Raw genomic sequence first — 124120 nt, 5'->3', positions numbered from 1 at the left:
CTGGACATCAGGAAAAACTTTTTCACAGAAAGGGTCATTGGGCACTGGAACAGGCTGCCCAGGGAGGGGGTTGAGTCACCTTCCCTGGAGGGGTTTAAGGGACGGGTGGACGAGGTGCTGAGGGTCATGGTTTAGTGTTTGATAGGAATGGTTGGACTCGATGATCCGGTGGGTCTCTTCCAACCTGGTGATTCTATGATTCTATGATTTTTTCATGCCGTTCACTAATAATGTGTACAGGGCTCTTCCAGCCCAACAATAAAAACTCTCAGTTTGCACTGCAAAAGTATTTCAGAGAGACAGGAATCTTTCATTTAAAAAAATACCATCCCCCAAATTACAGAAAATAAATAACAAAGCCATATTCTCTGTCTTTTCTCCTACTGCTCTCCTACCTCAGGAGGAAAAGTAAGAGAAAATGCTTTCCATTTTTCAACCCTCTCTCTCTTCCTGCCCCTGTCAGAGGAAAAAGGACCAGTTTTTCAAATAATATACCTCCAAAAACTTTTTTGTTTCTACGAAACCCACGTCCCCTCAAGTAATTGAAAAATACTCCAACTCAGAGCAAATAGTATTTTCCTTCTATTTACAAAGAGGAAACATTTAGATATAATCCTAGAATACAAAAAAGCTTGTTGGTAGTTTCATCAGATTTGTTGTGTGAACTCAAGCAAATGAGTTAGCCAATCATACCTGCATTTCTTCATTTATGAGACAGGAATGATAATTACTTTTCTTGGTAAGGCAATTGGCACACCTTGTAATAGCATAGACAGAGAGGATGATTTAATTTTGTGTCAGTTCCTAGTGCTGCTTGTACAGTGTTTACTAAGAATCAGCAATGAACAAAAATCCCCTCGTCAGGAAAGGAGATGAGGTGGGTTTAAGCATTTAACAAAAGAATGATGAGAAATTGTTTTACAATCTAGATTTTGTTTTTCTCCTTGCACTAAACTTGCACAAAGCCTTGTTGAGATTAACATTTTAGATTTCTTTTAAACTTCTGCAAAACATATTTTCTTAGATTTTTCAAAGAGAAGAGGATCAGGTCCTGCCTGCAATATGAGTCCATCTCTCTCAGATGCACTTGGACAAATCTCTGTTTTCTAACTTGATCTTACACTTGAGAAGCTCAGTTCGAGCGCTGCCAAGACCTGGGGTCATAACCACCAGTACTGAAGGAATACACAGAAGTAACAGCTAAGTTACATAGCATAATTACATACATGTTCATGCCTTCTTGAAATACCAATAGAAATTAGAACCAGAAATCAAGCAACAGCAGTGTAATTACATCACCCTCTTTGCAGACAAGTGGCACCACACAGCCAGCTAAAGCAGCAAAAAGCAGCAGCACACGGGAGAGCAGAGGAACAGAGGGTATCTATCTTGGCAGCAGTGGGAGCTCAGCTGGGCCGGTTTATCTCAATGCCCTGAAAGGTCTTTAACTCCACAACAAACAACAAAACCTGATTCTTGAGAAGTCTCTTGAAAGTTTCCACAGAATCATGAACTGTCTAACCCCTGGGCACAGATCAATAAGCCTGGTGATGATTAAAATTATGTAGGGAGTAGGACCAGCAGACACTTTTGCTTTCAGTAATGAAGTTTAGATTAAGTATCTAGAGATCCCTGACCTGACTTAAAGTAGTTTCATTCATTGATGTGCGACAGCAATTTGTGAGGTATTTCAACTCAGTTTGAACCAAAATTGATTAGCGTGCTTTGAAAGAACCCATAGCACTTCAATACAATATCAAAGAAGGGAGATGCAGCAGAATCCGCATAGTAAGAACAGTAAGAAAATTGGAACAATCTTGTGTTTCAAGACACACTCAGATCTTCAAGAAATATTGTGCATCAATACACATCAAAGGATTTAAAAGGAGGTTAGAGATTTTGTTAGTCTGTTTGTGCTGGTTTTTAGTTTATAGCTGCAGAAATTCAGGGATGGCACAATAAGCTGACACTGAACAGCTGTGTCTCTGAACTATTCAGAATGGAAAGATTTTTGTTTTTTCTTTGAAGTAGATCATAGCACTTGGAGACAAATTATGTCCTTCCTCTGAGAGAACAACTAATAATCCTTAGTAGGCTTTTAGTAGATCTGGAAGACTTGGGAGTATCGAAAGATCAGAATAGCTCATGCATGGTGCCATAAATCCAGAAAAGGCTGAAAACAGAAAAATGGTATTTGGGGGAACTGGGTTTTATTTTGGAAGAGTACTCACACAGAGATCACAATAAAAGGGAACAGTTAGATATGATAAACATTCCGAGCTTTACCCAGGTTAGCTACTAACCCCTACACTGACACACATCAACTCCCACATCTTTTCTCCTATTAATCCAGGAGCCCATGGCAAACCAGCGCCAGCACCATTTTCTTTCCAAGGTGTTTTCTCCCACCTCCTCCCAGTATCTCCCTAGGGCAGAAAGCTTTTTGTAGACTGTGCCACAAACTGCAAGATCATTCAGACTAAAAGCAAGTTGTATTTTCACCTGGAACCTCAGGTGTGAGGAAGCCAGTATTCAAAGTAAGTTGTTCTTTAGAAGCGCTGGGCAGAAAAGGAAGGAGAACTTTTTTAAAGGCATCTGCTTTGCACAGATCTAACCACCACAGCAGGGAATCAACCCATTTCAGAAGGATCTAGTAAAGACATTTCTGCAGGAACAGGACAACTGATGTCACTGTTTAAAAAACAGAGCCATGTCATTTCAGTGTCACTATTTGGTTTGAGTGGGAGGAGACCTTAAAGATCAGTTTGACCAAAACATTTTAGTTCTAAGCCACTTAGACATTTGTGGACTATATTGTAGTTTCCACAAAATAACATAAGCAATTATGGGACATTTATAGAAATGTAGAAGTGAAAACAAAATGCTTTAACTCAAAAGAAAACATTAACAAAGTGCTTTGTTAATCTCAAATGCTGATTCTCATTTTGGTGTTGTGTCGCAATTTCATTTTCATTTCAAAGGAAGTGTTGACAGTTTGTTTTTATTCCTATCCAGAATGAAAATATTGCTGTTTCTTTTGAAGTACAATTAGCAATTTCTTATCTCATTCCAACAAGTTTTTCAGGAGGTTGTGGTCTGTATGGATCCCAGCGTAGATAAGACACTTGCCTCAAGAAGACAGAGGGGAAATGTTTCCAGCCTCTACACCTGCGCCCTCCCTTTTGTGGGGGGTACTTAGTGTCTATTTACTAGCATCGTATTTGACTATATCTACTGGGAAGGAGACAACATTCTCTGGAAGGCGACTCTTATAGTTACAGGTACTTGATTCTTAGGAGAGGAATCTCTTCTCGAAGCAGTGGGAAGGAAATTATTTAAAGTTAAATGATCAACAACAGTTTGTGCTGAAATTTATAAAAGTGATGAGATTTATCTTAGTATTAAAGTCTCACATTTTTTTGCATAGTTGTGCCTCAGTCCCAGATCTAAATGTCACCAAACATGCTGAGAAGTTACCTCTACTAGGATCATACTTATGAGGTTGAACATAGAATCACAGCTGAGCTTCATTTAGGCTCATGCTCTATGACAATGCAATGAGGATGCCTCCTGGACTCAGAGCCGTGATTATCGATGTGCATGCACCAATGAGGGCAGGGGAGAAAGAGCTTATTCCAGCATCCAGGTCCCTCAGCTATGGGTAACTGAGCTCCAAGGCCTTGCTTCAGTGAGCCAAGAGTTTATTTGTTCTACATAGGAAAGCTGTGGCCATTGAGGCTTGGAGTAACTTAATGAATCCTGCAGTACAGTAATGGGGACATGGGAAATTATAGTTCAGGTCCCTTCCTCTGATTTACCAGCAGCAGTTAAATGTCCATCCTGTTTGCAGTTGTGCCCATGTTACTTCTGCCTAGCATGTACCTTGGAAAAACCGCATCTTCTCCTCACAGCAATACTTACTGAAGCCAGGTTTGCATGTGATAAATCTTGAATCAGGACATCACCATCCAGTTTGGTTACGGAACATGCAACCAAACACCACACAACTACACGCTTCTCAGGCCAGAGATGAAGCAGTGCTGTACAGAGTGCTCTTGTTTACAGTTGGCCTTACCTCTTCTCATGAGTATCAATGTGAGTTTTATTCTTGACTTCAAAGAAAGTGTGACTGAGCCCAACATACCATACAGCTGAGCAAGCGAGAAAACAATTTCAACACCAGGCAGACAACTGGTTTGGTTGAACAGACAAGTCACAAATTTCTGCCCCAGAGAGATGTTGCAGCACAGCCAAGGACATTGCAGCAGTAACCATACAAGAAGGGAAAAAAAAGAAAATAATGCAAAAAGGGAATGGAAACGGTACTAAATGACCAAATACTATAAGGAGCAGAGACATCAGAGGAACAGTAAAAATTAAGAGTAAAAGGTAAAACTTCAGTTTCCTTTGAGACCAGGTACTGATTTATGGTCACCATAACACAACTGGAGCTGGAGGATGACTCACAAGCACTTTGAGGAAAGGTAAACATACCTATTTGTCTGTTTCAGTAAGGTAAGCAATCTAATACTCTCTCACTATGGGAACAGTAGAATTGTCAAAGAGGAATACTCTGAAACACCAGCTGGATGCAGACACACCCTCTACATGTACACTGTAACATCATTAATACAAAGCTCCATCCTAACCAGACCCAGTACAGAGAAAATTTTATATTTAAAAGAAAACTATCAAAATACAGAGCGTGCTTAAAATTTCATTTATTTTTACTGTAAGCCAAAGGATCTTAATCAACACAGAAATGCACTGCTAGGCCTCCTTGGGAGCTATAAAAAATTGGTGCACTTGTCAAAAATACACAAGCAATTAAATGATACAGAAAAGGTACAGAATTCTTTTCACATATGCTCTTGTTGTGAACACACAAACAAACACAGAGCAGTTTCCAGTTTTCACCTGTAAGCAAAATGATAGCAGAGCTATCTAAGGCCGCTTTGTACCATGCAGGCAAATAGCCTAGAAAAACTCTCACATTATATAAATGAATGCAAGCAAACGCCTCCCACTCCGGCAGTTCTTTGTTGTACAATGCAATGGCTTTCAGCTAAAAGGAGGTGCTCAGCAGCTCTGAACATAAAGCTCCTATTTATCTATCTTCGGCAAGTTCAAGTATAATATAGCAAATTTAAAAACCTGAATATTTGACGCTGATACAGCAAGGACTTGGTTATGTGCTTAACTTTATGCATTGCATATAAGCCTACTGACTACACAGGCAAAACTCAGAGTACCAAACACCTGCTGGTTTAGGGCTTATGTTCAGGTAACCCAGCAGAACAGTTCTCTGGGCTGTACCTCACTGTTTCTCAGCATGAAAGGTGATTCTTTTAATTTATTATCAATACATTCTGTGTGCTGGAGTTTCTATTAATTTAAAGAAAACTATTTTCATTTCCGCCCTATGTTATGATGAACTGCTCAAGGTGTTAACATTAGCAAAAGTGTTTTGGTTACATTATAACACTGGAAATAACTAAAATACATGAGAAGAAGGGGAAATGAGGATATAAAGTCTATATAAGTATTTACACATCCCATTATTAAAATAAATGAAGGCTAATTAACAAGGAATTAGCCACAGGCATGAAATACAAAATTAATAAAAACTGGTTTCTAAGTAAGATTATTATAATCAACTACTGTTAAAACAAAATATAACATGGTTTTGGAAGCTGTAATAAAATATAAATTAATAGTTCTACCAACAAAAAGATCAAAGTTACGTAATTGTTTTAAAACACTTTGGAGAGCTCAAATTATAGCTTTTTTCCTCAGAAAAAGCACAGCAGGGGGGAACCTCCCCCATGCTTCCTGCAAGTTGGTATTACATTAACAAAAGTCTTCATGTTAAAGCATATACTTCATATAGCTGTTGAGAATATAATACAGTTCTTTCTAAACATAAGGCAGCACCTCCTGTAAACATAAAAAGCACTGTTTTAATCTCTAAGCATTTCATATGCAATAATGCCTTTGTTTTGTAACGAATTCCATTCTTTCATTTTCATGTGCCCATAGTTGCAGGGTTCTGCTGAATCATAGCTTACACAATCACAGCCTCCTAAACTTCAGAGGCTTAGCACCAGAGTTGCAACTGTCTGGGAAACAAGACTTCTGCTCTGCAACTTTTTGTGGGTTGTAGATACCATAGAACTGAGGAATTCAGAGTGCCCAGGACGTGTCTCATCTATCGTCATTCAACCTACAGTCAGCTTTACCCCAATACATGAGAATAAAGATCAAAAACCAAGCCAGTATTTTTTACGAGTTCTCAGTATTGCTAGCCTAAAAGGTTTACATGTTGTATGTTAGGCTTATATTGCCTTAAATGGTTAAAAATAGCCTGCTGACTTATTCCTTTCACAGCCTTCTGGTTCTGATGTCTTTAAGATTCATTTGGGTTACATTTTCAACCTTTCCTCTATAGCTAGAAACACACTGTTCTTTTGAAGTGGCAACTAAAACTTCAAGTAAAATAGAAAAAGCTAAGGCAAGTTGTGAGGCAGTAACGCCTGTGAGGGCTAACACAGACCAGCAGGGAAACTGCCAGGACCAAGAGCGTATGCCCCCTGTCCCAAGCCTCTGTCTTAACGCCTCCTCACTCAGATGACTCTGTAGTGACAGTGTTCGACAGGCTGTCATTCACCCAGCATGCTTAATGATGTGTCACCAACATTTTCATGCTCCAGTGTTTGGAAAAGGTTTGCCAGCACTTCACCCTGCATACAGGCTGTTTATCTGGCAGCCTAAGATGTCAGCAAGGCCTGTGTTTTCCCTCCTCATGCGCTGCCACACAAGGAGAGAGGAGTGGGCAAGCTAAAAGGACTTTTTCTTGGAGACTGTTTTCTTATGCAACCGTGCATCAGCCCTGACTGGATATAGAGAAACCCCTAAAACTAAAGTTCTTCAGAAATCCTATGTTTTAACTTAGGAAACATATCCCCCCTCTACAGCCCCCAAACATTGATCTCTATTAAATGTGTGCTACATGTACAAGATAGACAATCTGTGTCAGTTTTCTTTTCATTAGAGAAACATACTTAACCCTCCTCACACCTTTCCTGCTTTGCCTAAGAGATACAGAAGTCAGCGGTTCCACCTAATGGCTCGTATTTTTCTGAACAGACTTGAAAAGTAAGAACATTTTCTCTGCTCTTTTTGTCAAGCACTGACCAACATTCCCTCCCCTCGGGGCTTATACTCAGAAAATGCCCTCTGCAAGTCTGCTCTTGTATCACTGCTCTTAAGAGCGTCCTCACTTTCAGTTCCCCTGTGACTTGTCCCAAGCACCCTTCAGCTACTCTGAGTTTTAAGAAGCTCTTGCCTGTGCATATCCTAAGATGAACATCATACTTTCAAAATCTAAACTAAAGTATTTTAAATAAAGATCAAGGCCATCTTGTGTCCTCTTTCACTTTGAGGCTATTCATAATGATCCTAGCATAAAATCTCTCTACTGCCAGGAATGAAAGTGCCAGGCACAAATACATTTCTGTGCCCCGTGTTTCTGGCAAAGCAGAAGAGGGTGGGTCAGAGGCAGCAGTCTCAGTCTCCCAGCATGGGGATAGAAGAACAGTTCTCGGTGGCAAACCACTGCTACTGTGCAGTAAACATCAACTAAAGCAGAAAAAGATCAATAATACCTCATTTTGTACTCTTCCTTCACAGTATTCACAAACTGCATCTAATGTAGTTAGTGTTGTCAAGTTAGCGAATACATTCTTAAAACTGTTAGAGACTGGAGGGGAAGACCATGAATGCACTCCATGCAAGAAAGGATTCCTTCTTCTGTTCCCCATTAGCTGTGCAGGCGACACAGCTTCCACTGCATCCCCCTCTCATTTCTTGTACACCATTTTCCTATTTATGTTGTAATTATTTTCCTTCTAATTCCTTCAGGAGAAGCCCTCACATAACTACTGAAGAGCAGAAAAGAAAAAAACCACAATCACTAGACAAATAGAGCTGTAAAGCACTACGTAAATAGGCACTTCTATTCCCATAACCTTTTTAAGTAAGGGAAATCTTAGGTCCTACACATGACGAACAGCAGGTAATATACCTTCACACAAAACTGCAACTTCAAGCAAATAATTCCCCTTTACTACAGTAAATTTTAACTCATCCTGTCACAAGAGTGATCTTTTCTGTAAGTGAGCATTCTCATTACAGTCAAGAATATTTGCCGCATCATTTCGAGAGTAATATTCCCTATATGCTACATAGCTCATCCCATAACTTCTTTGTTAAACCCAAGATCAACAAAAGCTTTTGCACAACTTCAAAAAAAAGTCACAGTGAATGCAGCTGTTCTTAAACAAATAACAAAATTAAACTCATGAAATAAAAGTGAGAATCATCAACTTTTCCTGCTGCAACCAAAAGAAATGTAGAAGAGAACAAAAGGCCTAAGTGAGGACAGTTCAGGTAGACTTCTAGGATATCTTCAGGTTTTAAAACTTCAGGAGTTATTAGGAAACTGTATAAGGAAAATATTTTAAGTCTGATTCTCAGTAAAAGAGGTAATTATCTTCATTTATGTGCTTCATTAGATGGGGGAGCAAGAATGAAAAACTGTAAAAATATAGGTACATTTAGTATCTGTGGTTGGCCCCCAAGTAGACAATGACACGATTTTCATAGACCTTCTTCATAGTTTTCTCAATTTGCTTCAAAAATACTTGTGGAATTCTCCCACATAAAGTGTGCACTGTGTCCAGAAACTTAGACTGCAGAGGGTAGTACAGAGACTGGAAGAGATTGTCTTCAAATGGAAACTAAAGAAAAGAAAAAACGAATTATTAGCTTCCACTAGTTACAAAATGGCATTTTAGAAGTTTCTGTAAGATAAAACCTTATACAGGTAGGCAATGACTTATCATCCACCCTCCCAAAGTGTCATCAAAGCTTTCAGATCAGTTCATCTGGGCATATTAGCTGAAACAGCCACCTTCCCAGAATCTGTATTTCTAGAGTTTGTATTTAAAGGGGGTTTTACTAACAGAGATACTGAAACAGAAGAGATTGCAGAAAGTGGAGTTGTACACATACCACATTCTAAGTGGGAATATGGAACTGTGTCTGTATGCAAGCTTTTGCCTTCCGTGTGCCCAAAGGCGCTAGGTGCTCAGGGAGGTGGACCTCTCATTGGGTATTTATGGACCAGTAAATATTATCAGTAAATTACACACCAGAGCCTCAGTACTGGTAGAAAGAATTCCATTCAGCCACTTTTTTCCTAGCTCCAGTATTACAGAAAAGCAATTTATAAGCCTTTTTTGCTTAAATATTTACTGTAATATGAAGGAGGATCACATAAATACATACATGCAGTAAAACAGCAGAGGCCAAAGCAGCCTTCTTATTTTGTGTCTGACAGGCATACATAAAGCACAACCATGCTCAGCCTAATATGCTGGAACAGCAATCCAAGTACAGCAGTTAAAGTCGTAATCGACATTGAAATAAAAGAACTGCCTCCATCAAGATAAATGACTTACATCACGTATCACTTCATAGAGTGCCTTGAAGGTAGGCTGTTTGTCATCATGATAGACACCTCTATTTCCGTGCAGAATAGAGACACCTTCTTCTTCTGCACCTTTACAGTTGCTTCCATACATACAGTGGTCAGGCCGGTAGTTCCACTGACACGGAAACACATAGAGACACTCTGCCAGTGTTGGTCAGGGGAGGCATGGGGCAGGGGGAGAAAAAAAGACACATAAATGAGTTCCAACAATTGATCCAGGTTTCTGTGAAAAAGCTGGGACTGATGATCAGAAAAAAATCAGTTACTTCATGTGCAAACATCCCAGAGAGCAGCTAGACATAGAGACTTCCTCAGGGGATGACTACACAGATCTCAGCACTGCTAGGCCCAAACTAACAGAAAGAGGGCAACACAAAAACTGCATGCAAACATAAACCAAGAGAGCATTTTACAAAGCTGGAAGTAACAGAATCAAACTCAGAGAGCACACACCAGGTGGCACTTTCCGAGGTCCTCTGCCCTAGCAATATGTTTCTGCAGTCACAGGAATGATTACGGAAGCACACACAGCACTGAGTGTTACGCAAAATCCTAAATCCTGCTGGAGACACCATGGGAAAACTTTCAAAGTACATCCTGTGTTTGGTGCTGAAGCTTTCACGGAGGCCATGACAATCTGTTATACTGAGATACAGCAGAGGTAGTGTATTTTATCTACAGTCCTTCTAAGAGTCATCATCCATTCACTACACAGGTCTAGGTTATTTAAAGGTGAGACTAATTTCTCAAAAGGGGTTTTAACTTCCTTTCTCCTACTGATTCTTTTTTCTTTTTTAACTTGCTCTATGCATCCACAGTATTTGCAATATGCTTATAATAAACCACACCAGTTCCTCTAAATTTTTTGCATCAGAAATAGAGTACAGTGAATGGCATGATGCCAACAGGTCATGTCAGAAGTAAGGAAGACTGAATTCTTCACTCGGCCTTTCCTAGCTTCCCAGGAAGTCTGCAGCTGGTCGTGTGTGGTGCTTGAAGTAGGAAAAAGTTTCTGAAACATCTTCCCTTAAGGCCTTTCCAGCAGGAGATGTCTCCAGGAAGGGCAGGTTGTAAGTGGTTTCCGTTCAATCGGACTTATCACATTCAGAATTGCTCCCCAGTGCGGCTGAAAGGACAGGAAGAGCAGTAGAGCCTGATCCAAACCCTGTTACAGTTAATGGGGATCCTTTTGGTAACCCTGAACAGATGTTTGCATGTACAGTTCCTCAGCAGGTCACTATGGGGAAAGGATGTCATCAGGTGCTTATTTGCTTTTGTACACATCACTTGAGTATTCCTGATCTTCTCACCATTACGCATTTGTGCATTTTTGCTGTCACTTCTGGACTCCAAACTCTAGCTGCTCTGCAAGCCCTCAGATTCATTGGTCACCAGAGCAGCCTTCAGAGATGGGAAGAAGGGTGCATCTCTTCAGGCCCCAGGTAACACAGGTCTTTGTCTTTTTAAGCCAACGCACTGCATCTATGAACAGCCTCTGCAGCAGTCTTGACAGATTCCTTCCCAGGCCAGTCTCAATGATCCAGCACTTAAAGACCGCAGGAAAGTCTGGTTTTCTGTTTTAATTGCATCCAGTTCCTTTGTTTTCTTTTCTTGTGCAGTCTGATGTTACGTAATTCATAAAAAATTATTTACCCGTTACAAGAAAAAGACAGGCTATGGTGCAGAAAAGAATCTCCACATGTGGATTTGATAGAGAACACTCTCATGACAAAATTAAACTACTTTTTGCAATCTTTGTTTCTTTTCCTCCATGCCTAAATTAGCAGCTTGAGTTTGACTTCACAACTAATCTGGCTTCATCTTTTTCTTCCTCTAGTAGATCCAATTTTCATAAGATTAATTTCTTTGGGGAAATTAATTTATGATTTAATAATGAAGATTTCTTCCACTTTTTTTCTTCCCCAGGACTGAGGGTAATATGAGGGACAGTGATATCTGACATCTGTTTGCAGTAAACAGATGTTAGCTTATTCCTTCACTTTTGCTCTCTCCTTTTATTTGCTTGGATTTGGGTACATCCAATTACCTACCCTATGACTCCTCAGAGAAAAAGAAAAGGGAACAGAATAAATAAATTCAAGCAACTTCTGTTCTTAAAATCACTTGAGGGAATACAAGGTCATACAGGAAACAAGGGAAAGCAAGTAAGAATAGATACTCAGAATATTCAGCTGCATGAAGTAAGATTCTCAACTTCTTTGGGAAGCACATACAATGCTGCAGTTCTGAAATCCTTTCATTTCTCAGATGTAACTGGTCTTGGAAGCGTCTGAAGTAATTTCTACGTGATCAGTACAAAACACTTACTGAATTTCCAGAAACTGCTTCTGCGCTTGCAGAAAAAGCAGCACCCTTTTAAAATAAAGATGCATAAACATGCCAGTTCCTTGGCAATACACACTCGGGCAAGCAAAACTCCAGTTCAAGAGGAAGCAAAGGACAAACCAAAAATGTTACAGGTTGTTTATGGAGACATTGTGCAGGAGCGACAGACAGGAATCAGATACAGCATTTTACTGGGCTGACAAGTACGTACACATTGGTTGTGCTGGTCCATGCTAGGACAGGTGGGTCTTCCCATCTGTTCTGTGAGAACAAGGTTTTGAGAAATCTGAAGTCCTCCATAGCTCTTAAGAGTCTCAGAGCAGAATACAGAAGGGCAAAAAATGCACAGATTTATGTGGTGCGGAAAATAGATGGCACCATCCTGGTGCCTGCTGAGGTGGATCATTCAGATCAGGGGCCAGAAATGCCTTTCTCAAAAAGTAACTTTTAATGAGAGAGCTAAAGCAGGGAGGGCAACAGTTTCCGAGAAGACACTTCAATGGCTGTGTCCATTTTCTGTTTATACTAGCTTTGTGAGTCATTTGCATAAATAGCAGAATTCAGCTGAATTTCAGAAAAAACAGAGCATAGCTTTGGAGAAAGTTTGGCAATTCAACGTTCAGATAAACATCTGAAACAAAACCATTTTTTCAGCTAGGCCCTGGTCAAGTGACGCTTTTAAGCACACACACAACTTGAATTTCATTCCTGCATTTGACCCTTAGCAATACACTTCTTTATTTTCTCAGAGTCTCCAGAAAGCAGATTTACATATTCCACGGAACCCAGTCTGAACCCCTCTACTTTCAGAACTATTTTCATAGGCTGTAAATCCTAGGCACACTTACTCATTAAGTTCACACCAGAATATATTATGCATATAATAAATAACAAATAGTACTTTAAAATAAATGGTCAAGTTCCAGAAACTTTCTTAACAGAGATAATCATGACTCCAAGATTTATTGCTTACCTGGGTTAAAGTAAAAAATTATATTTAGCAAATCCTGGTCTCCCCATGTAATGTAATTTTTGTACTTTTGGTATAACGGATATAACATTTCCTCCCAAGTCAAACCACTCGGTATCATGCTGTTCTGCAGGGCAGAAAAATAGAAGCAATGGGTTAATACCATGAACAGTGATATGTGAACAGATATGTGACTCTGTGGCACCCACATATTTGTAAGTTTACTGAGCCATGTCAGATACCCAGAAAACTGCAGAACTGCCAGGAAATTCTAGACCTGGACAGGGCTGGAACAGCAGAGCTGACTGTGCTCTTGTTCAACTAAACACAGGAAAGCAAGGTCTCCTGGGTCTAGGTCTGATGTTAGCTCCTGCTATTAACAATCTTCCTATTCTGAGCAACAGGAGGGAGAAAAAGTGGAAAAATGCAGGGACAAGATGAAAATTGAGGTATATAAATGAGGAAAAATGTAGACTAAAAATAACTTTCCCTGGGAGTTATGATATTAAGAGCAAGGACTTTTTTTTTTTTTTTTAACAGTTGTTCCTATAATGGTATAGGAAACCCCTGGCCTTGACTGAGGAGCAATACTATTTCGGATAACTAACATTTTTCAAGAGATTAGAGAATACATGCTCAACAAAACAAACAGATTCTGCAAGTCAGGCCTTTCACAAAAGGAGAAAGGCCAGACCAAGTGTTCCCTTCTCATTTATATCAATTCATGGAGTCACTTCGTCTGCAGCAAGATACAAAATTCTATTTACAGCAGATGTAAAATATCATCAGTTTCTCTAGATATTTCCATCAAGATTCCCAACTTTAAAAACAATACAGTGACTGCTCTGAAGTTCCTTGAGTTTATTCAAGTACCTGATCAGGGTGTACAAGAAAGCTGGGCACAGACTGACAGGACAAGGGGGAATGGCTTTAAGTTGGAAGGGGGAAGATTTAGATTAGACAGGGGGAAGAAGCACTGGCAAAAGTTGCCCAGGGAAGTTGTGGCTGCCCAGCCCTGGAAGTGTTCAAGATCAGGTTGGATGGGGCCTTGATCAGCCTCGTCTAGAAGGAAGTGTCCCTGCCCACGGCAGAGGGGTTGGAACTGGATGATCTTTAAGGTCCCTTCCAACCCAAACCATTCTATAATTCTGTTATTTCATGTGTCTTTCAAGGGAAAATGAAATGTTGAAGAAGCCATTTTTACTACTGCTAACAGGCCGCATCATCAGCAAGTTCTCTGTGCTCCAGCCTCTTGAGGAAGTTTCACTTGTTCTAACATTCATTTTCACTACAATTGCCTTTAGTATTCGAATATATATTCTATAGTTTCTTTATATTACAAATGTTATATAATCCTATACTAAGTTTTACAAGATGGGAAAAATATATAAATCACTGGTTTCTGCTGTATTTCACCTTGAACTGAGTGTTGCGTATCCGTGTTAAATTCATTAGCATCACTCCAGAATTTACTCCAGTTGCCCCATAATAAGGATGACGTGCAAATCGGCTATACCAGCCAATCTTTGGTATCTCGTGTTCTGGGGCCATAGCAGCTAGCTGTGTAGAGTTGAACTCTTTCAAGATGTGCCAGATGTCATCGATGGGTCTCAGGAAGAGAACATCAGTATCCACATAAAGGAGAGAATCCACATCCTTTAAAATGACCTTTTAGGTTTGCATAGTGAGGAGAGGGAGAGACAAAAAGGAAAGCAAAGAGAGAACAACAAAGATGATCACTGGCAAAAAATACTTTTAGTTTAACCATTTGAAAGAGGTTATTGATTTATCAGCTAAATTTAGTTGCACACAGGAACAACAGTTATCATTATCAAGTTATTGGCTTGCTGTTTATGCTTGTTTGTTTTGGTTTTTTTTAAGCTGCACATCCTCCTAAAGTAAAAAAACTCCTTTGGTAAATGGAAATGTCATATTAAAACTTATCAGGTCAGATTCTGATCTGTATTACCATACTTTGTACCAGGGATAAACACAGCAAAGTTAATCAAGTCAGAAGGGTGTAAACTGCAAACTAGATCCAGGATATTCAATTTTTGCTCGTTGACAATGTTCCCCCTTGTGGCTATCCAAATCCTTACATGCTCATTCATTAATTTTAGTGGGGCAAATTATATAGTGCTTCAGCAGTCCAAGATAACTCCCTTAATATTTCCACCAGCTATTTGTAAGATCGTTTGTTAAGTAATAAATATCACAAGCTAAAGTTGACCATCAGTTCCAACCGCATTTTTGTTGCTTTCTCCATTATTTCCAAAACTGTCCAAAAATTCCTGAAGCACTGAAATTTTCTTACTTTGGTCTCAGCCAAAAGCCCTGTTTCTCTCTCTCACTTTCTTTGAAAAGCAAACCCAAAAGGCTATCGATTTTCACCACAATGTGAAACAGAACAATCACTCATCCAATTGCAGTGATACTAGCGACAAACTCCCCTATCTGTACAAGCAACAAATTCTACTTGAAGAAATTTAATTTCACATCAATTGAGATGTATTGCGACTGAAGATTACTTATGAAATAGTGTGAACAACATTAGGATTTTGAACAAGTCGGGATGGGGGTGCAGAGGGAGTTACTTTTAAGCATGCTCAACAGGCATCCACTAGGATGCCAAATCCCCAAGTATGGACTTAAAGAGATTTTTTACCTGACTGAACACTCTAGAATTCAGGCTGACATTTAGGTAAGTTTAACAAATCCCTGAGCTGTATTTCTGACGCGATAACTACACATTCTTCCCACACAGCAGCACAACCAGGACCAGGCAAGTATCTCAACATTTTAAACAAAAGTTATGCTCAGAAGTAAATATTTGCAAATGTTAAGTATCCTGGAGTCCAATACTGAAAAATAACCCCCACAAAGTAAAAAGACAGTTACTTTAGGAGTAAATCAATAGAAGACAGACAGTTGAAAAGAAGAAAAGGTTTTTTAGCTTAAGGATATGCTGGATATTGTATATTATTCAGAAGCACTTAGAAGCCCTAATTCACAGGGACCTACTATATGAAGTCATATAAAATAAAAAAAATATATATATAAATAAAAAATCCCCCCAAAATTTAGTGCGAGACAGGAGATAACACATGAATACAAATAGCACAGAAGCTATAAGACTTTGCCTGAGGTATCCACAGCCCAGTTTATGCCATGTAAGGTATTTTATAAGGGCTCAGGCATCTTCCAGCAGATGGTTGAGGGGGAAGTTTAACAGGTGCTTATAGATGCTCCTCTTAGGCATAAGCGACAGCCTGGGCACTGCTTGCTCCAGAAGAAAACTGTTCTTTCCGCAGCCTGAAACAAGACACATAAATTTAAGCCTGTGGACTGTAATAATTTTCCTGCACATAAATGGATTCAAGCAGGTATTTCAGCTCTTTGTGAAGTGGGTGCCTACCAGCATTTGGCTCCACACTTCCCACCTTGTATTCCCCCACTCAGGATTCACTTGCTGTCCTTTCTGGTTTGTCAAAAGACTCCTTCCTCTCCTGTGTCCAAGGTGTTGCCCTGCAGTGACAGCAAACAGACTAAAAGGAAAGCTCTGATACTTCCTTTAAGCCCTTCACACTTTTCTCTTTCACATCTGAAGCGTTAAGACTTATTTAAAACCCACACAAGTCAGTTTGAATTGATCACATCCCCTTCTGGCTGTGCATTTAACTTTGCCTTGGGCAGGGGAATTTAATTTCAGAAACAGTGGCTGCAAAAGCTTCTTGCATAGTTCCCAGGATTTCAGTGGAATTACACTGGGGATGAAACTAATTTAAATAACTTCAGCATTCCCAATGTCCTATAGTCTTCAGGTAGCTCTGTTTCCAAACTAAATAGTGCTTTCAAAAAAAGAGGCTTTACACAGCCCTTAGAACAATATTTAGCTTCTACTTACTCAAAAGCATACAAGAGGAGACAATACATTTTGCGTGTGCTGATGTTCAATGTATAAAGTGTTCGAGGACCACACGGCAAGCCTGTGGCACAGAACACCTCGCTCCAGCTTGCTCTGCCTGAGCCAGACACAGCACACAGAGCCTGCCAGGAGGCCTAACCAGAGGGCTGTGACAGCAGGTTAAAAATGACATGCATAAGCAGCGCAAAATTGTGTCTGCTAGTCTGAGTTCAAGTGTGATTTATTTTTTTTTGCAGATCTATAGAGTATCCTTAGTAGATCTGTCAAAAAGTTCTGCACAGAACTGGCTATATTTAGCCTGACACTTCACTTAAATACTCAATTATCTGTAATTTGATTTCACAACTTCTGTCTCCATAGATTCCCCCTGTGTTAGCAAGGCTGGCGAGTAATAACACACTACTGTGTAAACACATACTGGTGCACTGTAAAGCTGTGCTACCTAACGGTTTGCAATGGCTAGCATGGCAGTTAGCACAGCTTTATCCAAACTTAGGTACAAATCACAAACTTTGATGCTAATGTAGCAGTACCAGGAAGCCAAGTTACTAAACTGAATTGTAGTAACCAATTAACTCAAGTTACAACAGAGATGAAGACTTACGTCTAGATAAAGTGCTGCAGCTGAACCAGTAGGTTGGATACTTCAGTGTACTGAAAAGAATCATCAAATCATAGAATCATAGAATAGTCAGGCCTGGAAGGGACCTTAAAGATCATCCAGTTCCAACCCCCCTGCCATGGGCAGGGACATCCCTCTAGACCAGGCTGCCCAAGGCCCCATCCAACCTGGCCTTGAACACCTCCAGGGATGGGGCAGCCACAAATTCCCTGGGCAACCTGTGCCAGTGTCTCACCACTCTCATGGTGAAGAAATTTCAGGGTTCTAAATGTTTCTAACTATTAGAACTAAAATGATCCAAAAATCCCTTAAGCATTTCATGATACTTCAGCTGGTTGTTTTGGTAGCCCAAAACAGCAATTCAGAAACAGCTGCAAGCCAGCTCTGCGGCATGCAATGTTCTTGAGACCAGAAAACAGTTTTTCACCTGGTATCTTAACACCCATGTTAGTGTCACAAAACAGTGTCAAGTGACTGCTGAGAGCATTACTCTCCTAGTTTATTTTTAAAGTTTCATTTTGTGCTCATATTAAGATCCACATCTGCCTTATTCTTCCTTCACAAATCCCATTGATGGTTTTATTGTAGTAGACTGCAGCAGGAGATTTAGACTCGTGAGATTACATGGCTAAATCTACTTCCCCTGCGCATACGTACATAGCAAACATCATCAGACATCACAAAATGCCTCTGTGAAGAAGCCATATGATCTTCCTTAATATGTTAGTAACCAAGACTCAACGCGTTTGTCAGCCTGTTACCCAAGACAAAACAGTTAATCACTATAAGCTGCATGATCACACTCCAGAGCTCTAGTTTTATCAGTTTTAACCCTTGAAAGATTCTTACACAGTTTTCCCCTAACACATTCCTCATAGCCTCCTGTCCACTTACACATGCCTGCTGGTGCTGCAGAAGAGAGATTTCTTTGGTAGGAGAGGCACTTGTGAGTCAAAGACTCACATTCCACTCAGGCTTAGCATTATCAGGAGCAAGGCAATTTGCACAACTGAGGGCTAAACAGCTGATAAACTCTACTGCTGCTTTTCTGGGGTCCCCCCTAAACCCAGTCACATTTTATGCCGCTGCAGGAGAAAATGGACAGGGAAGGACAAGAAAAAAAGGATACTGATATCCCGCTGGTGTTTATTGAAAATACAAGTCAAAATAGTTCTCTAAACAATAACAGTGGAAACCCTCTGCTCCACTGTGTGCAGACTTGTCTTGTTCAAATGGGACATCAGAACCTGGTTATCAACTACCAAAAAAAAATAACAGTGGCTGAAATTACTCAGAAACAGCCAAGGCTCTGTCAGCCTGCAAATCCAAGTACCAAAAGTCCAGCTGGACATTTGCCACCTCAGCTATTACTACAACTCATTTTCTTTACTATATCCACATCAACTTAGTACCAGCTGCAACTGCTCTTGGACAACCTCTCCTATTCAAAGCCATAAACTTCAACCAGACCACACACAACATCCTGCACCTGCCCCAAGAGAAGCAAACATTTACAGCTCAGGCTGCCTCCTTCCTTTTGTAAGGCAACACACAACAGTCTAATATTCCTTACATGAAGGTGCTCAAGTCCGGAGTTCTCCTGTAACATATCAGTGACAAAGAAGGAACTAAGAAAAGCACTGTCCAGCCTAAAGGAATCGGCATGAATACAATCCCCTTTCAGTAATCAGAAAAGTGAAGACAAATAGCAGTGAAACTGTTCTTGTGATAAGAGGCTACCAAAATAACAAAAAAACTCACAGAAATGGGAAGAACAGGGAACTGTGTTTACTCAGTGGAAACAATCCCATTTGAGTACATCCTTACAAACAATCTGTATTGAACAAGCTAATGCTTAGGGATTATTTTCCAGGTGACATAAATATTTACTCGGGGAAGAGAGAATCCCTGCTGAAGTTGGACTTACTTTCTGCCCATCTGGCCTTCGTGCATTTGACCGTTTACCTCTAAACAGCAGATAAATAGAACTGCTGACAGCAAATATTTTCTCACATATGTATTCATAGACTATGTATCTGGTTGTGCAGCTGTCTCCTGATTGTTTCCAGCTGAGAAAGTAAAAATTTTTTGTGTCCCTCCCATTTCTCTTAAGACAGCAATGAAGAAATCTGGATCATGTGAATAGCACTTTACTTTATTGGAGTTACCCCATCATCAGCAATGCACAAGATATTATGTTCTCAATTCCACAGAAATCACTTCATGCAAAAGTTCTTTCAGTTTCTGATATCCCTGCATTTGCAGAATTGTTATGAACACCTTCTTTGTCTCCAGCAACCTCTGATATTTTCCAAATTTACGACACTAAGTATTACACAGTAAAGAATAAAATTTTTCAGTGAACCTGAAGATCCTAGGGTACATGGGTCTCTTGCGTGAAACTTGACTTTGAGCACACTGGAATTATTACCTTAAGGGCAAATCTGACAATCTTGGAAAAAGAAATAAAACTCAAGGAAAAGGGATTGGTGAAAGCATCAGTATAAGGGCTAATATATGGAAAGGGGGATAGTTGGTAAAGATGATATGACTGCACACTGAAAAGAATGTTATTTATGGAAGGCATGCAGCATCTACCCTGAAAGCATCTGCCCTGAAAGAGATCTCACACTGAGTCTTAAGAGTCCAAGAGGCTAATGAAACCACAAACAAATAAGAAACACACATCCTTTGTTAGCAGGAGAAAAAGTGAGGCTGGATTTCTGTTTTGTTTTGTTTTTTGGTTTGTTTTTTTTAAGTGGCTAAAGCACAGATCAAAATATCTTTAAGCAGATGTTGCAGCCGGAAAACGGTTTTAATATTAGAATCAGCAAAGCTTCCTTTCAGTGGAATTAACATTCCCTGAAGCGACCTACTCAGAAATCCAGGTGCCTTACCGGAAGAAAAAGGCGCTGGGCAGCACATGGTTTGAATAACTTTTTCCATTCCTGAGCATTTCCTACTGAGAAGGTTATTGGGTAAATGCTGTATTCAAACTTCTTTGTGTATGAGGAAGGCCATTCCTTTAACTGAAAGACATGGAGGAGAAGGAGACAGACACTACATGTTATATAGCTTTAAAAAAACCCAAACCAACAAAATGTATGCATAAGGAATTTATAAACTGTGTATAGTAAAAAAGTGCTTAGTTGCTACTTGTTGATTTCAATGTAACTTAGTTACAAGCTGCAAATCTCTGAGCGAACTCATGTATTTATCTATTAAAGGACAAAGCAACTCACCTTCTTCTCAAATTCAGGCTTAAGAGAATCCTCAGCAAAAATGTGAAAACAGAGCCTCCTGTTGCTAAAGAGAATTGCTGATTTCAGCATGATCAGTGTCTCTTCAAGCCGGTCCCCACATGCCACTACTGCCAGATGCATGCATTGCGAAGATGAAGGCTCTTTTGAACGTTTCTGTTCTCCAGGTTTCCTGAAAAATCATAAAAAGGCATATAAAAAAAAAACTGAAGTAAACATGAAGAGAATTCTCCATTAACAGATATCAGGGCTTTTTTTTTACTTCCCCTTCATTATGCAGGGGATCAGGACGGGTTGTTTTTCAGTTTAGGTATCCACAAAACATGCAAGTAGCATGCCAATTTTGTCAGAAGTGCAAATGAAGACCGTTAAAACTACAACAAAAAGAAATATGCTCTTTTCAGAAACGTTCTGGTTATTCCTACATTTCTGGACTCGCATAAATCACTGTACTATGCACACATATGAAACTAATTCAACAGCACATCAAACCAGACAACTTGCTCTGTGCAAATGATAGCTCTTTTTCCATCTTGGAGGTTATGAAGCCAGAAAGGACTTATTAGTACCCAGCCAACTTCCAAACACCATGTAGATTACAGAACTAGATCCAGTAATTTCATTACTAGGCCCATAACTTTTGGCTAGACTGGAAGAAGATATCCAGTCCCTACCTTAAAAAAAAGTCCACTGCATACATATGTAAATTATTCTAACACTTAGTTAATTTTGCTGTTAAAAATGCATGCCTTAATCCTGGCCTGAAGGTACTGGCGTAGTTTCAAAGGACAGCACTCCATCTCACCCCATGGACTGCCTAAGATTCCGCTAAAACAGAGATTTTTAAAAACAAACAGATTCACATGTCCGAGATTAATCAGACCATATTCCACAAGCAATCAAGGGCCAAACTACGTTTTTTTCACTTAGCATCCATCTGTGCAGGCTTTAAATACATTTCAGCCAGACCAGAGGGGAATCTGCATTAAAAGGCACAGTGAAGCTTCTTGCTAGCCAGAAAAATAAGGGTTCTTATGGGGAGTGATTGAAAACATTCTGAAAATACAGTCTTCTGGTTTTGTGTGTTCCCCCACCACCAGTGTGGGGGTAAAATCACATCCTCTAGGAATGCTTCTACTATACTGTATTCACATTCCAACAGGGATCGCATTTATACTCCACTAGATGGATGTGTGCTGACAAAGCAACTAAATCACAAGCATCGTAACCATTATAGGCAAGTTCAAAAGGCTAATCATAGATCACAACCAGCTCTTGACACAGCACAGAACAGAGGACATCAATCCCTGCCTCTTCTCAGCACACACTATTACATACATACAATTAATCAGTAAAGCTGATACTAGAAATAAAAGTTCTAAATAAAGAGAAAAAATGACAATTAATAAAGCTGTCATTATCTTTTTCCAGACATTAGAATGCTGCTCTAAGAGCAGCATTCTACAGTACAGAGTAATCCACTTCTCCGTTAAGGAATAGCAGCCAACGGTACTTTACTGACTAACAAAGCAACATGTTTCATTAAGGGTTTAAAGTCTCAGGCTTTAGTTTTAATTAAACGCCAATTTCATCAGTGTATAAATAATGGAATACTACATCTATGTGAAGTGGTATTTACTTTCCAACCTATTAGTGTAAAAACAACTGAATTATTGAAGTGAATAATTAGCTGCTCACACAGATCCCCTTTTCCCCCCTTCTCCCTATCTCTTTAATGTTTCCTCTTAATTGAGTCTCTAAATCAAGCCATATGCAGGATGAGAACTGCTTTGATATAGCTTGTGGCAATGGAATTCACTGGGAGAGGGTCTAAGCTCTAAGCTTTTATTGCAACATTTCAAAACCCAACAGCAAAGCACTAAGCTTTTCTTTGCAAACTTTAGCCCCAGCGAACTCTCCACTATGCAGCTATTTTGAAATGAAAAATCCAGCATATGTAGACAAGCACTTCCAACAAACAGACTCGGCAGAAGCAACCCTCAAAGCAAGCAGAACACCCCATAAGGCCAGGGGAGCTATGGACGAACAAGAGACACAACCCTCCCAGCCTCAGAGAGAGTAGGGGAGAAAGCTGAGCCTTGGAGATGAGTAATTATGAGTTGCAAAGGCCTCGGCTGGAGGGGTTCAGGAGGCATAAGCAAGAATAAAAATCCCCAAGAAAAGGAGCATGAGGCAGTATTTGAACTACCTCAGTAGTATTCCAGGACACAAGGGCTACAGTTAGAGGAAAGTTGCAATGAGGTACAAAAGAACTCAGGGACATAACATTTTGCATCTTTTTTTGTAAGTACACAAAGATGAGCTGAAAAGGGAGATACGGCAGTGCCACAGCGTGATGCATTTAACAGCAATTTTAGCTCACCCTTTTGAAAATTATTATTCAAAAGTCTGAAAATAGGCAGGTGTAAAGGCAAAGTCAAAGGCACATGAGCAGACTACAGCAAGAACATCACAACTCCTCTTCCCTCCTCTGCTTACACATGCAGGGAGGAAAGGGAGGGACAGGGAGAAATTACATCTGGTTGAAAGGATACTCGTTAAAGATCTGCAGGATGCAGCCAATGCCTTCAAACCAAAACTGTTCCAGTTTAACCAACAGCACCTAGGATACTTCTGCTTTACACAGAATAAATGGCTGTGCTGGCTTACCTGGATCCCCTCTTGGTGATAAGAGGGTCTCCAGAATGCATTGTCAAGAAAGAAACCAGAGGGAACTTACAACAGTGGAGCAGGGGTAGGTCAGGCTGGGCACCAGGAGCTTTCTTATTCAGTTACTGCTTAATGAAAGACCTTCTTTGAGCTGAGGTTTCATAGAGGGTACACACTGAATCCTCATTCAATACAGTATATCTCCTCTGATTGCAAACATTTCTTTATTGTGTAATTAGCAGTGGTTGATACAAACATACTGGGAAGCTAAGAGCTTTTTGAAACATTTCCTGCTCAGATGTTCCTAGACAATACAACAAAAGGAATAGACAGAAGATGCACACTTTGTTTGAAAGGATGGAGTACCTTAATATCGCAGTAAATTGTACAAAGCATAAAATTTGCTACGTAGAATACAAAACAGCTGACAAGCAAGAGAAACTATATTGCTGGGTTATCAACCTAAGACATCCATAGGCTTCTGACATAAAGAAGTACTCAGGTAGTGGTTGAAGGGTACGTTAACATCATTTTTTGGCTCTATTTCAGTAAGTCAGCCCCTGCAAAGCTTTGGTCGAGTCATTAATTCTTTGTGCTTTAGTTGCCCTACCTGTAAAATGGGAACAGCTGTTACAGTACTAATAGTTACCTACCTCAAGAGACTTCCAAGCCCATTAAAAGCACACAGATCCAGAGTCCTACAATTATTATTATTATCCAGTTCTTCCTAACATTTATACACACATTCATTCTTTTATAGCTCAAATTACTGGCTATGGATAGAGTCTATAAGTGGATTTTATGACATAAATTAAATGTTTAAATGCATCTAAAACAAAACAGTGACCTGGGCCTTTAAATTTAATGTTTGACAAGAACAAATACAGAAATTATACACACGAGGTCTTTGTTGCCTTGAAATCCTTCTTCTAATTTCAGTACATAAATGTAGCTTGTCAACATATTATAAATATACAGCATTATGTCAAGTTTTTTGCTCTCTTCATCTGTTCAGAGAAAATTGCTTCCTGCTCTCCCTTTCCTCCAGTACTTCTATTATATGGCTTTAAAATTAAGCACTTTTGCCTAGGATTAAGCACTACAGAAAGTACCACAAAATACTCGCAGAATACATGCTTTTGAAACAGCTGAAGACAGACTTGATACGCTATAGCATGATAAAATGTTTAAAACAGAGGCTTTCCAACAATACAGACCAACTCCTATTCAGTTGTCCAAGGGTATTTTATTTACCACATACATGTCTTTCTGACAGGCAAGGATACTGACACAGCAGAAGAAGCCTGAGTGTTTAAGCACAACAGTGCACATCTCTAGGTCTTAAAGTTTATACTACATTCAATTTTCTTATTAGTCACAGCCAAAGTGTCTCAAACATAATTAACCCAAAACCTGTCTAAATCAATCCACATCTATTCAAAATAATGCATTCCCATCTCATTATAGAGCTTGCTAATCTATTCAAGCCTTCAAATATATTCCAAAGAGGAAGATAATACATGCAGATTCTTCGAAAATGCAATATAGTAGTCATTTTTTGAAACCTGCTTCGTATTATTATCTCATTTACTCTTGCAGCATAAACCTGGTTAAACTTAGACATTGTATCTGTCCTGGTTTTGGCTGGGACAGAGTTAATTTTCTTCGCAGTAGCTGGTACAGTGCTGTGTTTTGGATTTAGAATCACAGAATGTCAGGTTGGAAGGGACCTCAAGGATGATCTGGTCCAACCTTTTTAGGTGATATATAGTTTAAACGAGATGGCCCAGAACCCTGTCAAGCTGAGCCTTAAAAGCGTCCAGTGTAGAAGAACCTACCCTTTTCCTGGGGAGATTATTCTAATGTTTAACTATTCTCAAGGTGAAAAATTTTCTTCTGGAATCCAATCAGAATCTCCCCAGGAACGACTTATACCCATTACCCCTTGTCATTTCCACATGACTCCTTGTAAAAAGGGAGTCTCCATCCTCTTAGAACGACACTTTTTATTAAGGTCGCCCCTAAGCCTTCTCCTCTCAAAGCTGAACAAACCCAGCTCTCAGCCTTACTTCATTTGGTAGGTTTCCTAGCCCTCTGATCATCTTTGTGGCCCTTGTCTGGACCCTCTCCAGCCTGTACTCATCTTTTTCTGTGTAGTGGGGACCAAAACTGAACATAGTACTCCAGATGCGGCCTGACAAATAGTATGACAACGCTGTTGATAACACAGTGCTGGTTTAGTTGTTGCTAAGTGATGCTGACATCAGCTCCAGGACTTTTCATCCTCTCACACTTCACCAGTGAGGAGGCTGGGGGTGCACAAGAAACTGGAAAGGGACACAGCAGGGACAGCCGACCTCGGCTAACCAAAGGGATATTCCACACCACACGATGTCCTGCTGAATATAAAGTTGGGAAGAGCTGGCCGAGGGCCAGCGATTGCTGCTCAGGAATTGGCTGGGCATCAGTCAGTAGGTGATGAGCAATTGCATTGTGCATTGCTTATTTTGTATATTCATTATTATTATTATCGTTACTACTATTATTGTCCCTTTCTGTCCTAGTAAACTGTCTTTACCTCAATCCACAAATTTTACTGTCCCCCCCCCACCTTAATCCCACGCGAATGGCTCTGCGGCATTTAGCTGCACGCTGGGTTAAACCACAACTGTATCAAAACCAGTGATTCACTAAATAGGCTCCTTTCCTGACAGTCTACACTGTGTCACTGTCCCAACAGTGGCTCCATTATATGAAACACATTCTCTCACATGCTTCACAATATGAATTAGAAAGGCTCTGGAAGTTTTAAATGAAGGGTTTTTTTCACTTTAATGCAGTTGCACAAAACCAACTGTAGCCGCTGACAATCAAATAAACATTGAAGTTTTAACCTCCTCCTACCACTAAGAGAAAGGGGAGAAAAGCACTCAAAACCAGAGTGGATGTTTATATCTCCCTCTTATCAAGTGGGTTCTTTGTTAGACAAGTATGAGGTATTTGGGGCTTGGGCATGTTATTGTAAGCTACCAAACTCAAGCCAAACTTGCATGTGCGTGCACACAGCCTGCAAAGAAAGAGAAAGTATCTTGATGGGTTGCCATTTAAAAGACGTTTTGCTTTGGAAAAGTTACTTCCAAGGAACTAAATGTGCTGGCAAAGTTTCACTTCCCGAACCTCGCTATGCTGGTTTAATAGAATGTGTGGTCACATCTGCCCTCCAAATGTAAAATAACCCTTTTGCTTTTTGATACTTCACACAGATTGTTTTGGCACATACTTAGAACTCTTCATATGATAAAAATTTTACTGAAGGTATAGAACTTGCTACTTCCAAGAGGAAGGATCAGTAAAGCCACCATCAAAAACCAGTTCTCAAAGCTAACCAGAAACTTAAATGAAACGCTCATCTAGATTTGCAAAATTACCCAATGACCCAGGAAGGATACAAGAACATATTTACTAACATTTGCCAGGTACCAGGCAGCTAGTGGTTCATGACTAAGCGAAGCTTTTATCATGTATCACTGCTTACATCAGAAGAAACCTGCACTACTTAAAACCTAAAAAACCATGTCTTCTATGATTATGATGTGACTATCCAAAGCAGTTCTATAAAAGCTCAGTTAAACTACAATTCACCTTGCCTGCAGCAGGACTGACTCCTACAAAGTGAACACACATCCTAGATAACACCTTTGATTATTTCTGAGTTCAGACGAAAACCTGCACCCTTCTGACAAAGCTACACAAATCAACTTGGAAAAACACATTCAAACAGCTTTTTACATTCACATAGACAAAGCTTTGCTATGGTTATTTAATCAATAATGCAGTCTACATCTAAACACATACACCATGATCAGATCACAAGATCTTACATAGCCATAATCAGATTTTTTATTATCTGGAAGGAATCCATTAGATTATACATGATCTCTCCCATCAATTAAAAAACTATCTCCCTTTGCTCATAAGGACTAACTAAAATAACAGCACAGCAGTAACAAGCCTGATTCCACATGTTACATTGGATGTGCTTTACCGTAAGCACATGCGTAAGCAAAGCCTATCAAACCAATGGAAATCCTCACTCCTGGATTTAATAACTAGCTAAATCCTCATCTGTTTCTTCCAATCCAAATTCAAGCCACCACCATCACCCTGAAAACAGCCTTACACTGCATTCAGTGCATCTTGGATTGGGCTTTTTAAGGCAAGTAGATCCCACCACCTGATGTCTTCACTGTGCAGATGTGGATGTGATCTGCTCCAGAATGGCACCCACTGGCAGGTATTTCTGCCTTTCCAAGAATACAAGCATCTCCTCAACTTGGACCATGTTATGTCACACACACACAAAGTTCCCCTTACTTAATTAGATTTTACTAACTAACGCAACACAGAATCTTTCAGCAAGGGGCAGAACTGGACCCACAGTCCTCAGTTCTACAAACTCCTGCTGATGCCAATCGTCCAGGATCATGTCCTGCCAGCAGATGTGAGGGGAAACAAACAGCCACCAAACCCCACAAGAAAAAAAAAAAAAAACAGCTCAAATTTGAAGAACAGGCATGGTTTAAATACAGCATTCTCCTCTTTCTTTTGTTGTGTTGCAGACCTCGTAACAAGTACTTGCAAAGTCAGTAAATAATAGAAAAGTTAGATTATGTCAAATTTTGGAACATGAAGATGCTCATTGAAATGGAACAGTTGTCTACACTCTCTAGCGGTTTCATACTTCCTGGGTTCCTTCCTTCAGTGTTCTTGATTTCTATGATAATCGAAGAGATATGCTATAAAGAAAAATGACTTTGGGAGGTACAGTTGCCAGCGGAAATAATCCTGCGTTAATACTTGCATTTGAATTCTGTCCATGACCCATTCTCCGCCACAGTAAACATCTCACGCATTCAGCAGGGTAACAATGCTTGTAAGAAACCAACTGCTTTAATAAGTTAAGGAATAAGAGCTCAAAAAACAGGAATAGTCTTTCATTCGAAACATCTCTGTGAAATCGTGAATCAAAGACACAAAGGCATACCAAGTTAATTAGATCTATGAGGTCACGCTGACCATAATATAGTTGGAATGCGGAGGGGAACAGAGTCCTCCACCCACTGAAAGCGCTGCCTGGATCTTTTTCTGAAGTAATTACAGTTTTTTGCAAAATACTCTGCCTGTAACGTGATTTCAAACTCTTTTTTTTTAAAAAAAAGTATTTACATATTAAAAGCATTAAAAGAAAAGCTCAGCGGCTGAGAAATGAGTTCGGTACCCACGGACAAAGCCGCCCCTTCCCTTTCCCTGCAGCTCCCGTGGAAAACCCGCAGCTCCCGAGGCTGACAGCAGCTCCGCGGCCAGCGAGGACCGCATTCCTTCCCCACGTCAGCCTTCAAAACAAGGCCAAAACTAATGGAAAAGCAGCTGTTTTGGAGGCCGCCCCGGCGCAGGGAGGCTCCGGCTCCCCAAGCCACAGCGGCTCGCCTGGGGCGTTCTGCCCGCGGGGGCGGGGGACAGAGACCGGGGACGGGGCAGCAGAGCCACCAGCGGGGCCCCACGAGGGGTCAGAGCCACGAGAACAAGGCCCCACAGGGCTGCAGAGCCACCACTGGGGACCCACGGGGCGGCTGAACCATCAATGGGGACCCACAGGGACCCCCGGGGCTGCAGAGCCACTAGCGGGGACCCACGGGGGGCGGGGGCAGAGCCACCAGCGGGGACCCACGGGGATTCACGGGGCTGCAGAGCCACCAGCGGGGACCTACGGAGCGGCTGAACCACCAGTGGGCACCCACGGGGACCCATCAGGCCCCTGGGGGCGACAGAGCCACGAGCACGGACCCCCGGGGCTGCAGAGCTACTATCGGGGACCAACGGGGACCCCCGGGGCTGCAGAGCCGCCAGCAGGGACCCACGGGGCGAGAGAGAGGCACGAGCAACGACCCACGGGGGCGGACAGAGCCACCAGCGGGGACCCCCCGAGCGACAGAGCCAGGAGCGGGCCCCCTCCGCGTCCGCAGCGCCCCGTTACCTGGCGCGGGCGAGCGCGCTCCCGCGCGGGGGGCTGCGGCCGAGGCGCGGCGGCGGCGGCGGCGGCGGCGGGCGGGCGGGCGCGGAGGGCGGCGGCGGGCGGGCGGGCGCGGAGGGCGGCGGTCGCGGCGGCGCGGCGGCGCTGCCCGCCAGCAGGTAGAGCAGCAGGAGGCTGCCCAGGCAGAGCAGCGCCGCCGCCACCTTGCAGGAGAGCCGCATGGCGCGCAGCTCGGGGCGCGGGGCGCGCCCCCCGCATCGCCCGCCCGGCCCCGCGCCGGGACGTGGCCCGAGCCCCGCGCGGCTCCCGCGGGGAGGGCGGGGCGCGCCCTACCGTAATCTCTGGAGTAGCCGCGCGCCGAGGGGCGGGGCCGCGGGCGGAGGGAGCGGGATCGTCCCGTTATGTGATCGAGGAGTCACTAGGTTGGAAAAGAGCTTTGAGAATATCGAGCCCGGCCGTACCTGTGCGCTACTAAACCAGATCCCTGAGAGCTTCATCGCCCGGCTTTTAAACCCCTGCAGGGATGGAGGCTCCACCACCTCCCAGGGCAGCCTCTGCCAGGGCCTGATAACCCTTTTGGTACAGAAATTCTTCCTAATATCCTGCCTGGCACAGCTTGAGGCCGTTCCCTCTCCTCCTATCGCCCGTCACTTGGGAGAAGAGACTGCCACCTGCCTCTCTACAACCTCCTTTCAGGGAGCTCTAGACACTGATAAGGTCTCCCACTCAGCCTCCACTTCTCCAGGCTAAACAACTCCAGTTCCCTCAGCCATCTCTGAAAAGATTTGTTGTCCGGCCCCTTCACCAGCTTCATTGCTCTTCTCTGGACCTCAATGTTTTGCTCGTAATGAGGGGCCCAAAACTGAACACAGTATTCGAGGTGTGAGCTCTGAGCACAGGGACAGAATCGCTTCTCCACTTCTGCCAGATGCGCTGTTTCTGATAGAGGCCAAGACGCTGTTGGCCTTGATAACTCAGCATTTCTGTGTTGGAGGGAGAAAGGCGAGGTAGGACTCTGGATCCTGGATCCTGGCAGACCGCATCACTCCAAGGTAGCTTTTATTCCCCTGCTGAGCAAAGATCTCTGCTCTGCAGGTGTGGAGCGCTAGGAGAGCACTCAGAAGGATGAGCAGGACAACTGGGTGGGAGAAGAATTGGTCTCTGAAGCACATTTCGTGTTTGCAGTAATGGGCAAATGGCTGCCCAGGTTCTCTCGGCCTTGTGACTCCAGTTTATCCCCTGCCTACACATCATTCTCATCCTACCTGTGCTGGAGGCAGGTTGTATAGGGATAAACTGCAGTATTTGTAGAACACTGAAGGAATATAAGCACTGGCACAGGTTGCCCAAGGAAGCTGTGGGTGTCTTATCCCTGGAGGTGATCAAGGCCAGGCTAGATGGGGCTTTGGGCAGCCTGATCTGGTGGGATGTCCCTGCCCATGACAGGGGGGTTGGAATTATGTGATCTTTAAGGTCCCTTCCAACCCTAACTATACCATGATGCCATGATTCTATGATTTCAATTATGCTGGGTCCAGACATTCCATCCCAGTTCACCCAGTCCTTCATTCTCTCCTCTCTGGGGGCACTTTTTCTTACTGCACGCTTTGCTTCTACACACAAGCTTTTTTCACGTGATGAGCTGCGAGGCACACGGCTGCTTTCGTCAGCCCGTTCTGTGCAAGCAGCAGTATCTGACCCCTGCCAGACTCCTACAGCTTGAGGCATGGCTGTAGCTGCCCCAGGTAGCTACACCAGGCCCTCCTTAGCATTGCTTTTGGTATTTTTTTTCTGAAAACATAAGAAAAACACAATGTTGTCGAGTATGACTATGTTAAGATGTAAATATTAAATAGTATAACGTACAGATAGGTATCTGTAACTTCCCTGCCTTTTTTCATTTGGTTTGCTTGATATTAGTGCAGGTTTTTCCAGTTGTTCACAATATTGAGATACTACTTTTCAACTGTTTATTCCTACTAATCTATGCTGTGTCTCCAAAGTTGTCTCCAGATTAAAAGCTCACTGTGGAAGTGTCTTACAGTGCTATGGCAAGTTGCATTCTGTTTACAACTGTGATAGATAATAACTATTGTGGACACTTAAACCACGAAGTCAGAACTTTCCCTTATGAGCTTACTCATTCAGACCTTATTTCAGTTAGGGAAGTGGGTTTATACTTTGCTGCATAGCCTTAATGAACACTTCTACCTAATTCTTCTGGCTATTCTGGTCTGGTAGTGAGGCAGGTTGCCCAGGGAAGTTGTAGAAGCCCCATCCCTGGAGGTGTTCAAGGCCAGGTTGGGTGGGGCCTTGAGCAACCTGATCTAGTGGGAGGTGTCCCTGCTCTTGGCAGGGGGGTCGGAACTAGATGATCTTTAAGGTCCCTTCCAACCCAAACCGTTCTATGATTCTACGATTCTATGAACATAAGGGTAGTGGGGTGGGGTGGGAGGGAGAAATGAAGGACCTGAGGGAGGAGGCGGAGCTGGGGTGGGTGTGGTTCTGAGGGAGGGGGCGGGGCCCGAGGTGGGGGCGGAGCCTAAGGGGTAGGGAGGAGCTTGAGGGGGCGGAGCCTGAGAGAGGCGTGAGGGGCGGGCCCCGCGCTCTCCCGCCCCGCCCCGCCGGCTCTTCCTGCGCAGGCGCAGTCCCGCGCGCGGCGAGCGGAGCGGAGGGGCGGTGAGTGCGGAGCGGGGCCGGGGCCGGGGCCGCGGCGCGCACAGGCCCGCTCGCTGCTCTTCCCGGGGTTCGCGGCCCCAGGGGCGGAGCCGCCTGGGACCGGTTTGACTGTGGGGCCGGGGAGGGTGGGTTGAGGTGAGCGCAGCGCGGGTCCCTCGCCGCCGCAGAGCTGCGGTTCGTGGAGTCGCAGGACGGTTTAAGTTGGAAGGGACCCATCCAGTCCCACCCCGTGCCCAAAGGCAGGGACTCCTCCCCCCGGACCAGGCTGCTCCAAGCCCCATCCAGCCTTGCCTGGAACACCGGGTTCAAGGAGCTATTCCCCACCCTCGCCTAGTCCCGCAGGGTGGTTTTGCTCTAGCGCGCAGCGGTCTTACTCCAGGAAAAAGCTGGGAAGGTTGATTGTTTGGGATACCTGAATCTAGATGGGAACAAGGTGCTGGGGAGGGAAAGCTGGGTGGCTGCGGGGCGGCTGCCGGTGGGTTCCGGGCTCTGGGCTGTGAGGGAGCCCCCGCAGCGGTTTGGGGTCTCACTCCTGCCAGGGATGCTGAACATACAGGCTTATCAGCCTTGAGCGGCCTAAATGAGCTCGCGAGGTTCTGTTACCTCTTATCCCGTGTTGTTAGGCAGCATGTGGTGTTCAAATAGTTAAGCAGAGGGTCCAGAGAAACGCACGTTGGTGTTTTTGGAGCCAGATGTTTTCTATCTAGTTACAAGCCAATAAGCACACGGCAGCTTTTCAGCCTGGCAAGGGAGGGAGTGTTCCTTGGGAATCTAGCAATAGAATCAGAATAGTTTGGGTTGGAAGGGACCTTAAAGATCATCGAGTTCCAAGCCCCCTGTCATGGGCAGGGACACCTCCCACAGACCAGGCTGCCCCAAGGCCCCATGCAACCTGGCCTTGAACACCTCCAGGGATGGGGCAGCCACAGCTTCCCTGGGCAACCTGGGCCAGTGTCTCACCACTCATAATGAAGAAATTCTTCCTTACATCAAGTCTAAATCTGCCTCTCTCCAGTTTATACCCTTTGCCCCTCGTCCTATCACTACAATACAGTGGAGCGAGGCATTTCAAATCAGGTAGATTAGCCATATGGGAGAAATGCGTAGTGTGTTAATTTAGCCCCATTAATGGCTAGTGCTCCATGTTTGCTCATCAAGTTGTAAGAATGGGAATATGATTAATCAAGATGACTGTGACAGTCAGTGAAAAGTAGCCCCTTAACAAATAATAGTTCCATATGAACATACAGACCTGTGATTCTGATGGATGTTCATCTAAACTGCTTTTAAAAGGACTTGGCAAAGTACGTTTCAGATGTCGTCTAGGTAGCTTAGTTCGGTTATAACTACTGTGTTATTTGTGTCTTCTTTGACTCAGTCTTTGGAAGGAACACAAGGTTTTTAGGATGGTTCTTCAAGATTTGTGAAAACCCTGCAAACTGATTGAAATAACAAGCATGTTTGCATTGGACAACGGCTCATGCCTAAACTATTCAGACAGCCTTTGTGTTACGAGCCCATTGCAGAGGAGCATCTTTGGCTGTGAGTGTACTATTCCAGTGGCTTATACATTAAATTTGACATGAAGAGCAGTACACCTAGTGCATGTGCTCAGATACTCTGTTTGAGTTGTACTGAATTGTGTGTATTCTGGTTAATATTATGTGTATGAATTATAAAATACAGCTTGGATTTTTGGAAGTATTAATGTTTTTCAATATTTTCTAATAGTGGTTTGTGATCAGCTCACTAATGAACTGTGGAGATTTAACATCTGCTGTGTGTGAAATTATAAGCAGCAATTAGAAAAAGCTGCCAAGTTCTAGAACTGGATTTAGTGGATTTTTTAATGCAGAATGTAGTAGGTGCTTTCCTATGCTCCAGATGTTTGCGTTTGTTTACGTTCAGTTCTTTTGTTGAGGTGCAGGTATGTAGTATCTTCAAATTCTTGATTTTGTGAGAACCTGAAATGTTCTTACAGGATTTTGAAGGGACACTGTTTGCTCTCATGATTCAGAAGCTACAATAATCTTTTCTTGTTTTCTTGTCTTGACAGGGCCACACAGCCAGTGCTTTTTCTGCTGGATTCATCATGATAACTCCAGCTTTTGAACTGACCCAGGATCCAGATTTTCTTACAGTAATAATCAGAGTACCTTATGCAAGAGCTTCAGAGTTTGACGTGTATTTTGAAGGGGAAGATTTTAAATTTTATGCTAAGCCGTACTTTCTCAGGCAAGTAGCAGAAGGATTTAAAAAACAATTAATTTTCTACTGATTTTATGAAGTTTTAAGTTAAATTTCAATTCCTTTCAGAACATTCATCATGTGCAGCTCTTACGTTGTAGACCACGGAGTTTTATGGATCTGGCCTCCTTGTTTCTAGGCATTGCATCAAATTAAGAAGAGTTAAAAGAAATCCTTTCTTAAATTTACTTTAGAATAGATTTTTAATAGTAAAATGGCAAGACAGTTCTCTGGATGTAAGTAAGCTATGTGGAGTAAGGTGTCTTTTCCCTGTTGAGAGCCAGATACACTAGATTTGGTGAAAAATGCATTTTGATCCACTTGTAATAACATTGGAGAAGTCACGTGAGGGCAGGCAGTAGGAAGTGAGGTTCCAGACTGTACCTTTTCTTTAGACAGCAAGTTCCCCACTATGTTATAGAAAAGGAACAAGGGGTAATCCCAGTATGAAAGAGTTGAGAGAACCTTTGGCATGTAAGAGCTACAAGCTGTTAATCTTTCTTACTTTGTTTCATGTGTTCTTGGAAATTCTTCTGCTGTGTGTGCAGTAGTAGACCATGAGGGATTTTAGTGGATTGATAGAATGCAGTGAATTAGTTATTCTGAGTAAGTAGTACAGGAACTTCAGGTGAATTATTATATCCTGTCACTATGAGTTAGCTTAGAATTTTTAAACTGCAAAATCTCCCAAGTGTTGCACGTAGTGCCCAAGGACATCGTCTCTGTGGTGGCTGTGACTGCACCCCAGCTGGGAAACAAGAAGTCACAAATTCTCTTTATCTCAGATACTGATCTCTTGTGTCAATAGTTAGGGGAAAAGATTTTGAAGTACATGAGGATTTAACTGCGTGACTTCCATTAGTGTTAACGAGAGTCAAGTAGTGAAGTCCTTTGTGCTGCTTTTGGAACATACCGTACACTTTTAAAGGCTGAGATGTTAAGTTGGAGAATTAGTCACTCAATGAAGCATCTCAATTTTTACTCCCAGATTGACACTTCCTGGAAGAATTGTTGAAGATGGCAGAGAAAAGGCATCTTATGATGCAGACAAAGGTATTAATTAATGTAATTGGTATTCATATAATTAAAAATGCTAGTAACTCTAATAATTTATACTGTACTGCACTGGAATTGTGTGGAACTTCAGTGAAGTATACAATACTGTAAATAAATGTGAAGTTTCTCCAATGTTATGTGGCATAAAAGAAAAATCTTATTCAGGATTTATTGTATGTATTTAGGCCATTCTTAGGCACAAAGGATGTGTTCAGAACTGTCCTAATAATGAAAAAATTACGTACATCACCATTTAACTCCCTGTGGGGCTAGACATGTTGCTGTACCATGATCATTAGTCTAGTAAATCTGCAAAGAAGTTGGATAGTGCTGAGTAGAAATGAGATAATCCTGAGACAGTCTTTTGGTATTCTCTTCTCTCTGAAGACTTCAGCCTTTCTCCACACCTTAAGGTAGAAGGTATTTCTAGGATAAAATATGTACCTTCTGGAATTAATGTATTTCTTAAAAAAACAACAACTCAGCAATAAAACCTATAGTTTGCTGCTTGCAGAGTCTTTATTGTGTGCTTGACTTGCAACAATAATCATGTTGCTGAATGTAGCTTCCTGTGGTTTGTCGATTGCTTGATTGGTGGGAGGATTCAAAATAAAAGGAAGCTTGTCTTCTGTTGGTTTGTGCTTATACAATGTGAGTGAAGAGACCACAACTGGTTAAATGTTCACTTTCATGCTTTATCATTAGACTCTTTGGGTTTTGTTGAAATTGTAGAGTAAGGTTAAAAACATGCACAGACTGATGCGTAATAAAATGTGAACTTGCATGTGTCCCAGATTCTGTGAGCTTTTTTCATTAGAGAAAAAATGTGCGGGTTTTTGTCTTTGATATTTTAATGCAGTAACTATATTCTCGCTTTCTTTAAGGAACTTTTACAATTCGGTTACCTAAGGAGACTCCTGGCCAGTATTTTGAGGGACTGGACATGCTGACATCTCTTTTAGCACCAAAAAAATCAAGATCAGCAAAACCTTTGGTAGAAGAGATAGGTATGACAGGAAAATCCTGCTTATACTAGTAATTTGTATACATAATTAAATAATTAATGATCTGTGTAGTAATATATGGAGAAAAATAGAGTATTTCTACTTTCCAAAGTATGAGATGGATGTGAATGAATCTGAAAGTCTAAGTATAAATCTAAATGTGTTGTAAGTGATACATGTGTCATCTCTATAGGCTTAGTTATGTTTACATTTTTTAAAAATGTGCTTAATGGAATCGTACAATGGTTTGGGTTGGAAGGGACCTTTAAAGGTCATCTAGTCTAACTGCCTTGCAATAAGCAGGGATGTCTTCAATTGAATTGCATGCTAATCCTCTGTAGATCTTTGAACCCCTCTAGTGGCTGTGTAGTACAGACATTTGAGTCTTCCGCTCTCTACGAGGTAGCGTGACTGGACTTCTAGCTCAAGTGGTAGAAGCTGATTTCAAACCACAGGTTCTAGTGGATGGTTTGCTTAACATTACTATTTAATGGACAAGAAGGTTTGACTATCTGTGTTTAATATTTTAATACCTATCTTAAATTATTGATAACATCACTTTGCCTCTGTCAGGGTTCTCTTAGCATCAAATTGTGATCTTGCTGAAAATCAGTGGAACAATTAATTTAGTCTTTGAGTGCACGTACTTCAGAATTTTAGTGTTCCTGGTTTTCATTTTTGAAGGCTGCAGGATTTGGGTGGGCCTGTGGATCACTGATGTAAGCATCTGCTTCCATTGCTCAGTGTCATATAAAATTTCTCAAAAGATGTAGAAAAATGTGAAAGGTTTATTGTGTTAGTGTTGGCTTTTCTTGTTAAGTTGTACTTATTTTCTATGTAATAATTTTCTTTCTCTGACCGTGCAATAATACAGCTGCCTCTGCTGAGTTGTCTGAGGAGGAGGAAGAAGAATTTGACTGGGAAGTAGAGCAGACCCTTTATGAAAAAAATGCAGAAAGCACTCTACCACTACAGTACCGTTACGGATTTGGGAATTTGCGGTCTGGGGTGTTCCAGCGCTTGCAGGTAGATGCATTTTTGTCTTTTCTTGTCATATATGTTCTGGGTAACTTTCTTGTTGGCTAGTCTTCCTGGTTCATTCCATAGTCAGGAGGGGATCACTAGGTAACTGTTCTTCTCCATTATCCCATTCTGTAACTGAGAATATTCTGCTTTTTGTGTGTAGTAGTACAGACAAATCCTTGTTCCTGGAGAAGTAGGGGGTGGTCGAGACTTCAGTTAATGGTACAGCAAACAACAGGCCAGCCTGTTTCTGCAGTAATTGCAGTGTTAGGGGAATGGGCTGAATGAGGCCTTTGGTAAAACTGGCCTCTGGAAGTGGGGTGCTGTCACCAGCACAGTTCAGCTCGCCTGTGAACGCACGGAGGAGGCTGCGTGCCAGCTGAGTAATTTGGCAAGCTGCAAACAGTACAGGCTGTTCACTGTCTGCTGTTAACACTTTTGCTTTGTATTTGGTATTGTCTTCTACTCTGACTTCAAACATGCTTAACATCAATGTACAGTATATTTCAGATGCTATAATTTTTTTTTAATTAGAAAGAAGTTAGTTGGCTAAAAAAACCCTCAAATTCAAAATAAAGCTGGCTAATTGATAGGTCCTGTTGCATTACATTTGTTTTCATTGTGAAATTCATGGTAATTTTCTCTTTGTAAATTGAATTTTAGACTTGATTTTCTCCCAAGATAAACTTCTGAAGTAAGCAGTCTTAAAGGTGTCTGCCCACCTGATATCTGTGGGATTTGCTAGGCTTGTGCTGATGCACTAAAATTTACTTCTGTGGATTAATTGGTGGCACAGGAGCTTTAAAATGCAAGTTCTTTGCTGATGTGCGTTCTGCAGTGTCTTTAATTCACAGATAGATTGAAGCTAATCTACAACCTGTAGCACGCTAGGTAGTGTAATTAGTATACGCAGCTTTGTTAAAATAGTAAATAGCTGTTCTTTTGTAGTGTTCTTACTTTATGCAGTTAAAGTTGTAGCTGTTTAAAGCAGCTTATTCATAACTCTTTAATGCGTGAATTGTGTTTTCAGGGTTTGGAGCAGAAGGATTGCTGCATATGGAGAAAGTATTTACATTCTGTTAGGATATATACCCTAGTTTATTACCATGAAATTAATGAAGAAATACATTTCCCAACAGCATTAGTGTACCACTATTTAATAATGCTTTAAAAGGCAGTGGAATTGCCCATTAATTAATGTATGGCCACTTCAGAGTGTGAGAGCAATCTCAAAAGTCTAAAGAACAGTATCTCTGATTTTTATCTTCTCTATGTTGTGGTTGCGTGCTTTTGTTTAAATGTTGTAAATGTTATTGTAATGCAAAATAACCTGCCTGCCTTAGGATAAAACACTCTGAATGGGCTTCATAATGTTGTGAACTCTATGGAGTTTTGAGTAGTTGAATTTCCTTGGTATTTTGATGTTTTATTTGCACAATGGAGCCTGCATTTGGAAGATTTGAAAGGGATGTTGAAGTGCATCTAGGGATTTCAGTGCAATGTTGATAAGCATCTTCCCTAAACTCTTACTAAATAAATCTTGCCTATCATGCCTGTGGCTTGGTCCTATAATTTTTGTCCTATTTGCAGGATGAACTCAGTGATGTTATTGATGTTAAGGACCCAGACCAGACTCCTGCAGATGAACGTACAAGGAAACGCCTGGCAGCTGAAGCTGCCAAGTTTGATCCTGATCATTACCTGTGAGTAATTTACTTCACCCGGTCAGGTAAAAGTACCTCAGTTGAAATATATTCACTCTGTCTTTTCATAAATGATTAGTTTTAAGAGCACTTTTGGAAAGAATGGCTTTACTTTGCCTGTTTTATTGTCTCTTCACAGCAGGCCTTAGAGGGTGTTCGTAAGTGTGACACTGACACAAGACATTGCTCATCTGTTTTGGGGTTACTCTGTTACTTAATTACTGTTTAAGACTGTATTCAAGCAGGAGCTGCTGTGAACTCTTGCTGAACATTGTTTCATAGTTCACCTCTTCAGCAGCTGAGTAGCAAATCCCTGCTGGCATTTTGGGTTGTAGATGTCATACCTTTGTTTTCCTCCTGTGAAATAAGGATTACTGAACCATCCTGGTCTTTTGAAAAGTAGATTTCAATTATGAAGTTATGAAATTTTAGTATAGGCCACTTTGTTTATTGCCTTCATCACATGAAACCAGTTTTGCAGCAGAATGAGGAATACTTCTGAACAAAGACTTCATGTTTCTTTGTGCTTCATCCCATGTGTTGAAGGTGCAAGTGATTATTTGTGTCTTTCAAGCTGGAGTATTTCAGGTCAAGTTTGATTCAGAAACTTCCAGATAAAGAAGCTAAATTGAAGCCATGAGATGTGTTAATATGCAGTAACTCCTGCAAGATTGTTTTGGTGGGGGGAAGAGTGTAGTCTGCCACAGGGAGAGTTAATACCTGTGGTGTGGGTTTTTTGGGGAGAGTTTTGAGTTGTTTCAGAAGGTATCTTTGTGAAGTTGGCATTTTCCCTCACTCCAGCGTTCTGGAGGCAGCTGCGTGTCTTTCTGTAACACATGGAAATTAGAAAAGTTTTCTTGAAACGTCACTTGAAAGTACATTTTACGAGAACTGAAGTAGTTCCTAACCTATAATGTGATGCAAATTACAGTAATTAAGTTTTCATCTTAGGCCCTGTGTTCTAGCCTGGTAGATGAGCAACAACCATTTAGTTTAATGGCTGCATTACAGTGCTCCAGAACAGAGAACACCAACCTTTCTTCAACAGAAATTGTTTTCTGTTGTCACCTGATGAGGATATCCGTACTGTGGTGAACGTAAGGGTTCTGTTGCATTTGGGGAAAATGTACACTGGCTGATATCTTTGTTATTTTATAAAAAGACACTGAAGGAAAGCATCAAAAAATCTGTCAGTGTGAGAGTAAAGCAAACTACATTCTGTGTTCAGTAGACTGGGCAGGTTTTGTGTGATTAAGAAAGCATTAAGAAATTGCCTGCGGTTTTTTTTTCAGTTCTCAATATTTTTGCTATTGTTTGGCTTGAAGAAAAACCGAAAATGATAAAAGGAGGCTTAGACCTTGAATCCTTTAGTAAAAATCCTCCCAGAATTACTATATTGAGTTTTTTACCACAGTGGCTTTGTGCCGAGATGGAGGTAATCTCTTTTTCCAGAGTTCATGTACAACTCTTCATTTGCTACCTTGCTACTTACAACAAGCCCTTGTTTACCTAAAAGCTGGTCCCTGTCCCTGCTTTATCTTTGTCCTTCGTCTGCATGCACTTCCTCCCCAAAGTATACACGATTTTAAAGTGGGAGAGCTTCCCAGTGAAATAGTTTGCTGCCACTGACATTCTCTGAAAAGGTGTTGTGTTTTGGAATATTTTCCTTTAGGTACATCCAGGATGAATCAGGTTTGTTCACCTTTGTGTCATGCTGCAAGTTCATCAATTTCCTAGGCTTCTGAGTGGCTCGGGAAAGGTGGAGGAAGTAAGGAAAGGGGTACTGTAAGATAAGAGAATATTGCTGATGCTTTTAATGGTGATGATTTTCTGGTTTTAAGTCAAAGAACAGGTACTGATCAGGTCTTTTGTATTTGTAATGTATGGAAAATAGTCTGGAGCAGAGTCAGGTGTGTTCTATTTATGCATTAAAGTATACCTATGTGCACTTTAAACTGAAATAAATTGCATATGACTTTTTTTTTCTAGAGCTGATTTTTTTGAAGATGAGACTATTCAGCATGTCTTAAAGTACAAACCGTGGTGGGTTGATGCTCACAAAAAAATGGTGGCCTTGCAGGGAGAAAGTCATCAGGAACATGACACTCGTACATTTGGTGAGAACATGTATAAACATACCTGTTGCTTCAATGATAATTGCTGTGATGCTATGTTATGTTCCAGGTTATTGTTCTTAAAAGAAGAAGTATTACTTTACCATGCGGTTTTCAGTCTTAACTGTTCTTCGTAGAGTAGTATTCAATTACTTCTGTCCTCACAAATTTTTTTTTTTTTTCTGATGGACAGCATGTTTGATACAGTTGTGTGTGGAGCAGTTGTTGACAGTATATTATGAAATGGTTATTTAATCTTAAGCATCCATATATTTGTTATATAGTGTGATCTGGTTTTAGTCCCCAACAAGCTTTGGAGATAACTGTTCATGAAGGCCATTCTAGAGTTTCAGGTATCGTATGAAAAATGTTCCATTTTCAGGGTATGCTGTAATATTGAAGATTTCAAAGGAGCTGCCAGTGTCACTCCAAATACACTGCAGACAACTTCACAGCAAGTTTTCAAAAAATCATTTGTGAAAGATTGTACCAATGCCAGCTCTTATCTCTGTTTGATGAACATGGCTTATGTGGGATGTTTTATTTTGTTTACACAGGACAACAGAAGTTCATGACATTCTTTATTCTACTGCTATTTCTATGGGGTTCAGACTTTTTTTCAAAAGAAAATCTATGTCCTTTTAAAACTAAAAGGCATGAATTCAGGCTTAGTAGATGACCTTATAACATTACTGTTAACAGATAACTGAGGTTATCTTTCTGTATACAGTGACTGCAGAGAGCATTATGAGTTACTATTATGCACATTCTTATCCTTTGTTCATTTCCTATGTAGAATGAAAATACAATATCACTAAAGTAGATAACAATAATCCCTTCGCCAGAGGTTCTTAGCAAATATTAGTGCACTAATAATACCTGCACTGTCGTATTTTGTATATAAGTACAAGGAATTTGGGTAAATGTTGTGTGTTTTACTGTGAATGTAATCTGATCTTCATTACTTGCCTCCTTTCAGCCTCTGAAGCCAGAATTAGTTAATTATATCTATTATAAGCATTTGATTTAAAAAACATTGGACAAAGGTACAAGAAGCTTGAAAACAGAATAATGAGTGGTTCTTTTGTTTTTTTTTATCTATTCACTCCTTAGTAAATGAAACACTGCTAATGTTTGCCTGTGTTAAGGAATATAATGAAAATGAAGAGCTGCTGGATGATTTTATTGATAAAGAATGTTTTTACTCAAAGTTGAGATTCTGAAGAATACCACATACGTATGTTGTTGTGCTTTAGGAGCAACAGCAGCACATAAACTATTCAAAAACCTGGCAGGACTGCTAATGATACGTATTTTATAAGGATGATAAAATTAGGCTGACCTTTGTATGGATGAGTGAAGAGGCTTATGTAGTTTTGTGGATCTTGAGGATATTAAGGTAACTGAAGAGGCTACTGGGTGTTTGGGTTATGTTAGTAACAACAACCCAACCTTTCTCTCAGAAAGACCTCGGATTTGATAACGGTTTTACTGCTGTTTGAATGGCAACATCGCTGGCGGGGGGGGCCAAGCAACTGAATGAGGATCCTAAACTGGAGTCAGTTGTGGTGTAAGAAACCACCATGAGAGGGAGTACAGGTTCCACTTGAAGGTCTCTTACAATGCAAGGAGGTGGGTCCAGTCTGTGGACCTGGAATCTGCTCATCAGTAGAATGAGTTCCCTGTGGGTTTAGATTCCTTTTATGCTGTATCCAATCAAAGGAATGGTCTGGCTAATCTGAGTCACAGATTCAAAAATACTTAACAAGCTGAATGTGATTTGACCGCATATCTGTGTTAATACGTATTCCAGTATCCTCGCTTAGTAAGTGGAAATCACATAGAAGAGGAACATAAAAGAAATAAGGACTGTGCTAACTGAACTTTTTTTAATATTAGTCAGATACAAGTGTCCACTATTTACTTTTGATCCTGTTTAAGGACATAAAGGGGGACAAATTGAAACCTTCATGCAGTTTTTTTAGTGGTTATGGAAATGGAGAATACCTAGATTTCTTACTCTTCCCGAGTTCCAAACTGATGCCTTGTGTTAAGGAAAGCCTCTAAAATAAAGTAATTTCAGTTTTCTTCCATGATGAGGTGAGGTACTTTCAAGCATATAACGCTTAAAGAGGCTTAAAATATTGGGGAGTTTAAAATGTGTACAACTTATGCTATGTGTACTGCCATGGTCAGTTTGCAGAAACGTCGGTGTGTCCTTTGTGAAGGAAGGTCAGGTTCTTGATTAATGGGTTGTCTGAAGCACTTAAATGTGAAAACTCAGAGATATGGAAATCAGACGTGCAACATCACATACTGGGAAAGTCTCCTACCTTCACACATGAAATGGTGAATATTTTTAGGACTGCTAATGTTTAAAATCGGCAGGAGATTGCAGTACAGGCTTCTGCAGTGCTGGGGTACTGGCACTAGTATTTGACGCCTGGTACTTTTAGAGGTTCCCAGTATTTTGTGATCTGTTACTGCTGCTGTTAGGACAGTTTCCCATATACACAGAGTCTTTGGAATCAGGAATGCCATTGGGAACTGACTGCTCAACTAAGTACGTGGAAAAGTGAGATTAGTGTGGGAAGGTGACATAAAAATTAGCAGTTTCATTAAAAGTATTTTCTTATTAAAAAAAACCACTGAGCAAAGTTTTTTTTTCTTCTTTTTGCTGGTTCATAGTGATGTCTTTGTTTTTATCTTCATTTATTTCTTGGAACCAAAAACTTTTCTCTTTATAATGTCTTCAACTACAAGGAGTAATTAGAAATACAGGTCACTTTTTCTTTTTGTTTTTGCATGGTATTACCATGCCAAATAAACTGAAGATTTTATTTGGTTGATTACTGCTTTTACTTTCATCTCTGATTATTCTCTCTTCTGTTTTTACATCATCCATTTTTTTTAATGTCATTTCCAGCTTTTTTTCTTTTTGAATCAGGTCTTCTTATTAGCATTTAAAGTCTTCATCTCTCTTCTATCCTGATCTTGAATCTTTTTCTTCAAGGTTTTTACTTTTCCTCTAGTTTGTGTGCATGATGTGAGTATTTTGTCTTTTAAAATTTCTTTTTATTGTCTTGTGTCTTTATCCTTTCTTGCATTTTACTGTGTGTTGCAATGAATTTTTGTCTTGGCCTTTGTTTTTTTGTTTGTTTATTTTCGCCCTAGGCTTGTTAGCCACCAGGCAGCTATGATCGTTGCCTTTGCAGTATGGCTGAGGAACCAGAGAAAATATTAGAGAACAGATTTCGCCATCATGTTTGTAGCAAAATATCACTTTTGGAGTGGGCATTTTCCAAAGCTGAAAGGCTCAGATTTTGTTCATGCTTGCTAAGTCTAATGCAAGTCAAGAAATACTCCATAAAATCTAACTAATTACACAGCTTTTCTCATGAGAGGATAAACCTTTTGGAAAGTTTGCATTGTGTTGCGGTTGAAGTTTACATTAGTCTTGCTTCTACAGATTCCAGATGAAAGGTTTTGTGTTTCGTAACAGTCACGTTCAACTTAGTTAAAAGTTCGTTTTTATTCTACTTCAAATAGCACACCTCCAAAAACTCCTTTTTAGGCAAAAAATAATCTTCAAAGGCTCCGGCTGACAGATGTATTTAATATAACATTTATATGCTCCAGAGATAATTCATTTTGATTATAGTAGCCTATCATGCTTAGCAGTGACCGTTCTCTCTTTCTGATCTCGTTATAGAATGAGGAACAATTTCTTTTTAAAGATCCAACTTTCAGTAGGGCTTTGCTCAACTGTACTCCGTTACTGGTAGATTCATAGGTTTAAGATTAGTCGCTTACTTTTCTTTGTCACATTTCTGCAATTGTTCTGTTTACCTGTTTTACTCAGCCTTCCAGGCATTTGCTGCATGCGTGCTGTCTTGGCACTGTTCCGCTGCAAAACAAGTGTTCTTCATGTGAGGAGAAATTGGTATTTATTCAGTCAAAATTCTTAATGTGTAAATGATGGGTCTCTATTGCAAAGTATCTAAGACTTTAAAAGGCAAGAACAGTAAGATGTGGAAGAAGAAATATCAAATTCATACATGATTCTATGGGAACTGCAGATCCATTAAAGACTATGGACAAAAATTAATATAAAGGAAATGGTGAGATCCAGCAAAGACTGTCCAGGTCCAGTGACTTTATGGAGACTGCCTTGGAGGAAAAAGGTCAGAAGTGAGGGGGAAATGTGCTGTAAATGTTGATTTGAGAATTACAGAGATGTAGAAGCTTGACATGGGAAAAAAAGATAATTTTTAAGGAGCTAATATTTGAATGGAAGAATTGTAAAGAAAGGAGAGGAGTGAACACACCAGATTTGACTGATCATAGCTTAGAATGGGTATAGGTGTGCAGAGGAAGGCAGCTTTATATTTTTAAGACTTCACTCACTTCCTGAAGAAATGAGGCTTGCCTGATCGCTGTCTCCTTGACAGAGCTTTAGAGGATCTCAAAGAGAGCCACTTCATACAAGTTCGCAGAAATGGCTCTGTGCATGGGGAAGGACTGCTTTTATTGAATCTTCAGTTCCATATTTTTAGATGTTGTAGAGTCGATACAGCAAAGAGATGTTATCAGTGTCAGGACGATGGAAAGTTTTGCCAACCTCTTACGCCTCATCAGATACCAATAAATTCAAGCATAACAGATGAATCAATAGGAAATCAGCTTCATTAGTTACTGAAGTTTACAGTATTATTATCAAGTGTTTTTAAGGCAGTATCCAGCATGGGGAAACACTGATCCTGAGCAAAGCGTTTCGGCATCTTATGAGACAGAGTAGTGCTGCCTTTTCTCTCTTCATGTTTTACGAAGAGCTTGAAAAGAAAAGACTTGTTTGCTACAGGTTAAAATCAATAGCTAACTTTATTCCTGGTTAATCTGCTCTCTGATGACTAATCTCCTCCTCCATCTGGTGTTGCTGATTCCTTAACTTACAGGGATAGAAGTACACATTTAAAAAAAAAAACATTTTTGAAGCTAACTCAAAAAAAAAAAAACGGAGAGAGAAGGGGGGAATCAGTTCTGCTGAGTTATTTTACTTTGAGATAGCTGTGGAATTTATGACTTGGCTTGACAGAACCATAAGCCAAGGCTCTGCATTCACCAGAAGGCTGGACCAGGTGATTGAGAGGTCCTTTCTGATCCCTGCGTTTCTGTAATTGTCTGAGTCTAACCACCAAGTTGGCTGTCTGTCTAGATAGCACATTTTATCTAAGTACCCCTAGCACATTTAGCACCGTAAGTGTTGCAGTAGTCTTGAGGTACAGATCTTGTGCTGGCTTGATCTTAAGTGATGTGATCTGCAGCATAAAATATCAGTAAGTCTGTAACAAAACACCCTCTGTCTGTCAGACCTTGTCCTCCCCTTTACAGATTAAACCATGCTTCACTGACAGTGAGGTACTGAAGAGCCATTTGAAATAAGTTTATTTTAACATGAGGAATGGCTACTTTAAAATAAGATGATGATAGAGAAGTAAGGGCAATCTGTAGTATTATCTAACAGTAACTGTGTGTGTGAAATTATGCATGCCTAAAGGAATCAGACAAATTATATTAATGCAGAGCTACGCTGTGGCAAGAAGCAACATGATTTTGGCACTGGCAAATGTACAAAAGATTTAAAAATCAAACTTAATGAAAACTTGTAAATTTGGTACTTGATACGTAGCAGCAAATGCTGCTTTGTATTAGGGTAATATTAATTGTTGTATAGGTATTGTAAGATAAAATATTGGCAATGCAGGTGTATGAAATATAGGCTTAAAAGAGCAGAAAATGTAATTACAATTTTACTTGTTCTGTTAAATTTTATATTATGTACTTGTGTTTTTTAATTAGGAAAGCAAAGGAAGTGGTGGTTTGGTTAATAGTGAGTTTCAGGCCTGGATTCCTTATTATTCAGGAACTTTAAGGAATGGATAGGTATTTGTAAAATTGAAGTATTTTCTCCAGAGAGAAGTTTTATTTTGAACACCTGGTGCTTTACAGTGATTTTATGAACATTGTGTAATATTTGCCTCTGGGAATTGTCTAGTTTAGGTGCTTGCTGGTATCTAATAGTCTTGCATTTTCTGTTTGTTATGATGCTTCAGGACGTTTGCAGTTTAGAGGAAAAACTTGTCTTAGTTTCATGAAGTTCACTAGGACTTCCTTTGTTTTCAGCATACAAAGGAGGGACGGTTCACATTTGCCTATCATGCCTTTGGAATGTGGATTTTAGGGAACATAACAAATACTTGTTAGTAAAACATTAAAAGGCAATTTGTTTGCTCTCAGTGTTGAACTGTTTCTTATCTCTGATGGTAAGAATCTCATCAGTTAGTTCTGATCATCTATGAGACAAAACCAGACTTCAGGTTGTAGTCATGGATTAAGAGAAGTGACTTCTTGGTAGTGTATCCAGCACTTGATATAATGAGTCTGAAGGAGAACAGCAGCATTCCTGATGTGGCTGCTTTATCTTGACTGCTTACTCTAGTGCATGCACTGAGGCAGGCCTAGAAATATAAGAGTGCTGGTCTAACTGTTCTGCCTCCATCAGAACAGGTATTCTTGCTGTGATTAATTCTAGGATGCTCTGGAGGAATTATTTAGCTTCTTCGTAATGATCTTCTTTACTACTACCTTAGAAATCAAAAGTGATTTTAAGCTTTATGCATATGATCTACTTTAGTAGTCTTTGCTAACAAACTTCTGGCTGTTCTTTTTGTTCTTTAGCTTCAGTTTTGCTGCTTCTCTTCAGTGTGAAAATGCTACTTGCACATGATTTTATACTAAATTGTGTTGAACTCCAGGAGAGTGTTTTCTAATGAAAGCTAGCTGAAACTGGAAATGCTTTTTTTTTTTCTTTGCAGTTGGACCTTCTTGTCACTGTAAACACCCATTGTGATACCTCATTAAACCCACCCTACTGTAGCAACTTACAGAGTGGTTTTATGTTATGTTTTTCAGAAACTAATTCTTTTCAAATGTGCTATGACATTGCACATATGGTTTTATGGGTGATTTTAATATGAGTGATAGAAGTGGCTCGATGAAAAATAGATGCAATTTAAGAACTTGCAAGGAAATTTGCTAATAGAATATGTAGATACATCATCTATACTTGTGATTTAAGGAGGAAAACTGAATTGCACAGCATTAACAGAAAAACAATGTTAGAATTGCCACAGTCTTACTAAATTGTTGCTTTGTACTATATCATAGCGAGTGGAAGAGATTGGCTTTCTCAAGATGATATAAAAGCTGGAATTTCTTTTTGTGGGAGCTTGTAAATAAATAGGGGCTGGCTTGGATCCAGAGAAATGTTTAGCTTATGAAGAAGTTTCTGTAGGAATTTAAATCAAGTATTTTGTGGTTATGAAGCTGATAGAAACATTTAAGAAGTTCATAAAGAAGAAACATTCAGAAGTGTTTTTCTTAATTCATAATTTTATGTTTTGAGATGGAGTGCGTGCATATGTATGTGCCTTTGGCATCACAAACATTTGTTTTAAAACTTGTCATAAAATTAGAAAGCTTGTGGAAACCTCTTAGAATAAAGACAACCACGTGTCTTCCGGATGGGTTGTATCCCTGAAAATGTGGATTGTGTAAAATGATGATGAGCAATATTTAAGGAGAACTGTCTATAACCACATTGGCAATCATCATCCTTCTGTTAGAGAAAAAGGCAAGGGGTGTAAAAAGGAACTTGGTTTACTAGAAGTTGTAAACTCTTTTCTCTGTAAGCTTGCATGCTTTAGGCTCCCTGTGGGAGTTCAGCTGCCTGTGTCCCAAAGGTCCAGGGCTCTGGATTATGGGTTCTGTGCAGCTGCGTAACCTCAGCTCGTGATGCTGAGGAAGAACTATGAGAAAGTCTGCAGTAAAATGAGAATGGTGGAATTGCAGGTAGGATGGTTGAGACAAGATCATCACTAACTCAAGGATTACAGAGGGAAAAATTGGAAAAACAGGGGATCAAGTTAGGGCAGGAATTGTTGGGTTATCAGGTCAAGTTGTTAGTGCTGACAATGCTGGTGGAAGGCAACAGCTTGGCAATATTCACAGATTTGTCTTGGGGCGCCACAAAGGCAGACCCTTCCCAGCTGCCTGCCTCGCTAGCCAGGACTCTTCAGGTGTTTATCAGGGATCAGGGTGATGTATTAATGCCTAACCAGTATCACATCCTCATCTTCGCGTGTTAATCATTAGTTGGTTTAGATTAAGTTTGTATATCAGCCTTTCTCTGCCCTCACTAAGTATGTGAGAATATAGTGACTCAAACAGGAGGGGACTACAAGAATAATTGAAGAGAGATTTTGTTATTAAGCGTATGGTTTTGGTGTTAGTCTCCCTCTTCCCTTAGAATAAATAATTAAAATTGTAGTGTTGAGGGGGACATTATGTATCTACCCCTGGCACTTCAGGTTTATTTACAAAGTGTAATGAGTGCTGCATTGGGCTTGTTCCTGTCCTCAAGGAAATCTCTTCCAGTGAGAGGCATTTTAAACTCAGGCTGGTTTATTGGTGCTTGAAACAAATCATGGAGTGGGGCTTCCTTGATGCAACAAAGCATCACCTGTCAAGCTACTAGTGCTGCTTTCTCTTGTCAAGTCACCTTGTGCCTGTCACTTTTCTCTATGGTGTGACCAAAATGTGCTCACTACATCTATCCTGTGCAGTGAATCAGAGCCTGTTGACATGGAATGACTGCACTCCGTGCAGCCTGGATGAAAATCTCTTCGCTCTGGCTTCTGGCTGTTTCAATTTTACTAAATGGGTCCTTGATTTACTTTGAGTTTGTACAGAGATAGCTTCTAGTCAGTTACCTACTTGATCTCTACTGTTATTTCAAGGCAATTCTGATGTTCTTTCTGAAGTATTTTAGGTACTCTTTAGAAGGGTTACCATTCGATATCCAATCGTAGCTACCTATGTCCATACCACTGTTTCCTAGAGAAATACTTTGATGCATTGTCACAGCATGCATTCTTTTATTCTTACCCTTTTTCATAATAAGAAATTATATTTGATTTTGTTGTCCTGTTTTCTTATTTTTATCCCATAGAATGTGGACCTAAACTTCAGTTTACTCTGATCCTAATTGTGTGGTTATTTCTGTATGAGGTGCCCGGGCATCCAGAGAAATCCTTGGCCCTTCCAGAGGGGCTTGGAATTGCCAGTGTGTACATGCCGTACTTGACAGGGTTGGAACTTGACTTTGAAAGGACTATATCTGTTTCATAGAAGTTAAAAATTAAAGTAAAGATGATTTAGACTTTTCTTGAGTGATGAGTGGCTTGTGATTAGTAACGTGCTTCTTTTTAAAGAGGCTGTTGAAGTAGTATTACTGCCTATTAAAATGCATGTGCCAGTTTTAAATTCATAATCAATTATCCTTTTACTTTTTATAGTTACCTTCTCTGAAGAAGAAAGAGAGCAGCTGAGAAAGTTCACAAATAAATCTTATCTCCTGGATAAAAGAAGCCGTCATCATGCATATCTTGGATTAATTGATATCCTTCTGGCATATTGCTACGAAATACGTGTCAATGAAGGAGACAAGAATGTGAGTTACAAAAGATAAAAAGATTAGTATGTTTTAGGACCCTCATGCTGGACTCTGTACTGCCATTTAGGAAACCTGCCTCTTAAAGAGAATTTCCTTCCAAGCATTAAAGTATATAATTGAGTCGGTTAAAATGACTCAACACTATAAGTTGAGATATTGGGACGCATTTAAGGATTAATATGACTTCTAAATACTTCTGTTCTTCTGGAGCAGCATTTTAGCTGCAGGAAAGAAGTGGAGGTGTAGGAGCCTTCAGACAATTGTTTGCTTCTGATACGTTTTGTGACATCACATCTTGATTTTTGTAAAGGCAAATTTCACAAAATAACTGTTCTTTTATGTTGATGGTTCCTCCTTCTGTGTTTTTTTTTTTGAAGATTCTGTAATAGTTATGTTTATAGTAATACCACTACTGATTCAGATTCTGAAAAAGCATGGGAAACCATTAAGTCTGCAAGGCTGAAACTGTATGTTTGGTGTTTTATATAGGCTACCATTACATGCTTTTAACAAAATAGATTTTTTTTTGAGTGTTTTTTGTTTTTAAGCTTATGCACTGAGCATGGAGAGTGTTTTCTGAGGCATTCTGGAAACCAGAGCAAGGCATTTAGAATTTTAGAAATTACATGTTTAAAAAAAAAATCCTAATGCAGAGTTTTCTTTTTCTGATTTTCAAACACTAAGAAGTAGGAAGGCATGTTTCTGTTTTCAGAATTCTAATATTTGCCCATCTCTTGCACAAGCAGCAGCTTTTTACAGAATATAAAGCATTAAGAAAACAGAAAAAGTTTAGAATGGATTCCATGCCTTGCCTTTTTGGAATGGACTTGCTTCCCAGATACAACTTCACGTCTAGCATCTCCTGTGTTGATATTAATGAATGAGATGTTTTCTCAATACTTTTAATCAAAATATTGGAGCATGTAATCAAAAACATTGTATCTTAATCAGACTGAATTGTAGGGCAGGTATTTTAGAATGGCAGGCAGAAACGTCCAGACCTGTTTATTCAACGGAATAACTAGGATGGTTCTTGCATTGCATGTTAGTGTTGCACAAAAATATACAAGGAAAACAATTGTACAATTCTTTATTGATCTTTGCAATAACTGTATGGTATAGGTGGGAAATATACTGTGGTGTCATCCCTCCTCCCTTTTTTTTCCTCTTTTTAATAGGAAAACTAAGACATTCAGGTCACACAAACCTTTAGGATTATAGATCAAGACTTCCTGGCTTTTTGCCCTAATCATCCCACCAGACCACGCTACCACACAAATACTATGAATCTGGCACATTTTAAGAATGATGACATTTTACATGTATTGCTAGCTTTGGGATCCTCTCTGAAAGCCAGAAGTCTTGAGCTGTTTTCACGAAACAAGGCATTGAGCTTGAGCTTTGTTGATTCAAGTTTGTTACTTGGTGAAAAGAGACAGAATTCCTGTAAAACACCATTTTTCTGTGACTGCTGTTGTATTTTAAAGGCTTTGCGCATAGGCTCCATATTCCCAATATGGAAACCGATTCAGTTATTTAATATCTACATTGCAATATAACTTTAATGCTGTCCTGTGGCCATTTCAATGCACATAATATAATTAGTGCTTCATATTCACAAAGGGTCCTAAATTGCTGCTAGAATGTTATCTTAAATAGTTTGCTAGCAGCCTTGAATGTTGAATTAGATAATACTTGTTAAATGATCTCCTCTTAAAACCAGGTTGAATCATCTTGGAACATCAGGAAACTGAGTGCAACGTTGTGCTGGCTGGAGGTGAGATAAAACTTTGTTTTGTGTTATGCCTTTGCTGTATTATTTGATTTTGGTATTGTACGTTGCTTTTGTGGAAAGCTTACTCTTTCAGTATTGAGGATAGGTTAAGCGTATGTCCTCTTTTTAATAAATGATAGAAGCAACTGATTGTGACTTCTGGGCTGCCAGTTATGAGCAGCCTCAAGAGGTTTTTTGTCTCAGTGCTGGGACTTCTGGCGCAGGAAAAGCTGGAAAAAGCTAAAGGTAGGCACTGTGAAAAAGCTGTTTATCTGTGTGCTGTCCCTAGCTCCTGGGCTCGATTCCCACATCCTGACCTTTATTTAGGAAGTAACTGTAGTTATTGCTCGCATGCACCCACAGTGTGTGTGCGCGCAACCCCATGCTTAGGGTGAGAAAATGTAGTCTTCTAGCTCCTCCATCAGAAGTAGGTATCTTCCCATTTAACTGGCTGAAGCATGTTAAAATAAAAAGGTCATAAAGGTCATAAAAAGCCTGGAATATAATTTCTTAGTGTTCTTGTCCTTTAACTCCTACCCCAGATGCACTTCTAAAGATTACAGGCTTTAATAAAGCAGCTTCTTGTTCACTCCTTTGGGTTTTGACTGTGGAGTCTTTCCTCAGCCTTCCAAGTTCATTATTTGGCACTTCTAGCTTGCTAATTTTTTGGCTGTAAGTCAGGTGGCTTCTGGCTTTTCCTCCTTTCTGCTGTTATGGCTTCAGAGTACACTGGAGAGTGAAACTGGAAAGCCCACAGGTAAATGCAAACCCACTACTAGGAAGACTTCTTAGAACTCAGATCCAAAGGGTTTGGTGTCTTTGTCTTCATTTATTTTTTTTTTCCTCCAACTACCAGGAGAAACTGAATCCCATATTCCTGTAGCAAAAAGACCTCAGTTCTGTAGTTGTGAATTGTCTAATTAAGGCTTTAATGATTGTGTGATTCTTTAGACCATTACTGAAAACTTCTGCTTCAGATTTCTTGCAGAGCTCGTTAGTGGGTGTGTGTAGCTTTACCCACTGCCCTTTTTTCAATGTTATTGCCACATCCCTGTTTGTTTAGTTGCTGCTAGTCCTTTGGAGCCAGCATAGACTAGAGGAAACAAACTAACTGAATTATTTTCTTTGCAAGTTCAAATTGCTTGCTGAAAGCACGTAGGCCTGTGTAATTCAGTTGTTGCAGAGCTAGAAGTGGAATGGACTTAACCTGGCCTGTAAGCCATTATTTCTTTTGATGGCAGCAAGCTAGGAACAACTGTCCTGTCCCCATTCCTGAAATTACTGAGCCAGATTTGGGGTTGCAGGTCCAAAAGTGAAATTTGACAGGTTCTCCTTTAAATGTAGTGGAGAATATTCAGTAACAACTTGTTCTATGGCAACTGGTTTTCTAGATTTCTTCATTTTCATGTGTTTCCGAGGGAGTGTTCTGTAGTTGCAAGTCGAAAAGGAGTGCAGTTAAAATGCCGTGATTGCTTTAACTCTCAAATTTTTTTCAGATCCATAACCTAACATAGTGGAGGAGTTTCCTGCATGTGCTTATCCTATAATGTAGCAGTTCTTGGCGCAGCCTGTGCCAACAGTATATTTCACACCCAGAAAATTCAGTCTCCTGGCACCAAGCTGTTAATAACTATATCTGTTATACAAACCATGTAGAGGCGGGTGTTTTCATCAATCTGTAAACAAAATTGCCTCAGCTATGGTTTGTTTGAACTGACTGCCATTTTGCTGTGCATGGCATGCATGCACCTTAGATTCTAAATACTAAATAACAAAACATAAATGATTTAAATGGTGATTCATTAAAATGAAGAATGGATTAAGGTAATTATATAATGTGAAAAAGTGCCAGCTGTCAGCAAAGCATTTTTATTAATTTTAATAAATTGTGAGTTCAAGATGAAATAGGTATTTTTATTTGAATTTATAAATGGAATATTTTGTCATGAAAACTGGAAAGGAAACCATTCTCTTAGTCTTTAATAACTCGTTAATGCCTCTAGCCTCAGTAATTTAGAGGTGTTCCTCACTCATAAAGGAGGACAATGAACTGCTTTCTCTACGCAAATATATTTATCCCTCGCTTGAATATCTCTAACTTTCATGAAAGGCAGAGTCATGTATCACTTTTCAAGATCTTATGTGTACATATGTATTTTGTTAATATCATGTGGTTTTAATTTTTCTTGATTCTTAAAAGGCTTTTTATAGCTTCCCCTTCTATATATATAATTATGTGGGACAGATGTAATTTATTGCTTTAATCTAAAGAATGGCGAAGTCTTGAGTTAGATGTTTTATTCTAATGTTCTCTACATTCTTTTTTTAGTTAAAAACCACTAAAACTTACAGGACTTATGTTATCCTGCCATGCAAACTAAATGTGCAGTCTGTTATTTCTATTTAACATCTTTATTTTCCATGCCTATTAAAATACAGAGTTTTGGATGCTAAATATGTAAAAATGTCCTTTTTTTTCTATGCTGCTATGACTTCTTACCTTAAAGGAAAACAAACAAACAAAAAACCCTGAATCCATGTATCAAAAAGCATACAGGCTAATTCAGTTTTTTCACTGATACAGAATTTCACTAGCATTCATAATGTCCTGATATCTTTTGGAAGACGAGTGCTCTGCTATCCCCTACACAGACATTTTGGATTGGTGATACGTGCTGTCAGTGATGCAGTCATGATACTGCAACTAGGTAAGTTTTTTTTAGGGATTGGAAGTGATACTTACATGGCCATGTTGTTTGTAGGTCTTGGGTTTTTTTAACAGCGTTTGAATCTCTGGCCAATTTCACCCAAGGTTGATAGATACCAATGTTCCCAGACGTCTTGTGAGTTTGTGAAAATGGAGCTGAGGAGAGGAGAGAACAAAATTGGTGTCCTTGCAGGGAAAAAGCCCTTGAAGCAATTCATTTATCAGCCAGTGCATAACACATGGAGTTGTGGTGTAAATTCAGCTGCATCATTCACACCAGAAAATCCACACAGAATAAATGTTATTAATGTCTCAACTGTAAAAAAAATGTTTTATGAGATCCTGTATCCTGATAAATTGGGATCGTCAAACTGTGATTTGTAAAGCTTTAGGGAAAAGGTCTTCAGAGGGAAGTTATAGTTCACTGGAATTGTTTGCAGAGTGTTCATTTTTGAAGTATTTTTCTTTGTACTGTATTTCTGTGTAAAGAGATTTCTCAGTTTTGAAAGACAATATTAATGAAGCTTTTGTTACAGTAGTTTAGATACTATCATTGATTTAGACCCTGTTCTAAACATGCCTTAAGTTTTTATTTCAAATCAAGGCCCCTTATTGTTACAGGTGTAGCAGTAGTCCTATTGTTTCTCTTTTCCTTTGTGTTCTTTAACTACCTGACTGAAGCCATGCTAAAAAAAAATTGGATGGATTTTTGCTAACCTCCATGATTTGTCTCCATTGAAGGTAATTTTTTAAAGCGTCCTCTTCAATTGTTCTGCCTGTTCTGTTTGACTAAGTTCTGCTCGGTGTGGCTTTGCAGTTGCAAACCTGGGCAGCTTTCCTGCCTGGTTTACAGTTTTGAAGAACTAGTGTTTTATTTTAACCCTTGTCAGAGATGTTACGGATTTGACAGAAAGGAAGCTTACCGTCATGTTGATGATTCAAAATATCATTTACATTATAACAGTCAGGTAGTAAAGTTTTAAGGGGAAGGTACATGCTGTCCCTCCTCACCTACCTCCACTGAATTACACTGCTATTCGTAAGTGTGGAGAAATAAAATTCTGATAACAAAACTGAAATCATACAGTGCTGCCAGCCCTTGAGGTGTTTGGGTTTTTTGCCTTAAGAGGATGGTATGAGAGGTAAGCTATTTGCTTTTCATGTAGTGCTATGATGGAAAATAGTATTGGAATGAACATTTGATAATCCAACAAAGTATTTTCAGTAGCTGCCTAAAAGAGGTGGCATCTACAGTAACTGTCAGGTCTCCTGTGCCATCCTCCTATGGTGGCCATGAAGCTGCTGTTGTTTCTTAACCCTCTGCATCCAAAACATAGTGGCTCTGGTAATGCTTATTGCCACGGTCTCCCCAAGTCACCCATGATGGTCTTGTTGCAACAGCAGAATCCCATCTCCTCTGGAGGAGTGGTTTGGGTAGCTAACTCATTCTGTACCTGGGCTGGGTTTAAGCTAGCCTTTTTTTTTCCTCCAGCCTTAGTGAGTTGCATAAAAAGTACTGCTGTAAGCTTTAACAGACATTCAACTCTAGTTGATGGGTAGAATGGTTTAGAAGCAGTGGAAGAAGTTAAGAAGCAAGCAGGTCTGGCTTCGTTCTCTGCGCATCTGTGTTGCACTGGTTGCCTGGGAAACGGTGCAGGATGGGGCGACCGACTGCCTCCACAGGGCTGGCTGTGGATCTTTAGGATGCTGAAAAGGCATGTGCAAGCCTCCAGAAAAGAGAATGTGTGCTCATTTCAACTGGAGTTGAGAAGAGCGCACTACCTTGTGTGAGCCACAATACTTTCCAGGTGCTGCCTGGGAAGCAGACACAGACACATCACCTTCCTTCGTGTGAACGTAAATCTTTTGGGCGAGGCATTAGCAACTTAGTGATAAAATTAATGGTGATTACTGATAACTTTAGAAGGTTCTGAAGGTTGTATATCAAATCAGTATTTACTGTTATGGTGATGGAATAGGATGAAAAGCATTGGTTTTTAGGTTGCTAACTACCAAAGAATTGGGAAAGACACAAAATGACTAATGCCAATAAATAGTCGGGGCGGAGAGGGGGGCAAGGGGTGGGGGGGGGTGGGTGCATCTGTGTATTCTTAAATAGAGTCTTAAGTTGAGTCTTTCCTGACTCTTCTTCAGTTTCTCTTCCAAAGCAGTGTTCTTTTCAATTCTGTTTGCCATGGGTTTTTACTCTCGTATTCTTTTTCCTTATTGCCATTTTCCACACCCTTTAACTGTCTATATTTTTCAGCAGGGATTTACTATAAAATAAACAAACAAATTTTGTGCTTGAGCAGCAGGGGGAGTTCTGATATTTTTCTTTTCTTTTTTTTTTTTTTTTTTTTTTTAAATCTGCAATATATAATTTCATCCCTGTTCAGGTTTCATAGCCTAGGAGGAGCCAGCCTCTCAGGAGACGGTTATTAGATTCCATTTGCAGTAGTGGCTGTTTTCATTTGAATGGGTTTTTTTCCCCCACCCTATTAAACAGTGAAAAAAAAAATTTTTTAGTGTTCCAGCACTTAACCCTTTAGCAACTTCCATCAGACAACTAAGGGAGGGAATCTTGGCATTTAGAGGTTATGTTAATCAGTTCTCTTCTTCATAAACAGTGGTTGCATATGAAATAAATGAAACTGACTACAGAAGGATTTCTGGTTGTGGGATGAGAAAACATTCAAATTTTTACTCTTTTACTGCGTGTATCCCCTGTACGTCAGGTGATGCCTTCTTGAGCCTCAATTGAGTTTTGTTTTTTTTCTGGGGGCTCAATTTGCCGAATTATTCTGTAGCTAACAGAAGCAGGAAAAATTCTGCTTAATTGAAGGCAGTGGCTAGGTGTTAGGTGATGGTGTTGCTTACAGTGTCTTATGCTATTGCTCCTGTGCGCTTGACCCTGCTGTGGGCTGTGTGTTCTCAGCCTTGTTGTTTTCCAACAGAGATATTTGTGTGGACATATAGGGAATTAGGTTTTCTCTTTCTTCAGGTAAATGATGGGACATAACTTCTTGTTGTTTGTGAGCTTGCTTTATTTATTTGTTTTAAATGGTGCACTGTATGACTCTGCTGAAGTTTGGGCTGGCACAGCTCAGAAAAGTGGGAAATCTTGGGAGGCAGGGGTTCTTCAGCTGTAAAAAATTAGACACATGGCAATGCCTTGAGGCTTTTGTCTTGCAGAGAGATTCCTAATGAATTCAGAGGCTCCACGTCCTCATAGATGTAGATACTGAGGGGCATAGTTGTATTACTGCTGTTCTGAGACTCTGAATCAACTTAGAGTTACAAATTAGTTGTAGACTGCATGGTTATTGAAGCCTCAAAGGTGAGAAGATGGTAAAGGTTGTGTGATATGATTTCTAGTAAATTACAAGAATAAAAATCTGTTTCCAGGAAAAGCTGCCGTTTTGAAGTGCCTGCTGGACATTCACAAGATTTTTATGGAGAGCGAACCTGCCTACATCCTTAATGATCTCTTCATTACAGACTATTGCATCTGGATTCAAAAAACCAAGTAAGTTCTTAAGTAGTTATTGATGTGGGAAATGGTTTTAACATCGTCTACGAACAGGTATCAGTAAAAACAAAAGTAATGCTATCTCCTATACATGGAAATGGGATCAATCTTTTTCGTTTCGTAACCTTGACTATCCATCTATTTGTAGTGCATAAGATATTCAGTGTATTTTTAATTTAGTGACATTATTGGAGAAGGAAGGGAGGAACTGTATTTTAAATAAAAATGTGCTTTTTCATTAATATATTAATGGTTGGCAGGGAAATATAATTCTGGGGAATTTTAATTCTATTGCAATCTTTCTTAGGAAGGATGAGGTTTCTATAGCACTTACGTAACGTTAGGGAAAAAAGTTGGAAATGGCTCCTAGTTCAGGATTGAATTTACCATTTCCAATTAAAATGGACAACTTTCAATTCTGGCCATTTACATCTGCATGAAGTAGTTGCTTTATGGGTTGTAGCAGTTGTACCAATTGATTATTAACACAAGAGTAAGTGTGACAAGTATCTGTATGCTGTGTATTCCTACCCTATAGTTGCTTGCCAGCTCACTCTCCCCTGGCAATGTGCTTTGGCTTCCACTTCACTTGAGAGCAAACAGTGACTCTGCCACTTCCAGACAAGGCCTCTATGTTTGAGCGCTTCTGTGTCTTACCTGTGTCCTTTCAATGGAGTCAGCACGGCTTTACTTGTTCCCAGAGTCCTGGAACTAATTAGAAGTATCAGCATGCTTTAATGATTTAAAAACAAAAGTATTAGTAGGAAATCAGTGAGAGGTGGATTAAATGAACAAAGAAAGCTGCATGTTCAAATGTGACTAAGCTTTTTATTGTTCTTGCCAGATTTATTCTATTTTTCATACGGCTTTTGTTTTCTCCATCCCTTCTAGTCTTCACAGCCTTATCTGAAGGCCCACAAAAGTAGTGTCTGAGTTGCAAGTAGTATTTCTCTGAAAAGGAAAGCAGTACTGATATAAAAAATGCCGTTGTCATATTTGTTAATATAGCAATGTTCAGGCTCATAAAACAGTGGTTAAAAATAGTCTTTTGTGTTCCTGTTAACAATGTAATGAGAGGCTGGGAGAAGAAATAGCTTAAGTGTACAAGACACAAGAAGCAGTGAGGGGTTACAGAGGGAACTTTGTAATAATCATGATCAGAGAAGGGAATATTAAAGTGAATTGAGCCAGCCTGCATAGGCTGTATATTTAGGTGTGACTTTACCAGTATTTCTCAGAGAATTAAAGTTCATGACTGCTTATTACATGCTGTAGATATTGTTGATTCTTGTTTTCCTCTTTGTTTTCAGTATGTTTGTGTAGGTAACAATGCACAAAGTGTTCTAAAGCAGGTGTTTCCAAACATTTTTATTGATGAATCCTGATTAGTTACAGGAATAGCCAGTTCATTTTACGCTGTAATTTTTTAGAAGATTTTTTTTGGCCATGCCTTACATGCAGGTATGAGGAAATTTGTTCAGTTGAAGTTCAGTTAAAAAAGTACACTAAATTAAGAAAGAGAAAGTGATTTCGTGCATCTTTTACGAAGAAATGAGTCATAAAACAGTAATATCACTGCTGCCCATATCAATGAATATAACGTCTAGTAAGTCAGTCATCAGAACCAAGGCTTTCTTTAAATACAACAGAGGAAAATGTATGGTAGGTGCAAGTGACTGATGTATTAACACGTTTACTCCTAGATGCATACATTATGTACCAGTTAAGCAGACCTGACAGCTTCTGGAAAGAGGGCAATTAAGCTATTTTAATGTCATAATGACATGGCACAATAGTTCTCTGTCGTTAGGAGAACAAGAGAAAGGAGAACGGCAGAAACCATTCCTATTTTTAGGGTCTGAATCAGGAAAGCATTTAAACATATGCTTAAGTCATTCCTGTTCAGTTTAGCAGTGAAGCATGTGCTTGAAGTTAAGCATGTGCAAAATGAACAAGAACACTTTGGGTTTTTCTTTGTGTTGAAGGGAGCAACAAAGCTCTCTTGTCATTCAGAAAACACCTTAACTGATACAGATATGGGTGGTGAGTTGTTTGTTAAGGACAAGGGTTCCCAGCTCTGCAAGGTAAGGCATCTGGAGAGGAGAGTGGCACCCCTTCCATTCCAGGGGAAGACTGTTATGACCTCTCTCTGCTTAACTGCCTTTGTGATGGAACAATTTTGGGAGAAGTTATTTATAGGTATTTTTGAGGTGGTCTTTGAATGAACTTATTTGCATGTCTGATCAGTTTGGATGCTTTCTCTGCTTTTGTTTCTTAGCTATTCTTTGCTCCATGCAAGCTTCATTAACTTTCTTTGTCTCTGTTCTCCCTTGTTTTCATTGCTGCAGTCCCAGGGAACTCTCAAAAATCTGGGGAGAGTTGGGTTTTTTTTTTCTTCCCCTCTTGCCCTGCTCTGTAACCAAATCCTAGCAGAGGTTGGGGCCTCTTTGTTTAAACAGACTGTAGGGTTTCTTTTAGTGAAGAATATGGACACTTTAAAACAGCTGGAAGCAAGCCTTTTATCTCACCTGTACTGGCAGAGAAAAGTCTGGGAGCTGTGGGTTTAGGAAAGAAAGCTTGGTACAAGTAAAAATGTAATGGATGTATCAAGTCATAGTAAACACTCAGTCCTGTTCCAGATTAAACCTTCAGGAGGGGAACACCGCTGGTAGGTACCAACTTTTAAATACTCAATGTAGAAATAAAAGCCTTGTCGCCTACAGTGTGTCAATAGCTGATAGCAAATTTGGTTTGAGATCATAAGTTAGCTGTGGCTAAGGTAGATGAATAAGTGGATGTGTCACAGGATTGGCAAAAGATGATTTATTTTAAGCACAATGCATCTGGAATTGGAAATTAATAAGCTGGTAAGTAAAACACATGCGGGTGCCTAACAGTCAGTTGGCATTGGTGACTACAAGATAGTTCTTTAAGGGTTGTTTTTTCAGGAAAGTGGTTTAATTCAGGTACTTGTTAGTAAGATGTCCATAATAGAAGTCTTAGACAATGCAAGATATTAGCAAGTGTAGCTAAAATTCCATCTTCCTGTTTGCAATCTTAAAGCTAGTTTTACCTGCTTTCTGCTCCCTTGAAGCTGCTTGTGAAGTTACTATTAATAATTTGATTTATTGTACAAGTGGCACATAAGATCCTTTTAACTCTTCTTTAGGCTTTGAAGAAAGGGAGCACATTGCTCAGGGAAACTTACTAGAGAAGTGAGAAAAGTAAATGATATCCTGGGTAACACAAGCTAGACAAAGACCTATGGAGGAGGCAGCTTGTAGTAAACCTTGGCAGGTGGTGTCAACATTTACGTTGAAAAGCCAGATGCAGCCAGATGGAAAATTGCATCTTTAACCCCTGAGGTCATAATGACATGTCATCACTTCATTTGATCCCCCTGCTAAGTGAGCTTATCATCCACCCTGCTGTCACTTCTGTTATTACTTTCATTTCCATAATAAAATTAAATTTAATTTGTCTGGTTCACATGTTTTTTTTTCTTCAGGTCAGAGCTTTAACAAACCACTATGATGCATATGGCAGGCTCTCCAAGGTGAAGTTATAACTGAATTTATGAGTCTGAGCTTTCTTCCATCTTTCACACATTACTTTGAGCAGAAGTTGATGAGGAAGAGGATAAAGAGCTTTGGTGAAACCACTGGTGGCCTGATAGCTACAATATGGGCTGCTAAGACCAGGGGAATATAGGTGTGGGGTTGTTGCAGGAGAGCTTTTTCCCCTGCACTGGAGGTGATTTATGCATGTGTGACCCCATAGGAGTTGTCCTTCATAGAAGTCAGACGAGTTTACTCACTGTATCTTGCTGTGCTGAGGTTCCTTTGTGTCTCTGCAGTGTTTTGTATTCCCTTTTGTGCCAGTCTCTCTCTATTCACATTGCTTTTTGTTGTCCATTGTTGTAGATATGTGCCTTCTGGTAGCTCGGCCCTGCGGTCCCTACTGGCCTGCTCTGCAGTTGCACATTCACATGACCTTTGATTGCTCCACAACCAAAGATAAATATAATCTTGCTCATTTTGGTGACTGTAGGTGTTACAAGCCAGGTCAAGCTGGATTATTTACTTTAAAGTAAGAATTGGGGTTCCTGGTAGCATTTATACAGTCGCTGTAGAAGCTGTTATCTTTGTTGGAGTCAACTAAGCTAAAGCTAAGTCAGGTATTCCTAAGCATGTTATATCTGCCTCTCTTGACTCGCAGCTGAGACATCTGAAAAGCTGAGATAGCTTTATAGGTCTGTGTTTCTTGTCATCTTTTTGTTACAATCAAAACCTAGTCCTTGTTACAACATAACTACCCAGTCCAAAGCCAGCAGGGCGTTGCTGCTTTATGTGTAGGGTGTGAAGTTCTCTGAATAAATGTAGGATTAATTACATTCACAGCATGTCTTAAGGTGATGAGATTGACTGACTGTGATTCTTCAGCCCCTCCTTTTCTTTTCCCCAGGTTTTCTGAACTACGTTTTAGTCAATATAGTGTAATGTGGGCTTGAAGAGTTAAGGCCTGATTTTGTAAAGGCAGTAAGGAGCCCAAGTCTTTCAGAAATAAAATAAGATCCACGAGATTTAGGGTTTTTACTGCCTGTGTCACATTGGATTGTAAAATGTCCAAGGGAGCTAAACCTTCAGCATCAGTTTCAGTCCATTGCATTGGTTAAAGTTTGGTAGAGAGAAGATTTCTTTGTGTTCGTTCTGATCTCTTTCTTGGATTTAACTGGCTTTTAAAAATTATTTTTAGAGTTATCACTTTGTTTGCAGAAAAGGCTGGGCTTGAATGTGTAAGACTTATTTTTTTTTTCAGAGTGTACTGATAATCAGAGTAGTGCTGATGGTTTGACTGGGCTGTTGTGCCCATTTAAATGCCTTGTACCACAGTGAATCTTCAGAAGCCTCTCCAGTTTAAGTGTTTACATAGCTGTATAGGTCTTATTAATTTACATGAAGTTCTCACCTCTATGGAGCATCTTATTTATTTTCCTTGTATCTTGTTATATATGCCAGCTCACCCGTATCCTGTGCTGTGCTTGCCTGTAAGGCGAAAAGCATTTGAGAACAGGTCATGCATTATAGCTTTCCTTAAAGAATTACATTGAGCTTTTGCTAGATTTGGGAATATATTTTGTAACATTGAACATCTCTAAGCTTCTGTAGTCAAATATTATGATCTTTTAGATGAGTGTAAATAGAATTATAACATATATTCCAATTGTGTGTTAGATGATCAGTTCCACAAATAATTTTGTCTGCAAACTTAGGAAATTTGACACAGTTATTTGCTAAGATCTGTGAAAGTTTAAAAAGTGTTTCAGAGTATGTAGAAACCATTTTGATTGTGCCATTTTTGCAGATAGTTCTTCTTGGCGGTTTTGTTTTCGTTAGTTGATGTTAGATTTTTGTAAAGCTCAAAAATACTTGAATAGAGGAAGAATCTTTTAAAAATCTTTTGGTCTTTGCTTTATTGCTGCTTGTGGGGTTGATATTTAAGTCCCGTTCATCCTTTTTGGCATTGCCATGTTCCCAGGAATGACTGAACTGTAACATCTGAAACTCCAGAATCTACTGCTAAATCATGGTTGAACAGAATTAACTCTTTTTTACTGTGCACCTCTACTACAAAAATACTAAGTTCAGACAGGAGGATTTGAGAACAAATCTATCCTAAAAGGTTTTCAAATGGTGTATGACTAACATGTTTATTGCATTTTCCATTTGTAATGGATGGAGGAGAGAATATATTAACAGATAAGAAAAAATAATCAGTGCTTTCAAGCCTTCTCAAATACTAAGTTTCAGCTGTTAACCTCTTGGATTCAGCAGTCATGATTCAGAAGAACAAAGGCATAAAGAGTAAAATATTTTGAATGAAAATCCTGCTTGTTGGCTCTGTGGGATTAAACTGATTTGTACGGTATGTTCAAACCACTTAATACAGTTAAGATCTTAGGAGGAATACACTTCATAGTATTGTATTTTATGTGCATTACAGTTTCATGGTCAGTTTTACTCTGTTTAGGTTGTAGTTTAGGTTTTACTGTATTTTCATCACTTCCCATGTTAACCTTATGTTAGTGAAGGCTGCAGTAATTTCAGGTTTGATAAGAGCTCCAGTATTCAAAGTAGGTGGTGCAGATAAAAGACAAATTGCTTTCAGGATGCTGCTTTGAAAGCAGCCTTGCTGTTAGCATGTGCTTTGAGCATGTCCTGAGGTAGCCAGTTATGGTATTTATCAGATAGTATAGTACTCCAACAGCCACCACTGCAATATCCCTTCTTTTGATCTATCTTGTGGTTAGAGTGTTATATTTTTCACTGTCCTCCTTTTAATGGCATTGTTGTTGTGGATACAGTGAAGCCACATAATTCCTTGTGATCCACCCCCCTGCAAAACAAAACAGCTTGTTGGACTTTGGAGGTTGTAATTTGAAAATATTGTTTCATTTGCTGTTTTGGTTTAGTAAGAGCTGTGCAGGTGCAATGGATAAACTGTAAGATCTTGATGCTGCTTGTGACCACGTCTTTTCCATGAACACAGTAAAAAGCTGTATTTTATCTGGTTACATAGGCTTCATCCCTGTTGTCCTGTGATGACTTGCTACAGTAGTTCATGACTACAATCCCTAATTACTGTAATTCCTTCTTAGCAGGATTTACAAGCTGGCATTACTACTGCTGGCAGCTAGTTCAGCATGCAGCACTACATTTGCTTACTGCTTTGATTAATCATGCTGCATTCAGTTTGCTTTTCATTCACTTCTCTGGTGGCCTGTGGTGCTGTGTTAACTTTCAGATGTCCCAGCTGGTTTTCAAGCTTTTACCAATGATGGGAGCAGCCACTCTAAATCGTCTCTTTGAGGTTCATTTTATGCTTGTTTCAGTTCCCATGCTACCAACTGTAGGAGTTACAAATATGGCACTGTTCTAGGAAATATTGGAAGATGGAAAAAAAAACCCCAACCTGGGAAAATAAAGTGTTATTTTGTTGGTTTATAAAAAGTTAAGATCATCCATTGTTTTCAGAGTTTTTGTCTTAGTGCTGTCCAGTATCTTAAACAGTCTGGAAGAAAAGATAGCATATGCCTGTTTAGATAAAATTTTTTGATGATATTCACGTTATTTATCTAAAGGTGGAAAATGAATTGCACAGACTGACCCAGACTGGCAGCACGTGCTTATTTGAACAACATGAATTATAATACAACCAAGTATAAATAAGATGGCACGTTCACAAAAGATTGTACTTATGGATTGGAGAACATAAATTGGGGTAGCAGCTCCAGGAATATATGTTGGGTCATGGTTGAGAACAGTTGGAACCCGAGTACCTATTTATCTCTGAGGAAGTGAGAAGGGTGAGTGCAGTCTTCAGCCAAAGAAGCAGAGCAGTATCATTTAGGAGAAGCAAGTGACATGACCTTAGGATGCATCATTTGTGAGGCTGTGCTAAAACTAATTCTAGTGTCTATTCAAAGATATGTTGAAAGATGGAGAGAATTAGGGCTCCATAAATGTACGTGTCTGAATGTCCTGTGTTGCAGCAAGAGACTGAGTATATTCAGTAGTTCATTAGTAAGAAAGTTAAAGGCTGATTTGGACTTCTCTGCAAGTATGATGGGACAGAGATTTTGATTTTTAGCTGTTGTGTAGTGTAAGAAAAAATAATTACAAATAAAATCAATCTCATTGAACAGTAAATGGGAAGAATTCAGGCAGTGATGTTTTCAGATTTTCTTAGTGAAGGGTAGGGATGGGTTGGCTCATTCTCCTAGGTTGTCAGGTAATTCTGTACTGTCTTATTTGTTTCTGTCGAGATAGCATAGCTCAAATAAATACTCTGTGGGTCAAACTATGGGTCTGGTGTAGAAAGTATTTGAGATTTTGAGCAATTTATGCTACTAAAACAACCTTTTCTAGTCTTACAAGAGGAAATTCTAGCATTTTCCTTGAAACTTTGGTAAGGCTTTATCAATTTATCAAAGAGTACGTTGATTGTTGGTACCAGAATTTGGTAGAGAACCCAGATTTTTTTTATCTTCATCCAAAGTCATCGGCTCTTAATCCTTAGATCACAGTTCTTTGATTTAAAAATAGTAACTAATAATTTGCAAGCACATTATGTCTCATCTTTCACTGTTTTGATGCATGTTTTTAATATGGTTTCTTTTTGTTTACTGTCATCTTGAGCTGCTGTGCCTCTCATTAAATGTTGCATCTTATTTAAGGCCTGAGCTGTCACTTCAATTGTCTGTGAAGCAGTAGGTGCACACAGTGCACTTTGTAAATAACAATACCCAAGTAATGTAATATACAGACTTAAGAGGCTTAAAGCAAAATACTCTTTGCCCTGAAGGCTGAAAAATGTGATAGACAGGTGGATATAATACCAGAAATTCCTCTTTACATATGTTTTAACAAGCCCTGTAAAACAGGGGGTTTTAACAAGGGGTTTAATCTCTCCTCCCAGCTGCTGGCTGCAGTTTCCTTTGATGTTTTTCCTCTCCTTTCCCCTGTTGTTTTCTTCTATTTATTCCATCACTTTTCTATAGCTGATATTCCTTCAGGCTGTGTCTGAATGCACCTTACTGTGGGTAGAGAAGGCAAAGAAGAAAGCCATTCTTTTTTTCCCCTTAGGCTACCGCTTTGATTTTCCAAAGTTGTTGGGAGGCAGTCCCTATCTGCCTACAGAAGGGTCAGTGATCTGTGCTATGTCTTTTCAGTCAGCACATCTCATCTGACTCTTCCTCTGTTTTGAGCAGGGGAAGGATAAGCGTGTGTAGTTGTTGCCTTCCTAAGCAGGTGGAGGATGTACCTGTGATCAAAGTGGGAAGCTGATCTGCGGGCTGATGATGTCTTCCTGGTTTGATTCCAACCTTGTCAGTAACAAGCTTGGTGTCTTCCACCTGCCCTTGCAGGAATTGCCCTATAAATCTCAAGACAGAACAGAGTTAGAATGAGAGTAAATGTATGTTGAATGAGATAAGTGTGGGCCAGCTGCGTGGTGCTGCATGCATGGCCTGCAAGTTTCCCTGTTGCCCTCGGGAAGCCAGATCTGAAGCCAATTCGGTGGGATGTGGTGATAGTAGTATTGATATTTATTATTCAGAAGTGATATTATCATCTGATTACAGTGTTTGGAATGCTATCTCCTAAGTCACCAGCGGTGATGAAGACCAAAGTCTCAGTAATGACAGTTAAGAAATTCGAGGGTGATGGGGCTCACATAGGACAACTGTCAGTGTTCCATTTCAGTAATGCAGCCAATGCTTACCATTGCATTATAAAATCTGTTCCTTTGTCTGTTTTCTGGTGAGCTATCTGTTCATCTTTTGTTGTTTCTATTTATCATATATGACTTTGGAAGCTGTGCCGTCGTTAGGTGTTTGGACCAGCTGCAACTTACTGAAGATACTTTGGCAACATTGAGCTGCTTCCAAGCTCAGTTAAAGTATCTTTAAAGCATATAAATAATGTTCAGTTTCACTTTGTAGTCCAATATTAATTCTAAATCTGTTTTCTCTTGTGAATGTTTTCATAGTATCATCTACATAAATAAGCTGTTCTTCATTTCTTTTATAATCCATGTGTTTGGTTTCAACTTATCAAAGAGACCACGTAATGAAAGTAAGATGTTATATTGGAAAGCTTCATCTTTTTAAAATATATTTATAAATGTGAGGTTCAGCTCATGCAATGTTTAGATTCATTATGAAAGCAGCACTGCAGAATTTCAGAATAAATATGGAAATATTCTGACTTATTAAGCTAAAAGAAGTCACTTAAATTGAAATGATGGTGCTATGTTTTATATTTGATTTATGGTTAATAAAGTAATAGTTTAAGCTATGTAGATAGCAGGTCATGTTTACAAGCCTGCAAATTATGTTGCAGTCTGAGTATATCACTCTCTTAGTTTTAGAATTCACATAGTGCCCTTGGAAAGCTAGAATTTCAAGATGAACGCATTTTATGCATTCTGAACATGGTTTGTGTTTGTTTATATTAAACCCATTGGATGCTTCCACATCAGCCACTGTTTTCTGGTGCAGGACTGGTTTTTGTCATCTGAAGGTACATGGTGGGTTTCTCTTGTCTTGTCTCTTTATATTGGATTTCTGTTCTAATCCAGTCAGTTTAAAGCAGTTGCATCTTGCTTAGAGAGATTTATTTTCCAGACTTCTTTTTGAACCCAGTGCTTCCTTTTTAATAGTGTGGTTTTCTTATATTTTAAGATAAAGATTTGATGTGCAATGAATGCTTTCCCAGTCTCCACTTTGTCTGATATGTACATGGGAAGGAAGGGAAAAAAAAAAAAAGATTGCATAAACTTCCTACAAACTCAAGCCTTGTGCCTTAATCTCTTCACCACAACCTTTGACGCCTCCATCAGGGAGAGTAAATGCAATAGCTGGTTGGTGTGTGCTGCCATAGCTGTGTTCTGTCAGCCTTGTCTCATGAGGGTCATTATTTATAGCTCTGCTTAGTTTCATGAGATATGTAGGGATTTAAAGATCTCTTTTAAAGTCTAGTTACTCTTAAATTTGATTGAAGTTGCTTGCTGTTTCCAAGAGTTGTTAGAAAGGCAATAATTAACAGTAAGTATAGATGTGGAGTGTGTAAACGTAAGTTGTTGCATTTAGGCTAAACAGAATTCATCCTCTTGAGAAATGAAAAGAATGAATTGTTACCTGCAGTTGCATAAAATACCCTGAATAAACTAAGCACATTTTATTTTAGCAGCAGGCTTTTTCTAAGGAAGTGTAGAAATTAAGCAGTCTTCAGTGATGTGTGGTGGAGATGGTTTGTTTCTTCTCTGTGAAGACTGGTTAATCGAGTACTAAATCATGTGAACAAATGTTGTGTTACTTCTATTGTGTTTACATTCCTCTGCCTTTATTTTGCTGCAGATAATGTAGAAGATCAGTTAAAGTTTAGGTCTGTTTTTACCTGAGTCCTGAAAAAAATGATCTGATTTCTCCTTCGCTAACACACTGCATTCAGCATTGTTCTTATATTATCTTCCGTGCTCATTGATCAGAGCTAATGAGATTTTAATGGAGTTATTTATTGGTTCTGCCTCTTCCTATAAAAATGTGTAATAAACTAAGGACACGAAACTGTTGAAGGGTGCTGCTTGTGTTTGTCTCGCTGGCTGTTAATTGTACTACCACTTATGTGATTCTTTCAGCTCTCATAAGCCAGGTGGGGTTCGATGAGCTAACCAGCTAGTAAAGGCTGGAAAGTGATTTACGAGATGTTGCATATTCATTTTTTTGTTGGACTTACATTTCTGATACAATAAGGAATTTTGTGGATAGATGTGCCATTTTTGAAGTGAGATTTAAAATAGGTTTTAGACTTGTCTGTGTTAGGAATCTGTGGAATTCTCTGTGCATGGTGCAAGTATAAAATAACGTTATCTGTGTTTTTCTGAGGGAGGACTTTTTGGTTCCATGAAAGGGTTGCCCTGTGGTTTAGGTGTTTGTGTGTATTTTCTTTTCCATTTCATGCCTTAAACTTCATGGTAGTGGTGTTATACTTCAAGGTTTGGCCATGTTTCACTATAGATAATAGTTGTGTTCCTAGAGGTGGGTGAAATAAAATCTGTCTGAAGTTTCCCCAAGCTTGTGGGGAATTGGACTGAAGGTGTGTATAAGGTACTTGTCAATAAAAACGTGTAGTTATGTTCATTGTCAGTCTGTAACACAGCAATGTGTACAGATAGGCAAAGTGGTTGTCACTTTCTGTTAACATTTACCAAGACTATGGGCTTTCTCTATGATTTTTTTCAGAAGTTCATTTGGGGTATTTTTGTTCACTGATTCTGAACTTGCATTTTCAGAACTATTTCACTATGGTTGGAGGTCATTGTAGTGTGTAAGTTGAAGCACTCATTAGGAATAACCTTGACAGAGAAATAAAAAATGGTGAAATATAGCATCTCATATAAAACACATGCTAAAAGGTGTAATTGAATCTTAGTCTCTTACATCCAGGCAGATTTTGAGGCTTGGGTTCTTTTGTAACCCATGAGTAGCTTTGGCAAATGGATGGTATGTTTAGTGTGATGGTTTTCTTGTTATTGCAGCGAAACATCCATTTGTAAGGATTCTTTTCCTAAACTGGAGGATTTTTTTTTTTGTTATCTAATCTCATTGCTTGGCCACTTATTCTTTATTTGGGCATGTTGACTTTAGATGTTTCTACATTAATGAAGTCTGCTTTTGCATTCAGTGCCATTATTGCTTCTATGTTTTACCAGTCAGGGCCAATGAAACCTAGTTTCTTTCATGTCTTGAATATTTTACTAAAATAAAATTGTCTTTCAATTATATATCATAAGAATTTAATTTTTTTCTTTCTACCTGTTTGTATGTCAAGTGTGGAGAGAAGCAGGTAAAAGAAGCATGCTACTCCTGTTGGTCTAAAGCCCTCAAGTTTAAGTTATGTCATGGGGTAATTCAAGAGTATGTGTGTCTCTCTCACTTTATTCTTCACCCTTGGGTGTCAGAATGTGCGGTTCCAGTGAGTTATGGTGTTACTTCACAAGGTGAGCTCAGTTATCACCTTCAAGAGACTTTCCCCAAAGATCACCAGCTTGGTTGCTTAAGTGGCTGTGCACCACTAGATAGGAGCCGACATCTGAATTTTACATTGAAGGGCAATTTATTTTCCTCTGGAGTTTTTATAAGAATAGTTGGATGCTTTGTCAGCTGTGTTGCTCTTGTATGAGCTTACTTTCTTATCTTTTGATATCATGTTTGGCTGTAACTTTTTGAGCCTTCTGTTTCAGGGAAGCTTAAGCAGTAGACTGCTGACATAAGGATACTAGTTTTCATCAAGATCATGAACAGAGTTCCTGTGGGAAGTTAATGTTGGCATTATCAATGTTGAACAATGTCTCTTTACACCCTTTGTGTCTGGACAGATAAGGCTTGGGCTGCAAGACAGTGATGGATGGAATCCAGCAAGAACCACTCTAGGTAGGGGAAAGATGATCTGAAGGGTCTGGATAGTCTGGTCCTTTTGCAGGTGCCGTTCTGTTCAGCAGTAACAGTCCAGGGGGAAACATCAGCTGCGTCCTATTGCAGCCTGTCCTCAACCAGTCTTGTGGCAAGGCAGAAAATTTAATTATCCCTTATAGTTTACCTGACACATCAATGTCTTGCAGATACTAAATTTACACATCCTCTGCATCTGAACTGCTTAGGCTCTGCTGTGGAATAACACCTGGTGATGTCTGAGATTAATATTAACATATTAACTCTAGAATTATCCTAATAATCACAGTGTCTCTGACTAGAAGAACAACTGTGGGAAATTGTATGCAATGCTGCCAGGTATGTACTTTGAAACACATTTAAAGTGGGTATACTCTTGACTGGTTGTACTGTTTATCTGTTTTATCTGAGAAAGAGGGTGTCTACAGAACTTTCTCTTGTAAGCCTGAGTTTTGCCAGGCCTTATTGAGCAAGGTGGTTTAAATATAGACTGACAGTTTCTCTTTAAACTTGGTAGTTTCTCATACAGTAAGTATCTAAAAATTGAGGCAGTTGGGAATGCCTTGTGAACCAGCAGACAGAAAGCATACTGCTTAATGAAACAACTTTACTATTAGATGGATCCTGTGTGTCCGGAGCTCCTGCTGAGCAGAGAAAAGTTAAATAACTGCCCTTTTTATATTTGTCAGCTCTGCTGACTGGCACAGCATGCTGCTAGTTTGTGTTTGAGTGCATCTCAAGGAATTGGAGGCCTACCAGGGGATGTCTGCTTGGCAATGAGACAGACCCATTTTCATATTTGGTGGAACCTATGACACTGCAGAGGCGTGTCTGCACTTGAAGTATCTGCTGTTTCTTTGAGACTTGTTTATCTTGCCTGTAAGGTTTAAAGATAATTAATGTAAAGTGCTTTACATTTTAAATGGGACTTGATGGCCCTGTAGAGCCAAGTTATAGCGCTGCTAGTGTGAAGGACCAATTCCTATTGTAACACAGTGAATAAGTCCTAACCACATTCAAACAACATAATATGACAAGTCTTCAGTTCGTTCCCAGGTTAGTTAGGTTTCAGCTTAGTTCCAAGAGCAGTTAGGTCATATTCAAACACCAGGCTGTTAACTGAAGCTCTGGTCAATGTTTTTGGGATACAGGTTCCCACACTTTGTTGCTTTTGTGTTGTGCTTGGGCCAGAATGGCTCAGCCTGCCATGACAGCACTTGGGTATTGTACACGGACTTGATTGTGATTGAGCAGAGGTAGGTAGTAAGAAAATGCTGTTGCCTTATAGTTGTGTTTTGCTGCGTCCTACATGTAGTTTACACTGTATACTTTAGAACAGTGGATGCTTGTACATATCTGTGAAATGCAGAGCCAAACTTCTGAGGCACTAGAAATGATCCTTGTGTTGTTTACAAAAGCAAAAGCAAGCTAGGGCTTGTGCTTGTACAAAAAAGTCCCTTTTCATTCCATAGTGAGATGTTACTGACTCCTGCTTTGAAAGGCCATGCTGCCAATTTGAGTGTTTACTTCAATGTTTGCGATTGCTTTGCGCAGTGGTTTAGAGATGTAACTCCCATGCCACAAATGCAGTGCCACCCGCTGTACAGAATGAGGAACAGAATGCTGATTTTCATATTTGCAAGATCTTTCAGTTGTTTGTTTGTTTGTTTCTTAACATAACTGAACTGTTAAAGCAAGTGAATTGGATGTAAGGCACGTACCAGGCAGATGGAAAGGCCTGGCCCATTACCACTTTTTCTTTCAATCTCTTCCTTTGGTAGTGCTATTTCTGATTGATGGACATAGGTTATAGAAGCATAATTACTTCTCTCTAGTTTAACATTTGGGAAAAATCAGAGGATTTTTTGGCTGGATGTATCCCCCAAGTCCTGCATTTATTTTTTACTTTCTGTGGCTAGATTGATGTTCATCTTGCCTTCCAGTTAAGTCTTCATTGAAAACAAAATCTGAGGTATGCGGTCTTCTGAGAGACCTTTTTTGATAGCTCCACGTTCTATCTTGATTCATCAGATCTTAGTGCCCACTTTACTCCTAGGAACACAAGGTAGAACCAGAGCTTGTTGAAGCATTAGTTTTTGACAGGAGAAGTTGTGTGTTACTTCCCTCCCACTCCAGCTGCTGCTTGTGTCTCAGCACTGCAGTCAGTCACTATTGCCATCACTCTTTCTTCGTGCTGCCGCAGGTGGGCTGTGCTGTGAACCTGTAATTTCCCTTTCCTGTTGACATAATCCTCTTTTTCCCCTTATTTTATCCATCTCTTTATTTACTAAACCTCCTTTGATTCTTTGTTATTTTCACCCCAGCTTTACCCTTCTACAGTCTAAGACCTGTGGAACAAGATTTTTTTTTTTGCTCCTAGCACACAGAGAAACTCTCCTGTTGCCTAGACAAGGATTATGGTAGTTCTGTCTTGAGATTTTAATTCCAGGCTACGTGGACAAGACCAGAGATGCCTCTGTTGTTATCTGTTCCTCAAAGCTATACATTAAACAAAACATGCATCTGATCAGTTTAACCTGTAATTAAAAATTTTCCTTAAGCAGCTAACATCTTGATAACTAATGATTATAATATGTAGCACCTTTAAAGCCTATTATGCATGTTTATGTAAGAACACTATTACCATAATAATAAGATATCATTACTGCAAATGTGCATACTGAATGATCATGTCTTCAAGTAATCATGCAATTCCATTAATCATACTTGAAAAATTAAAGTATTTGCTGTCTCATCTCTAAAGCGCTACTCAGAAGATGTTAGAAACAGCAGGACCTGTTTACTATAAGTCACTAATACACGGTATCTCGTTTCTAGTGTCTCATTTTTTATTTCCTGAATTGTTGCTTATCTCTCAGCTAGAGAAATTATTATCTCAAAAGACCTATAGTGTCCCATTGAAAGCATTTCCATGCTCTGATTTTTATGCTGCTTGCCTTTTTTTTTGTCCAGGGACTGCTGCCACCTTTTCTTAAGACTGATGTGAAATGCAGTCCTGAACCTCAGTTCTCTGTAAAAGTAGATAATCACCTTAAGCAAAATGGACTGATAGCTAATTGCAGTTCTGTTAGTCCCTTACACAAGGGAGAAATAAAAAAGCTGTTCTTGAAGTGCTCTATTTTTTTCTTTTAATAGAAGATTGGAAAGCTGGGAAGTGGAGTTTTCTGCTTTTATGTATAAATTTGTCAAGAGTGTTGAGGTTTTCTCACATTAAAATGTAGAGCTCTGTAGACTGACCCCTTTTTTTCCTGGAAAAGGCTTGATGACCAGACTGAAAGCTGAGAGGAAACATTTAGCCTATTAAGAAACTGAGTGACTGATGAGAGACTTTTTCATGCTGTTTAAATCCAGCTTAAATCAAACACCTAAATGGCTAAGACCTAAAAAAAAAGTAAAATGATCTTTTAGGTTTTCTAATGATTTAGTAGAAGATTTCTATTGTGGTTGGCCTAATGTGATCTTTGGGGCATTGATGGTGCAGAGAGAGAAGGCTGTGCAGGTCTGCATGAAATCCCTACCCTTTCCCCTTTCCTGCAGTGTGCTGGTTAGTAGCTCTTGCACCTTGTGCCTGGTGTTGGCAGTCACTGCTCCATGGGATACCATGTGAGAGAGCTGAATGGAGAAAGTTGTAGAGGTTCAGAGGATGTTTGGATTTGTGAGCCTTCTGCAGGCATTTACGCATCCAAGTGTGGTCTTGTTGTTAGAAGGGAAGAGTGGGCTATTTAATCATAGAATCACAGAATAACCAGCTTGGAAGAGACCCACCAGATCATCGAGTCCAACCATTCCTATCAAAATGGCTTTTTTTCTGTAATCCTTTGTAAAGACAAAAAGCGCACGTCCTCCTTTAGTAGTTCTATCAAAACTTTTGGGGAAAAGGACTAAACATGAAACTTGAAGCCACAGTTGTTTTATGAAATCAATTATCGTTATTTTGTAGTATATTTCTATCACCCGGAAGGAATTAACCCAGGATTTTCCAGACTAAGACTGCCTTTTACAGTTTTAGTTGTATAGTAGGACGGATGTTTGTCTCTGTCAGGCACCAGCCATTTCATTCATTCTCTTTGAACTCATTGATAAAAATGCATTTGTGTACAGAGTGATCAAAACCTTGCTTCTTTAGAGAGGCCATTCTTTTATCTGTCAGTCATGCCACATTTAATTTAGTAACATCATGTGTGTTGAGTCAATTTAGTGTATCATTCTGTATATTTTCTTCCCTAACACTTGGCATCAAGTAATCTGGAGCACAGCAAAGTATTTATTAATGTCACAAAGTACATGGTGCCACACATCTCCTTAATATTTGATTCAGTTGTGTGACGTGTTCCTATATCTAAGGTGTTAACTGCATTCTAAGAGGGTAGTAAAAGAGGAGAGGAGGATTTTAGGGGAGTCATTTCAAGGGCAGAGTATCTAGCAGAAAAATATGTGTAAAGTTAGAACAGCAGAAATCGGGAAAAGGCAAAAAATAACTATAGGACTGGGAAACAAAATGACAGACATGATAAAAGAGATGTAAAGACAAACAGGACTTTCAAAATTGACTTGATAGATACAACAGCAATAGTGAAACAGGTGGGTGAGGCTGATGTAGCTGGAGCTGAAGATGTATCGTCATGGGAAGTGATTGTGCCTACAGCTAGTTGCATGTGGCTGTCAATGAAGTTAAAAGGAACTGCATCTAAAATCAGTGGAAAACAGCTTTCTCTGTTACAATGTGCTTTCAGCTTTTGGAGCTCGTGTTCTTATGGACAGTCGGGCAATAGGACAGGAAAAAGGATTGTATCTTGATACTATTAGCAGCCCTCAGAGGGGGAGGGGGGCACATGCACACACACATATATGTGTATAGTTAGAAGGAAGGAAAGAGACTTTGGAAAGCAAAGCAAAATGCTTTCTGATAGGGATATAAACTCTTGTGATTTGGGTCACTAACCAGCTTCTCAACAGTGTGTTCAGGAAACAGATTCCCCTGCAAACCAGTTGTTCTGTTACCACCTACCTACAAGGCTTTGTGAACCTTTCTATGTATCAATTGACAAAAATAAAATGGAACTATATCACAACCACCCCAAATTAGAATAGGGTTAAGTAAGCACCTTGTTGAAATTTGATACTCATGTTTATATTGGGAGCCGTTAGGAAAATGTGATTTCGTTCTCAGCTTTAGGTTTAAAAATTCTGGAAATATAAATTATCTGTTGCTTCAGTTACTTCTGGGAAGCACTTATGCATAGTTTTCCCATCTATGGGTTAAACTAAAAGTTTAATATGTTTTAAAAGTTCAGCTTTTAAATGTTGCACTGTCTCTGTAAAAAGTATAAGAAGCTGCATTGAATTTCCCTTCCCCCACTTTTAAATGCAATTCCTTCAGGAGCCAAAAAAACTGAAGTGTCTGTGTTATACTGAGTAATTATGCCCCCTGGGAAATAGAATACAAAGATCTTTAAAATCATTCAACTGAGAGAACAAGCACTTTAACTTTTGCCTCGCAGGAGTCATGTATTACATTATCAGCTACTTGCTCCAGTGTCAGTGTGTCATGCCTTGCAGGTTAGCAGGTTTGGCAGAGGAAATGAAACCCAGTCAGTTACTGCAGGATTTATAGTAGACCTGCTGTTGCAGGAAGTGGTGAAAAGTTGATTGATAGTCTGAAGCAAAACTCTACAACAAGAAACAGGATGTATGTTTGTTAGTTTATACCAGTTTTCCCCTCCCTTTCCCACCCCTCCATTTCAAGGCACTCTTTTTTACTTGTTGGCTTTTTGTTTATAAATCTATGATGCACTTTGGTAAAGCATGTGCTGACTTCAAAACACCAGGGAAAATGGATCTAGCTGCACCAGAGGTTTGAAGCTGATGTGGTGTGCCTGCTTTATTAGAGGTGTTTAGCTAAATGGTCCTGATACTTTGGTTAAATTATATTTCAACTGAGTTATGAATGAAAGGTAAAGCTCACGTACAGACAGAGTATTGAACACCTCCTGATATATGAATGCACCAAGCTAGCTGTGAAAGGAGAATGTATCCCTGAGATGGACCTCATCAGCTATACTTTATTGGTTCATCTGCGTTTAACAGACATATCCATATCCAGGCAGAAAGCTAAAATGATGCTGCATATGAACTTTAATCCATCAACCCACATACTGCAGAGTTTGCTGCTGAAGACAGCAATCCTGAAGAGGTTTGTTCTGAAATCCACTTTCCCTTTCTGTGCACTGCCGAAGTGTCAAAGAAGCAGTGTCTTTTTTGAAAGTGTCACTAAAGACTTTCAGTGGGATATTGTCTGGCCTTGTGGGAAAAATTATCCAAAATAGTAGTAATTATGAATATTTTTGGTTATTTTTGTCTTGCTGCATCTAGTTTCACAATCATAATTGAAGAAGAAAATTGTCTGAAAACCAACTGAATAGTAGAAATATTTAAGATTTGTGTTCTTGTTATCAAATGGGAAAGTTCTGTTTGTAAAGTTATATAATATATCTTGTTCTTTGTTAAAGGACAAAAAAGTTGGCTGCGCTCTCTGCATCCTTGCAGGAAACTGCACTCACCAAGTCCCACATAGGATTTGAACTAGAAGAGCTGGAAGCAGCAGCAGTGCTGGTACAAGAGGAGGAGCGCATGTTAAAAGCTGCTGGCACAGTTTCCAAGCAACAGCTGCTTTCCTCTGAGTCGGAGACAAGTGAGACTGAAGAATCAAGCAGTACTTCATCATCTGAGACAGAAGGCTCTGATTCAGATGAGCCGGAGTCCTCAACCAGTGAAGACGAGAAAATAAATTCTTTACAAGACACGCTTCAAGAGGAGAGGACAGCTCCACTTATTGACTGTAATGGATTAAGGCAGGGCACAAACACTTCGATGTTTGAGCTAGGTGATGAAAAATCCAAGGTTTCTTTGCAATCTACATCTGTTCCTGGAAAATTGATAGAAGAATTAGAAAAGCAAATGCACACTGCAATTAGACTTGCAGAACAGACTGAAGACTTGGCTACTGCAAGCTGTGTTTTACAGGAGCAAGAAGAAAACCATGTATCTGAACCTGACAGATGTTCTAAAGATACTTCTGGGAACGGAAATTTCTTGGAGGTGCCTTCAAAGACAAATCCCTTGCTTTTACTTTGCAGCACAAAGGAAGATGAGGACTAAAAGACAGTGTTAGAACCTGGTATGACCCACTAGCTCACTGATGTTATGAGGTGCCCCAAAGTCTATCCTGAGCTACAGGAAGAAGTTGATCTTTTTCTTTGTAGTGTTGACAGTTTGGGAAGACAAGAGTGCTTTGAAAAGGATTGATATAGCTGCATTCTAGATATGCTCGTAGTTAGATTTTTATTTTTTTCTCTGATTCAACAGATTTGGTCTTTACATGTGGGAATGTGTAATTTCAGTAAACTTCTAGAAGGAGCTTTCATTCAGCTTATTTGATAGTAGAATCGTGTTCTAATCCAACTAAAATGAGTTGTGGCATCATTTTCATTATCTTTAGCTGTTAGAATTTATTGAAAAATATCCTCGTTGTGTTTGTATAAACTGGTTTATGGTATTTTGCTGCTTTTCGTTTTAAAATGCTTTATAGCTAAGCATTGCAGAAATAATGGTTATAACTTTAAGCTGACAAAATAGTTTTAAATATATGAATATTTTCTATTTTTTGTACAAAATAAAGGAAATGTCTTTATCATTTCAAGATGGAGGGGTTAGAGCTTATGTTTCTTCAGTTCTTATGTAAGTTACTAAAACAATTTTGTCATGCATTTATTCTTTGTGCTGTTTTTGAAATGTATCCACATCTGGATACTACTGTTGCTCGTTAAAGAACAGAAGTCCTTATTATTTAATGTTTCTTTCTGCATATACTCTTAATATCAGCACAGTAGTGTTAAACAAAATGATAAAGCATCATCGTACAGCGGTTGAATATAGGACTGAAAGCAACTTGTGCTGTCTAGGTCTGGTTTTGCTATTAGTTATCGTGTAGCTTTATCCAACTCAATTGCTTCTTTTTGCCTTTATAGCATTCAAATACTTCAGTCAGTAAATAAATCTTGTGCTAATTTCTGTTAATTCTAGATAGGTTCTTGAAATAGGTGGCTACTGCAAATTATATGCTGATATTCAGTCTCTACAAAAGGATTTGGGAGGGAGGCAGGATGGAACACAGACCCTCCAGGTTTGGTTCAGCAGCCTGACAAAACAGGAGCACCTGGCAAAACAGGATTCACCTGCCTGTGGAGGAGCAAGCCATGATTACTTTTCAACCTTTTTAATAGTACAAAGTGTATAAAAATCCCAAGCTCAAAGACTTGTTCTTCACCAATGCTACACCCTGCTGGAAATCAGCAGGCTAGCTCTGTTCCTGTGCTGACTCCTGTTCAGTGAGAACTGCACCCCTGATCTGCCAGTATTTTTTGTGTTCTTAAATGCCTACCAGTTGCTTAATCAGTCTCTGTGTTCTCTCCCCCAGGGGACTAACCTTTCCCATGTTGCATGTCGGTGAGCACTTACTCTTCTAAATGCTAGCAATAAAATCTACACTGTAGCTGCAATTATGCAGCCTTGTCTGAGAGAGGGGAAAAATGAGCTTAAGGGAAAAAAATGTAGCCCTCCTCAAGCTCTCCCCAAATTACAGCTATGAAGTCTGAAACTTCCTTCAGCTGAGTGTGGGCTCGAAATACACATTGTGAAAATTGATAGATACTGTAATGTCCCATGTCTTCAGCGCTCTGTTTTTCTTTTTCCATTCTCCCATTTTGAGGAAAACTTGAGAATGTTTCTCTTTTCCTAACAGATCTACTTGCTTTCAGGGCTGACTGTGTCTTCTGGAGTGAGGACAGCATCTTTGGTCCCATTCCCAATTTTCTTCCCCTTGTTGTCCAATGTTGATGTTCATCATTGTGTTTTTGCAGAACCCTTGTGTTTAGTGGTTGTGAAGTCAAAAATGAATTTTGATTTATATATTGATTTATAGCAATTTTATGTGACCTTTGTAGTGGTGGGGTCAGAAATTTATCCATATTGGATGATAAGAATTTCCCATGTGGCTGTATTATCCAGTACACTCAGTGCTCAGGATGAGGAGTGTCTCTCTGAAAGACGCCTTGCTTCTCTAAAAAGAGAAGGCAGAGATGCTTTTAAAAGAAGAGTGGATCTCTGCAGCTGTGGCCAAAACTGAGGCTTGCAGAATCTATGAACCACAAACTCTTGGGAAAAACGAAAAACCTGTGTCTCCTGTCCTGCCCTGCTAACCCCTCAATCCTGCAAGCAGCTGTGGGTTCTGAATGAAGCAAGTGAATTCCAAGAAAGAGTCAAATTTATGTAGAGGAGCTGTTTGAATAAACCTGTAAGAATTGTTCTTATGCAGGTCTTCCAGGCTGGAAATGGGTTGATACAGGAGGAACTCAAGGTGTGTAGGCTGTTGGTTTGAAAACTCTTTTTTCCCTGTCCACCCAAGCTTATTTGTAGCACAGCCAATACCTTGTTTTAAGGCATTTGTTGCTTATCATTGTAATCAGTCTGAAGGGAACAAAACTGCAGTGTCTGGACAGAATTCCTACTGCAAACAAGTTTGAATATGAGCTAAGTCTGAGAGGGGAAGAGCTGTGGGATTTTGCTGGAGGAGGGGAAAGCTGTTTGTCTGAGCTGTACTGTGTGCTGGGGGAGAGATTAAACCCAGTTGGAAATGTAATTTGTTTAATGTCTTGTTATTAATTAGTTAACTTTATATTAGAGATCTAGGTGAAATAGAGCACTTTGTCCCAGCCTTATGTTGTGGCAGTGGTGCAGAGCTCCCCTCAAGTCAGGTGAGGTGTCCAAGGGAAGACACCTGACACTGCTGCTGCAGACTGTCTTTGGGACAACACCAACCTCTGTTCTTATCCAGACCCAAGGCAAGGTGTCATTCCCAGCCCCCCATCCTTGCAGAGATGTTTGTGAGCTCTCCTTGCAGAAAGCTGATCTCCCTGGGTAAGTAAATGGCAGCAGCCTGGGCTCTTGCCTGAGGCCCCAGGGGAGTCTGTTCTCCATCCTCTCTGCTGCTCCTGCCAAGGAGAGCGTGAGTGGGATCTGCAGGCCCTGCTTGTGCAGATGTGCCAGCCCTGCTTGTCTTGAGCTGCCCGAGTGCAACAGAGCCCTAGTAAATGGGAATGAAGGAAAATCTGGTGCTCTCAAGCCTTGGCTCTGCTACTGAGCAGGACTGAGGGGGTAGCACGATGTGTGTGTGCAGGGAGGGAGTCCTTGCATCCAGGACTTGGCTCTGAAAGAGTGGACATGCGTTTAGGTTAAGGAGGCACTTGTTCATGTAGTGCTTTAAGAATAAGGTGTTAAAGCAACGAGTGGAATACTGGAACCTATCACTAGATATACCAAACTTTATTTTGCTCTTTTTTTTTTTGCATGGAGACTGTCACCCATGGGACTTTGCCACCTTTTAGTTTCTTTCCCCAAAGATAGAATCAGTGATGAACTAATGAAATAACTGACTTCCTCCCCCCTCCCCACTGGCTTCTTTTAATTCCAGCCAGCTTTCTAAAAAGTTTGTGAAGGCTTTGCTATACATCAAAAGAAGAAAGCATCGATTAGACTTGATTTACTACAGTATATGATAAATATGGCAAAGAAATTGATTCATGACACTGGTCTGAGGGGGCCAGGCAACCCTCTGCCGTTAACACAGCTGAATATTGTCAAAGCCTGAGCTGACTGTCTCAAGGCTGGAGAAAACAAACACGGAAACACATGTCAAACAGATAAATAGCTCTGCTGTTTAGAGCTCTCTGTGGAGGCCATTTGTCTCCAAGATAAGGAAGAATGCACTCCAAAGCTGTGAGAAGATAAGCTGGGAGAACAAAATGAATGTGGAATTGCCATGGAGTTTGCACATGGAGCAAATATCATGCCCCCACTGCAGGATTCTTTGTGATGAGTAGGGTGCTGCACCCAGTGAGATGTCTAATTGGGAACCTGCAGAGTTTTCCTAACTATTTCAGCAGTGGATGGCGTTACAGATTATGGCGCACGCACACCCAAATGGTACTGGTGGCAGTTGTCTTAACAAGTCGCTAATTTTGAAGTATTTTCTGAGCCTGTCATGGATTCGTTTCTCTCCTTTTTAGCGGTAAGTGAGCTGCAGCTTGTGGTTGTGTGGGCACATGTGAGGCATGATTTTGTATTGACAAAATAAATTTGGGTTTATAGTATTGTTTATCATATTTTTATTTTCTTAGGTTTTGGAGAAGTGACTGTACCATTTCCCATATAGTGCATTTGGAGACCATATCTGAAATGCATTTGGTAATGTTGGTTTGGATTCCAGTAAACATTTTCTCATATTCAAAAACTGCAATACAGCTGAGCACAGTTGGTGGCGCTTTGGAGGATGCTTGGAGACAAGAACAAAATCTGTGTCCCTCAGGTGAGGACTAAGATGTTGGCAAAGCTCGGTGAAGGAGGACGGCTCTGACCCAACCTGTTCATTTCTCTGAGAGAAGCTTCTTTAGGTCGTCTAGTGCTGGTTTGTAGTCAGCATGGAAAAAGACCAGGAAGTTTCAGGTCTATAAACTAGCAGGGTCAGCCAGGTGGTAACCCAGGAGAACAGTGGCCAGTCCCTGTTTTCACTGTTGATGAGTGAAGTTGTAAATCGTCTTCCCTGGTTTCACAGCAGTACGGAGCCCAACTTAGCAAGGTCCTGACTTTGGAAAGGGAATGCAGAAATACAGTAAAAAGGAGTAAAGCTCAGCTCTGATGGCGGAGACTTCTTTCTCTGTTACTGACTTGTGCTGAGCAAGGGCAAGAAGAAACCAAACCCTACGATTTCTGATTTATTTCTAATTATGTTTATCAGTGTCTGTGTATCGTTATCTTAGTGATTTGAGGCCGTTGGTGCCTTGGGAGCTGTGATTCCCATCAGCTGGAGCCACTGTTTCTCTAAACCTCTGAAAATTAGATAAACCTGGCAAAAATTAGATGCCAGAAACCTTTAAAAAACAAAAAAGATGCATTAGAAGGCTTGTCTGTCTCTTGCACTGCATGCTGATACCTCTGTAAAAGGGACCTCTTTTCCCTGGGTGGGGAGCTGTGAGGCCTCATCATCACCTCAGCAGAACTTTTGATGCTTGTCTTTTGGAAAGGTCCTGTTCTGGGGTGAACCTAAGGCATAGCCTTGCTTGGAGTCAAACCAGGGTAAAACCAACTGCCCGTGTGTGCAAGCATTTCTAGCACTGGAAACGGGTGCCCTCTTGGCCAGCAGATCCCCTTCTTTGGAGAGCCCAGAAATTTAATTGCCTCTCTCATTCTCCTCACTGATTTGGCCTGCACCCCTCTTCTCTGTGCATGATCCTGTTTTCAGGGCAGAAGCCCCCCTTCTCATGTACCAAGTTGTGGCTGGAGGTCCTGTACATCACTCCCCTCGTCACCTTGCCTGTTGACAGGGCGCTTGCCTGCAGCACATCTGCTCTTTGTGTCAATATATTTTACTTCTCACGCCTCTTCTGCCACTTGATATAGTGAGATTGCACTGTTTTCCTGCCTTTTGCAGGGTGGGAACTGCAGGGGGTGAGGAAAGAGATGAGAAGTGGCTGGGCAGGGAGCATGGAACCAGCACTGACCTTAAAGGAGCCTGGGGAGCCATGCGAGGAGAAAGTTCAGCGGTTGGTTTTGTTGGGAGACAGCAGCTGTGTGTGCTTGGCCTCTGCCAAGCAAGCTGTGGCTTTCCACAAAGGGCAAGGAGGGCTGCTGCTTGCAGCAAGGATTTTGCAACCTTCAGTTGTGCTTTTCAGTCTGGAGTCAGTGGTGGGGTGAATGGCAGTAAGCCTCACTCGCTCTAATTATGGATGTGCGAGAGGTTTGGGGGTATAACTCATAAACGGTAATGAGATGTTTAAGGGATAAATCAACTGCGTATCAAGATGAGAGCACACTCCCCTCAGCTGCACTCCCAGCAGTCTGGGTAGTGACCTGATAGCAGCACCCTACCTGGGAGGGCTGTAATTACTTTTCATCTCGTGTCTGCAATTTTTGGCAGATATGCAGAAATGTCCTCTTTCCTGTGGTAAATAAATTGGGATTTGTGTTTTGCCTTGATGTAACTCCTCCTCCTCCTCTAATATGCTGCATTGTCCATTGATTTGCCTAATTATGTGTATTACAACTGCATAAGGCGCTGGGTAGCAGCAGGGGTCTGTACGGTGGAGAGGAGGAGGGTGATTGCTCCATCTGTTCCTCCGAGCTGCTGGGAAGAAGCCTTGGTGAGCGAAGTGGGAAATGGAGAGAAGGAATAACCATTTAGTGCAGGTGCCTCTGGAAGGGGAATCCCCCTGCCAGGTGCTGGCAGGCAGCTCTCCTGAGCTCCTCGCATGCTTAATTACCCTACAGTGAGACTTTCCATCTCAAATTAGAGCAGGCAATTGCAACTGAAGTCTTGAAACAAAATGGGGAGTGTAGCAGTACTTAATCTATTTCACTACAGAGACCTGCATTCCTCATTCAGCAAGATTCATGTCCCATTCAGCTGAATTTAAAAGCAGTTACCTGGAATTAGATGATTAATTTTAAAATCTGAATGTAGAAGTGTAGAAGCAGACAAGGTCAAAGGAGCTGAGGCTGCAGATCTGTGTTTCAGCGATGATATTCTAAAAAGCATCTACAATATTTTATACTGTAGATTTAGGAAGAAATTTCTCAGGTCTGTTGGAGCCAGAGCAGGGAGTTCCAGGCAGAGCGTGGGGATGAGCTAACGTTGCTTTTCAGCGTTTGCTGTCTTGGATAAGTAGCTTAATGTCCCCGCAGCTGTTTCTCTGCTTCCCACTCTTGGGATCGCTAATGGATCGATAGTGGCAATAGGGGAATGTGTTGTGCTCTATCCTGCTGGTTTCTGCTAGGCTGCTAACAACTGGGAGCACGTAACGCAGCAGATCAGTTTGTCTGTTAGTTCGACTGGAAAACGTCTGAGGAATAAAAACTGGCCTGAATGTGTTCTGTGCTATTGTAACAAGTAAAGCAGAGGGAATGCAGCATCCTGGGAATAATGCACTCAGGATGGAAAAACTACCGAAGTTCACATTGTGGTGTGTATCCTTCTGTGTTTTAAAACTGCCTTAGGGCTTTTTTTTTTTGTGTGCTTCTGCACCTTGGAACAACACTGTGAGGAGATGCTCACTGTGTGCTTCTTGTGTGGGTTTGATTGTGTCCATGCGCTATAGCCTAACTCTGCTGTAGATTAACCAGGAGTTATTAGTCCTGTCATTAATTTAGAAATTAAATTGCCTGAAGTGGTCACATAACTGAGAGTGCAACAGAAAGTTGGGATGTTTGGTCCGTCCTTCCCTTACCTGCTGCTTTATACCTGTCCTTAGCGGTGGCTCTGTCTGTGCCTGATCCCTGCAGCTGGGGCTCAAGGAGTGCCCCAAAATTGCTTCTCTGTGAGATCTGATGTAAGTAAAAACACTTAATGTGCTCTTCTTCCTAACCCTGTGGTATGTGTACCCCACTGTGACCTGCTGCAAAGCAACACCCTGCCTGCTCTGGCAAACAGAAGAGGTGAAGGCGTGGGAACGGAAACCTTGTTCCTGGGAGTCCCCCATGGCAGCACCTGGGAGCATCACAGCTTCATCCACAGCGACACAAGAGCCTGTATCAAAGTTAGAGCCATGAGGATCATCTACAAAAGCTGTGAAACTAAACTGAGGTGCTTGGCAGTGCTCCTGGTGTTCATCTGTGATCTGAAGCATTAGGCAAGGGCTTGGCGTGGGGCGCTGGAAGAAAGTTCCCTTTTGTCTCCAGATGTTTGACAGCAAACTTCATTGCTTGCAGTGGCGCAGGATGCAGAGGGTCTCTGGGACCAAGTGGAATAATGCTGTTTAAAAATTGGGGAAAATTTTTATTCTAAGAGATACTGATACTAATGTGGTTATGCTGTAAGGCTGCAATCCTCAGGGATCTCAGTTATGAATAATTACAGTAATATGTATTTCCTGAACTTCTTATCTGCTGCTGAAACAACAAGCCTGTGGAGCCTTAATACCTTGCTTTTAGTGACCCTAATGGAAAGTCCTAAATCACACTTTTCTTATTAACTGCAAAGCTGATTGAATGTTGTTGAACATCGAAGTGGCACAGGCAGCAGAGGCAGCGTGTGTGCGCGCACGCACGAGAATGTGTGTGTGCGTGTGAATCGATTCGCTTTTCCAAGTGGCTGAAAACAAAAGTCTGAGGAGTTCCCCCTGCGAGGCGATTTCCCTGGGTGCTGCTCAGTTCGCGACCTCGGTGCTAACTGCTCCTTGCGCTAATGGTATCCTCTCACCAGAGAAAACATTGTACTTCAGATCTGAAGTGGTCGGCAGAAGCTGTAATTGAAGTGTGAAGTGACTTCCCACGTGAGAACCTGCCTTCCAGTGCTGGGCTCCTCACTCATCTCACTGCACTTGTCTCACCTCTGAGCACTGTTAACAGAGACTCTTTGGCAATTACCTGTTTATAAATGGGACTGGAAGACCATTTCTATTCCTGCTATTGTTTGGATTGCCAATCCTCCAATTTGCCCCTTAAATCCCTTAAAACAAACAAGGAAATATTATAAGTGTAGAAGAACAAAATATGATAAACATTTCTGGCCTCAACTTTATCAAAACCAAACTGCAATTAATATTTTCTTTTAATACTGGTAGTTGCTAGAACAGGAGTTCTAAGGCTTGGGAAGATGGTATAGGATCAGTTTTGCTTAATGGCTCACTAATTTTATTCATTTATTGTAGGTTTATGTGGGGAAAAGAGAAACTAAAGGAAACAATGGTGTATTAGGTTCGTAGGAGGCGTGATTCAAATTAATCTGAGGAAGCAGGTGAAATCGCAGACCAATCCTTTAAAAGAATCAATTGGATTTTGGCAAGTCGTGGGAAGGTATTTCCAGTGATAATGTGATACAGACCCTGACGCACTTGCCTGCGTGCATGGGAATGCAGGAGGCATTCTGCTGGCAGCACCAAGCCACGAGCCTTGGTTTGAGGATTGACATCTGCCTCCGCTGGGGGCCCTCTGACCTAAGCAGGCCCTGCAGAAAGGTCTAGAGTTGCAGTACCGGGTTTTTCTGGCTGCTAATGTTGTTCTAATACAGCCCTGATTTCCCTGAATTTGGCCAGGTATTTCCACTGGATCCAGCCCCAGAGGCAAAAGAAGAAAATGGGGGTGGAGGAGGAGGAGGGTTCAGGATGGGGAAGAAGTAATTTTGGATCATTACTCTGTTTTCTTGAGTGACTATGGGCACCTCCATGAAACTCCTGGCACCTCGTTTCCCTTGAGATGGAAATAGTAACACTTCCTTGCTGTGCAGCAGTGCTCCCCAGTGCACAAGGGAGGTGAAAACTGCGTTCATATTCTATTTTCATTTTCAACTTATGTTTTACTTGCAAATTACTCAAATTACAGGTTAATCGATGGTATAGAGTAACCGGATGATCTCGAGTAACGAGGCCTGAACATCAGAGAAGAACAGTGACAGCTACAAGCTGTAGCTGTCAAAGCACCACTGTGATATAAATATTAGATGGATGGTTTACAGATTAGGGAAAATGGGCTGGATGACTGACAGCGATGGGGAAAATCTAAGTACCTGTAGACATTCAGCGCTGGAAATGTGGTTTGAACGCTAAACTGGCCATTGCATCACACAAGCAATTACAAGCTGTGTGGGAAGCAGATGGGAGCCCTGGGGAGAATTTAAGCTGGTCTTATGCAAGTGCGGGGTAAGGCAGAAGAAGATAGACAGAACTCCACTGGAGACCATGAGCCACGCACGTGGGAGTCCCAGCTGGATTTGGTCCAGGAGAACGCTGGGGTGATGTCCAGCTCCACTTTGGTGAGCTGGATGCTGCCCAGCTGCTTGCCTGCTTCCAGCCTGGACTGGTGATGCTCCTGCTTGGGAGAGCACCCCGGTTACGGGCTTGGCGAGCAGGCACGGCAGCGAGCACGGTGCAGGCTTGGTGCCTGGGATGGAGCACGGGGGCTGCTTTTTCATCCATCCTAAAGATGCAACAAAAAGGTGTTGAAGTGCCTGGGTTTGTGGAGGCTGGCTGGATGTCCAGCCACAGGAGATGCTGCAATTCCTCTGGCCATGCTCACGTTCAGCGCAGCACACGCTGAGCTCCAGGTCTTCCAGACTTTGATGAGATTTTCTGGTGCTGCTGTGTGCTGGAGGAGAGCGAAGATAAGGGCATCGTACTCAGGTAAGGAACAAGAGAGTCCTTTGCTTTTCAAACTCTATTGTGGCTGCTGATGCTTTGTCTCCTAAGCTCAAACTTGTGTCCTTACAGCAGGTTCAATAGAGCAAGAGGCTGGGAACTCTGCCAGAGGTGAGACCACAGCTTTCCTGGCCTCTTCCCTCGCTATTAAGTTTACATCTTGCTTTGAGGAACATAGATAGGAAAAAAATGGACACATTCTGCTTAAACTTAAAAATAGGTTGCTGAACTGCAAATTCAGCAGCTCCAGGAGATGCCGAGGTGCCCAGCAGTGGCCTCTGCCCACCATGGGTGGGGTGGGAAATCAAAACCTGGAAACTTCACAGGCAGCAAAATGTTGAGGCCTGAAGAGCTATGCAAAACAAACCCAAGAACTCAATGAAAAACTTTTCCAAGACGCCAGCCTGCGTTTTCACTCCACCCCAGTCCAAAACCAGCCCCTGGCAGTTATTTGCTGGCTGAGATTAGTACGTGGGCATCTTTAATCTCAAATGCTGAACTGGGGAAGCAGTTTCAATTTGTGCAAACCCATCCACGTTCACTATGAGAGTTCTGATTCTCTTTTTCTGCTACTTTTTCCCTATTGCTACAACAATTAATTAAGAATGGTTCTGCTGAACCCTGTTGATTCATTTGGCACTTGGAAGCTTAATGAGGTGTAAACCTGCAGACCGCGGCACCGGTATAGCTGACATGGTAATTTATATCAATTGGCGTGATTAGTCCAGGTCCTCAATCACTGCATTGTTTCTCCCTGCAATCTGTCATAGCTCTAACAGGGGGACCTTAATGTTGGATTTCTGTTACATTGGTGATAATGTTCGCGAGGTGCTGCTAACAAGGGAAGTACAACTCGCTCGATGCTTTGAGAATAGCAACATACAAATTGCTTTTGTAATAACGTGTACTTTTCGCTCCAGAGATGACTGGGATCCAGCCTCCAGAACTGCTTGCTGCCTCATTTGTCTGCAGTTACAGCAGCTGCAGGTCCAGTTGCAGATACCTGCTGGAGGTACAACTGCCCGCTTCGGTTGGTGGGGTGTACTGGGAGGGTTTTTTTTCAAGAGACAGAAAGCAGTTACCCAAGGGTCTCAATTAGTTCAGACTGTTAGGAGTCTGCTGGGAGAGGGCTGTGAAAATCACTTTGTGGGCTACCATATGCACTCTGCCTTGACGATGTTATTAATTGGTAACTCTTAGTTCTGCAAACTCAGTCCAGGGCCGTTGGAACCACCCTAGATTTCTTATCCCTTCTGTCAGACATAGTAGAGGGGTCCAGTAGAGCAGAGCAAAAGGGTTGTGTGACCTCTGTGTAACCACACGCATCTCAGTTATATCAGTAGTGATGCTCATGCATCCTATTAACTTCCATATTCCAACAAAACCCTAACGATTCAGAGTTTTAGAAACAATTCTTTGGTGAGGTATGAGAAGAAATAGAACAAAACCCTCTCTTTTGGCAGCTTAGGCTCAGCAGAACCACCAACAATGAAAACACAAATCAACAGCTGCACCTTTTCTGCTCAAAAATAGTTGGTTTATGGGGTAAGTGTTCAGATAAGTGGTGCAGTTACAGAGATGCTGGTTTGAAAGGACATTACCCGTGCCCTATCATCTCCAGGTACGCCTGTATGCACGTGTATTCTTTATGCCCTTCATTCTGCGAGGGGGCACTTTGTGGGGTGCAGGTGAGCCCATTGCTGCGTCCTGGCTCAGGGCAAGAGCTCAGAAGAGCAGTGAAACCATCAGTGAAAGCTGCTGCTGAAGACCCAGGAGTGTCAGAGCGCAGCAAGGAGTTTCTGTGACAGCGGCACAGTAAATCAGTCCTGGCAGTGAGGAGTGGTTTAAATCAGCCTAACTGAGCTTGTGTGGTTTGTATGGAGATGAGGTGCTACCTTTGTTTAAATTTTTTGGTGTGATCAATGGAAAAACAAACAAACCACCCCCCTCAGCTGAAACCAGAAACATAAGGAATTGAGCTCCACCCAAATAAATCCACTTTAAAGTTTGCTTTTAAAATGGGTCTCTAAACAGGTTAAATGGATAAATGAATAAATCCAAAAAAGCGCTACAGTTAAGGAAGTGATCTTTTAATGTTTGAAGAACCAGCGGGAACCTTTAAAGTTGATCCTTATGGTAAAGAACATCCATCATAAGTCCTGCATATTTGATGTTATGCTTTTAAGCTGAGAAATGAAGCATGGGCAGATCCATTTCTGTACCAGGACCCTTCTGTACCACTGCAGTTGTGTAAACTAATTTTAACACCCTTTCTATTTTCAGTGCAAAGAGCCCTTACAGTAAATGACCTGTAACTACTGACAGTAGTATTGACTGTGGGGCCTATCTAAGTCCTCTGTGGAGAAATACAATTTATTTTAACAATATTTAAACTAATGAGCTTGGCTAATAGGTATTTTTTAAGCCCTTTATAGGGGTTCAGTCATGGGACAACATGCCACGGGGCACAAATGCTCATTTACTCTGTGAAATGTCAGAGAATAGCCCATCTATTAGTAAAGAGCATTTTGTTTGATTTTTAAGAATATATTTCCATAAATTACGGTCTGAGAAGTGAAATAAATCAGCCAGCTATTCAGTGAAATCTTAAATGTTAATTGAGAGTCACGGGAGTGACTGGAGCCAAAAGAGAAGGACATGGGAGGGCGAGCTGTGAGGGTGGTGTGATGTGCTTTAGCTTCCACCTGCAGCTGATGGGGTTCCTGGCCAGAAACCTCCCTGTCTCTGGTCTAAATGTCCTGCCACCCTGGCTGTCAGGCGGGTGGGAGTTAGCTGGCTGTGCTGGAGCTGCTCCTTGGAGCGCCCTGGCCAGCCTGGAAGTGAGAAGTGAGCCTGAGGGAGGAGCAGGGTTCAGAAACTGTCTCAGAACCAGAAAGGTGACAGTAAATGAGTCACCGCAGCTCCACCCTGAGTATCTTGGTGCAGGCGCTTGGATTACGTCATGTATAGGCTGGTATGTACAAACTTAGCTCTCTTCCCTATAGATGTGGTTACATTTTGTCTGTTGTGATTGTTCCTTTCTATGTAGTTTTGTGCAATGCCAGCTAGCCAAGGCCTCCCTTTGAGGGAAGATGGTTTCTACCACTGGTGTATCAGTGGCCAGCTTGACCTGCTCGTGTTTTCAGCATCCCCAGAACTTTACTGGACTGGGGAGGGAAAACTGTATCCATAAAATCATCACATCAGGGAACACAGAAAGCAAACCAAGCTTGCAATGTCCATTTTCCTGCCCTCAGGCAGGTTCATCTGTGTCAAAATCATTCCTGGCAGCTGTTTGTTTAACCATTTCTCAAGCTCTGCCAACACTGGAGGTCCCACTGTGTCTCAGTGTGGCCAGTGCTGTTACAATTTCAGTTACAGCCCGTGGTATGGATTTATTGTTATACAAGTGCCTCATAACAAGCACCATCAGTTTCTCTTCCTCTTGTTATTAGCAGTAGCGATGAAGCTCCTTTATGCCACAGAACAACAGTAGCAGGGAGGGGGCAAGGGCAGCAATTAAATCAATGCGAGTTCTGAGGATGCTTGGTGCCAGAGCAGGACCCTGGATCTGAAGCCCCCTGGATCTGAAGCCCCCATCTCCTTTCCTCTTCTTTCTCTCACAGGAAATGGTTTGGGGTTGTGCTGTTCATCCTCCTCCCAGGTCTCTGTGCTGGCAGAGCTGCAGCTCCGCTGAACGCCAGCCCGCCCGGGTCTGCACTGAGCACATGAAAGATTATAGTGATCAGTTTGGTGAGAAGGGAGATTTTTCTCCATCTGTCCACCCTCAAGGCTCTATTTTCTCATAAACCATTCCCTGCCACATCAAGAAAATTGAAGCTGTTCAGAAATGGAAAAGATAGTTAGTCTAAAATGAATGAATATCCGATACACTGGCTGGTGCTCCTGAAACAGAAGTGAAGCAGCCACTCAGACCGATGGCTTTCCTGCAGCAGGCTGATTTTTTTCCAGTATTGCTGGGTGTCGTTTTCACCCGGCAATACTTATCTGGGCCCCACCACTCAGTGAAGCTCATTGCAAACTCTCCTCCCACACTGCTCCAAGGTTCCTGCTCCTCAAACCTTACAAGATGGGGGGCTGAGATCCAACCCCAAAACCCAGGTGCCTTATATACTCCATCCATGTTAGCACTTATTAGGAAAGCCTGGGGCTAAAAGACTGGTCCTGGCTGGCCTCGGTGGCTGCGATTTCCTCATTTGGAAAGTGGGCTCCCAGGCCCTGAGGCTTTCTGTTCATTTAGCAACCTAATGTAATGTATGTTGATTTTTATTTTTTTAAGGGCACAGCAAAAGATGAAGAAGAGAAGATATTTTTAAAGGATACATGTTCATGAAGCTTTCCTATCTCGTACTTCAGAGCCTCTTGTTTTCATTAACACTCTGTGCAAATTGTTTGAAGCTGGAAGGTCCCTGTGGATGACTGATGCACGTTTCCAGGTGGGAATTCCGCACCTGCCGCCTTTTCCTTCCTGGAGCTGGGTGAATGGGAGGGATGTAATCCTGCGTCCTTATCCAAGCGTGTCGTCCTCCCCCACCCTGGATTTTGCAATGAATTTAACTGTCTTCTCCTTATCCATCACTTTGGGATTTTTTTTTTCTTACTGCTAGGGTGGAGAACATTTCTTACAACCCCATGTAGGCTTCTTGCCAGCTGAATACACACCTCTAATACACTCATGCGTTTGCAGACTTTTCTTAGCACATGTTCTCTCAAGCAGTTTTCAAGCCACCTGCCAGGCTTTTTAATTTTTTTTTCCCCCTTTCCCACCACATTTTTGAACTACTAAAGACTAAGCTCACATGGACTGAGCTGTAGTTATAGAAGAGGTCCTGATCTGACAGAGCTATTCCCATTCTGTGACACTACCTGCAGAGTGGCTTCTCTGCATGTGTAAAGACCTCCAGAAGCTCTAGTTTTCTTCTGCATTTCTGAGCGGGAGCTGCCCAGCCAGCTGGTGCTCATCATCTCTCCTCCTTGCTTGCTGATTGCTTCTGTAATGCACGAAAACTCAGTGTCACCGATACGACAAAACTGCATGTCCTTTAATTTCTGCTTCATTGCCTCTTGGGGGAGGTGGGAGGGCAGGCGCTTCAACTTTTCTAAGGTTTTGTGTGTGACTGGGTTTAGCAGATTTTAATTCTGTGCTGCTTATTGTTCTCAAGGAGTTAATGTCTTCTTTCACGGGGAAATGAATGGGTCAGAATACGTCTATCACTTCTTGTCTGACTAAGGTCCCTGATGCTTGCAGGGGACAGTGGGATGGGGATGCTAAGGAGAGTTGAACAGGAAACCCAAGACTAGGGGAAGTGCAGGAGAAAGTGGGCATTCCCCTCACAGGCCAGAAGAAAGGGGTGAGATGTTGAGTTTGGGATCGATCCGTAAGGAGAATGATACAGATGGATTTGCAGGTGAACCTGCTGAATGAGTGTTTTCTGTAGGTGTGTGCAGGTGACTTTCCTGAGAGTCGGGCATGAGCTGGAAGATGCTGTTGCTCCTTGAAGAAGTTGGGAGATGCAGGGCATCCCTCAGCTTCCTTCTTGGCCCTATTCAGCCTACGGATGCTCCGAATCCCTGAGGTATTGAAGAAATCGCAGGATTTTATTTTTGCCTAAAGCTATATTTCTGCCAGGAAAACTTCTCCCCCGCATCCTGATCTGAGTCTGTGTGGGCAGCCCCAGCAACTGGTACTGTCTCCCACCAAAATCTGGTGGCGGTGACCATGGCAGGGAGGCCAGAGCCACATCCCAGACTACTTGGGTTCCTCACGAGATGGAGACCAGTGACCTCAGTATGAGGCAATGAAAATCATATGTCCTACAAAAACACTGCAGGCATGAGCTGTAGGTGATGGCAGAAGATTATGGTACAAGGTAGAACCTCCTGGGAGCACCTCAGTGCAGCCCCAGCCTGTTGATGGTGCAGATCAGGGCTCAACTCTTTCCACGGGCACCATCCCCCTGCCAGCCCTGCCCCACGGGTCCCTCTGTGCTGTCGGATGCTTCTACAATGCAAATAAAGGGGCAGAGCAGCATGGTATTGTAAGCACGACTGTAGGACCAGTCTTTTTCCTACCATCTGTCAAAAAAGTATTATTTAATCTCAAATAGCTCTCAGTAGCGCCTTTTTTGTTGTTGTTGCTGTTGTTTCCTCTAGTTTGTTTTAAGAAGGTTGTTGAGTGTGAGAAAGCAGGAAGCGGTGTCAATAACACAGTGGGTTTTTTCTTTTCACAGACACCCTTTGAACTCCTTTTACTCTACCTCCCCTCCAGTTACATTTACACACCCTATAAATAACTTTTTAGTGCTTTGAAATGCTTTTATTAAAGCTAAAAGGGTTTTTTTTTCCCAAATCCAGTGTTATTTTCTGCATTATCTGTAGACAACCTTCAGAGTAATTATTATAAACGACTTTGGGTTTTAACCCATTTTGCTGTGTGCACTAAATGAGAGGGAAAGCCATGCGTAAAAGTGGCAGAAGCTTGTGAAAGCAATGATTGATGCAATGGGACCCCAGCAACCACGGGTCTCCTGGCCCCTGGAAGTTCCTGCCTGAGTTCTGGATGCCTGGATCCCCCAGTCTCTGCACATGGAGGCTCCGCAGGGGGGCACTGGGATTAGCATTGAGCAGTAAAGGTAAGTGGATGAGATGTGTGGTTAGCTTAGTGGAGTGGGTACAGGTGCGGCCATGAGCAGGCTCTCCCAAGCCTAGCGTGCTCCACCCGAGCCCTTAGCAGATGCAAACGTGTCTTCTCTGAGCTCTGCGAGGAGACCTGGAGCCAAAGTCCTTGTGCTTGGAGTGAGTTCAGCACAATCTGACTTTCTGGGATTGCTGTTTCTGTTGCTTAGTTGTTACTTGAGGCTTTACTTTAGTAACTCGATGGGCACTCCTGATTTACAATGATGTAAGTCAGAAAACAATCAAGTCTTCCATAATAAATCTCTGCTGCATGCAGCGCTGTATGTGCTTGTTTTCCCATGCTAGAAGCATTGCAGGTCTTGCAATAAGGCTTTGGGATGCTTTTGCTCTGCAGCACCTTCCTTCCTACTGCTATCTGCCCTCCATGGTGCAGCAAACTAACAGAACCACCCTTATAGGTTTTATTGAGCTGCATTTCTCTCCCAGTTTTTTGACGTTAATCATCACTAAGACTGTGCCTTAAAGAAGTGCTTGGTGTGAAGCTTTGCTGTGCCTCCTGGAATCGAGTCACTGGAAAACCATCCAGTCCCATTAGCGTAGCAGTTAATGGCAGCAGATGAAGCTTTCTGGAAACTTAATGAACTGCGAGGTAAGCCCACTCCTACCAGCCTTGCAGCCTACAGAAGTATTTATCTCTGCCTCTTGTTATCTCACTGAATGATGAAAATCTTGTTCACCGTCATCCATCTTCAACTTTCTGTGGCAACAGGTTGTTCCCAGTAGGTCACCCCACCAGCTGAGGGACAGGGCTCTGTGGGATTCTGCAGGGCTTCTTGATCAATGTCTCTTGCAGCCACTGGCAGCAGTTTCTGATGAGGGACGGTGTGAGATGAAGTGAGTCTGCTCTCAGGCTGGGATACCAGGCACTCTGCTACAGTGTTTAAACACATCCAACTGTTAGTATCCTTCTTGCAAGTAGTAAGGGATAGGATGAGAGGAAATGGCCTCAGGTTGAACCAGGGGAGATTTAGATTGGATATTAGGAAAAATTTCTTTACTGAGGGAGTGGTGAAGCATTGGAATGGTCTGCCCAGGGAAGTGGTGGAATCTCCATCCCTGGAGATGTTCAAAAAGCACGTAGGCACGACAGTTCAGGACATGGTTTAGTAGGCATGGTAGTCTTGGGCTGATGGTTGGACTGGATGAGCTTGGAGGACTTTTCCAACCTTTATGATTCTATGAAAGATTCAAGTGTGGTGTGGGGACATTCCTTGCCAAGTATCTGAGGCTGTTAAGGCCCTTATCATCTCCACTGACTAATCTTGTCACCAGTTTAAGCCCGTCCAGGCCAGCAGGCACATTTTCTGGAGCAAAACAAATTTTTGATTTACAGTTTAAAAAATAAAATACAAACAGCTAATTTATTTTGAACCAAAGAAAGAGAAGAAATCAGCAAGTGTCTGTGCTGTCTTGTAGGTCACACAACATGGTCTTTCATAATCTGGATCACTGGCAAAGTTATATTCTTTTTCGGGGGGGTGTGGGGTAAGGGGGGAGGATTTATAAAGATGTAACAAGCCTGACATAGTTAACTTGTTAAATCTAAGCAAAAACAAGAGATGTCCCACTGCCCACACAAGGTGTGCCCAGTTCTCTGGCTTTAGCTCTACCACTCACCATGGGTGTATGTTAGCATTTCAGAGCAGGTTAGCTACTCCCCACCAGCCTCAGCTTTTGTCTCTTCATTGAAGACTGAGGAGGTGGTTGGATGCTTGTGAGTGATTTAGAGGAGCAGAGGATTTATCACTTGTTTCCTGCATGCAACTAATTGATTCCATGAGCATTAATAACTCACAGCAATGAGAAGTGAAAGCTCTGCTCAAAACATCTTCTGCGGGGATTGACCAGAGGTGTCTCCTCTTGAGTCTGTGGATGCAGAGTGATGTTTGTAAAGAAGCTTCTTTGCATTACTTCTAGCAATAACTGCTTTTTCTCAACTACTTCCTCACAATTTGTTAATTTTTGAGTTACCAGTGGCATTAATTCCTTGCCTGCAAAAATAATAATTTGCAATGTTGACCTGAAAGTGGGAGAAAGCTGAATTTGAGAGTCAAGAGGTGGCAACGCCTCAATATTATTTTGAAATCATTGAAATACTTCTATATACAAGCCTTTTTTTATTAAAAAAAATCTACAGATGTACAGTTATAAACAGACAGCTCCTTCGTATGTAGTGTGAGACTAGAAGTTAAGAAGACTTTGTTTTAGTTTTAAGTGCCGTAAAATATTGTGATATTGGCACTAATGGATTAGATGTTCTTTAATGCTTTTTCATACATTCCTCTGCAACTGGTTTAACTGTTTTGAGATGGATGCTTTTGGTAAGGTGAATGAAAACAAAGAACCAAACAAGACTCTTGGGGAAGTGTTATTATTGCCTAATAATAAGCCCATTAGTTCTGAAATATTTATGAACACAGCATTGGTATTATCAGGACAGTGCGTTTTGGAGGAACTGAGCAAAGGAAGAATTTTTTTGATCGGTCTGCTGTAAGCCTGACAGGTCATTTCTATTCTATATGTAGCTTTTGCAGGAGAGCACAAGCGATGAAGGGCATTAGCTAAATAAGAGATGATTTAGCGGTGATGGCAGTGTTGGTCTGCGTATCCCACAGCTGCTAAATTTCAATGTAAACTCCATAACTCTGGATGCAGAAAGAAGTGAACGTGCACAAGAGACTGTTTCTGAATATATTTTCCCCCCTCTCTCCAATAAAAGGCACAAATAATAGCATATTTTTCAAAGTGCAAAGCACTTTACATCGCAAATAGTTGCATTAAATTTACATTTCACGAGTGAGTGGCCATAGCTGCCGCTTGCCACATCCTTACTGGTGACACTCTGGCTGTTGTACATGATCTACTGCCCACGGGACTGTGTGTGCCTGGGTTGTCCAGAATGAGAGGTGGCTGAGGGCAAAGCGCTATTCAGCTCCACAAATCTCTCTCACAACCTTGCCTCCAAAGTCAAAAGGCAAAGGAGCGAAAGTGCAGGAGACCAGGTGCAGGGGGAAAGCCCTTGTGCAGCTGCATAGTGATTTCTGAGTAAAGCCAAGGGGACACCAGTACTGGAGGGGCAGGACCCCTCTGCCTTTGAGGCAGGGGTTAGCGATCCCCTTTTTCTTAGGGTAACAGGCAAGCAGCAGCTTCTGCTCTGCAGCAAAAAGCTTGCAGCCACTTGGTGCTTTCCCTGTAAAGGTCAACGCACTCCCTGTCCCCATTTTCTCCGGAGATAATCGATGCAATGCAAACACTGTGTTGACAGTTATTCCTGCCACGGAGAACTCATTTTCTGCCGCTCCTCGCTGGGACATGCGGAATGGCTGCTGTTACCCTGATAACGGCTGCACACGCTTCTGTCATGGGTGACCTTTTTGTTTTGTGTTGGCAGAGACAATTTGAACGCACTCCTTTGAGGAGCTCACAGTTCAGAGCTATCCTGGGAGTTATAGGCTCCTTGATTTTCCTACTTAATCAGAAACAGTCGCCTTCCCCTCCCTGTCTCTGCAGATGATTGCTGCTCTCTCCGCTGCCGCCAAACCAACCCGGGGTGCTCCCTTGGGGGCTGGTGAATTGGAATGAGTTTGCAGACCCCTGGCTGCAGCTGTGTCCCTCTGCAAAGTCCTGGCAGCAGCACATTGCAGGGCCAGGCAGAAACTCAGAGCTCCTTCGCTGCCTGCCACTGCCATCAGAAAGCATGGGGACTTTTTTCCTCCTTTCTTCCCTTATCTGCAACAGCCTCAATGACTTTTCTGGTTATTTCCTATTGTGACCTTTCCACTCAGCACGTTGTTTTATTTCTAGTCTCAAGGTTCATTGTTTGTCATTTATCTGTGTTGCCTTTGGCACCTGTTAGCCTGGGGTATGTGCCTGAGTCACTTGTTACCTGGCAGGGATTACTGCTCGTTAGTTGCTGTGTTGGCATTTACGATCCTGGATGCTGCGTGAGGCCAGATTGAGTCACGGCTGGATTTTATTCCATAGAAAGTTAGAGGTGACTTGAGGGGGTCTAGTCCCCTCTCCAGAGGGGGCAGTGTGGTGGGGGTGAGCTCCAGTGGGGAATATATCCTTACCACAGCCTGGCTCAGGCATGGGACAAGCATTTATTCCCTGTGGGGTTTAGCCTGCTGTGGTTTTTCTACAGCAGTGCCCTTACTCGTCGATTAAAAACCCATGTGGGCTTGCCAGGCTGTGCTGCAGCTGTGCCTTTGCCGGTGTGCAGCCGTAGCTGTGGCTCTGCCTGTTGGGATTTGCTCTTTTATGTTTGTTTGCAGACTCCTGGGAGAGATCTCCCATTTTACAGCTCCTTTTTCTGCACGCTGTGATCCTGTTCCCCGTGAGCCGTGATGCAGTGGCACTTTGCCACTGAGCTGTACCACACCATGGGGCCGGCTCCAGCTCGCAGCATTGTAATTTCCAGAATGATCCCTCTACGAAAAAAATCTTGAGCAGCTCCTTAATAAACTAGTTCAACGTATGAAGTATTTAACTGTTGTGTAATTTCCTGGTAAGCCAGCAGGTCCCCTAATAAATGTTGGAGCGTCATGCTGGCTCCCTGCCAGCGCTCAGACGTCCCTGGCGAGTTGCTCTACGCCAGCTCCTAAAACCCTCCCTCGCCGTCTCCTTTTTCCACCTGAGGTGATGGCATGGCTGGGTCGGGGGTTCCCGCGTGCCCCCTGAGTCCCGCTGCAGGCAGGAGTCGTGCCCCGCTCCGTGGGGAGGTGTCAAGGGCTGGATGGCGTCACCTTGCCACTGCGTCCCCACCACTTTTCTGACAGAACCTGTTTTCCTCCTCCATGTTTGTGCACACGTGGAACCCTTTCTGCAGGGGTCAGGCAGTTTCTGGCATCTGCAGCATGGACACACGAAATATTGCTGGCTTCTGGGGCTTCTCTCAGTTTTAGCGGAGTTTCTATCCTTTGCAGGCAGTGAGGAAAGTGTGGAAAAGTGATTCATCCTACCCTTGAAAACCAAAACCCTCCAGGGAACCAGCTGAGCCTTGGGCAGTGAGTGAAACCTCCCAACAATTCTAAATGTGATTTCGGGGGCATGACTCGGATACCTCAACCTTTAGGCTCAGATCCTGGGGGTCTAATGGCTCACAGCAGTTCTCATTCTTTCTTTATGTTTATTCACTCTCTGCAATAACACTCCCAGATGGTGCCTTTGCTGTGAATGTCCCTTGAGATGCTGCATCTGGCTAAGGGCACTGTGTCCGGATGGGGATGCTGGTGGTGGGTCTGCCAGGGTGCCACAGCCACCCTCTCGCTGAGTTGCCTGGCCGTGTGCTGCACCAATGTGCTGGCCAGCTGAAGGAGGCTCGCCAGCCACGCTGCGTTTGAACTGGGAGGGAGGTGGGACTGGGACGCAGCTTCAAAGGCTCCAGACCAGTTGCCAAAAAGTTCAAAGTGGCAGCATGCGGCTGAAGTGATCCAGATTTGGGTTTTATTTCGAGCCTCGTGAGAGTCTTGATACCTTATTTTCTGAGCCGTCAGGATGTTGTTACAGGGTTTGGGCGGTTTGTCCAGCCCAGCCAGATGTTTGGCTTTGAAACAGGTCGTGTGTTTGCTGCAGATCCCCCCTGGCCAGCAAATGCCAGGTGCCGATGGCCAACCTGGTGCAGCAGCGGCTGGCAGGCCTGGAGGAGAGGGGAAGAGGGAGCTGGGTGCTGTTATGTGTGAAGCAAAACCATCTGGCAAGAGTCAAGCATCCCACGCAGGGCTGTGCGAACCCAGGCTTGGTGGCAGGAGCTCCCGGGGGAGGTGAATGGGGAGAGGGGGATACAGGAGCTGGGATGTGTGAAAACACCTGGTGTTTCCCAGCCAGCATGTGCTGCAAGGAGTTTATCTCTTATTCAGTTGGGTAGACTGGGCATGCTGCTCTGCCTGGTTTTCCTGCCACAGGTCCACCATGAAGTCTGATCAGCCTGGATGATGTCTGCACAGCAGGAAAGCTTTCCCTCTGTTTGGCATCAGTTATGATTCCTCTTTGTCTCATCCTACATTTTACATTATTTTTTTCTTCTTTTCTCTCCATCTTTAAACAAAATGCATTTGGGTGTGAGCAAAAGTTAAGCTATGAAAGTTGTGTGGCTATCCTGGGTTTCCATCATGATAAACAAAGAGCAGAGGAGATATCCTGTGTGCACCAGTGCAAAGTCCTCTGGAGCTGATGATTTTTTCTGCTAACTTAGTGAACTTTGGACTCTGCCCTTCCCCAGTGCTCTAGGAAGTGATTGGTGCCCCATGTGTAAGAGAGGAAACTTGCTGGGAAGCTCCTTGCCTTTTCCCATCCATTTTTTTTTAGAATCCGGGACTGTTGTATTAACTTGGGTAGGTCGGATAAAAGCACAGACAAAGTTGTTATCCATAGGTCTGAAGGAGAATCACTTACCGGGTCTTTCACAGCGTTTGTAAAGGTGTGCTGGTCTGAATCTGCCCAAGAAATACAGTTGTGCAGGGGATGATTTTGATCTGTTTAGGTAATTTGTGCCATGCCAGAGAAGATGATCATCATTCTCCTTCCACAGACTCATTGGAAGGGTTTAGTTCCCCTGGGACTTTTTTAATGAGAATTGGTGTAGCAGGGGGTGGCACTTTGTAACTGAGAAATTCCTGCGTTAAATGCACAAGAAGGTGAAACGTACTGACAGACATTACCTCAGAAATACTTTCAAGCCCCCAGCTTAAACTCATTTCTCATCAACTAGGCACTGCAGCGCATGTTTCAGTCCTTGTCTACGACAGCAGGACTTACACCAGCTCTTCCAGATAAGCCCCTGCATACGCGTTCACTGCAGAGGAAGGCGTCCAAGTGCCTACTCAAGTGTTCTGAATCATATCTCGCAGCACAACTTGTGGCTGTAATAACAATTTAGGGGTTTATTCACTATTTTTGTACAAGATCTGTATGTGCTTTGTTGCTCAGGGTGAGTTTTTTTATTCTTTCCAGGCAAATTGCAAATCAATTTCTTTGCCTTGTTGTCCTGCTGCTGTTTGCTGCAGCCAGATTCTATGGTTGATGGTGCTCCATCTCACGAAGAAATCAGTTGTGGTTTTGTTTGAAATCACGCAGAAAGCAACTAGTTATCAATACTTCCTTACTTTTGGTTAAGTGGCCATCACCTCCTAATTATAGTTTCTCTTTTTTTAACTACTAAACTCAATTTACGGCCTAATTACCCTTACCTTGTTTGTTTAATGAAGCTTATATAATGATCCCTGTGATCTCCATGTAACATTACACTGGGATTTTATTTTTCACTTTATAAACTCTGATTTTATATTAATGTTTTATAACCTCAGGTTTCTAATCATGAAGTCATAAGGAGTTTAATTGATTTGAAACTAGCCATGCCCTGAAGTGTGTACATGTCAGATTGATTCAAATTGATCCAATGTGTTTAAATAAAGCTCATGCCAAAAGCACGTAGCACCTTATGCTACCAGATATTTGCCCAAAGCCCTCTGGTAACTTAATTATGCTGCCATCTCAGTGTAATAAATTATTAGCTAGGAGAAGCTTTTAGGTGTGGTTTTTTGTAGTTTAGGAAACCAGAAAAATCTGCCAATCCCACAAGACTGAACAGGCACATCTTTTTGGAAGCAACCAGTGCAATCTTGTGTGGTGCTGATACCATCAGCAGTGCTGCAGAGAGCTGAGCCTCTGGTCCCTGCTGCAGCACTTTGCAAGTCTCTGGTCACTTCCTTGTGTTTTCTCATGGTTAATCTTTTTTCTTTGGTGCTCTAAGAAGCTACTTTCACCATTTAAAGACAGGAATACAAGATCAGAGAAGAGAATATGATCTTGCGGGGCCGAGCCAAGGCTGACACAGCAATGGCATCTGATTTCAAACTGGAAATCCTCTACGTCTGATCCACCTGGTGTGGCCTTTGTGTATGGACCTCCAAAATTGTTCAGAACTGATGGACCAAAATGGTATCAAATCACAAACATTCAGATCTAGCACCCACAGAGGCAAAGAGGCTCTGTTAAGGCTGCAGTCCCCGAGTAAAAGCCCTGCAAGCTATAACCAGCACTGCCTCCCATGAGATGCTAAATTGGGTATCTGTGGTTGAGGGATGCAGCAGCTATTCCCGCTGTTGAAGACATCCAAGAAACACACAAAATCATTGATTCAGCAACCCTCGTGGTGAAAACCCTAGAGAAAACATTATGAAACAAAAGGGTAAGTTTGTAAACAGCCGTGGGTGATGCCTTTTGGAAAGTGAGATATGATCCACGCAACCCGAGATGCAATCAGCAAAATTAAATCCTTGTTTACCTGAACCTGCCTGGGCAGTGCTGGGGTCGTATTGCCTGGGGGAGATGTCTTGCCAGGGCCTCCATCCCTCCCTCAGAGTTGTTTTCATGCCTAAAAATGCCTGATGAGCCGGTTTACATGAGTACAAATTTGTGAAGTAAAATGAAGACAGTTTAATCTAGAAAGACAGCATCAGGGTTTTGTCTTTGATTAGGTCCTGTATTACTTTTGGGTTTTTATTTATTCTGTAGTTGGATTAGATTCTAATAAAATAGTTACATATATTAGTACAGACAGATGAGCTCAGGCAAAACTTACCAAATAGGCTAAAACACAGCAAAGCTTATCATAGTGACTAGTAATGTGCTGGTGGGTAACAAAGTTAGGTTCAGCAGGTTTTTTTCCCTTACATGCTCATCCTGACCCTTTTTCTCACAGCACCACTGGCTGGGTACCTCTGTCCTGCTGGAGCAAAGCCATTGGGATCCGTCTCCTGCTGCTGATGTTCTCACACGCAGACGTAGGTGTTTGCAATGCACCTTCAAAGCATGGCTGAGACCCCTGGTTTTAGCTGGCCTCCTCCTACAGACCATGAAACTCCTCCTGACTGAAAAAATCATCTGTTCTTGGGATGGGAGAAGTAAAAGCCACCGGTTTTTGGGTTTTACCACCTTGGATTATTTTATTATAAATTTATGCAAAAAAAACCACATTGGCTGAACCGTGATACGGATTAATGCAAAGGTGCATCAATTAAGAAATAATCAGGTGAATGTTGAGGCCCAGGAAGTATTGTAAGACTGGCCCTTGCAGCCTTCAAAGTGCTCAGTGACTTATTTCCTTCCAAATCGCAGGGCTGAGGGGTTCTGGTGCAGACCTCCTTGTGCCTGAGGTGAAGAGCTTGAGCTCGGCTGCTCCTGTTGAGGTGAACGGTGAGGTGAATCACATAGAAAAGCATCCTTGGAGTCATGGGTCTCTGTGATTTTCCTGAGTCAGAGAAGCAGGAGCAGGCAGCATGGGTGTAGTAAAATGCAAAATTGCTATCATCATTTAAGCACCCGGTTTCCAGGTTTTGGGGAAGATTTCCTGTGCTGCGTCAGGTTTGGTTTTGAATGCTCTTTTCTATGTAAACTACACTAACTAAATGAGCCCTCTTCCACGAAAACGGGACTTGTGAATTCAAAGAAATCAAACGCCTCACCTGGTGGGCAAGATCAGAAAGCTCATGTTTGATGTTTTTTTCTTTTATTTAGGTTTTGGGTCCCATGAGAGCACAGGGGTTAGAGCAGGCTTTGCACACGCTGGTGATGCTGTGGAGCGCTGACTGTGCCTTTTGACTGCACGAGCATCACTTGTGAGCTCTGCAACAGGCCAAAGTCTTCTCAGCTGAAATTTTACCCTTGAGTTCCACGAGACCAAATTAGTGAATGTAATTCTCATTTTAAACAGCACAAATTCCATCTGTTTTCTGTAAGCAAATCCTGACCGATGATCTATGGGGTGTCTGAACCAGCATTCTTTGTCCCATGAGGAACCTTTGTGGTTGATTTCCATGAGAGCTACAGTGAGGGCAGGGTAAGGAGCTGGCACTTCACTGCTATTTAGAAAGTGCTTTGAGGTCCTCAGGTGCCAGTAACCTTGAATGTGTCTGTCCTTGCTTGCAGTGTGGACCAGCTCACTGCTCTGCACTGTGCAAGGGTGGATGGGATGGTTAGCAAGCGGCACTGGCCTCATTGGAGGAGTGTGTTTCTCTGCAAAATTCCACCCGGAGCCACGCATCTGGGAAGAAGACACGGATAAATATATTTTATCTAGGTTTTCGTGTTTGGTTTTGTGAACACGTGGAGAGCTGGAGGAAATTGCTCTGTTCAGCTGAAGGCATTTAAGACAATAGCAAGAGAAGATGCAGAACTGCTGTGGTTTTTATTTTTTTCATCGCACTGGATTTTGTCTTTCTTGGGAATGTTGCTGCTGAAAGCATCTGCTTTTCTAACAGGAGATATTTGCACAAATCTTGGCACTGACTGTCATCTCTCCACAGGCCAAACAGAGATGTTGTGCATTGATTCCAGGGGAGAATTCCCCATGGAATACTCATGCTCGTGCTACCCATGTCAAGGTAGCTCTCTGTGTTCAATGTGTAAATCACACATCCCTACACTGACTCGCTAGTAAAACACTGGAGCTTGAGAAATAATGTGCATTGCTCTCATGAGAATATTTTTTATCAATTGGCCCATAAAAGTTCACCAAGGAGTTATGCAAGAACCAATATATCTCTAACATCCTCCCACTGATGATAGCATCTATTTGGCATAGATGGAATTGAATTTTAATTTGTTCTCTTTCACACACAGTTTTATTTTCTGGATGTGGGCCCCTCACCACAAGAAGGATGTTGAGGCTCTGGAGCGAGTCCAGAGAAGAGCAACAAAGCTGGTGAAGGGGCTGGAGAACAGGCCTTATGAGGAACAGCTGAGAGAGCTGGGGGTGTTTAGCCTGGAGAAGAGGAGGCTGAGGGGAGACCTCATTGCTCTCTATAACTACCTGGAAGGAGGTTGTAGAGAGGAGGGTGCTGGCCTCTTCTCCCAAGTGACAGGGGACAGGACAAGAGGGAATGGCCTCAAGCTCCACCAGGGGAGGTTTAGGCTGGACATTAGGAAAAAATTCTTCACAGAAAGGGTCATTGGTCCCTGGCAGAGGCTGCCCAGGGAGGTGGTTGATTCACCTTCCCTGGAGGTGTTTAAGGCATGTGTGGACGAGGTGCTAAGGGGCATGGTTTAGTGTTTGATAGGAATGGTTGGACTCAATGATCTGGTGGGTCTCTTCCAACCTGGTTATTCGATGACTCTATGATTCTATGTGTATGTGGTGCTTGAATAAAACAATGAGTCTTCTGGGATTTTGGTTATATGCATCACTACTTTTCATTACTTGGTGGCATTGGCCAACAGCAAATTTTTCAGGCTTTACACTATATATATCTATGCCCAGACAGCTCTGTTTGCAGTCTCTTGAATAGTGTGCCTCGTAATCACTGCTGAATCAATTGGAAGAGACAGATTTCCCTGGGTGGTTGTGGCAGCCACGAGTCCCTTTCGCTCCATCCACGCTCTGGACTTAGAAGCACTGCAGGCAGCGATTGTGTTTCTATCTGGAACCTGAGATTTGCACTAACATTTCAGGCCTGAGGACATCTGCTGCCTTCAGGGCTGTGATGGTCCCCGACTGCTAGTGGTGATGTCACCCACATGGAGCCTGGGCTGCTCTGACAGCAGCCTGGCTGGTGTGACCATGTGCTGCATCCATGCAGGCTGCAGTGCTAACCCTGACAGCAATACCAGTGTGCTTTGGGCTATAGCAAACCTTGTTTGTGATAGCTATGGGGCAGACCTGAGCTTTGGCACGTGTGGATTTCAGTCCCGCAGAGTGTCTGGGGCTGTTGGAGGTCTTGAGGGAAATGTGCGTTGTGGAGCCAGCCAGGGCTGAAGGCACAAAGGGACAGGGGCATCATGAAAGCCAGCGAGGGCTCTCTGCAGATAAAGGAGTTTTGGTCCCTGGCCACCTTTTAGCTTCCAGCCACGCAATCCGTCCTAAAAACCAACAGGATCCAAACACTGAGCCAGCTGGGTGTGTATTTAAGCACGGTCTCAATAGGCTATCTAGAGCAGGGCATTTATAGCTGAACTGTAAATTAAGCGCTCCCTTCTTTCCCACACTGCAGGGAGAGCGCTAGGATGTTTGAAACAGATCCAGCCACGTTCCTTCATCCTGGCTCTTGCAGCTGAATTGTGTGACGATTGGAAGGGGCCAAGCAGAGGTTAGGCGTAATGGCAGTGTGAGGACAGGATGATTTATCCCGAGGCATTGCTGGGCAGGGGGATGTCTTTATCTGCACCGAACCCCACAGCTGGCTGATAGAGCACAGCTCTTTCTCCCTTGATAAGCATGTGGGCAGCATATATAATTCTTGCAGAGGTTTCCTGCTAACCTAAACAGAGATTCTGCAAACTTTATGTGCTTGGAAGATAAAAGGTAGTGAGACTCCATACATTTCCTGGCCGAGCTCTTTTACCAACCTTTCAATTGCTTCCAAAATGCCCTCTTGTAACCTCTCCATTAGAAATAGATTGGAGGTCTTAATTTTCCTCTTATCACAGACAGCACCCAGGGGAAAGAGTCATGTCCTTCCCCTCCTGCTCTCTGGGAGGGATTTTCTTCTCGATTAGGTTGTAACCCATAGCAGGTCCTGTGCTTCAGGCTGTAATGCATGCAGATGGGGAGGTGGCAGGGATTTGTGGCAGTTCATATATCTGCGCTGATGGAGAAAAACTAAAGAAGTCAGAGTCCATTGAAAGCAGACGATTGTATTCCTGGGGTCAGGCTATTACATTTTGTTTATCATTTAAAAATAATATCTCTGCTGCCCTTTGAAACCTGCAGAAATCCAGCCCTGCTGGTGCTGTCCTTAATTCACAGAAAAGAGCAATTTCTGTTCTTCATTGAACAAATATGCCATTGGCTTGGATTTTTGTGGTTCAAAATTCCTCAATACTATTTTAAGATTTGTGATTGTTTTAAACTGCAACTGGTGCTTGGTGTGCCCACCTTTCATTGCTCCCTGACATCCTGATCAAGCTGGTAAACAGAATTACACTGCTTTAGCCTCATCCAGGGCCAACCCAGAAAGCCAGGGTCAGTTCCCAGCTTTGAAGCAGCGATCCTGTTTCTAACATTGAACTCTGTAATTCTTGTTCTCCCTGTTCCCATAGGTAAATAGGCTAAGCCAAGGTAAATAAGCTGTACCTACCCTTCATGCTTCGTAGTCTTTCTGGAGCAGCCTAGGAGCAGGGCTATGTGTGCTGGGTCCAGCCAGGAGCTCTCTGCCTGCTCTCCTGCTACAGATGCTCGAAGTATCCATGCTCCACTCTGGGGCCAGCTGGCAATACCCATTGTTGGTGTAGGCTGGGCTGCGTTTCATGTAAATCTGACATATAAACCTGCCAAGGCTCTAGTGAGGGTGATATGAAGTGTGCACCTTGTTTTTCAGGACTTTAAAGATGAGCAGGTGGGCAGAGAGGTGTGTATGGCACTGCCAGGGGAAGGACAGGGGAACCTAAGGGACATTTCCATCCTGCTTCACAGGCTGGACAGGCACAAAATGAGGCTTCTGAAGTTTTGGATGGATTTATCAGGCTGTGTTGCTCAAACAGCCCGAGAGTATCTGCCCAAGGCCAATCCACCCCTTACTGGTTTTTGCTTACTGCAGAGACTGGCAAATCGGAGCTGTTCCTCCCCAGGCACTGTAATGCAGCAAGCCAAGTGCCACAATATAACCAAATGACTATTGATTTTCTAGCAGGGCGTCTGAATTGTAGGCAGGAGAACTGCTCTTTAGCCTGGCCGCATGTTGTGAAGAAGAGAAAATCAGCAAAATGTCATTTAGAGACACCGGTGTGCCTCTCTGACCCCGCGCGTGCTGAGTAACACAGAGATCTTTACTTCAACAGGCAGCAGTAGGCATCTGTGTCGTTTCTGCATAACATTGATTGAACACTCTAGAGGCTGTGTGAGCAGAGGAGCGCATGGGGCTTGCTTTTTTATGGGTCTGTGCCCACGGGTGACAGCGTAAAGGCGGCTGAGGAACTCCCAAGGTGCCAGGGGCAGGTGTGTTGCAGAAAGGGGCTTGTGCCATGCCTGAGAGCCAACTCCTTGCCCTTGCCCGTGGGGTTTTGGTCACCACTGCTTCTCAGAGGCTTTGTGCAGTAAGTTGCACTTTTCAAGGTGCAGCCAAGAGTTGCATAACTGCTGCCGATAAACAACAGCGCCTGTTGCTATAACTACAGTGCTCAGAAATTCAGCCCATGCTTCCACATACGTGTCTTGCAGGCAGTGCTTCCAGCGTGGCAGGGCACAGAAGGATTTGTTTGGTTTAATCTTTATAGTATCAACTATGGTGAAATTGTGTCTTGCAACCAAATTCTGCTGGGGCTCAGAGACTGGAGGAGAGACTGAATCTCCAATGTTTGGGTTGCCAGCAGGCAGAGTGGAGGGGGTACAGGCAGATTCATTCTCTGGGGTATAGCTGAAAGGGATGCATGTTTGCACCAGGGCACTGAGGCGATGCTCCTCTGGCACCTTGAGAGCCATTGGCGTTGCAGAAAGTGCTGCCTCGGTTTCCCCTCCATCTCTGCAATAAGGTCTCACCTGTGGTACAAATACAGCTTCTCTCCCTTTTAGGAAGACATGGTAAACAGAAAGTCCCTTTCGTCCTGCTCCTGCCTCCCTGCTGCCTCCAAGTCCTGCCCAGACATGCTAGAAGCCCCTGCTTGTCCCTGCTGCAGCTGCTCCTGCTCAGGGACCTCGGTCATCGGGTCGGACTCTCACCTGCGCTGCTCCCTCAGCCAGGAGGTACTTTCTCCTGACAGCAACGCTCCCAGCGATGCCTGATCACAATGCTCCAGCACAGGCCCAAGCTGGTGTCTTTTGCATGGCCTGCACTGATCCTTCCATCCCAGGCATAGTCTAGGGGATGTTTTCCAGCAGAAAGAGCTCTGTTGCAGAAGGAAGAAGTTCTGCCTCGGCAAGTGCTTCATCAAGAGCGACAGCTGAAAGCCTCTGTTTCTTGCCACTGGTTCTTTTAAACTGCAGCAATCTGAGGTGAGAGGAGAGGAGGGAGCCTGCAAAGTCGCTCCCAGGGCTGCTGCACCCCAAAATTTATTAGTAGCTCCACTCCTCTGTCCCAGTGAGGTCAGTTGGTTGCAAGAAGGATCAGAGGGCACAAAAACCTCTGCAAAACACAGCCAGGCCAGATCGAGGTGGTTAGGAGCAAGTTTTAGCTGCTTAGCATCAGCTCCTCCTCTCCACTACAGCAGGGCAAAGGTGGCTGCTCTGCAGGGCCAGTGGTGGTTTGCAGCTACTCTTTGTTTGGGAGACCAAAGGTTTCCTGGGCTAAATAAAGCCTCCAAAACACCCAGTTCTGTAGCTCAAGGAGATCTGCATCCTCTCACCGCCTTACAGTGAAGATCTGAAGTGGGTAATGACTCTGCTTGGCTAATTTATTCCCTGCCCAACTCTAAATAGTTACAAGCCCTTTTAGCTTTGTTCTTGCATAACCCTTTGAGTGTTTCCTTTGGAAAAGGCTTTGCTCACACTGCATGCAGAGCCTGTGAGCTTCTCAGAGCCTTTCCAGGATAACATCAAGCGCAGGCTGCCAATAAACCAGGCTGCAGCACATGCGGAAGGGCTGCCAGTTTGGCACACGGGAGTGCCCAGGGCAGGGAAGGTGCCGATGGCAGCCAGGAACCTGGCTTTCCTCCTCCCCTTTACAAGGAGCGAAGGAGGAGGAGAAAGCACAGCCAGGCTGGACAACATTTGACTGCACCCTCGAACTGAGAAATAAACTGTACAGAGGAATTAATTTTTGGTGCCTCAGGGCACTGCTCACAGGGGAGCTGTGGGACATAAATTCTTCTGCCAGGCTGTGCTTTGCAGCAAGGTGAGGAGAAAGCACGAGCCACTGCTCCGGTCTCTATCCTGCATCTGTGGGGTGACCTTGTGCACGCGGTGGCTGTAGGTCAGGGGACTGGGCTGGGGCATCTCCTGCGACTCACTGCTAGAAAGCACCAGCTGAGAGGGTTTTTATTCTATAGCTGTGCTCAGGTAGGGCTGCAACGTTAGGTATTGCAGTTGTACACCTATACATTTACCTCTGTTTCATTAACTGGAAGTTATTTAGATGCATTTTACAGCTGCAGCGCCCTGGAGATGGCAGCAGGAAAGGGTCTCCCTGTGGGATGCTCCCCATGGGGTGCAGCCCCTGCCTGCGCGTCCCCAGCCTCAGGAGCAGCAGCAACAGAGACGCATGCAGCCCCTCTCCCTGGCACTCAGGCATGTGTTGGGGCAGCTCGTGCCCGTGTCTGTCTGGATTTGGAGAGGCAACAGCTCGAAAACACTGATGATGATCTCTCCACCACTTTAAGAAGGGATACAGCACTGTTGGAAGCTGCTGGGGTGTTTTAAAATGCCAGCATCCGGGCTGGGAAGATGGAGAAGGACTTACATATGTTTTCAGCATCACAACTTAACTTCTTCTACAGTGCTGCTGAATAGCTGGCATCACACAGCGCTCTGCAGAAACAGGGAGGTGTGTGCAAGCGTGGCTGTGACACAGAGATGTGTTTATGAATGTAAAATAGTTATTTAGCAAACCACCAGAACTGGAGGCTAACCGATGTTAAATGGAGCAGCTGTTGGCTTCTATTTTCTTCCAGCAGCTTATCAGAGATCATCTCTTCAATCAAAGGCACTTAAAAAATCTTTGACAATCAATTCATATTCTACTCTGTGCCAGGGAAAGAAGAAATACTAATAAAAGACCTCCCATGATTGCCTCTATAATTTCCTTTGTATAAGATAAGTTTAGGACCCAGTTCGTAAAGCACAACACGTAGAACATTAAGTTGTTTTATTCAGAAAAATGCTGCCAGCCCCTAAAGAATTCAATTTTGTGATTCATTAAACCTTTATCCCACATCTCTATATCACGCTCTTTGAATACATAATCCCAGACAGGCTTGATTGGTAAAAAGATAATCCTATTTTTAGCTTGGAAAAACATCTATACAACAGCAAGGAAAACTTTCATAGCAGAGTGAGGAAAAGATACAAGATCCTGCAACGTTAGGGTAATGACAAAATGCTCATTAAAATTGATAGCTTTCTAGAACCTAGCTGGAGCCGAGGACCGTACATAAATGCATGAGTGACACTTTGTTGTGTTGTTATCCCATATTATTTATGTCCTTGAAGTTTCTCTTGAAGGAAAAAAAAAAAGTGCATGTTGGGATCCCATGGAGATGAAGGAGGCTTGTGCTGCTGCTGCACGGGGAGCGGGCTCTGGCCAGGAGGATGGCTTGAACATCTGTCCGGACTACAGCAGGAGAGGGGAAGTTCTGCTGCTTGCCTGGGAGCATGAGGCAGCTCTTCTGCTTAAAGAAATGGAGGGGAGACAACACAAGGGTTTTTCAGCTCAACGTGTGACTCTACATGTCTGCAGCCCTTCTTAACGTTTGCACCACAGAGAGACAGGTTTGCAGCCTTTCTGCTGCTCGGATCTGTGCTTTTCTCTTGAAGAATGAACCAGGGTCTGTAGTTTCAATGATTTTTCGTCTTGATTAGTGTCTTGACAAGAAGACTGGTTTGTTGCTGACCACCCCAGGAAGCTGGCAGTGGGCTGCTCAGGGTGCTTCAGAAGCCACTCCTCTCCCACGTGAAACAAGCCTATTAGGAAAATGAAAATTCACCAGAGACCAGGTATCAGGTAAGATATGTTCTCTCTGTCCAGGTGTTTGTGCTTAGGATACAGTCAGTTGGATGTGCTAGCTTGGATTTGTTCTTTCTCCTAATTGAAAGTAATGCAAAAGCAGATGTTTAGGGCCTTACTCGGCAAGGCACTTGGGTATCTAACTGCTGCTGTAGAGTTTGCAAGCCCCAAACGCACATGTTCTACTCACTCCAAAATTTCTACATGGAGGATAAAGGTTGGTTTTTTGTTTTTTTTTTTTGTGTGCTGCTCTTTGATCAATTAGAGATCAAACAGATGAGCAGGGAGCCAGGTCCTGGCAAAGCTATGCCTGCAACACCTCTGCCGCAGGCTGCTGCCAGCTTCTGCCTTGGCTGACCCTGGACCAGACTCCAGAAACCTTCCTGGCTCCTCAGGGCAGGTTTGGGTTTTTACTTTGTAATCTGAGTTTTTGAACTGGGCAGTGCTCATAGGTACAAGCTCGAGGAACCCCCAGCCTGGGAGCTGCCAGGCTTGTCGGCACTTCTTCAGATTAAATCCATGTGACTTGAATAAGAATCGCAGCATCCCAGCTGCTGGAACAACACAGCCACAGCCATCACCTCCACCTTGTCCCTTCCCTTCTGAGAGAGACTGAGTAGTAAGTTGTGATGCTTTACATGGCAGCGGCACTGGGGCTGGGGTTGCCAAGGTGTCTGCCTCTCCCACCCTGGCCAGGACCCCCCCATAAATCCCCAGGGCCCCTGCGCACTCTTTCTGCCTCACTTTCTGCCAGTACTGCTGGAAACAAAGCTGTTTGTGTCTCCTGATTGATAGTGGGTATAAAACCCTCCTGCTGAGACGAGCGTGGTTTATTGCTCTGTAATTCATCCCCTGGGGAAGGCAGCTGCCCTGTGCCCCGACTGTGCTACTCGGCTGCAGTAATATACAGTTTGAAGGCCACCACGTGCCTTGCGGTCCCTAGATGTGCCCCACGGTGGGATGGTGCTGGTGGCAGGGTGAGAAACTCCAGGGGTTGCAGAAGGGGTTCAATTCATGCTGCTCAGTCTGGAGCTCTGCAATGTACAAAGCTAGGGGATGTGTGTGTATATCTGTCTATCTAGATACACACACATGCATCTGAAGACCCTGTCCCCAGCATCCTGCTCGAGGTCGGGGATGTCCAAAATCTCCTAATGAGCTGAAAATTAGCCTCTGGGCCAGGCAAGGAGCAGCAGCCTGTGAGCATCCACAGTTGTCTCAGGGCAACAGGTAGCAGAGCCAGCCGCTGCGCAGTAAGCATCACATCGCCTGCCTCACGGCTGACCTTTATCTGCCTGAGGAAGGAGAGCAATAACTCACCAGCAGCATTGCTACCACCGACTTAATTGGTCTCATCTCATGAGTGAAGATAAAGGTCGCTTCGTAGTGGAGTTCAGCCAATATGTTTTCCATATGGATAAGAAATGTTGCTTTTGTGTTAGCCATGTGCTGAAGTAGGGCTTTTTTTTTTTTCCATGGGGTTTTAAACTTCAATGTAGCTAAGCACCAGTCATTAAAAAATAGCTCCAGCTATGAGAAAAAGTTATGGTATTTATAGGCAGTTAAAAGACATCGCTGCTTCCCATTTAATGCTCCAGTTCAGCAAATCACTTAAGTGCACGGTTAAATTGCAGCGTGTATTGAATCCTCCCCACGATCAGCAAAGCATCGCAGCATGTGTGCACCTTCCCTTGCTATCAGAGGGACTTAAGCATGCTCTTAAGAAGGAAAAAATCCCAATATTTATGGGCTTTACGCAGGGCTGGGCTGAATCAAGGCCATTTTATTAGCAGAAAATGTGGAGATATTACATCAAAGCAAACGTTATTTATAAAGAGCCACGTTTCTTTTCTGATGACAAGACAACTGTGGGAAGTGATCAAAGAAGGTTTGAAAGTTAAGGCAAAGGTGTTATGTGCATAGCACATGGGACAGGACGTTCTCACCCACCCCAGCTTATCTGCTGCTGCTGCTCACAAGCTAATATTGACATGGGCTCCTGAACACCATGCTTAAGGGCACAGCTTGTTTAAATAGTGGTGTTTAACATAACAAACATGGTAATCATTGTATCAACACTCACAGCTGGGAGAATTTGCATATCTGAGGAGGGCTTAGGGCCCCAGACCTGGCTCCAGGGAGGGCCACTAGTCCTGATGTGGAGATGCTTTGTCCCAGGTGAAGGTGATGGCAGGGCCAGGGGGAGCATCCCCTCCTGACTCTGCTCCTGCAGACCAAGGAGGGGTGGGAGTGCTGACAAATCTCTGTCCTCTACTGTGCTTCTGCAGCAAGCCCTGGCCAGGCAGAAATGTTGAGGGGGGCACAGGACGTGGGAGCTGGTGGCTGATCCCTGGCTGACACGGGGTGGTGGCAGCGCCCTCCCCCCATGGGGGGCATTTCTCCTGCCAGGCGGATCCAGCAGGAGGGAACTGGGCTGTGCCTGGATGCACTATCCGCAGCGCAAGCAGCTGTGGGCCGTCTCCATAGATCCTGCTGCCTCTCGACAAAGCTAAAGCCTGGATTAAAATGCTGCAGTCCGAATTCAAAAGCCAGAACCGGACAGAGGAGGGAAAGGACAGGGGCAGGTGTGGAAGTGGCACGGGGAGTTGGGGTCACAGAGCCTTCCATGGCAGGGACATCGCCTGGGGAGACCCCACCACATGGGACAAACCTGGGGCTCATCTACCTCCCAGGAGGAGGACGGGGAATGCTGGTGACGTGCTCTCTAAATGCTGCGCATTAATAGTGTTTTCTCTGCTAGCTACCTGTCAGGTTGCCAGAGCATGGTGGGACAGCAGGTGGGAAGGGCTGGGAGAAGGCAAGGCAGGAAGCCAGATCACTGAACGAAGGACCAACCTTCAACATCCCTGCTTGTGTGCACAGGGTGGGCAAAGCACGGGTTTGAAAGCTGAGAATTGCCCAACCAGACCTCATCAATCCAAGCAAGGATGGCTTTTTTGTCCAAGCAAGGACAACGGAAAAAGGAGCATTTCCTCGCAAGGTACCTCCCTGAGAGTGCCAGCTCAAAACTCAGCTGATCTTTTTTCACTCCATTCTTGGGACCCAGGTGCTGAGGATAAAATTCCTCTTCCTCCTTCCTGGAAACACAACTCATCTAAAGAAATCCTGTTGTTTTCTAAAGAAGCGGTGTCCACAGGAACCAGTGTACTGACACGGGCTCTGGTCGGAGTCCTGGCCAGCGTGGGGAGGCAAGAGCACGCCAGCTGCCCAGCACACGCTGCCTTCCTGCTGCGGGGACAGCCACGGGCTCCAGCCGGGGATTCACTGGAGTTGAGGTGAAATTTGATTGCTTCCTTTGCAGATGGCAGTAAGGCTGTGACCCAAAGGCTCAGGAACACCTCCGGTTCCTGAATTTGCTTCCCTTAAAATGCTTGATGCCAAAAAAAAAAAAAGATAGTAGTGAGATCCCAAGATGTTTTGGTTTTGCAACACTGGCGTCACGGCTGCCTGAGAGCTCGTAACTATTTGTGTCTGAGGCGGTGAGGGCAGCCCTGCCCCAATACAGATGAGAGACCCGCTTTGGGCTGCCAGGGAGGGGACATCTGCATCCAGGACCACTTCTCCTTCAGACGTCCGTTAAGGCTTTGAGCCCTTGAAATTCATTATTAAAACCCCTCTTTGACTCTAGCAAGAGCAGGATTTCATCTTCAGCCTGGGGTTTGAGCAGGGAAGGGATTTCATCTTGGGGATGCTGGGCTGGATTAGCTTTTTATGTATAGGCTTCAAACATCTTTCAGATTCACTTTAGCCTTACCTGTGTTGAACCAGACAATAAATAATGTATGTGGGAAGTGGGGTAATGCACTGTGGCACCGAAACCTCCCTGCTGGCTGAGTATCAAGCTGGGCAGCTAGAAGAACAGTGCTAGGGTGAAGCGAGAGGAGAGGGAAGGGCAGCAGGAGCACGACAGCTCTGTGGGAAAGCCCACGGGAAGCCCCAGGAGCAATAGCGGAATGCCAGCAGCACTGCTGGCCCCCATCCAGCCCCTGGGAGCCACAGCTAGCAGCCACCCTCTTTCCCAGACCACGCCACCCAGCACCGTTTTGAGGTGCTCCCAGGGAGAGCATGGTGGCTTTCTCAAAGGTTTGCTTTGCTCATCATTTTGTGTGGCTGTAGCATGCACAGGCTCAGTGCACGTATTCTGGGGAGGATTTTGTCCTAAAAAGCAGCATCCCCCTCGCAGGGGGCTGTGACCTGTTTACAGGCAAGTGCTGAGACAGCATTTTGGGAGCTTTGCTCATTGCCGGGCCAGGGTGGTCCCACTAAACCAAGCCAGAGGCTCGCCAGCACCTCCAAAATTTAGAGGTGAATTCAGTTCAGCGACAAGTTTAGAGGAAAGTGTTAAATCTTAACTTCTATCAATCATGGAGTTTTGAATTGTTGGGAGGGGCTGTGGAGAAGAGAAAGAGGGGAGAGCCTGAGCTGAACCTTGGGAGGAGAATGTGTGTGTAAAGACCCACTGGACCAAGACCCATTTCTACTAAAGCAAAATGTCCCAGACTGCAGTAACGGGAGTTGTGTGTGCATCCCAGCAGCCACTTAGCCACTTCAAACAGAGGATGTTTTGGAGCTGAAATGAAGCTTTGGCAGCTACACGCATGGATTACTTCTCTCTCTGCACGCTGCATCTGCATTGATTGTATTTAGGCTGTGGCAAAGAAACATGTTTTATACCTCATGTTTGTCTCTTCCAAGAAGTGATCCTGGGGGGACTATCAGGTTTCTGGGTCACCTTACCCCATGTGTGCTCCTGGAGAATGTGGCCTTGGCATCTGAGATATGGAGCAAATGAAGGCTCACCACATGGCTCTCCTTGGGGAAAGAGGCACAGAGGGATGCTGAACCACCTCCCTGAGGGGAGAAATATGGGGAAGAGTTTGTCTCCCTAAGACCTACTGAAACGCAGATTATTCCTGCAAATCTCTGCCGTTGCTGGAGTTAATCGATGCAGTTTATTTGCCTTTGGGGCAGAGGGTATCAATCCCCTTTGTCTCCCTCCCTCCTTGTGTGATGCCAGGTGTCTGAAACATGTCCAAGTTGAGCCAGTGCCAGGCCAAGTGGCAGCTGAATTATCACCTGGGTCACCCGGTTGCTGCTGGAAATGCACAATAAGCTCCCAGCTAAGAGAGAGAGAGAGAGAAAGGCCAAACAAAACCCTCCAGCAGCTGCTCAGCCGCCCAGGCAGGCAAGCCCTTGCCATGCACGCTGGCCAGCAAAAAGCATGGCAGGAACAATGCTCTGAGATGGGTGCTGCTGACTGCTCAGCAAGAGTGTCCTCATTCCTGGGGCTCGGTGACCCCCTCCACAGGCACCGTGAACGGGTGCTCCACCCGTGGAAGGTGCCTATGGCTCTGGGCTCGGAGAGATGCCTCTATGGATGACGTTCCCTGCTCTGTGGGTAGTAGGGGCTGTGGTATGGTTCTCCTCCCCGCTGCAGCTCCCCACTCATCCTTGAACAGCTTAATGCAATTTCTCTCTCAGCCTGGCTTTGCAACAGGTACAACCTCTAAGGAGAATGGATAACTTGAAAGGCCACATGTAGGGGCTTGCAAGCTGACCGAGCCTCCACATTTGGCTGGCTCCCAGCATGATGGTTTCCCTAAAAAGGTTTCCATGAGGGACCAGGTTAGCTGCTGGCAGGAGGAGGGGTCCATCACCCACCCTGCACACATGTATTCTCACCAGTGGACTTCTGCCTTGCGCAGCCAGAGAGAGGAGCAGGATGAGGCTATTGGTGCTGGCTCCACTTCTATGGGTGCCCTGAGTGCCTGTCTGTGATCTCTGTGGCCAGTCATCTACATATTTGTGTGTATATGTATATATACTGTAAACGTGTACCTGTGGATGTACCTGATGGGAGCATGGAGCTGCAGCAGCCTCCTCTCTCTCAGGCTGTTGGATTGAGCATGGTATGTTTTCCTCTAACAATTAGGACTCTCCCAAGTACTTAAAAACATATAATGGGTTCTAGAAATAGTGTTAGTGATCTAATGATTTAGGTTCTAAAATAATGATTATTTGCTGCTTAATTTCTTTTGAGCTGTGGTCATTGCAGTGACGTGTGGACCAGGCTCTTCAGGCCAGTTCAGAGAAGCAGGAGCTCTATACATGACAGTGACGATCATATGACTGTGAGAGAATGGAGGCTTTGTACAACTTGATTATCATTAGTTTCCCAATCCGCTAATGAGTGATAATGATTCTAGTGCCCTTTCCATTCCAGCAGCATTGGTAAGAGCTAGATGTGGTGGTCACTTTGATGCCAGCTGAGCCTGGGTGACCAGCAGAGCTCAGCCCATGTAACTACAGCTGGAGTTTCCCTCTGGTTTGAGCACAAGAATGATTTAGCAGCATCCCGAAAACATCCAGGTGCTATGCACCTCTCAAATCTGGCTAAGGCACCCATGAAATACTCGTAAACCCATCCCTTGAACAGATTGAATTCATTGGGAGTTTCTTGTGCACCTCCAGGAGCACAAATGAGCACTGAAGTAGCAAAGAGTGTTATTGTAGCCCAGCTGAACCCATCAAGAGTGTCTCTGCTAAGACTGCAGGCTTAATGCGTTTTTTGATACACAGCAGAAGCATCCATAGAAAGCAAGGAACATTTATCAAACACCTGAAGCACATGCCTCTTCACCGCTGATGGGAGCCAGATGCAGAAGTTTATACTTGTGCCCTTGTTGGGGGAGCAGAGAGGGGATTCCTCTACTGCAAGGAAGAGGTGTGTAAACTGCAAGTAAATGCGTTTGGAGTGGGGCTGCTGGGCTCTGGCCTGTGTCACTTGAAGCGAGTGATGTGATGGGGCAATTACAGTGAGTCAGTGCTGGACTGTGAATAATGGTCAAAGGAAATTCAGCAGGCTGGTTCTGGAGCCGTGGCGGGCAGAGAGCAGCTCTCCACAGGCGTTACACCAGGTCAACTCCACCAGTCTGAGTAGCAAGGAAAATCCCAAACCAATTTTCTCTGTAGCACCTGGGCTGCTTGGGCACATTGCTGTGCACAGCACTCACATGCCTTGATTGCTCCTTTTCATTTTCCTGTGGGAAGCAGCAGAAAAAGGCTCCCTCCTGTGCCATGTGTCTCTGGGGAGCTTACCATTTTCCTGTGCATCTGGGAACACATCTTAGCAGTGCTGGCATCTCACGCCCCCAGCATGGGCTGTGGGTAACCGTGCTGCAGGAGATGGGAGATGCACAGCCCTTGGGAGAAGCCTCTCACAGATGTAGTGATACCAGCCTGATCTGTGCTACTGGTTGCATTGTCTCCCCAGGCTGTGAGAGCGTGCAGAGGGATGAGTGGCACAGGACCAGCAACACCCACGAGTGCTGGGGCCGGTCACCACGTTTATCTTCTTGCTGCTCAGCCATGCGTCACGTTCCAAAGCTTCTCTCTAGATGCAATTTAAAATCGTGTGCACACGTTATTGCCATTCACCAAAAAAGGTATTTTGACAGGGCTCTGTGATACACTAATTAGAAACAGTCCCTTAAAATCCACATATGAAATGCATTGTGGAATTGAGGTTCAAGGAGTAGAGGGCTGCTACAGACACTGGATTCCTAAAGAACAATTTCCCACACCTAAATAATGATGTTTTCCATCATGTTACATCCATTAGCTATAGCTTGGCAGTTGCATCCATCATAATATGCTATTTCAGGGAAATAAATGAGTGCATTTTTCTCTGTGAGAACCAAGGCAAAAATATCTCAGTGTTGAAATATTGGGCAGGTTTATACAGCTAGTCCAAGTGCAGATTAGTGCTCTAATACGTTGATTCAGCCATTAACATACAGCAGAGAGTAGACTGCTTTCTTATAATCCTGGAACTTCAGAACTAACATTTTCATAGTTACTACTTATTAAGTTTGCTTTTAAACTACGCAATTAGCCTTCCAGCAATGTTATTAAATGATATCATGACTCCACAAGAACCAGGTCTGCCTGTATTTATAGCTGTTCCCAATAGCCAAGGCATGTTTTAGTCTCCTTGTCTTGGGAGGGTGTCTGCTTTCCCTTTGCTTTTTAAAAGCATTTAAATTGAATTTCCGAAGTTCTTCCCCACCATACACATGTACCAGCAGGTCCCTGATTTTCTGTCTCCAAAATGAGGACTCAGGTAGCGCATTTCAGAAAGAAGAGTGACCCAGCTCCAGACACATATGCCTTCCCTGGTCTCCGTGTGCCACTGCTGGGAAGAGCCCTGACATTCCCGTCATACTCTGTCAGCGTCATTTCTGCTTTGTGTCGGCGCGGGATGTGCCGCTCCAGTGGGATGAGCCAAGGAGGAGGAGCAGAAGAGCATTTTGCTGTGCCCTGAGCAGCACCCTTCATGTGCATTCCCTGGGTGTCCCTGGGTAACTGCCCTCTCTCATTTTCCCATCTGTAAACTGGAAATAAATGCAGTTCATCACCCATCTCGTGAGGATTGAGCAGTGTGCAGGGTTTGCAGCACACAGAGAACCAGGTAAAGGCTCTGTCTTGCTAGTCAGAGGGGCCTCACCCAGCACCTCCAAGGTTGGTAGGACTTGAAGCGGATTTCCCACCCTCTAGAAGAAGGAGATGGCCCATCTGGGGTTGATTTAAAACCAGCAGAGGCTGCAGTTCAACTGCATCCATGAAGCTGCTGATGTGAAACTGCTCCTTGCCTGGGAGGAGGAAGAGAAAGGAAACAGCAGCTGCCAGATGTTCCCCACATCCCCATGGGTGCTGCCCAGCCCCGTTGAGCCCCCTAGCCCTCCAAGAAACAGTCCATCATCTGCTGGGTGCAACCCAGTCGTGGGTTAGGTAGACAATACTGAATGGGAACACGCAATCGAATACACCACTTCTTTCATGCTCTGGCCATGGTATTTGCCAGCTGGGAATCCTTTCCCTGATCAACAGCAGGGAAGGAATACACTGAGGATTGTAGTGGGGTGTCAATCTGCCTTGCTCTGGGACTGACACCCAGGCGATGTTGTATGGAAATGGGTGTACTGGGGGATGGAGAACTCCAGGCTGATTGATAAACATCGCACAAACAGCACAGAGTTTGGAAAATGGGCCAGTTAGATTTTCAGTGATAAAATTACAGGATATTTAAAAACCTTGGTTCTCACTGAGCCTAGTCAAAGGGAAGCTCCCACACCTCAGCTACAAAGTGAGAATCCATACTGTAACAACAAAAGTGCTAATCTTGGAGGCTTTCATAGAATACAACAGCAAAAAAGCTCCTGGGACAGCAGTGGTAGACGCTGCACAGAGTGAGTGAGCAGAAGTCTGAAGCTTGCTCTGGAATCAGCACCTTCCCTTCACACGCTGGGTTCTGATACAGGAGACGGGAAATACCAATGGGATCTTCTGCTGCCAACACTGCTGCGCCCATTGATTTCTAAAGCAATAAAATTAGCCCTTGCTCAACCACTGCGAAGTTGCATAAAGCATATTTGATGGATTACATCTATCAAAACTTTTAGTGAGAGGAACAGGTACAATTAACAGGCTGCATACAGGATCCTCTCTGCAATTTTTTCCTTGACATCATCAGTAATTACCTGCACTAAACATGCTGCTTCTGCGCATGGGCTTGTCAATCAAGAGGCAGATCAGACCCAGAGCTTCATAAATTCACTGTCATAAATTTTGCTGCCAGGCTGAAGGAGAAGCACTGTCAGAAGGGTCCCTAGCATCTGCAGGGCTTTGCATCCCTCCCTGTGCCCTTGTGGCTGAAGCCAGGGAGGCAAATTACTACAGAGCTGTGCCACACACACCGGCTGAAAATGCTGGTACTTCCAGTTCTCCAGAAGAGCCATCCCACAATTACCTTATGTGAGCCTGGCAGTTCCCTTCGCTAGAGAGATAGAAGGTTATTAAGCAAATATGATTAATGAATAAAAGAACCTCTAGCATGCTGGAAAGAGGCTCCGAGGCCCATCAGGCTCCGGGAGGATTCATCGGTTTGTGCTTTGGGAACTGCGTCAGGTTTCTGCAGTAATATGATTAACACGCTGTTTAATGGGCTAAATCCATCTCAAGCGTCCCTCTGGTTAAGCCTCTGCATGGACACCTGGGATGAATTTGGCCCTTTTACAGTGGATGCACTTGACAGAGCTGTACTGCTACGCTGGAAGAAAGGAGGGTACCAAGTTACTGCTACAGCCAGGAAGAGGGTGGCGAAAAGGGTGAAGAGGAGGCATGGATGAGGAAGGAAATAAAGAGATCTAGATCAGCCCTTGCACTTGACACCGTCCTGGAGTGTGGGGTCAGAGCAGATGTGTGCAGAGCTGTGTGCCCACACTGCTGCGACGGGCCATGCCCTCTGTGACTGTGGCCAGCTGCCGCACCAGGGCACCTCCCAGCCAAAGCCATAGGACTTGGCTACACGCTGAGCTGCCACATGGCACTACTGTCCCCAGCTCCAGAAAACGTGGAGCTGCCAGACCTCGCTGGCTGGAGGAATGGGAAGGATGGGAAGTGCTGCCTTCCTTATCTGCGAGGCCAGATTGTGAGCAGCTGTGGGCAGATAAAGAGCAATGGAGAGAGGCTGGAAGAAAGCATTTGCTTCCCCTGCAAAGCAAGCTCTCTCCCCCTTTTCCCAGCATACCCTGGCAGTGACAGACCTGCCTTCTGGGCAGGGAATCTTCTTCATCACAGGGTTAAAAACAAGAAAATGGATGATGTAAGAGCAGAAATATGAGCGACCAATTTAATTTCATTTGTAGGCTTTTGCTTTATTTCACCCTGTTGGGG

At 42.5% G+C, this 124120-nt stretch overlaps 2 protein-coding genes across 3 annotated transcripts; one reads left to right on the top strand and one right to left on the bottom strand.

Moving 5' to 3' along the window:
- Window positions 1-4706: 4706 nt before the first annotated feature.
- Window positions 4707-29673, bottom strand: GXYLT2 (glucoside xylosyltransferase 2). 2 transcript variants are annotated; one of them, XM_069865487.1, is made up of 8 exons: window positions 29479-29673; window positions 29381-29439; window positions 20659-20848; window positions 20314-20445; window positions 14286-14537; window positions 12873-12996; window positions 9522-9694; window positions 4707-8798 (listed from the first exon to the last, which is right to left on the bottom strand). In XM_069865487.1, the coding sequence occupies exons 1-8, from the start codon at window positions 29596-29598 to the stop codon at window positions 8616-8618; spliced, it is 1233 nt and encodes a 410-aa protein (XP_069721588.1). In that variant the 5' UTR covers window positions 29599-29673; the 3' UTR covers window positions 4707-8615. The 2 variants fall into 2 exon arrangements, with proteins under 2 accessions (XP_069721588.1, XP_069721587.1); XM_069865486.1 differs by having other exon boundaries at window positions 29381-29673.
- A 4445-nt stretch (window positions 29674-34118) lies between these two features.
- SHQ1 (SHQ1, H/ACA ribonucleoprotein assembly factor) lies at window positions 34119-79375 on the top strand. The gene is made up of 11 exons (XM_069866016.1): window positions 34119-34291; window positions 35292-35356; window positions 36244-36366; window positions 37238-37389; window positions 38977-39089; window positions 41079-41206; window positions 50620-50774; window positions 52501-52554; window positions 55136-55259; window positions 58664-58784; window positions 78330-79375. The coding sequence occupies exons 1-11, from the start codon at window positions 34149-34151 to the stop codon at window positions 78976-78978; spliced, it is 1827 nt and encodes a 608-aa protein (XP_069722117.1). The 5' UTR covers window positions 34119-34148; the 3' UTR covers window positions 78979-79375.
- The last annotated feature ends 44745 nt before the right edge of the window (window positions 79376-124120 follow it).

Source organism: Phaenicophaeus curvirostris, chromosome 11 (assembly GCF_032191515.1).
Source record: "Phaenicophaeus curvirostris isolate KB17595 chromosome 11, BPBGC_Pcur_1.0, whole genome shotgun sequence".
NCBI classification, from domain to species: Eukaryota; Metazoa; Chordata; class Aves; order Cuculiformes; family Cuculidae; genus Phaenicophaeus; species Phaenicophaeus curvirostris.
Note: the sequence above shows the minus strand (reverse complement) of the source record. Positions and strands in the feature narration are given on the sequence as shown.

Bases quoted from the DNA above. Each gene is read 5' to 3' on its own strand.
- GXYLT2 (XM_069865486.1), bottom strand. From the start codon at position 29,598: ATGCGGCTCTCCTGCAAGGTGGCGGCGGCGCTGCTCTGCCTGGGCAGC. The intron at 20,446-20,658 runs GTGAGTTGCTTT...CATGTCTTTCAG, and splicing joins AGCCTGAATTTGAGAAGAAG to TTAAAGGAATGGCCTTCCTC. The intron at 9,695-12,872 runs GTAAGCAATAAA...CAACACTGGCAG, and splicing joins AATTTTTTACTTTAACCCAG to AGTGTCTCTATGTGTTTCCG.
- SHQ1 (XM_069866016.1), top strand. From the start codon at position 34,149: ATGATAACTCCAGCTTTTGAACTGACCCAGGATCCAGATTTTCTTACA. The intron at 39,090-41,078 runs GTGAGTAATTTA...TTTTTTTTCTAG, and splicing joins TTTGATCCTGATCATTACCT to AGCTGATTTTTTTGAAGATG. The intron at 58,785-78,329 runs GTAAGTTCTTAA...TCTTTGTTAAAG, and splicing joins ATCTGGATTCAAAAAACCAA to GACAAAAAAGTTGGCTGCGC.